The sequence below is a fragment of the Myiozetetes cayanensis genome, unplaced genomic scaffold (genome assembly GCF_022539395.1).
Source record: "Myiozetetes cayanensis isolate MyiCay16 unplaced genomic scaffold, myiCay2020 scf2-11, whole genome shotgun sequence".
Lineage (NCBI taxonomy): Eukaryota > Metazoa > Chordata > Aves > Passeriformes > Tyrannidae > Myiozetetes > Myiozetetes cayanensis.
The window spans coordinates 99,514,224-99,642,711 of NW_026087411.1; the positions used below are offsets into that span (position 1 = coordinate 99,514,224).

Sequence of the window (128,488 nt, forward strand, 5' to 3'; positions counted from 1 at the left end):
TTCCACAAATGAAGCGCGCCCCGCCAGAGTTTATGCGCCATTATTAGTCATGTTGATGTTAGTAATGATTTGAAAATTAATAACGCCGAGGGAACAGCACGAAGCTGAGTCGGGATGTTTAAGCTAAATATCAAGAAAAGGTTTTATACCCAGAGGGTGGTTGGGCACTGGAAGAGGCTCCCCAGGGAAGTGGTCACAGCACCAAGCCTGAGAGCGTTCAGAAGTGTTTGGACAACATTCTTAAGTGTTGTTTGGACAGTCCTCCCACACAGTAGGATTCTTGTGGTGTCCTGCGCTGGACTAGGAATTGGACTCGGTGATCCCATTGGGTTCCTTCCAACCCAGCATGTTCTATGATTCTACAATTCTAAAATGTATACACAGAAACTCAGTGTCAGTAACGTCCCAAGTGCAACCTTTGGTTATGGTTGGTTTGTAATTTCCATACAAGTTACATAACCCCCATAAGTTCCATGCATGTTTAGCAGAAGAGTCTTCACCTCGACAGGGGTCTTTTTGACCTGTAGGAGTGATTTTTAGTATTATAATGAAGATAGTCCAACTATAGGATACATGGACCTTAAGTCTTTTGCCAAGCAGGCAATAAATACAGACATACATCAAAATCTTGTTCGCCCCAGGATGTCCTCGAGTAAGGGATGCTGGCTGCTCTCTGTTCCACTGACTAGGTCGCCTTTCTTGCTGATTAGGCATGGAAGTATACAAAGATCAGAGTACATCCTAACTTAAGATAATTTTGACATATTCCACATTTTGCAATAACACCACATATCCTGAGATCCACCAGCTTCTCCCAGACTCCTCCACAGCCCAGGTGGCCGAGCAGCTTTGCAGGTATTTTGAAAATTCCCCTCACAGCCCAGGCTGGGGTGTGTGTGGCTGCAGTCACCTGATGCCATTCCCAGCATGTTCTGCAGACCTTCCATCAGTGCTTTCAGTGATCCTAAAATGCATCTAGTGACTGTAAAGTGTCACATCAATCTTCAGCACAGTCCAAATTCATGATAACAGATGCATCTAATTCATTTGGACAACTGGATGAGAAATGATTTCTAATGACTATAGCAATAACATCTCTCCAGGAGATCATGGAACCTAGCTAAAACCTAGGATGGCAGCGAACCAGCCAGGCAAAGGAGCAGAGTCCCCATTTCTAAGGTTACTGAGTCCCAAGGGTTGATATGAATCTTTACAACACTGAGATATTTCACCCCTGTAAAGAGCTATGACTGTTTGCTTCTAAAAGAAACATCCAACAGGGCTTCCTATATATCCCAAATACTTATAATCCAGAAGGCATGCAGAAAGTGCTTTGCTCACTTTTTTAAGCGTGAATTTTATATGACCTTAAGAAAATCTTCACAGCCTGATAAAATATACAGCTGGCTTACATGCAGAAAAGTTGTTAATACAAAGCAAAGGTGCAAGCTGTGAAATTGAAAAGCTAAATCCACTTAGATCTTGCACTGAAACACTGGTTCAGCAGAAAGACTGGGAGAAATTAAGTACTTACAGAATATTCTTCTTCTTTACACAATAGAAGTACAATATGAACAAATGGAGGATGAATCCCTGCAGTTAATGCTGGGCCGAAAAGTGCTCACTGTGCTATCTGAACATATGTGTAAGGGCCACTACTCAAGAAAGAGTGGTCCTGATGTTTCAAGCATCTGTATAATCTTATTTACATAAGAGAAAGACTGCCTCTTATAGATTTGGAAACATTTTCAAAATATTATCCTTTTTTTTTACAGAATTTATACAGAAACATATATTACTATCTTGCTTCATGATGATCTCGCTTCATCACCCAAATCCTTTTTCCAGTATCAGTGTTTCCACCCATCAGGTGTTAGCTGTGTTTTCACCCTGCAGTTACAAAGTTATTAGGCAGAAACAGGAGCTCCTTCCCTCCTGCACAAAAAGGAACTGTACAAACACTGGGAATATGGAGGCAGAGAAAGCACAGTTTTCTGCATGGTTCTTCACTTTCATCCACTTGTGCTACGGATACATACAGCTCCTTGTGCTCTTCTAATTGTACCCTACGCTCTTCTCACCAGGGATTAATTCAGACAGGCAGTCAAACATGGTCCTGCTGTGGTTTATTTAGTTTTGAAAGATAAACTTTAGCCCACACAGGGAAATAACTCTTTTTCTATTATATATGACCATCCTAGGAAGAGCTGTAAGATGTACTGCTGAACTCTTCTGAGGGTACAAGTCTCCAACTCTGATCTAGAAAGTAGTGTGAATGCATCTCCCCCTAGAACAACTTCTGTATTCTATACTGAAACATCCTGCATGTTATCAGGAAGTTACTCAGATGGAATTAAGTTAATTATAGGCACAGGAAAACATCTGCTGGCTTCAGGATGTTCTTAATCATGACTCTTTCTGTGCAGTACCTTAAAAGAACAGAGTTAAACATTTCCATCACCAACAAGTCTTGGCATTCTGAAGCAGTACCAGGAAGCTGTGTTTTATCATAATCTGTTCAAATTAATTTCTCAATAAATGCAGGAGTGTTTGGTTCATAAAGGAACTTCATACTCCTGACTCTGTTGTGAATGTTTATTTGTGAAAGCAAATTCCATTGCAGTCTAACTTTTGGTTAGAATGATACAAATCACCAGAGCTTCTAAAATTGCATACAGCTTGTCTGTGAATTCTGAGCACACAAGGGTTAAAAATACCATTGCTTCAGTAGGGCCTTTCAAGAGAACAACACAAACATTCCAGTATTCCTCTAGGGTGGGACCCCTTGCAGAAACAGACCTGTGCAAAGATGTCTTCAAAAAGTTACATTGGCTTTACAAGGTTTGTACAGAAGCAGAATTAACACTAGGTCAAGAAAAGAGAGAAAATTATTTAGTAGCATTATAGTGAAATATAGTGATATAATTTCATTGTGATATATAATATCCTTTCTTGTCTCTAAGTACACGTGGTAAAAACCTGCAGGTTAAGAAGTCTCAGTCAGCTTTAACGTCGTGTCACCAGCCAACAGAAACTGCCTTAGAAGAGTCCTGGTAGTCAAGTTTCAAAAAAAAAAAAGTGCATATATAGTGCCCATTTAGCCCTGCTTCTTTGAAACCATCAATTAAAGCAGGAGCTTCTTCAAAACACTGAATTTGATTTCTCAGTAATGAGGTTTCCATTTCTGAAGCTAAAAATACACCAGCTGGTCATATCTGGAACTAGTGCTCCTCGGGCAGCAATATGCTCCGAGACAGAGCGTTGAAAGTTGCTTAAGTACCATTCCCAAGTAACAAGGGGCTAGGCTTGAAATTCTGTTTACCAGCTCTACTGGAAAATAATTACATACATATACTTGTATATGAGCTCTAGCAAACAAATTAAATAAAACCAATTTTGAAGTAGAACATTCCAAATAACAGTGTAAATGCATGCAGTGTATGTTTAGTAATCTAAAAGGAAAAACTGCATTCAAATAATTTGTTCTTTAGCACTCATTAAAGACAGACACCAAAGAATTTAGAAAAACAAGATTTTTTTTTTAAACTACAGTTTAATCAGATTTAAAGACACAAATTAGAAAAAAACATTTATAGGCAAGTTAAAAACACCTTTAAAACATAACAGCATGCTGCTTCAGCAGCACTGCTGAGACAAATTAGAAATAAGTAATTATTAAAATATCACAATCACAGTGTAACTAACAGTGGTATTTTAATTTTACCATACACCAACACTTAGTTTATGGATCTGTTGAAAAATAACACTTTTTAAAAAATATATATTTTGGAATAATAAAAATGAAATTCACTGACAATGTATTATAGTCTGAACCAGGAAAGGCAAATTTAGGAACACTGTAGCTATCCACTTTTTAGGGGCGTTCTCTCACCTTAACATACGGGTGGTTGGAGGCATAACTACTTCTGCATTGAGGTAAAACTATTCCCTTGAATGTGTAACCAAGGCAGGAAAGAACAAAGTTCCATATTTTAAATTCTTAAATCGAATAACTTATTACAACATCTTGGAATAATGCTATATTTACCCATCTTACACTATTTTTCACCCAATACATTTTGAATGTTCTCTTCTAACTGATCTAGAACACATCTGAGGTCTGGGATTTAAGAATAACTACCTAATTACTATTGTAGCATTTTGACACCTTTGTCACAGTAAGACACATCAGCAGATTCTTCATAGTCAACACCACTGGACAAAAGAAGGTACAAAGAAAAGATGTAAAGAGAACTGATAAACACATCAAAAGGCAAAAGATGCATAGGCAAATACTCCTTAACTTATTGTGACAATTGTTGCACCATTAACACGTAGTGTTGCACTATTCTGATTACCCGTCTCTAGGCACCCTGTTTCTCTGGTTTTTGTTTCAGATTATATTGTCCCAGTCTTGAAGTCTAATTTGACTAGAGCATGGACCACAGCTACCTATTCATATGACATATTGCAGTGAAACCTAAAGAAAATCCAGCTTGGGGTATTTCTCCCTTAGAGAACGAAAGGAAGGAAGAGGATTGTACAGAGGTCTGTTTTGCCAGGAGGTTTGTTTGGAGTAAGGTGCTGGACTGAGTCACTAGTAATATAAAAAATTTCCTCTGAACGTGGCCCTATGTCAGATCTCAGTCTGAAGTCAAAATTTCTATTCATAGCCTGAAGCAGAATATCCTGTAAAGGTTGGTTTTGCAACAGAATGAAAGAAGCCTTTTACTTGCCACTTGAAGTGTAACCAACAGATTCTATTTTCACCTTAGGAAGCAGAAAGCTTAGTGGTCTGAGAGCAGAACCCCACAGCCTTCAGATGTAATGTACAACTGCAGGGCTCAACACCAGCCTCATCTGAATATTGATATAGCTTATTTTAACTGTATTTATGCACGCTATATGTAACTACAGTTTGTTAACTTAAGTTTACACAATATTTATATGGATATGTACATGGGTTTAAAAAATCTAAAATCATTTAAAACCAAAACCAGGTCTAAGGTCACTGGACACTCAACTAATGCACAGACAGTGATGAAGCAGCAAAATTTTCTTTTGCAAATTGGTATACCTAAACAAAGCAAAATTATGTTTTAAATATTTAATGCAATGAAATGAAAATTGATACAGCTGATGGCTAGATTTCATAAAAAAAACTACAAAAAGGTGATCTCAAAACTAGTTTTTAAGAAATTTTTTCATTTTGTTTTGACCATAATAACCAAGTGTTGCAATATTTGCAGTCGTAACCTTGCAGGGTGACTTTGTGGATGCCTGGATTTCATGGTGTTTGCTAAATGTCTAGGTTAAGACAGCACACACGTCAAAAATCCAGACAGATGTAGCATTGAGCAGTGGCAGGCTAGGTCACAAGCAAGTAGAATCTCTGTCAAGCTCTGCACAGAGGGTTAGCTCCTCACAGGAATTGTGTGGCAAACCCTTCCAGCCATAGACAGGACATGTTCTGACTACAGACCTCTCCCCTGCCAGCTTTTCCACCATGACTGTGAAGAAGGTGAAGACCGACAGTGCAAACTAGGTGAGATCCAGACAGCTCCAGTAATCTATTGAGAGAAGGCTCAATTCACTAGAGTATCTGCTTACACACTTATGTAGAATAGCATATAATACTTGTTTCAGTATTTATTGCCAACTGATTTTTTAAACAGGAAAATTTAAAAATACTCCCAAGTGCTGCTCAGAGTATTATTGGATCTAAATAAATACATAAAGGTTAATTATGTAGTGAAATGCTGTGATGAATCAGCACAGAAATAATGTGTATTTTTTTAATACATAGAGTCTGCATCATATTAAAATCCTTCAATTAGTTTCCATCTGTTTTTCTAACACTGATCACTTTTCAACATAGATGGCAGTATTTCAAAATTGTCACTGAAACTGAAAAATTTTCAAGCCTGATTTCAGAAGTCAATGAGAATTACAAAGTGAAAGACTTAAGGATAAAGGGAAATAAAAGCCTAAATTACTGTAACTTGTGCTTTTAAATTTCTTTATCATTCAAGGCCAACTTATAAAGTTGAACATGTGAAAGTTTACATATAAGCAACAGTGATACATCTGCAGGCAAACGTGAGAAGACACATTTGACCATGTATTTAAACAAATTGTCAACAATTTGTTTGCAAAGCTTCTGAGTGAAAAATCTAGACTTTGTTAAAATTACTTTTGATGTGAATTTGACGGGAGGTGAGGATCTCAAATGTCTCCTCTGCATCAGAGGACATTTTACCACTAACCAAATCAATGCCATCAAAAGAGGCAAAACTACCTAGTGTGCATCCTGTCATACAAGCCTAGCATTTATATTCATATTAGTTATTTCCCTGGGGGAAACAGAACAATTTCTTTAAGTGTAAAATTCTTCTAATAAATAATATACTATATTGGTAAAACTAATACCATATGACAGTGTAGAGCAGGGAATATACAAAAGTCTCTTCATAGTCTTCTCACTAAAGTATGATTTGTTATCAAGAGCATATTTTCGAATGTCACCAATTATTGAAATTTTGTCTACATGTCAACTTAAGGAATGGCCACAGAAGAATAAGTTTCCCGAATAAGAAGGGCATATCTGTAACTGCAAAGCTAACAAAGCCTTTCTCATTAAAACAGTAGTGGGCACCACCAAAAGTATTATTTAAATATGTAATATGTATGTCTTTCATTAATACAGAATCTTAAAGGTTAAAAAAGGTTAAGCAAGCAAATAGTTACTCTCAGGGTGACTACATTTAATAACTCACATTAAGTGCCTGAATGAAGTGCTCACAATAGGCAAATATCTGCAAAGCACCATAAAAATTATGAATGATATGTTGCATTTACTTTTCATAGTGTGCTGATCTGCAATACAGAAAACATTTTTATCTTTTGGATATAAATTAGTTAATAAGTGAAAGAATACTTAATGTTTCCTTCATGCCCAAAACATACATAGGAAATTTACTTTCTACAATTTTTCTCAGGAAGAGCAATAGTAAACCACTGCCATCCTTTCAAATTCAGTATTATCAAATGATGTCTGTAAAACCTAAAAATTATCTAAAGCATCGAGGCTGGCTGCTATTGACTTTCTGATTGAGTGGATAAGAAGGATTCAGCGTGATAGCAAGGCAGAAAACGAGTAAAGCAGCAGGAAAGCAAAAACAACAGAACCCCAGTTTGACTAAAATCAGAGCACTGCCATTAAAACAAAACACTTCTTTCCATAGTCCCCAAGAAAATTCATTTACATGAAGAGCAGATTTTGGTTTAAAGTACTTTTATACTCAGAAATGACATTTAAAGGGTAAATTCTAAGACAGTACACTTAAATTCTGTGCAGAATTAATTGCCATAATTTTCTTGCACTGCAATTATTTAATGGGTTCAAATCAAGAAGAAAAAAAGTCATGTCCAATTTTGAAACATGTATCTTGCCACCTGTGCCCAACAAAAGCATGAACATATTTTCTTGGTTGTTTTAACTTCCCTATATACAAAAGTTCTGAACAAAACTGTACCTGTGAATTGACTCACACTGAAGTCACACACCAGTCTGCACTACCCTAAACCTGCTTATTTTCTGGGAGTGTTTACAACTGTTTTCATATCTCATTAAGAAGAATTAGTAAGCCTGCACTGTGCACACACCAAAAGAACAAAACAAGAGTACCAGAACACTAACAGAAAACCGGCACACTGGATGTTGTACTGGCATCCAAAACTGTTTGTTTGAGTAGATATGGGACTGAACCAACAAGATGAATTTAAGTGCAACAGTAACAAATGCTGAAAGAATCAACACCAATTTTACTTACCCACCCAGAAACGTGCAATTCTAATTTGTTCTCTTATGTAAATGTCCCTTCAATTACAGAAAGCAAAAAAATGTCTTTCCTGATTCTGTATCTAGTAAGGATGACCAAAAATAAACTAGGGTTCCCTTATAATTAACAAGAAAAGCATAATGTGGTTTCAAAGAGGCATATGATAACCATGACCCCATGTAAGGGGAAGTCTATTTGGGCAATCAAAATAAGGATTTAGAAATCAGATTATTTTATCTTAAAGATAATACAGCTGTCACTGAAACAATGAACATCCCTGCTCATCTAAACAGACTCAGTCGCTCTCATTTAATATTCAGTTCCTCCTTTCTGTGTAGACTAATTAGTTCTAACCTACATATATGGAAAAGTATGTTATCCTCCTCCTGGAGTTTTAGGCAAGGAGCCAAAGGCCAGACACAGAACTGTGGCAGCACAGAAACAACTCTGACCAAACTCACAATCTGGTTCTTTAGAGAGTACACCAGAAGTACTGAGACAATTTTTGCATGGTAGTATCCCCAAAGCTGAGGACCATCATTGCACTTCTGATACTAACAATATTCATCTGACTGGTCCTAGATATTTGATGAAAAATTTAAGGTTCAAAATATTATGACAACATTTTTCTCACTCATTTGCTAGTTATTAATCAACAAGTTGCATTATTTTTCTCTGGTAGTATTTTGTGTCTGGTTTAAAATTAAAAATAAACCCCATGTGGATAAACAGTTTGTGTTTACTTAAAAAAATTATAAGAAAATACAGAATATAAGCAATTAAAATGTAGCCCTTTAACAGTAGTACTCTAGCAGTGACCATCATCACAACAAATGGTCTGGAATAGACATAACCACTACATTGTTTCCTTGACACACTTCCATAATTCAGTAAGTCAGATATTCTGAAGGATTTCTTTCTTTCATTATGTTACCCACAAACATGATATGAACTTTGCATCTAAAATTTAAAGAAAAGCTTTTCCTCAATTTCATACACTTCTTTGGATAAAGGGCCATCAATTATCAAGCATATAGAAATTGGTTATGATAGTCATTTCGTACTTGACTATCCACATGCTGGAGCTTCAAGGTAATTTTGCTATTTTATACTGAAAGCATCATCAACTAACTGATGCCTGAAAATTCAAAATAACTTTAAGTATTAAAAATCACTTTTTGTAAAACAGTTCTATTCTAGAACAAGTATTTCTGGCATTTAAGGGCAAAACTGCACTTTCATTGAAATCCCAGTGCTTGCACGTGGTCTTCTGTGCCTTATGGCTGCTTTGCCTCCTCTAGCTGCAAAGCCCACTAGGCAGTGTTTTATTGGGTTTAGGTACTTTAAAATAATAGAAACCTACAATAGAGCCATCAAGCTCTGGAAAAAGGTGAACCTTGAGTTGTTTTTAATCCATTCAGAAGGGCCATTTTAATCCATTCAGAGTAATTATACTCTTTATCAAAGAAACCTAACTATAATTTGGCATCAATGTTTACAGTTCTGTAATGTACTGTAATAGTTTGAGATACTTCAACAAAACCCTCCAAATACTGAGATGCTTATTGCAATTCCCTTTTAAAGATTCAAAAGTCTTCTAGTGACTTTGCATTTCCTATTTTATCTTTGTTACAGCATATAGTGTTATATATTTGAAATGCGCTTTCCATGTAAAATCAAACTTGAAAATACCCACTTAGAAACAATATTTCAGTAAATAGAGGGTTTAAGGCAAGTCATTCACTTGGAAAAGTTATTTTCCATTTGTTAATCCTAGATTGACACAATTTTATTCCACCCCATCAGTGCCTTGGGATACACAACGTACATTCAGCAGAGGGCACACATATGACCCTATGGACATACGTTGCAAGTCCTGAGTGCCCATTGAAATAATGGTAATATCTTCATATAAGGCGTGACCCACAGGGACATGGCATGGGAGGGGTTAATTTGTTTTGTTTCCAGTCTTGCTATATGTATGTGATTTTCCTAGGTAATGCATTCTTTTCTTACTAAACATCTTTGCAAACAAATACAAACCCCTTTAAAAGGTGCTAAAAATGGGTTTCTGAAAACATACAAAATATATTCATCATAGTATTTCCTCAATCACTGTTTTAATGTTTGATATCTGCAGGTTATTTCTTGCTTCTGACTGAAACTATTATTCGTTGTGGAGTAACTGTTCTTTTGCAAAAGATTTTCTTCTTCTAGGGTTTTGGACCACACGGGCTGGATGGTTTCATTCTTTTTACTTCCTTTTTGAGTTCTTTTCAATGGAAATACCAACAACACCAGAATGCTGGCAATATGAAGACAGAAATAGCAGGAGCTAAAAAACAAACAGAAATAATAATTCAATAAAACTCTCACCACTCTTACAGGATACTTAAGGAATAAACTGTCAAAAGTAACTTGCATACTTCACATGTAAGATAAGACGACATTAGTATTTCCTTTAAGAAAAGTGAAGTAAGGGGGAAATCAGAAATTAAGTCCTCCCTGACAGTATTTAGTGCTGTAACAAGATGTAAAGTGAACAACAGAAATTTGCTTTCAACTTTCTTCACAAGTTACTTCTGGAAGTCAATATCTAGTCTTGCTGTAAAATAATTCAAGGGCATATAGTAATCTCTAAGGTACACTCTGGTTTTGTTTTTGGTTGGGTCTTTTTTCCCTGCCCCAGGAAAAATAAGTCTAATACGACTGCAAAATGAAAGCACTCTAAGGTTTTTCATACACAACATACACCATGTTCCAGCACTAGAACAGAAACACAGTCCACTCAAATAAAAAATCAATTTTATAATTATGATTAAAACAGCTTCAAAAATCTTATGCTGTAGGAAACACTTCTATTTCAAGTTAGAGAAAAGGAAACAGGTAGAATGTGCTTACCTGTAAAAGGTGAAAGAGGGTTTTACAGAGAGCAGTACAAATGGCACGACTGTGTAACTTATTGCTATTTGAGTTGTCATCCATGTTATAATATCATAACACACTTTAACAGCAGGAGATTCAATAAAATAGTGTCTGATGTTGTTTCTTATCTGAAAAAGCAGGTAATAGTAAATTAGCTTAGGAATAAAACCTTGGGAGCTCAGAGTTTGTTGCATTGACACAAAATTCATAGGATGAATTGAAATGCTACAGTTTGGTCAAATATCTTTGAACTATTCAAAATGCCCACCAACTTCAATAGGAGTCAGTTCAAATTCCCCCCACTTCATCCACCACAGGAATTAAAGCATTTATCAATTTAAGCAGAATTTAATTAAATGAGTCCTCCCCTAAACCAGATGCAACTTTGCAATGCTTGTCTGAATTAGGACAACTCTATTCTATCAAGGCATTTTATAAATATAGAGGGTTGGAATAAATGAAAACCAGAATCCTTCTTATGAAAGCTTCTATATGGTAAGTCATTTTCACATACTTGTTATGAGATATATTTTAGGACAAGCAGGGTATAAATCAGAATATACAAAACCCACACAGATTTGGGTTCAGTTTTATTTCAGTCTACAGTTAAAAGACACCAGTAAATCTTTGCCCTTCCTTTCTTTTACTGAACTAACATGCTTGCTCACACTCTGACTTGCTGAGAAGCCAAGATGGGTTCCATTCAGCCTCTGTGAGCTCAGCATCACTGTTTCCACCTCCCAGTCACTTGCACTGAAGCAAAAATGCAGCACAAAAGTGCACAGTTCAGCTTCTTCAAACCTCCATTTCTTTAGAACTCCTGTTTCCAAAGAACATACCCAAGGCTAGCTCCTGCTGCTATAATTCTTTTCATTAAAACCTTTATTTACCCTTCTTGTTCTTCTTATCCAAATTGTTTCATAGATACCACATTCCCACTCAGCCTTTGCTTAGTTAAGCTAAGTAAAACAAGTAATTCTGGCCCCATACCCTTCATCCTGCCATCTCCACCCAGTTTTCTCCTATGGTCACATGCAATGACTTGTTCCTGAGTTCTGTAGAACTCAGATGAAGCTTCACGGAATTTCTTGTAGAGAAATCTTGTATTTTAGGACTTGAAGGACGACTTTAAACACAAATCTACAATTGCCCCTAGTAAACACCTGATTTTGAAATGTGTAAGGAGGTAAATGGAGGTAAAACAAATTGAATACATGCTTAGGCATGACAGAACGAAGTGCAGATCAAAGCTATCACACTTTGCATTTAAAGGCTAGTAGAGCTAAGTAATGAATATGCTGAACTACCTCTAATACACCTTAGCAGTTAATATTAAGTACCTCTTAATACAGAAACTTAAACTATATTTTTACTAGCCTATTGATTGATACATATGAAATGTGAATACAACACACCTTACTAGAGAAGCTCAGGATGAAGTGCAGTGAGCACTCCAATTTACTGGACTCATCTCACTGAGTAAACAACTTTTACCTGAGAACTGTCCCAGAACCTTGGCTTTTGCACCAGCCCCTGGCTGATAAATGTCAAAAGCTCCCTGCAATAGAGTCTGGAAGGAGAAGAAAGCTACACCTATTGTAAAGAAAGGAGTCAGTTCTGCCAAACAAGGACTGTACCCTCATCTTGTGAAGAAAGAAAAGCATCTGTTTTATTGCTGTAGAGAAAACCTAAATCTGAAATACTATCTTCCCCTAGCAATTAGAGCAACAAAGAGCAGTCTTCTTCATTTCTTATTCTCCTGGTTCTTTCAACAAAAAGTGTGATCTGTTATGCTGCTCTGATCTGACATATGATTTGCTCCTCTTTTCCACTGAGTAACTGATAAACCTCTGTTCTTACACAGCTTTCTCAAGCAGAACTGTGAGAAATTTCTTGGCAGATTTGCTGGTTCCATATGGTTCTGAGTAGCAGCTGCAAAAGCTTGTTAATGTGACTGCACTGCTGGCTGGCCAACTTGAAATGGTAGCTGCACTAGAGACTTTTATCTGCTGCTTGAGGGGAAGCATTCTTTAGTTACCACCTTTACACTAGTACTGGACAGAAATTAGGGAGGGGCAGACTCTATAAATACATAGCATTAACACCCAACTTTTAAGCTACTCATCATCAGTGATTTCTTCAAAATGATCTTAGATAACATCAACCTGTTCACTATGCCAGTAACACAGGATCTGTTAACACAGAGGAAGAGCTTCCACAAAAGATATGCTACAAAGTGGTTATATATAGGCTGTGTACAGTCTTCTTTGTTTCCACCAATCAACCCTTCCTTACATCTAATCATTTCCATGCTCTCTTAACTAAAAAAAGTAAACACTATCAGACAGATTGTGTATAAACTATAAAGGGTATCTCTGGACTACAGAACATGATCAATTTTCTTTTACGAAACATGTTATTTAAGAAGATACTTGGTTGGTACTTACAGCTCGTGCTGCTAGTGTCATAAGTACTCCTGTTAAAAATGTTAAATAATATCCTGGGTAAACCCCATGCCAGATGGCAGAAAGGATGAAGGTTTGGATCGTTGGGCTGAAGGTGGCTCGCTCATAGCACACTCTAGCAAGTTAAAAAACAAATCAAGATAAATAACAGAAGACAAGTCACCCATCATCTTCTCAGTTATCCTTTTTACTTTTACCAGTTGCACCTGCAACACGTAAGTTTGAATGCAATTGCAGTTTGCTGTTATTTAATAATATTGCCACAGTATTATGACTTACAGTAAACGTTTAAAGCTATTCACAGCTCCCAGTCCAAGCCCTCAGTGCTAACCTGTGCTCAGTGCCATCACACACAGTCCTTATTCATAATGAAGGGATACACAATCATCCAAAGATGGGTGTTGGCATTAATGAGGGATCTTGAGCCATCCAAGAATGTGTTTGAAAAGCTACACTGGAAGGCACAGACAACCCCAGAGACTCTTGCAATGAGTCAGATATGTTTTTCACAAAATGAAAGCAGTGTATGTAAGAATGGGAAAAGTAACAACTACCTTCAATTTTGAATAGTAAAGAGACTAGAGTTGAAAATATGTCCATGTGACACAATCAGGTGAGCATGATGATGAAATTGTAGTAAATACTCTAGTGTTGCAAGAGTATCAAATAACAACAATGCTGAACTCCGTTAATTAAAAATTGAGACCCTGAACTATTAGGCAAGGTCCTACAGTAAAGAATTCTAGAAGAAAGAAAGGAAAAAGGAATCCAAGAAAGGTATTTTCTAGAAGACAAGATTATATGACACAATGACAAACCATCATGATGTGGAAGAATGATAGGAAACATGGTAAGGTCCTGATATGGCTTCATCAAGATTTCTTTAATGTCTTTAATGATCTGAAAACCAAAAAGCAATAGGAAATATGGAAACAGATACAAACTAACATGAAGCAAAAATAAACACCACAAGCATGCATGAACACAAATCTATGGCTAACACACAAAATGAGTTGTAACTAAAAAGGCCATAGACAACACTATGTAAAAGGTTTTCTAACCACATAGCAAGTAACAGAAAAAAAGAAGAGAATTCACGTCTATTATTCAAAGAAGATGACAAGCTAATGATACAGAGGGCCAAAACACTACTAATCTAACTACTTTACTACAACTTCCATATACATGTATACAAAAGATTACTGAGACCTACTGACGCAATCAATGCTGAAGAACAGAAGGCAAAAAGACAGCATCTGAATAGGGAAAGATCAAAAGTGTATTTTGCTAATTTAGTTTATTCCAGTCAAATAGATGTGGTAAATTTTATCTTAGGAGGTCTTCAGTGCAGGATATGAGCACAACCCTCTGCTCCTGCCAAAGGGCTTCGCTCACAATGCCCAATAAGATGAGAACATGGGGCTAAGTGGAGGGCAGGTGCTTGCATGTGTAATACACAAAACTATCTGAGGACATCTGCCCCAAGTACATCACCTTAAAGACAAAAGCAGCATTGGGCCAGGCTAAATAGTAAATATAGAATTTCAAAGAAACGTTTTTGACAAAGAATCTGTCACCCTCAGAAGTAGCTTTAGGAAAATTTGTGATGAGTCAGGGAGACATCTTGGAGCAAAATACCAGTCATCAAAACCTGGTTTGACACTGTCAGAAGTCACCCCACCAGCACCATGACCTCTGTCTCAAGCCAAGACAGAGCATCCCTGGTAGACAGGGTAGCATCCCTGCACCCAGGTAGGGGACTGTCAGGGCAGTGTGCCATGCCAGGGAGCAGGATCTCATCCCTGTCAGCTGCAGGCACAGGAATTTGTGGCATGCTTTTCTAATGGGCATGTGAATCAGCAGGTTCACAGTGAGCTGGAGCACTCACATCTCACACAGGTAGTGCATTACAAGCAGGGGGCCCATATTCCCAGGAGGAGGTGTGGGTGTGCATCCCACATGTCCTTGGGAGAGGAGGTGCAGTTTACATGTAACTGTGTGCATACACATGTGCTTTTTAAACAGTTTGGCATTAGTTACAGAAGAGTGTTTAGAAATGTTTATAAAACCAGAACACTAAGCACATATAAAATGGCATATGTTCTAGTACTGCTATTAATTCTGAACATATATTTTACTGAGATGTGATTAATTATGTCTCATTAATAAACTGATACATGGCTTCAATCTTTATTTGGTTTAAACTACTGAAATAGTTCCCTGAAAAGCATTCAGGACCTAACAAAACTAACTAAATTATTTAAACAAATTAACTAACCAAATTTCAGCTGTATCAATGCAAGTCAGGTAAGATATACTACAAAAAATCATTAGCTTTCAATTTCAAAGAGTAAAAAGTAAACTCTTCCATGGATTTGGTAGTAATAAATCATGTTCAAATGCCTCATTTGACATTCCTAAAACAAACCAAGGAAATCTGGTCATCACAATAGGTGGCAAAAGTATATTCAAATACAGGTGGTTCATGTTATCTTATCCCTAATTTGCTCTAGAAGTGGGAAGATGCATCAATTGTTCAACAAGGTACTGCCTTTGGTCTGGTTCTCTATTTTCATTACTAACTTGGGTGGCAGACTGAGAAGTATATTTTTCCACCTTGTCTTCCCTTCCTTTTTTGGGGTGAAGGTGGGATGGACGAGATTGGCATTGTTTTCTTAGCAGATAGAGCACTAGAACCCAAAATGATCTTGACAGACTTGAAGGGTGTTCTGAAATCAACAAGATGAAGTCCAAAGCACAGAACATCTAACAAGAGAAGTGGAAGATACAAAACAGTACCATTCCTGTAACATTCCTGAGAAAGCATAGCCGGGTATGAATATGAATCAACAGTATGAAACACTGAATATCAGCTGAGCATGAATCAACAGTAGATTGCTGCTGCAAAAAAGAGACAGATATAACACTCTTCCTAATACATCATAGTATGACCTACAGAAAATAATGGTAATTAATCCAGTCAAATTATTCCACTCTGCCTGTAACAAGCCAGGGAAAGACCTTGAAGGTCTTAACAGAAGTACTACATCCACTCTAAGAAGACAGGAAGTTTGGAAAGATGTCAGAATCAAGCAACAAGAACCAGAAAAGTTTTGCAAACATGACCAAAGACAAATGGCATTAGATGGTTTCTTTGGAAATGAGAGTGAACAGGCTGAGGTGGGAATGTAACAGCTTTCCCAGTCAGGAAACACTATGATGATATGTATTGTTGATATATGCTGCCACGTAAATACCTATTTTAACTTGCATGCTTGTGACAATAACACCTCTGAATGGCTGTATCTTATGATCTACATTAGATGTCTACTAAACCTCTTTGTGATCTGTAGCTCCATTAGCTGTGGTTTTTACAAGGAGTTTGTTTTTACACACAAACAGGGTTGAAATCCTGTGATTCTGATGGTTCAGTTTTGCTTTAGAGAGTGTCAGAATAAAAACAGAACAAATGCTGATGTCTGCTATTTCATGTGAGATAAACGGATAACATTTTAGGTACTTCTATAAAGGGTAAAAAAAGTGAGGTATTAAAAGTGGATGTTTGAAGTAATACATGAGCTTGTCCTCCACTCTAATTGTTGTAGCATTGCAACCAATCAAATGATTAGTAATATAATATATATTCTCTAACACTATTTATGGACCTCATATACAATCAATTAAAACAATCTTACTTGCAACAAAACTTTCAGAAAACATCCACCCTTCTCCCTTTCACTGTGGCAGAATAAAATCAGATTATCCTCAAAGATTTAGACTATCCTCGAGGATTCTTCTACTATTGTTTGAAAAAATATTTATTAAAGGAGATGCTTTAACTTTTCTTCATATCTCATTTTATTGTCACTCTGAGCAACTGATTTGCATTTTTTTTCTTTCAATTCCTAGCAGTAGTGTTATGCTTCTTCACTAATCAGTGTTTCTTTAGAATCATTCCATTTCAGAGATTTGAAAGTTTGTTGAAATACAACCTTTTCCTATTAAGTTTTAATACTGATAAATTTCTGTTCTCTAACTAAATTAAAATAGCTAGATAACTTATTTTCTTTATTAAATGATACATTTCAATACCTGCAAACATGCAATTCTTCTTTGTTCACTGTCCTAGCAATAGATCCTGTTGTCCATTGAGCCAACCAGAATAATGACATAAAATTCAATTTCTGTTTTTAATTGAGTCAGCAAAATATTTAGGGATGAAATTATGGAAGGGAGAGAAAATGCTATGAAGAAATTTGATGCAAGAAACATCCTGTTGACAGCTATCTTAGAATAAGGGGTTAAGTCCTCTGAGTGATCCCAAGATAGGGGTCTCAAACTTGCACCTATCGATAGAGATCCAACTCAACAGACTGGAAGAAGGGAAACAACACCCATGCACTGCTCAAGAACAATTTTACTTTCTAGTCACCAGAAGGAAGGAGAAAGATGTAGTTCACAGGACACTATACCTGTTTCCCAGAAAAGGAAAGAGTGAGGCTGAGGGATATCTGCGATTTCTGTTGACAGCACATGGTAGGGTTTGATGCCTCTCGTGCAACTCATAATGGAAGGAGCACAGAAAATTCTCTCACAAAACATATGGAAGTTCCTATATCACTATGTGGCTAAAAATAATGCAGAGTTTTCACAGGCTGAGGCGTACATTTTGCCTGCTGTTCTCGGCAACATGCACTGGTTTGAATGCTAAGAGAGGAAAAAAGACGCCTCCACAGATTAACAGGTTTATGTTCCCTTTGGCCAGCAAAGAAAAACTGTTTCTGCCATAACCTGATAGTCTATACTAAGAAAGAAGTCCTACATGCAGAGGCTTTAATTCAAGTATTACAAGAAGAATGTCCCGTGGAGTTGCTAAACAACTGATGTTTTGTGGGGGTTTTAGCTTTAAATGTTATATCATCTTCAAAGAAATATTTATCTAAGAAACTTCAGTGGAGAAAAGCTTTCCTTTAAGAAATAAATACCTTTTGAGCCAAAGAGCTGTTTGGATATTCCAGTTATCAAGAAACATCTTGAAACTTGTGGAAAACTGTGAAGTAAAACAAATTAATTATTTCTATAATTGTGAAGTGTTATAAAGTGTTTCAAAATTCTCATGTATAAATTATAAACCCTCCCCCACCAATTCTGTGATGAGTTGAATAAGTTATTTGTTCAACTACTTATAACCACAAAATATTTTGGAAGTCAACTGACAAGTAGAACATGTTCAAAACAGAATATTTTCCATCCTTTCCTAAGGGTGTCAACACATCATTTCTGACTTAAAACATATTCACTACCTTAAGGAACAAAATGTGTAGGGAAAGTTACTGAAATTACAAACAGCTACCTACAGGGGCATGTGGGTTTTTTTGAAAGAGCCAGAAACAAACCTCTATTTGTTGGATTCTCAGATTTGATATTAGATCCCAACGTGTAACTCCATTTTTGTCATAGCCTCTAAAACCAAACCCTGCTGCATTATTAATTGCATCTGCTGCAATGAAACAAAAAGAAACAAATTAATTATAAACTGGCTGTATTACAAATTGTGCATCACACAGCATGTAGTTCGTTCAAAATATTTATCGCACCTTAAAGGCTACATTTATTTTTCCTTTTAAATACCAAGGATCACTTGAACAAACAGAAAACAATCCAAGCAACACACTGGATGTCAATTCAAAAACTTGTACAACAGCATAAGAATGAAAGGTAGCACTATCTACCTCACAGTACAGATGTTCCCTCTCTCTCACAGCACCTACTTAGACTTGCTTGAGCAATCTGACAGAAAAACAAACTCAATGTTTTTCATCAAGACTACGAAACAGTGGCTGGTTGTAATGCTTTGAGACAGCAGCTCAACACTCAGATGCATGTCTTTGGTCTTCATTATGCAGCACCAGCAATGTTTAATGCATAAAGATAAAATAGCACAATTCCTTTCAAGCAGGTGCACGTTCACAGCACCCCACACAGAGCAGTGCAAGCCTAACAAAAGAAAACAGTAATATTCTAAGTGATGCAGAATTTGTCAAACTTCCACTAATGGCACAAGGCCCCTGTTAACACCTCTGAATGTGAAGTGTCTACAGTGCATGTCAAAGGTCAGATAGTTCAAAGCAAACAATATTTTTCCCTAGGAGAAAAAGCGCTGCTGTCATCTGGACTATGCAGGAAAATCCAAGGGATCTCTGCTGCCTGCCACTTTTGGTCATTACATTTGCCTGAGCTTTGTTAGCTCAGACACTAAAATTTCCTCTGCTGTTCAAATTATGATGGCCACATACAAGGAAATGAGATGGTTTTTTTCTCCCCAAGTATTTTATCTGTTGAACCAGGCTCTTGGTGGAATGCACCCAAACATGGACACACATCCACGAGGCATGAACACCACCGCGTATACACTTATGTGATAACCCAAGGGACCATGGGCAGAATGATGCCAGCCCTTCTCCCATGTCAGAAGAGTCCTGAGGAACTGGAATTAAGGTAGGCCAAAGGCTCTGCAGAAGCCATAGAGTCTTCTAGTTACAGGGCACAAGCCCTCTGTTAGCTCAGAATTCATCTAAAGCACTGTAATTAGATTGTGACTTTTTCAATTATAGCCAGCAACATGGGAGATACTGCACAGTTTTTATTACCATATTGAGAAGAATTTACTTCATACAATAGTGGTATGTAAGAAAAAATTGTATCTTTTATAATTTCCTTTCTTCTCAAAGACTTTTTGAAGGTATTAAGGTAGTATATTTGGAAAGTACAAGAAGCAATTGACTCAAACACACAAGCAGTGCCTTTCCTGAAGTTCAGTTTTTCGAGTTATCCACCAGTTTGGAAGAGGGCTTTGTGATGTTTCATTGAATATAGGGTAATTTATAGTATTTTTATTTTCTTGTGACAATTTTTTTCTAAAAAAATCTTTGAAAGTAACCAAATCTGCTGCTTTTGTTCTGATCTGATGTCACTGGTGTCAACTTCAAATATTAGGCAATGTTTTTATGCTCAGTTAGATAGCTGAAGACACGAACTCCATATTCTTTTGCTAGCTAGAGTACAAAGACTACACCTAGAGTAACTGCTCATTTTATTAACTACCATTTTAGTGAGTATTTCTTTAAAGTAATTCATTTCATTAACAATTTTTTTTTTCTGAAGCACCGTACAACTCAACAGCATAATATCCAGTAAAACTGCTAAAGGCCCCTCACATTCTACTCCTACCATTAGAAGTTTAGATGAGGCAAAGTGGAAGGAAGAAGGTTAAAAAAAAGCTATTTAGCAAAACTAAAAGCACAGAGTTGGCATCATTTATTTTCTTTGGTATTTTACCAAAGGACTGCTAGCTCTATACTGTTAGCAAGTGCATAAGGACAAGTCCATCTGAAGTATTAAAGGAAAAATCCCACCAACTAAGATTATTCATTTTTCAGATGACTCCTACTATTTACAGTTGATGATACGGGTGCATAAGACCATAATATTTGAAATTATTTCATTCCACAACAAGCCCCAGAATTACTATATCCAGACAAGCTGAAAGCGTTTCATTCATTGACCAGGAATGAAACCAGCAGCTGTAAATGAGTCATGCTGCTCTGCTACACCAAAGCTTTCTTTAGTGCATTGTTCCCACAGATTCTCTCTCAAAAGAATTATGAAACAAATATGTAAAACTGGAGAGGAGGAGGAAGCTGATGAAATCTGTTGTGAGAGCTGCTTCCAAGATGTATGTGTTGTTGTTGTTGTGTTTGTTGTTTTTTTCAAATAACATGAAGTGAAACGCAAAAGGTTCTTTAAACTATATAATTTATTCAAGTGTTTAAATCAGTTACTAAGGATATTTTCCCACCCATCATCCAAACTTTTAGTAAACAAAGACTAAAACTGAAGTGTCATCCATCAAATTCTGAAAATAGTACAGCAGATGCCACCTACTATCAGCAACAATACAATACATCTGAATTTCAATATATTAATTTTCATTCATGCTTGAGTAACACCAAGCAAATTACTAACCACAAAAAATAACTTTGCAGATATGCCAAAAATCAAGGTATCAAAATAAATTAAAATAATTAAAAAAAGAGAGTTTGTACATCAGACTAGATTTACTCTTTATTATTATTATTATTATTACTTTTTAGAGTTGTTGCTCATTAAAATCACTCTCCAAAATTCCTTAAGTTTCACTCTGACTTCTAAAGGAGACTGTGATCTCATTGCAACACTGTCTCAACACTGTGCTTACATTTCTGGTAACTTTTGTTTCTCAAAGAGAGAGACACAATTCAATGTACTCGGTCAATACCTCAGAACACTTAAATGTGATCAGGTTTTCCTGAGGCCTCCAGAGGGCACTGCCACTTTTTAATATATGCTTAAGTGTGCAGCATCTCAAATGAAACTCAGCACGTGCTCTTTCTGTTATTACTGTATTTTTAAATATATACTTACCTAAAGTCCATGCAAAATAATACTTGGGTCTGGCAGCCATAAGAGACACGTACAGGTAGAAAAACCTTACAGGCCATGATGCTGTAGCTCTGAAGTTCTCATCAATGTTGTATTCCACTGGCAAAGTTTTTGTAATAGTCATGTGGAAGAGTAGGGACAGTCCACAGATCAAGAGTTTCTGTGCCACAGCTATCTGAAAGTTTAAGATGGGAGAATTTGTAAGCTTCATTTTTTTAATCTTCTGGACACATAGGAATATTATAACCTTCCTTCCCTACACAGATATAAATGTATATCAATTTTGCAGTAATATATACTGTTTACTTTAAAATAGTTGGTGACATTTTATAGAGACTCAAGGAATATTGTTGCATTGATCAAGTTGTGAGCACCCCTTCTCCTGGCAAACACAACAAATCCAGTCTGACTACAGTAAGACCCTAAAAACCCTTCAATAATGGGAACAACTTTTGCAGCTCCATTTTTTTTTCTTATTTCATTGGCAAATTATTAAAGCAAGTAAATTGTTAAGACATCATAACACAAAACATGTAATCTAAGATAGAGTACAACTACTGTAGAGATTCCAAAACAATGGCAAAGCTTCAGTTTATTTTCAGTAATCTTTGGCATAATGAGGTGTTCAATTGCTGCCCAACTTAATATATCAATCATCTCTGTTAGATTATTACAGTATCTAAATGCTAAACCAACTAAAATATTGAAATAATTTATGAATTTTCAGCCAAAATACTGCAGTTCTATATAGATCTGTTTTCCCAGTTAGAACGATCAAGCTATAAGGGGACAAATAATATGCTCACAGACGTGTAACAACATTATGTTATTCAGGTAGGATCTACTCAGATTTTCTCAAAACTCAGCTTTGCTACAACCACCACAGTAAAGCATCAGGATTATTTTTAGGAAAACATTTCTATGGTTCTATTATAAAACACACAGAGAAATAATGTCAGATACTGACTGCTCTAAATCACTATCTGATCCACACCCCAAGGACAGATACTTCAGAAGCTTTCACAGAACATGGTAACTCACTAAACCAAGCACCACACTTTGAGAGTGGTTCATTAAGATGTAATTTTGAAGTTTTTATTTTAAGTGATCTCAATATTTAAACATTACAGTTTTAATTTACATTAAAATTCTACAGAAACTAAACTTGACAAGAAAACAGTCACTTTTTCTTTGAAGCATCAGAGCAAAAAGATAATCAGAATCCTTTTTCTGTCCATGCTGCTTCCAGTATACCTGCTCAAGCTTTTAAAGATAAGATCCTGCTTCACTGAGAGTTCAGCTTCACATATCTAGTTCCAAAATAAAGGATAATTCTGTTCCATGATACAGAATGGAGCATTGAACATCCAACTGAAAACACAGACTTTGGCGAGACACACAGTATCAAAGATTCACCCAGTCACACAGATGTAAGAGGTGGTACAACCTGATAAAAAATTAGACTTGGAAAAGCTGTAAAATGGTGGGGGGATTTTTGAATATTGCATATATTTCATGTGGCTCATCTCAGAAGATATTTCAGAGAGGATCAGAAATCACAGCTATTTAAAAAAACACAGCTGGAAAATTCAGGAGGCAACTACCAATTAATGGCTAAAACTGGTGTGTAATTATTTGTTTCTACTTGCTTTCTAATAAACCTCATTTGAATGCTTTACTACAAGAGTTCAAAATGAAGGGCATTAACTTTCTAAAAGTGGTCATTTCTTATTCTAGAACTATCATTCCACCTCTCTCTTCCTAGAGGAGAAGGAAAGTTGGCTTAACTTTTTCAGGAATTGAAATAGAAATTAATGTTAAAAAAATCAGCGTTAATAATCCATGTTAATAATCAGTTAAAAATAACACTAATGAATCTTGAATTCTGGTATGCAGTATCTGATAAATGCAAGAGTTTGATGTTTGTAAATACCAAAAGGAATCACCCCAAAGTTCTGAAGACAGTTGCAAGGATTTAACTTCAAAGTCTAAGCCACAATTAAAAGCCATGTTCAATTTCACATGAGAAACAATATTTATAAGCTGGTAACATTAACACTTAAAATATAAGCATGAATATATAAAATAGGTGTTTTCCATCTGAAGATCACCATAAAGTCTAAAAAACTGTTTTGGCAACTTATAAGTAACGTTATGTCTGTTTAAAGACCTGCTTTGCCACTGCAACTATTAACGAATTTTTCTATTAGTAAATAGAAACCATTAATCTGCCCATTCAACAGGAAATCTGTTTAGACCTCTCTGAAGGTTATTAACTAAACTGTGGAGGTGTGAACCCTTCTTTTAAGGTTTGGTTTCAACAAAATTTACCTGAGGAAAAAACAATGAACTCATATGGGACTCTGCCACAAATTAAACTTTTTTTTTTTTTTTTAAATTATACTACTTCACTCAATAATTATAAATCCCAGCCTGCTGATATCACTTAGAGGAATCAGTATCAGGGATATTAGTGTCCTTAGAACACTGTGATGGAGATAAATATCTTGCCTCTACAAAGTCTGGGAGCTGCAGCTTCCAGCCTGGTTTAAGCCGAGTTTTTGAAGGACGAACCAAACACAGGCTGCAATGCAAAGCACCAGTCCTGCCCTGCCTCCACTCCCTGGCTGCAGGTTTGGCTCTTTTTCCTTATAGTGAGACACATCAGAGAAACAAATCAGATGAAAACCTAAATTCTTGGTATTTTGTTTGGGTTTTTTTATTTGGTTGTTGTTGGGGGCTTTAGGGGGAGTGGAGGTGTTTTGTTGTTTGGTGTTTTTTGGTGAGGGTTTTTTTGTTTGGTTGGTTTTTAATGGCAAGTGAGAGTCAGGCCAGATCAAATTATCTGAACCAGGCCACAACACTGTGCACTGACACCAATATAACCCTACAGTTCAATTACCTGCAGAAATGCATTTGGTAAAACATAATTCACTTCCTCTTACTTAATTAACCAGGTTATTAATAAAAGCTTCTTTGCCAAGGCATAAATGGGCGATCACTGGATTGCACGTTCACGGGAGTGTTGGTCAGTTTTTACAAGGATGAAATAACCTGAAGTTTAATTTTACTGGCTCTTTAAAGTTTTCAACATACTAAAATAACTGCTCTGTTAAGGAATTAAAAGACCATAAGCTGCAGGATAACTTTGATCAGACATGAATTAGGATATACAAATTATTTTACAACAAAAAGGTAGAAAGTCCTGGCTCATTTAGTTTTGGTGAACAACTGGGCATACCTGTATAAAAATACCAAATATGGTCAACACTGAGAAGGGGAAAAGGTACTTAAGCTAGAAAACAGTGCCAGGACAAAATTAAATTTGCATAAATTAGATGGGAATATAATTAGGTTGAAAACTAGATACCTAATTTGAGAAAGGAGTTCAGGAACAGCTTTTTAATTGAAGAAATAAAGCTAAAACACTCACAGAGCTCAGGAATTTTAGAAATATATTATCATATAAACATGTATCATATATAAAAACATACAAAAAAGTAGAGAGGAATCTTTGAAAATTTTATTTTAATGAACTTTTTGCCTGATAAAGAATCAACAAGAAGCTCAATGTAATATTGAACTATATTAAAGCACATGACGTGGGGGAGGTTGGTACTTCAGATAAAAATTATAGGTAATTAAGCAAGAACTTTATAAGCTATAGGAAGAGTCTGCATAACAAGCAAAAAAGTAGATATCTGCTGACAGGAATCTAAGGGTAGCCATAATAAAAAGAAACTTACAAAGACAGATATTAATTTCTGAGAGTTGACACCACTTTGAGCACCAACAACTGATAGCTTGCAAAAAGGCACAATAGGAGGGATATAAGAAGTAAGTTTTAATATGGTGACTTGATTCATTTAACATGCAATGAACACAGCAAAAATACTAAACCAAGTTAACATCATGCAGTCAACACACATTATAGAGGAGGAGGCTGGAATGAACTACTTTGGTTATGTCATTTTATTTAACAAAAAATCAAACTTACTCTAACTCAGCTCAAGGATCTTTTTTTTAAATTTTCTGCATTAACATTTGCTGATCCCCAATAAATTTTTGTTTGTTTGTTTTTGTTTTTTAAGTTACCTAACAATTTATTCTTCTTGAAATAATAACATGAGAATCAGGGAACAAATTTAAGGTATTTATACAAAGTTAATGGTATTTAAACATTCTTCTACAACAAGACAATGAATATTTTATTTGATGCAGCAAATGCAGTGAAATGGTATCATTCATATTTCTCCAAAGCACACAATACTCACTGGTGTTATAAAATGCAGCCAAATTTCTCTAACACCACTTGGGAGATAGAGTATCAAGAGCATAAACAGCTTCTCTTTGTTTTTATGTCAAAAGCTAATGCAGCATAAATTGCAAAAAGTTTCAAGCATCTTAAGAGCAATTCTTTTTAAGGAAAACTGCTTACCTGAAAGAAGAAGCCATCATAGGTTTACATTTATTTCTACTGACTTTCTCCAGATTGCTAGCAAGATTATGTGATAAAAAGCCAGGAAGTCCTATCAGGCAATCAGTAGATGCATGTCCACAAAGTACCAATAGGGGCAGATTTGGTTTAATTCCATGTATTTGCAGTAATTTCACTACATAACATTTTTCTGCAGAAATAGGATTTCAGTCCATGGACTTTGCTGAGCCAAAACAACATTTAGAAACAAAAGAAGTGTCTGTAATTTTGTCAGTGCAACACATCCATGCAGAGGATGGACCATGTGGTACCAATCTTTGCACGGAATTCTCCCCATCTTTCACCCTTCCTAACGACTCTCTCCACAGCACACTTGTGTGGACTCATGTGTTTTGTAAATTGGCAGGGCGGTTTGAAGTGTTACCATCCTCCAGCCACTCGTTTACATTCCTGTGGTGCAAGTTACTACAATCATACCAGATGGTTAGAATGGAACTGCAAAGAAGCCTCATCTACTTTCAGAGGGTGGAAGTGGTTGGAGACGCCACAACCGATGGGGAAGCACTCCCTGTGGGCCCAGCTGTGGGACATTATCTCTAGATGGTAGGATGAGACAAGCGGGTACGTGTGGGAATGCCTTCATCTGCTCCAGCAACAGTTGGTGATCCACAGGATAAGAAGAACATGGGTAACTGGCACTGGAATTAGCAAGAGCCATCTATCTGAAGTGTTCCAGCTGCCCCCACAATAATTCTGCTTCTAATGTGTGTTAATAATTATCTTAGGCACACACAAATGTATGCCTGATATACTTAAGAGAATATTAAAAGAGTGAAAAGATAATATCCAGGACTCTGATCATTAAACTAATTGAATTGAATTTTAAAAGTAACAAGTTTTGTGAGCTTTTGATTTTAATTCAGGTCATACAATCTCTCCTAGAAGGCATGATCAACTGGACTATCTTATTTATGCATTTAGTCTCTTTGTCAGTAAAGGAACAAAGAGACAAAAAGAATTAGGTGGCTTAGAATACTGTTCATAGTGTTATGGCTAGTACATCTTTTATTACACCTTCAATATCTCTCTACATGATTCAAAGTCTGAAAAATGAAAGTATTTCTATGACTGTTTTCTAATTTGTTACATATGACTGTTTTCTACTTGTTGCAAATAAACATTAAAAAACAACATGATTTGAGACCGTTCATGAAACCTTGCTGGAACTTTTAAGTCTCATCAGTTTTCCAACATCAAACTGCGTACTTTCTCCTTTCCAGGACTCTTTTTAAGCACAGTATATGCTTTGAAGGAAACATGCATGAACTGTTTTAATTTAAAGATGGCTTTTTACCATATAACCTTGTTAGGAAGCTCCAATTTAATCTGCTTTTATCCACAAGATCCAGTCTGGAAACCATGGAGAAAACCTGCCTTAAAAAAATAAGCACATAACTTTTTGAGCAGGGAAGTACTCTGTTGATGAATGAACTCCAGATAAAGCTCAGAAGATATGCCTGTAAATGAAGAGTGCAAACCAAGCTTTCCATGCAATGATTACGTAAAGCATCAGCACTGCAAGAGTCATACATCTTACATTTGGGGAAGGATCCGTTTGTTCATATTTTGTATCTTCCTTCCCATTTGCTTCAGACTGTTGCAGTTGGTATGATCTGCCTTCAATGAAAGTAATATAGTCTTTGTAAGAGCATAACGGGCCTGCCAGGATACCCATGAAATTACAGTTGTAACTTAAATACTCCAGTAGACTTGGCATGCGTCTGTAATTCAAAGACAAGCAACTCGTGAGATGGGATGTGTAATTCTACAGAATTTCCACAGTAGGAAAAGTCACACTCCATGTTATCTCTTACTCTGACTGCAATAAAAATCACACGTACAAAATCAATTTATGTGTCTTCTCTAATCACAGCTTGAAACATTCTACACATAGAATTTCTTTCCAATCCATACTGAGCATTTTCAGACAGACCTCCCGAACTCTGACCCTCTCCTTGCCCAGCAGAGGTGTTTGACTGAAGCTGAGCCTGGGGAAGGAAAGGGAAGGCTGTTTCTCTGTTTGTTCAACTGTATTAAGTTCTCTATTTTTCCCTCAACAGTTGAATCAATAAACAGAGCCTTGTGTTAACTGGCAATAATTTCAATTAAAGCAAATGTCTCAAATCAAGCCTCTCTTGCCCAAGACAACACATTATTTTCAAGTCTCCTGAATAAAGAAAGGAGAAAGTTAAATACTGAAGAACAGAATTAAACAAGCATATTCCTTCACCAGCTACTTCTTATATGTACTAACAGTTAACTAGTCCCCTGTCTGATATGGCATGAATTTGCATACACTGCATAGAACTTATAATGCTTTTCCTAAATAAGTATAAAACCTACTTCTAGGGATATTTTTCAGCAGAACATATGTACAAATTAAGCTACAAATATAAAAAGCATGAATCTGTTTTACATGAGCTTGTAAACTCTCTGTCTTGAATGTGAACTGTAGAAACTGCACAGAGCATTAACAAAGCACACAAAACAGCTCCAAAGCAGAAGTGTCTGAAAGCCTACCTTACAGCCAAACACCTCTGTGATGGAGTCAAGTCTTCATTTTTCCGAAACATTCCTAGGGAAGAGGATGGGAAGAAGAAAATATAAAGAAAAGCTAAACCCCCACACTGTTTCTTTATTCAGTAGAGCAAGCCTCATGCTGCAATGTAATTTCTTAACCCCTCAAGCAATTTCAGAGGTATTATGTCACATAACATTTTTGCTGGAGTTGGATCAAACAATTCTTACTGTTGATAGAATTACAAACTTTTGTATCTTCAGTTATATCCAACAGTGCCTAAACCTGAAATCACATGGATTTCAGGCAAGCATTAAGACAACTTGTGGTAAGTGTCGACAAAAATAATTTTCCTACACTGGTTAAGACTTCAAAGTCTGCAGGTTTTAAAACTCTTTATTCTCAGTCCTGGACACTGGAGAAGCCCCAAAACCCTTTCAACATTGCAGCAACCCAGGGATATTACATTAGTCATTACAATTTTGATGTGTAGAATGAACACACGGCCCATGACAGATTTCAGCGATTCTAAACATAAGGCAGACCTCGAGAGCACCTTTGCTCTGCAAGTAAATATTGTGACCAAGGTCCAGTGAAGCAGGCAGGGCAGCAAAGGATGCTACAGTCTTTTTCACAAGCACTAACAAGAAGCCCTAACCCCTGCTAGCAGAAGGGGGCAGGCCAAATCTGAGTTCAGAAGCAAGACTGAAATTGCCTTCTTGCCATATGAGGATCTTTCTGAAATGCTAGTGATCTACCCCTGAAAAATAGTCTTCAAAATCTCTACTCCCATAAAAAAGTAACAAATATTGTTCTTAACACTTTCAATGATTATGAAATATTCTAATTCAGAGGCACAAAAAAGTAGAGCTCCCTCCTTCAGACAGCCCTGGTCTATACCAGCCAGCACTGCCTGCAAAAATGACCCTTTCAGCTCTTCCTGCTGCCTTTCCAGTGGCTCAGACATTCCCACATGCAGCCATCCCCTGCTGTTCACATTTAGAATTTTTCTTTGCCAATAAAAACTTTATTTTTATGCACATAGCTTCCTAAAGGAAATGAAGCTTACAAAATCCCACTTCAACTATCTTCCTCCATAGCAGTGCTCAAACCCAACAGCCTACTTCCAAACAAGCTTGATGAGAGTAGACATAATATAGATATGAAATCCCAATGTGCTTTATGAAAAAAGGTGTTTCTAAAGAAGACCCTTCTCTCCCCCTCCTCTCACCGAATGGTTGCCTTTGACTCCACCCCTCGATTCCAGTAAATCCACAGAGGGGAGCCCTTATACTTGATCCAAGCATACGGAAAGTTTCAACTGGAGCCAACTTCTTTTTTAGATATCAAACTCAGTCAGACTTACAACAAAAAAAGATTGAGGGGCTGGGGAGAAGTAAAACCTAATTTAATTCTGTGACTCATGGAAACACTTGTTATCTAAAGACAAGATAACTGTTGTCTCAGCGTGACTCCAGTGTGATCATGACCTATACACACAACTTCAAAACCACACTTCTAGTCTTCAACAAAGCAAAGAATACAGAGGGCTTAGCAACTTGCCATCTCCTCTCTTTCAATATGACCTGTAAAAATGTCTTCCTTGCTCCTGATCCTTCACAGTGGAAAGTTACCCTCATCCACACTGGCTCAAGAGTGAGTTCAGTAGGTAACTGAAGAACAAAGTATCATCCCTTAACTTCATGCAGGCACCTTCTCATCTTCATTGTTACATTTCACATCTTCTCCTCTGTGCTATAGCAAAGATTTCTATGTTGATAAAGGGACTGAATAAAAAATATCAAGCATTTTGAAAGACCGTGTAACCTTTAAGGCCATAAAGATCACAATTCTCAGGTAGCGAATCTCTGAATTTAATACAAACTTAAACAGAAATTTAACACAAAGACACCTTGTAAGGTGATAGATCTTTTTTGCCCTTTTTCACGTGACATGCCTATAGGCAGATGCAGATCCCACAATATGGCTAGTGTTCAGAAGTGTCCCATGCAGAGCTTTCAGTCTCTCACAGTCTACACAATGCAAACTGACTGGAGCAGGAGCCTCCTTTGCCATTATATTCCATATGAGTATTCTACCCTTAAGTCAGGAAGAGGAACAGATCACCAAGTGTGTCCAAATGGACTCCCATAAAGCCAGACTAGCCACTAAATAAAGGTAATTAGTCAAATGAAAGATTTCACGCCATTCATGTGGTATGAAAAAGGAGGAAAAAAACCTCAAACCTGAAATAGAAGAATCTATCCACTGAAATAGGATCTGTGGTTTTGGAGGGATGAGAAGGAAAGAACTGGCCTACTTAAAATGGGTTCCAGTTACATACATATAAATACATACATACATAAATAAGAACTTGGTTAAAGCCCAAATAACCTGGTGAGCAATGCACTTGCTGTCTCAAACATACTGCATACAAGTAAGCCTCCATTAATTTTTTATTTCCCTATCTCACTAAGATTTCCCTTCAGCCAGGAGATTCTTTGAGGCCAGTTTAGTGGCTTTCCCTGTTTGGTTGGGTTTTTTTAAATACCTTCTCAGTGCCTTGAAAGCCCATTTATCATCTTTGCACAGCACACAAGAACAAGGAAACCATTGATCTGTGTCATTCCCTTGAAAGCTTTCAGGTGGCTATTGATAACATTCTTTAAACCATAGAAAATGTATATGTAAAAGGTGCTCTTACATTGATACTTATCCAATATGAGATGAATTAATATATATACACTCAATAATTCCCAGGCAGTGTAAGCCCATGGGAACAGAGACCTCATAAATCACAGTTGTTCCCTACCTACACACTGGAGATGAAGAACCCCCACTTTGGCAGCATGCTGCTGCTAGGGAACTCCTGTGGGTTTGTAACTTTTCTTTGGGGATTATAAGAATTGTTTTCTCCTATTCTAAAGCAGGATACTACCACAATAGCTGCAGCTCTTAGTTGATACCAAATCACACAGTAGAGATTTGAGAAAATGGGTTTTATCGAACATCTGTTAGAGAGGTGAAACAATTTGGTCATTCAACAACTATAACTCTATTTTCTCATCCATAAAGCAGGAAATACTCTTATGTTCCTCACTTGGTAAAAGAATTCTGTAAATCATCTTTAACAAAATTTATCCCTAGAGGTCTAGATCATGAGGAAATTCCACCTTTTCATGCCCTCTCCAGAGCCCATATTCTAATGGTAACAAACCCAACATCTTCAGGCACACACAGCTATCCTGCCATACAGGCTTTATTAAGGCATAATATGACTACTGCTGTGCTCTCACTATGATAATACAATGTTTACAGTCATACCATGGCACCATCCCAGCTTTGTGGCTAAACTTATCCACTTTTGTATTTGTATGGAAATCTGGCTAATCAGTAACTAATAATGCTTAGACATAAGGTTATATTACATCCATAATAAACATGGAGATCCTATTGCAATAAATTTTGAGGTTCTGAAATGGATCACCAGCTGAGCCCAAATGTGTGCTGTTATTAAAATATTTTAAGACCTGAAGAAATACAGACAGTAAGAGTTTTAATTGTTACTAGCACATTGGCAGCAACAAAAGCAAGTCAGTATAGATACCCACTGACCAAAACTGGAAAAAAAAAACACAAATAGCAAGAAAACTTAGATGTCTTGATATCCAGAGAGCCATGAAAGCAAAGACAGGCCCAGAGCAATACTTGAAGACTTAAAAGGGGAGAAATACAACATCATTCCTTTAACCACTAATGACACATACTGTAATAAAAATGATTTCATAACTGATGCTGAAATAATAATGACCATAATGTCATGATCACAAAAGGGAGCACTTTAAAAATAAAAAAAATAAAAGAGCAGTCAAGAGACTATTGGAAAGAGACCAGTAAAAGAAACTCCTAGGTATAAGAAAGCATCAGATTACCAAAAAAAAAACCAAACCCCAAAGCACCACCACACCATGGCAGTTTCACTTACACAATTAACAGAAATAACAGAAAACAATACAATAATAATAAAATACTATTTGAAATAAAGTGCATTATGAGAATTTATTTTCATAAATGTAACATTCTTAACTGACCCCTGTCAACAAAAAAACACAAAAAACCACAAACAAACAAACAAAAAACCAATCTGAAAAGTAAGTTGACCAAAACATGGCATTTCCCTTTTTATTGTAACGTCACATGGTGGCAATCAGCAATTCAGCCTGGTAATCTGTTCTGTTTTATAGTATCTACTTAAAATAAATTTGAATTATTACATCTCATATACAGAAACACATAAGCTCTCCAGTGCTTCAGTACATCCACATTTCTACCCTTTAAGCCAGAGCAGACCAATACTAAAGTTGTCTGTCAGCCTTTAGAAAGATATGGTGTCCTTCTGCTGAATGGGAGAATTATTTCCCTTTGAGAGAAGTAAAAGTTAACTGAAAATAAAGAAGAAATATTTCCATCAACTAAATCAAGAAACATTCTTTGACACTTTTGACACTACTCCATTGTTCAAGAACAGCTAACAAAACCATTACTACTAACATAATAGCAGGTACTCAGCTTGGATGGGATCGCTCATCAGCTGCAAACCAACAAGGAAACTTACTTTCTACTTAAGAAAGAAAAAAGCATTGGCTGAAAAATCTCCCAAGTGTATCATGCAGAACCACAACCTGATGAGGTAGGTAGCAATAAGTAATTAAGATTGTGACAACTAGTACAGTTTTTATGAAGAAGTTTCTTTACCTTTGTTTCTTTTTCCTCAGTTTCTTCATATTTTCCATATATTTAATCTATGCATTGAAATATCTCTCCTCTCAGGCACCATACTGGACAAAGATGTATTGTCATTATTTCACAAGAAGAAATGGCCTCTAATAGCCTACTTGGAACAGACTATTTGGAAATTTTACAACTTTGCAATATTACAATAGCAATATGAGGGAAAAGAGCATAAAATAATCCAGCCATTGGCCTAATAGCATACTGTCGGAGCAAAGCAACTAAGACCTAAACCACTGGACTATGACTAGCCTTTAACTACATTTTGCTAAGGCAGAGATAAAATTTTTAAAAAAGCCTTCAAGTTGCATATTCACTGCACTCCTTGTCTTCTTTTAGCTCTCACAGTAAGTAAAAGTAGCCTCACCAGATCTGCATCAGTGTCTAATCTATTGCTTTTAAAAATGGAGAGTGCTAGATAAAAAGAAGAAAATAATAATTAGGGAAAAAAGCAAGCAATATTCCCGGAAAAGCACATTTAAAAATTAGCAACTACAGAGCTGAAACCCAAGGCACAAGGGATGGCAGAAGGTTAATGTAGTGGGTTTCTGTGGCTAGATTTTGGTAGCGGGGGATGGGAGGGGACTACAGGAGTGGTTCCTGTTAGAAGCTGCTGGAAGCTTCCCCTGTCCAGTGGAGCCAATGCCAGCCAGCTCCAGGATGGACTTCCTGCCACTGGCCAAGGCCAAGCCAATCAGGAGTGACAGTAACACCTCTGTGATAACATAGCTAAGAACAGAAGGTTGTTGCACAGCTGAAAATTTCAGCCAGGGAAGAGTGGAGTGAGAACATGGGAACAACAAGGTAGACACCAAGGTCAGTGCAGAAGGAGGGGCAGGAGGTGCTCCAGGCGCTGGAGCTGAGGCCCTGCAGCCCATGGTGCAAACCAGGCTGGGGCAGCTGTGCCCCTGCAGCCCATGGGGGACCACCGGGGTGCAGAGACCCCCCTGCAGCCCATGGAGGAGCCCATGCTGGAACAGGTGGATGCATGAAAGAGGCTGTGACCTCATGGGAGGCCCAAGATAGAGCATGTCCTGCCAGAGACCTGCAGTTCGTGGAGAGGGAAGCCCAGGCTGGAGCAGGTTTTTCCCAGGTAGGACTTGTGGCCCCTGTGGGGGACCCACACTGGTACAGCTCATCTGTGAAGGACTGCACCCCATGGAGGAGTGACCCACGGGACAGCAGATTAGGAAGAACTGTTGCCTGTGGGATGGACTCATGCCAGAGAGATCCATGAAGGACCGTCTTCTGTGGTAGGGACCCCACAGAGCAGGGGAAGGACTCCTCTCTCTGAGCAGCAGCAGAAACAACAACTGACAGTAACCCTCATTCTCTGTCTCCCTGCACCTCTGAGGGGAAGTAGGTAGAGTTTTGGAAGGAAGGAGGGGTGGGAGTAAGGTGTTTTTAAGATTATTTTACTTCTCACTCTTTTGCTCTGACCCTGTTAGTTAAAAAATTCAATTAATCACTTTGAGTCTGTTTTGCCCATGATGGTGATCAGTTAGTGACCTCTCCCAGTTCTTAATTCATGGGTTTTTTCTCTCCTCTGTCCAGTTGCAGAGAGAGAGTGAGAGAGCAGCTTCAGTGGGTAGCTGGTGTCTGGCCAGGGTCAACCCACTACAGTTACACACACAGGAATAAAGAGTTTTGTGATTAGAAAGCATGTGAGAAAAGCCCCTGGGAACCCAGAAGCAGCTGACAGAACAGAATGGATTATGATTCTGGTTTCTTACCTGTATCTAGCCACACATTTCTATGGATGAGTGCAATATAATAATATGAAGAAATAATTTGGAAAAAAATATATCATGTTTATTTTAATTTTTAAAAATAACCATTTATTTTCTTTAAATTTTCCTGTATTATTTAAATTCCAGCCAGAAAATGGTTGGAAAAAGCTGTGAGATATTTGCTTTTTCCTTTTAAATATCAAAATCAAATCTAGTGTTCCCTATTTCTGCTGACTAAACCTTCTGGAGATTTAAAAGTAAGTATATTGTGAGCTCCAGAACTTCAATAAGTTATGAATGTCAACATTTGAGGACAATCTTTAAGATTCCTTTAGGGCTAGAATTATAAACAAGCTGCCAAAGCACATACAGATTAGTGAGGTTGGATTTGGATATGGGTATTTCTGGTAAAGATACTTGATCTCACACAGAATTGCAATAAAATTAGTGAGGCTCATGAGTGGGTTATAAACAAGAAAAAGGAAGAACACCATGTGTTGCAAGATACAAAGATAAGGAGTGACAGGATGTCTCCATCTCCCCTGCGTAACTTTTAGTATCTCATAGCTACAATTGCTAAAGGCTTCTCTACTTGCCACCACCTCTTAGCTAGAAACTTCTCATGCAAGTCAAATCCTTTACAGCCCTTCTAGACAACCCCCCTGCTTCTAAAATAACTGTAATGTAACTTTCCTTCTCCAATATATGCTAGTTTTAAATTTTATTAAAAAGTGCTCCAGATTATAGGATCTAAAGCACAAAAAACTTCTGTTTCTCCCCTAATTCTCCCCTAAATAGCCTAAAGTGTTGCATAAATAAATCTAAATCTTGCCATAAAGAATGAACATGGACACCAATAGCCTGGTGGTGCATGTAGAATACAAACCACGTATTCTGCCTTTAGAATATATATGTGAGATGTCAAAGATAATCAGAAAAAAATACAAAGCAAGTGACTGACTACACTGACTACTCATTTTTGACAGTGCTTATTTGAGAAACTGTAAGGCGAGAACTATCAAAGACTGAAGTTCAAAATGTAAAACACAATATATGAAAGGCATACTCCAGATTTCTTCATGAGTAAATTTATGATCTGTGCAAACTTCTGAGAAGTCTGTATTACACAGCGAACTTAAACTAATCCTATGCAATTTTCATAGAATTTTCCTGCTTAAAAATCCCCCTCACAATAAGAGCACAGGGGTGTAACAGTTATAGAGGTAGTTGTTATTTATTTATTTATGGGATTCCATACTACTTTTCAGCTTGGAATCCAGCATATTCACTTAGCTAGAAAGCCTCTTGCATATTCTACGTGAGTGAGTGGCCTTCATGATTACCTTCAGGTCACTCCAGGACCTTCAAATGCAGCACTAAAAGAGATCAACACAAGGAACTGGCTGCCATGGCAAGACCAAGTCTCGCCTTTACCACAAAACAAACCTAATTACAACTAGAATCTTGAAGTTTACCGAGAACTTTCACCAACACTTTTCTTTCAGCCATTTATTTTCATTACCTCTCCTTGGATCTACTGGTAAAAAAAGAGGGAGTAAAAAGAAGTGATTGGTGATTAATATAGCCAAGTTGATGTGACTAGAGGCTCAGAGTGCCATTAATCACTTAGAAGAATGATTTTCAACATTATCTCCTCTCCCGTCAGTATATCTCTAAGTAACTTCAGGTGGAAGCATAGACTTTTATACAGTGAACAAAAGCCCACTGACAGCAGGCTTGTTTTCATTAATTTCTTGTGAAGGATCCCTTTTAAGTTGTCTATGGTTAAAAACATTACTTTAATCTTAGTTTCCCCTGTACATCTTTTCTTAGGATCTTCTGACACCAGACTAGCAGTTGCTCCTGAATTCACACTGCAATTGTGATCATCCAACTCAAGTCAAGGATTCTGCTTAATTGCAGACAGAACCAGAGAGAAAGTTTTCAATACACTACCAGCTACTCCTCACAGGCTGATGAAGACTTTAGAGCTCAACAAGGAACAAAATCTCAAGATTGATACTCAGAATTCAATGGTATCTACAAGAAATCCAGGCAGAAAATAAGCTTATGAGGAAAACATAAATTATCTGAATTAATTTAAATAGGAAAAAAAATCTCATCTAGTTCATTATGAAAGTTAATAATAGAGATGACTAAATGAAATATTTGTTTCAAGATTGCCAGGAACAGTCACATGCTTGTTCCATACCACCACTCCACTATTTGTGCATGATGTCAGCAAATTCAGAATATCTCTTTCTATTAAGAGGAAGTGTGTATCTTTGGTACTAGAACTATAACTTCCTTATAACAACCTATTTCCTCTAACTTGTGCACTCTGTACTCCAGTTGATTATAGGTTGCAAGACTAATACTTCTGAATATATTTTCTCTGGAAGTTAGATATCAACTTCTTTGACCAACTAGATAAGCCTAGTGTTACTCATTTTCATTCATACAAAAAATAGTTACAAAAAGGTGTTTTCCTGACTTTTCATATTCCTGAATGTTGCTGCCTACAGGCTTCTCTAGACAGTGTAACTTAACAAGAATGGGAAAAAAAATGAAATACCAACAGCACTAAAGTTAGGACACATATGAGACAAAAACATATTAAACTCCATTACATAATGTTACTAAAGCAGTTTCAGGACAGCAGGTGGCTTGTTCCAGGTGTCTGGGACTACACTCTCAAATCTTCAACTGACAGCTGTAGCTCTAAGTGATTCAATCTAATTGGAAAGATTTATTAGATGGCATTTTAAACTTTAAAATGAAAGTGATTCTTTTGAATTTAAAGGTAACTAAAAATCTAGCTATCCTACCCACAAAAGCTGACATTAGGATTCATTGTCACAACTAAGGCCCACTTATGTGGTTGATAAATCTGACAGAAACATAATTAGATAATCTCCCTGTTCACAGCAATATGTTAGCAGTGAGTTTAATTATGATAGTAAACAAAATGAAACATATACAGAGGCTTTATAAAAATCTGTATATATGGCACAAACTAGGGAAGAGCTCAACATTTAGCATTTTAAAACAGAAGGTGCTCAACAACCGAAATGACATGTGCTTCCTCTACCTATCTGTCAGCAGCAGAGATCTCTGAATTGGGAAATTCTTTAGCTAACTCTCAGGATCAATACTCCATCCCAAAAGAATGTCACTGGTCTTTGGTCACTGACTCCAGAAGTGTCACTGGTCTTCTGATAAGTCATGTTTTCTGCAAAGTGTCAGCATTTTCAGAGCTTCTGTAGAGTCTGTGCAACATTTCTCAGCACTTTCATTAGTAAGCATCAAAAGAAATAATTGAGACACAAAAATATATTTTGCCCTAAAACACAAAACAGGACTAAAGTAACTCACTGACTCATGACAAACACTCCTTAAATTTATCTTGTATGGAAAATTAAGCACTGTAAAGAAATCTTACCGTCATGAATCTCAAATGCCAAACTAGTGATCTTCTGTGTAATTATCATCATTGGACTGTTACAAAAAAGGAAGAAAGAATAATTTAGATAGACGTTCAGGATTTTCTTTCACATGGAAATATCAGGGAAAGTTTATACTAGTAGTCCAGCCTAATTACTCTAAACTGGAAGATCTTCAATGCAAGAACAAAGTGATTCATTTTTTCGAGCTCAAACCATTACAGAGTTTTCAATGCAATGAAAAGAATTTAAGCCTTAAATGCAGTATTTGATAATTGCTTCCTTAGGTTCCACAAACACAGCTAGTGTTTCACATGTATTTTCTGCTAACAGGTTTGTTTTTTTTTTTACAGTAACAAGAGTAAAGGAAAAAGGGCAGTAAGACCAACTACATTCATTGTAAGGTATAGCAGCAGTAAAAAAGGACAATAAAATTATGCCCAAGTTGAACATTAAAATAAATTATTTAGATATGCTGACCACTTCCAGCATTTCCACTAACATCTGGTCCTATATTTAATTTTTCTGTCTAGAATTATTATTTACTTCAAGTAAACATATCTGGCAAAACAAAAACCCAGCATAATTATGCTGGCTACAACAGAGTTCCTTTTGTTCTGAATTTGGTACACTTGGGTGAATCTTAAACTATCCAGGAAATATTCCTCCCTGGCTATCCAAGTCAGCTTTGTACTGAGAAATTATACCATCTTTGTAGTATTAAAGAAGTTTTGACTGATGTAAATCTCAACATTGAAAACCCCCTACCTGGGGGAAGGAAAGAACGGAGGAGAGCATAAAGTAAGCTACTAGAATTTAGAAATTTAACTTTGAAATCAGATCTCAAAAAATATATCAGTTGTATTTACCTAGTAAAGAGTTGGAGAAAAAATAAACAAACAACCAAACCACAAAAACAAAATCCAACAAAAAAATCCTCAAAAACCAGAAAAAAGAACAACTAATTAATCATACTGTACATTGGACATTAGTTTTGTTCAAGTTTTGAGTGCACTTAGCATTGTTATAACACATTGAAGTTGGCACAGAAAAACAAATCCAAAAACCATCAAGACCTTCTTCATTGACAGGGTTACGCCAGTATTTTGTCAGATTAATTTTTTTTTTTAGGTGAAAATACACAATTATTTCCAGTCCTCAAAACGTAATCAGGGAAAAAAAAATTCTACTGTTATTATCAGTGCCCCAAAATCCTGATATCAAGACTAGAGTGACAGGCAAGGGTCATCAAGGAAGAAAACTAAGCAAGAACAGATAGTCTGGTGAATCCCTCATGTGTCTTTCTAGCATTTCAGCTGAAGACCTGCCTGGTGCTGGCAGAAATCCCCAAGTGACTCTGAACACAATGAGTTTTACTTCTGTAAGCAGACATGTGACAGCGTGGATCCTGCCTGGTGGAAGGATGGAGCCCAGGAGGAGCCCAGTCAGCCCTTAGACTAATTCCAGCTGATATGTCTGTCATTGTTGTCACAGCAGGCACCAGTTTTGGGGGTTTTGCCTTCTGAAGTGGCTATTTCAGTATCATAAAAGATTTGGCTGAGGAGCACCAATCTAGTGACCAGAAGAGGAAGAGTCCTTCCTGGCACAGTGAGGCTGTGAACCAGAATTTTAACAATCCCTTTTAGGTGCTGGGAGAAAGAGAAAGGAGTTGGTAGAAGGCTCACTGGTAGTACTGCAGCCAGGTCCACACAGCTCTGCACAAGCAATTGCATTTCTAGCACAAGGTCTCCTCAGCTTCCTCCACTGTCAGTCCATTGAGACTGTCCTTCAAATTTTTTGCAGATTTTCTCAGCTCGGACACCTTAGATGGGCATGGCATGTCAGGAGAAATATCTTGGTGAACAGACATTCAGAGCTCCTTTGGAGCTAACCACCATATGAATCCTTGCCAACATCTTTAGAAGAACTTGTTGATGCTGGGGTTCAGCAGCTGGCTGGGCAACTTTAGTTATTTTCTCGAGCTTACTCTCTTACCCTGGAACTAGGGAAAGTTTTCTTTCTCTGCTTGTTCTGGAAGTAACCTCTGTCTCAGGTGTCAAGGGAGCATAAGCAGTGTATGACAGAGATTTAATGATATATGCATCAAACTCCCAAACTGGTGCATGAAAGGGTGGTTTAAAACTGACAGCTGGATTTAGGCTTCAGAACAGTTGTGTCCAGAGCACAGAGTTTATAAATCATAGAATCACAGAATGGTTTGGGTTGGAAGGGGACCTTGAAGATCATCTAGTTCCAACCCTCCTGCTATGGGCAGGGACACCTTTAACTAGACCAGGTTACTCAGAGCCCCACCAAACCTGGCCTTGAAAACCTCCAGGAATGGGATGTGAGAATCTCTGGACATGTTTAGACCCAGCAGAAATCTCTGAGCTAACACCAAACCAGCAGAGCCACAAAGCCAGCTGCTATCTGAAAGCTGTTACAGTCGCATTTGAGCAATGGTGCACTCAAGCTCTACTGATAGTTTTGAGAGCACAACAACAAAGTGCAATTACACTGTTTCCAGAGTCAGCTCAGAGCTTTGATTGCTCCCAACATTGTACACTTTGGCCCTACAGTGAACTGGAAGGGACAGCATTTGGATTACAGTTCAACTTGTAATGGTGAAATAAATTCAACATCAGTAAATCTAGTTTCAGTGTTTTTACACGTATGTCTGTGTTGCAAGCTCTCATTACAGCCAGTGGAGATCTAGTCAATAGTCAGGGGCATCTGACAAGTGACCCAGTTCATGCTCAGGTAGGTACTTAGTGGTGGGTCAGCTGAAATGCCCTCCAGGCTCTACTGTCCACATTGATCACATCTCCGCTGACAACAATTGGAACTTGGATATCTGGCTTAAAGGCAGACACTTGGATGTAAGACAAATGTAGAAAGATGTTTCAGAAGGTAAGAAGATAAAGATGACAGAAAAGATGAACTTAACCATAAAGGCTTTTATCTTCAGCCTACAATTTGTGTTTCTGGACTATGTGCCTGTTACTTATGAAGACTGAGAAGCAACAAGGCTACCAAGTACAACTCTACCACAGGTAATACTAAACTACAAAGACCACTGCCATTCACAGTATTCCTGAAAAGTATTTAATGCGTTATTTTCAGTAGACTAGCAAATACTTCCCATCCCTTTTTTTCTCCCAGAATACACATTCTCCTTTAAAGCGCTATCATAACAGCAAATTTGTTTATAAGAAGTGTTGTGCTTCACTTCTCTGAGTCTGCAGTATAAAGAAGAAACACCAATATGGTTTGGTTTTACTTTGCCCATTTGATTCTGTTTTGCTCCTATACAATTTAACTTAAATATCGCTAGAAGTTCATTATATAAAATGAGGGCACATAGAAACAAAACTTTCTGTTTCCAAGGGCTGTGTGACTACCTTACCATCCAGGTGCCTGTCTCCTTAGCTTTCTCCTTCTTAAACATCTAACATAAAACCAAAACCAAAAGAAGCTGAACGCTAAGTTCCATAAACCATTCAGATTTTCTTCAAAAAGTGGTATCGGACTGTGTCAGGCAAGCAAGTACACCAGACACAATTCAAGGTTCATCATGCTGTCAAGGGTGGTAGCAGAGACTTCAGGGGAAAAAAGAGAAGAGAAAAAGTTCCCATAGCAATCAAATCATTAATGCCATTCACACAGGAACAGAAGGCAACAGATAACACATGGGTGGTTCCAAGGAGACACAAAAATTCTCAGTTTTTACGATTAAAGCATTTATGTGTGTCGATATGGACATACACGCCCAGCTTTCTCCCAGAGTTTAAAAGGCTGACACACATAACTTGGGAGGATGTGGGGGAGCAAACAACAACTCCCCCACACACACAACAACAGACACAGTATCAGTTAAGAGGACAAGATGAAAAGATTATTTTTCTCCTTACCCAGAAAAATCCGCAGAATACTGTCCATAGTCAAAGATATAGACTCTAGTAATTTGGCACACAGTGAGGTATCCCAAAGCGAAAACAAAGCAATACCTGGAAGGAAAATGGGGAAAAAAGCTTTTCAATTAAAAAACATAAATATTTCTCCATTGAATAAACTACCTTCTAAGTAGAGTTTAATCTCCAATTATTTCCAGTGAATGTTACATAATTGGAATCTGTAATTATACCTTTATTGTGCCTGAGGTTTTTTAGGTAATGTTTATTCTATGCAAGCACATACCTTTTTTTTTTTTAAAGTAAGCAGTACAACCATACAAAATCTTATTGTCATTAGCCAAAATATTTATTCACTAAATAAAGCATAGGAATTATAATTTTAAGTGCCACTGTAAAAACTGGAACTCCTATAAAGAAAAAATTAATGTTAAGTTTTTTTTTTTCAAGTTCAGAGTAATTTATCCCATATGAGTATAGAAGTTTGGCAAATTATACATAAACTATAACTTCCATTGAATGTATTTCTATACATTCAAAATTCAGTACCACAAATCCCCTTGCTGCTGTTTGCAAAGGAAGTGGAAAAGGTAATTAATTTTCAAACACACATGTTAAAAGGTAGCTGAGTGAAAAAGGAACAGGATGTCTTTATGTCTTCTGTTAAGTTGATCCTCAGCAAATGTAAGACAAAACACAGATAAGTACGCACCTTACATGCTATATGTATTATAAAAAGAAGTTTCACATATTTTCTCACTACAACAGTCCACCAGTGAGCACTGATTTGCCAATACACCTCACAAAAATCTGCCAGATATTCTTTGAAGTCAAAAAGGGTGGTGAATGCCAACGGGAACTTAATTAATCCTCTAGGACTTTATGTATGAACTGTACAGTCTTAGTTTCATGTTCAGAAGACTAATGTGCAATCTGTACAGCAGGTCATACAATACATTAAAAACCCAGTCAGAATGAAAATATTCATACAACAAATTGAAAATCATAACCAGGGCTGGATTTAGGTAAAATAGTGAGGGACACCACAGGAAGACCTTGGAACATGATTCTCCTTTCTTTTCCAAATAAATATTTGGGGGAAAAAAAAAAAAAAAAAGGCACTAACATAAGAAATTCTAAGGTCTTAGAAATTATTCTTCCATCTGCTCCACACAACACCTGCAGTTTAACCTTTAATTGGGAATTGTGCTAGATATAAACCATTTAATATTTTCAAACATCCAACTTTGAAATCACAGATTATCTTAAATACCAGTAGCTACATTAAACCACACTTGTTACTTAATTTGTGGGGAAAAAAAAAAAGGTTGAGTGCCTGTTTTAGAAATAGTTTATTTTCTGTTTTCATTAATATTAATAATCCAGAAACAGTATAATATTGGGTGTTTGTAGTAAGAATTCAATAAAATTCCACAATAATTGTCTCATAATTATATCAAATAATTTCATCAAGAAAAAAATTTAAGACAAGTAGTACGTAGTGGACTGCAGATACCAGGAGTATGATATAATGTAAAATTCTTAAAATTTGGAAATAAAATTTTCCTGAGATGTTTTAAGAAAAACTAGTGTGTGTGCACCCCAATCAGCCATGTTTCACATAAATGAGGAGTACATGAGTTCAGTTTGCCCATGCTGACATCAGTTCCAGTTCTCCCACTCACTAAAATGTCAGTGTGATTTTCAGTTTCACCAACCTCTTGATTTACATACTATACAATCCCAGATTAAAAATAACTTGTTACATGTAGAGATATCTACATATTCACCCATAGATACCATTTTATCCCAACTGGCAATATCATGTATTTATGGTCTATTCACAGCGCAATCGGTCTAGAATAAATAGAATCATAGAAGTACCTCCATCTGTAGCTTTCATAACTTCAAATGCTATCTACAGAAGTAATACTTTGTTAGGACAAGAAACACTTAATACATTAGTGGATTAAGTACACACCTTTAGACAGAAGAAAACAGACACCAGTTTCTACTTCTAACAGTTTATATAAAATATTTATGTTGGTTTTAATCAAGACACTACAAAGACTTCCTTTTGCAAGGAAAAAAAGCTATGCTGATAAATACAAATTAAGAAATACTAATAAATATCCTAAAATAAAAGTACTTGAGAAGTCAGAAAACTCAAGGTTTTCTTCTAGAGTCCACACGATACAGTCCTGCAGGATTATGTAATCCTGCAACTGCAGATTCCTGTCTCATTGAAGAAACAGGTCATTATTCTTGATATCTTTTAAAGGCTTTGCATTCAGGTGATTTTACTTGCTGCATGTGTTCCACATGCGGCACTCAAGAAGTCTGGTATTTCCCCAGGAGCATTTCCTGTTATTCTCCATGCATTTAAGTGTTTCATAAAAACTGCATTCCTCTTTAAGATGAATTTTAGTGACAGTTAATGATACCCCAGTTCTACATATACAAGAAAATTGAGAAATAACGAGACTATGTGGGTCTGAATATCAAACCAGGGAGATGCAAGGTCAATTCTTGGGCAAACTTATCTTCTTTCAATGTTGACAGAAAGAAGATAACTTGTTCAGAACAGCATCTGATGCTTGACATCCTCACAGAGAAGCTGATGACATATGGACTGGAGGAGCAGATGAAGTGGATTGAAAACAAGCCGAACAGCTGGGTTCAAAGGTGGTGATCAGTGGCACAAAGCTGAGTTGGAGACCAGTAACTGGCTGTGCACTCCAGGGATCAATACTGGATCTTATCCCCTTCAACATCTTAATTAACCATCTGGGTGATGGGTCAACATGGAGCCTTATCAATTTAGCTGATGACACCAAACTGGGAGGAGCAGCTGATACACCAGCAATTCTTGCTACCATCCAGAAAGACCTCAACAGTTGGAGAAATGGACTGACAGGAACCTCATGATGGTCAGTAAGAAAAACCCCAACAAGCAGTACATTCTGGGGGCCGTCCAGCTGGAAAGCAGCTTGGCAGAGTCCTGGTGAATACCAAGTTGAACACGAGCCAGTAACATGGCCTTGCAGGAAAGAAGGCAAGGGGGAGGGTCAGCTGATCAAGGGAGGTGATTCTGCCTCTCTGCTCTGCCCTGGTGAGATCCCACCTGGAGTGCTGCATCTAGCCCTAGGTCCCCAGCACAGGAGGAACATAGACCTGCTGCAGCGAGTCCAGAGGAGGGACACCAAGATGATTAGAGTACCTCTCCTATGAGGAAAGCTGGGGTTGCTCAGCCTGGAAAAGAGAAAGCTCTATGGAGACCTTTATTGTGGCCTTACAGTACTTGAGGGACTCTAGGAAAAATGAGGACAAACCTTTTAGCAGGGTCTGTTGTGATAGGACAAGGGGTAATGGTTTTAAACCGAAGGAGGGTGAATTTAGATTAGATATAAGAACGTGGTTTTTTATGATGAGGGTAGTAAAACACTAGCACAGGTTGCCCAGAGAAGTTGTGGATGTCCCGTCCCTAGAAACATTCAAAGTTGGGCTGGATGGGGCTCTGAGCAACCTGATCTAGTTGAAGATGTCCCTGGAGGGGTGGACTAATTCAAACTATTCCAGGATTCTATGAAATAGATGTTAGCCCTCAAAACCAATATGGTTGGGGCTTCTACGACATTCAGTTAATATCCACACTGAAGTTATAGTGCAGAAATGGAAGAAAGAAAACAACCAAACAAACAAAAAAACCAAAACAAAACCACCATGAACTTCTTGATTAGATTCCAGATTTCATTTTTCAATCTAAAACAGAAGCTGTTTTTCCACAGAGCAGTGAAATTGGCTGCTGTGTTGCATTCACCAAACACAACTATGAATTTTAACTATCTTCCAACAATGTCAGACATAGCTCCAAGTTACACACAGCTTGGAAGACTGCAAATTTTTAACTGAGTAAAGACTTGCAATCCATTCAAGACTTTTCACCTTTCAAGTGCATCTCTGCACATTAGTCATGCCATATCATATCTCTTATTGATGAGAAATGTCATTTAATGAGACAAAGTGCAGCAATACACTCTCTCTTTATGACAACTTGTACCACTCCTTTTGTTTCTCCTGCAGATTTGTTGTGCAGCTTGCTGATCATCTTAATTCCCATACAAATCCACCTTTAGTTTTAAAAATTCCAAAGAGATCTGAAAATGCTTTGAGAACTTTCTAAAGTACTCTTACTGCATGTTTATTTGAGGATTCACTCATCAAAAAGACTCCTTAGATCAGAAAACTGAGTAAGGTTTTGCAGAGCTGAACTGTATCAAGCTTTACCCAACTACATACTAATTACAGGCTGCACACAAATGTAACAGTTTTACCCAAGGTTAAGTTTTCTCTCCCAGTAGAAAAGCAATTGGTCTTAAAAGTCCATGTTACTCTATACTTGCTACTTTATGAATTATGTTCTTGTGAGCAGAAAGAAGTAATTCACATCGGACATAAACAGCTACAAGCAAATCACAATGTTGTTATTATTATAAGTAACTTTTAGACAAACTGACCTGCAAAGAACACTGTACTATGTAACAGAAAGACACAAAGACATTCATTTATAATATCTTTGAGGCCATTTCACAGGATCTTTGTCAGTACTCTAATTTATTTATTAACAGTTGTCACAAACTCAGACATATCTGGGAGACACTGTAGCAATGAATACCAGAAAGAAGAACAGAGTGGTATCTTTAACTTCTGATTTAAAGTTTAAAAAAATAAATAAATTAGGCAAGCTATATTGGATAGGCTGTTATAGAGAAAGGCTTTTCTGGTAGAAGTATTCCATATTATATTTTAATTCCTCAATTCTGAACTTCTGAGAGCACTAAAAATAATATTTAATATGTTCTACCCATAAAATCCTATCTTTCCTTTAAAAAGAAACATATCAATTAAACTACCAGAAGGTTTTTTAAAAGTATATTATAAATTAAATACCTTCTAAAAAACATACATACGGATTACAATACAAAGAAAATACTAAGTAAGCAGCCTCTCCAAGCAGTACTTTACAGATGGTGTTCATCAAGAGAACATCTGTTTAATTCTATTAAAAAACCCTGGCAAATAAATCTCTTATTAGCATAGAAAATACATAGTCCTATATCATTATTTCTTGTCCAGTCATTTTTTGCCAAGTGACATTAACCAGCATAGATATTAGGGGGTTTTACCTGCATATGTATGTAAAGCCATAAAGCTTCCTTATATGTATATATATAATATATACATATATATATGTATATCTATACGTGTGTGTGTATATATATCCATATACATATATACACACTTCAGTTCTTTCACATGACAGGAACCTTCTTTTAGTCTCCAAACATCTTGACGGAATTTGATACACCTTTTCTATTACACTCACTACTGCTAAATTGGAGTAGCTAAACTAAATAGATTCTGAAGCAGCATTTCTGCTACTGCAGAAAACCCCAATCTCATCCCTGTACTGCCCTTCCTTTTTTTTTTGTCCTCACAAATTCAACATTCACACCAGCACTGCCCATCTACTGTAGTGCAAAGTGGTCTGATTTTGTTTGAACAGTTGATTTTTTTCTCTCTCCTACGGGTAAAGCCTTTTTATCCAGTGTCAGCTCACAAATTCACTCGGTGGGATACAGCATCATGGTTTAAACCCAGCTGGCAACAAAGCACCACGGAGCCGCTCACTCACTGCCCACCACCCACCACCCACCCACACCCCACGGGGGAGAGGAGAATCAGAAAGAAAAGGTAAACTTAATGGGTTGCAATAAGAACAATTTAATAATTAAAATTAGATATAATAATAATTGAAATTATAAGGAGAGGGAGAAAGAGTAACAGAACCCAAGAGAAACAAGTGATGCACAGCACAATTGCTCCCCACCCACTGACTGAGAAGCAGCATCAGTTCCCTTCCAGGTAACTCCTCCCAGTTTAGACACTGAGTGTGATGCTTTGTGGAATGGAATATCCCTTTGGCCACATCAGGTCAGCTGTCCTGGCCATGCTTTCTCCCAGCACCTCCTCACCAGCAGAGCATGGGAAACTGCAAAGTCCTTGACTTAAGAGTAAGCACTACATAGCTATGGCAAAAATGCCAGTGTGTTACCAACACTATTCACATATTTAATCTCAAACACAGCACTGTACCAGCTACTAGGAAGAAAATGAACCCCATGCTTGTCAAAAGTAGGACATACACCGACAATCCTGCCCACCACAACAGGTATAATAGAGAAGGACATGAAAGCTCCACAGCACTGGCAGTACTCCCCACAGCAGCAGCTCAAACACAGATGCCCAGGAATGCAGATAAGCAGAAAAAGTACAGAAATTACTCCCAGTGCCCTCCCAGACTCAAACAGTCAGCAAACACCTGGATTCGAACCTGCCATCCACATGTCTAATAACCCTCAGCATATTGCTCCTCTAACAGCTTTTTGCTCCAAAGCACACCCTCATCTTTACCACTCTCTGTTGTTCCAAATACACTTGAGGAAGAGCTGTTAATGTCTACATTTTCTGCATAATTATATACAAATTTGGTAGCACTGAATGAGTCAACAGAACTTGTTTATATAAAGCTTCCACGTCTTTAAGAATATCAAGATTATATATGCGGTTTAAAAGCAGAACCCCCACCCTTTACCTGTGTCCCTCAGGAATTTTTGGTTGCTAATTAAGGAAGAGCAAGAACATCCACAAATTAATTCTAGAGCTTTGTATCTGCTGATGGGAAAGCTGGGCTGCACCCAGACCTAGGCTAACAATCAGCCAACATATGTTATGGTTTTTGCATAACAGAGGGTGGGAGCTGCATTTTTGTTTCATTTTACATTTTTGGGGGGAACTCAGCATCTCAGTTATAAAATATTTGTTCCTACCATACCTATCTCTGTTTGCATAAAATGCAGCTAAAATAGAACTGTGACCTTGACAAAGGCAGGCTTTGAGAGATGTCAGAACAGCTTCTGTTATTTTAGGCTCTTCTCATGCAGTCGAAGGACAACAGCACAATATGCTATTTTGCTGGAAGAAAGTTAAATAAGCCAATCAACACAGGCCACTTTTTTACCAACTAGTTAGCACATACTGCACATTTAGCCTTGAAACAAAGGCTTCATGTCCAGTCAGAATCCACTCCTTCCATTATGTCAGGAAAAAAAATACCTTTTTTTCTTTATATGAGTAATTACTTAGTTTCAAAAGGCAGACCTAGCCACCATGTAACATTAAACTGCATTGATTTTTAGAAAAGGTGACAGAATAGCCTCTGAGTTTTCCCAAGCACCATGCTGAAAGCTGCTGCTGGGTTTGCTTGTTTGTTTTTCTACTGATTGTGCCAAATTAAAAAAAAAAAAAAAACTAAAAAAAATAAAATTCTTGTGTCCAAGGTCAGAAGTGAATTCTTAACAAAATGCAGCTATATTAATTGTTTTAATTCTAATGACCAAAATCAGTTTTCATTGTTCACACAGAGAAATTCAACTTGGTTAGAACATAAGATAGTTGTTTACAAAAAATCAAAGGAAAAACCTACATCAAACAAAAAGGTCCAAAGTGTCAAAGCTAAATATCTGTCTAATTCAGCAATCATCAAGTACAAGCCAATAAAAATCCTGATTAGAAATAGCTTAGTTTTGACGGTCTGAGAGCCACAAGGTAAGCCCAACCTGCTGTTCCACACCAAAAAGAGATGCCCATTTACACAATCCCTGGTTTTGGATGCATTACTGACATACATAATCGATATTACTTAGGAAAGGGATTAGTTTTATGATGTAAACAATAACAGACTCTGAGTGTGTGGCCTTAACCAAGTCCCAGTCCCCTATTTCAAGAAAGTACTCTCTGAAATGCAAGCAATATTAATCCTCCTGAGCCAGTTAGAATCCTTCTGATCCACGCACTGGTCTATCCCTTTTGATTACTTCAAGAAGAGATCCAAAATGCATTGAAATAAACAACAACAACTAAAAAGACAAAACCAGACTGTCTAAGAGCCCATTTCCAGAGAAGGAAGTGTTCATACCATCACGCTTTGGTAACAAGCAGTCTGGCTATCCCATTCCACCCATTTCTACCCTCAGCTGAAAATTTTGGGGTCTGATAACCATTTTAAAAGAAATTTACCAAGTGGACAGAGTTCTCCAACATTTAGACCCAACAACAGTCTGACACCACATATGCACATGCCTCCAACTCCCCTTGTTGGGCTGCCTGTCACTGCGGCACCGTGCTGTGCTGAGCTGGTCAGTACATGCGGGCCCCAGGTCAGGCCCACCCCTCTGCATTGGCAGGGTCCACGCTGGGGTCTGCTCAGCCAGCAGGGAAAAAGCCCATTGGTGTCCTGCATGCAAACACACAACGCAGGGGACACGAGGCTTCATTAGCTCAATTGCCCCATAACCATTTGCCAAGGCCTGGCTTGTTTGTTTACTGCAGATCCGCTGCTGACATTATCACTTGCCTAATGTATTTTGATGTTTTGCTACATAATGGTAACATAATGACTCGGTAAAGTAAATCTTTACCAAGCTAAATTAAATGATCATTCCATTTATAGCTACAGGCCATATTCCAAATGCAACATTAATACATAACAAATGAAACACAGATATTCTTTTCAAAAATGCATAGAAAAAAATTTTATCTTCTCCACATACTGCCTGAATTTACATTATCTCCCTTTGCAATCTCTCACCCCTCTCCCTCCAAATCTGACACATATAAAGGACAAGGACATCAGCTTCAGGCTCTCAAAGAAGGAAGAAACATCATCTACAACTGAAGATGGGGCAGGAGGGAGGGTGCTTTTGTTTCTTCCCTGGAACGGAAGAAATGTGTCATGTGATATATTCTTCCTGTAATACTCCAAAAGGAACAAGGAACCCGGAAGGGTAGGAATACAAAAATTGATTTTATACTCTATAAAACTCAAAGCAGAGAGCTGAAGTTGACCCTGTTCAAAATTGTAATGCTAAACTGAGATGAGACATGAGGGGTCACCTAAGTTCTCTCTCACTTGAAAAACCCTATTGTGTCATATCAACCCCTATTTCTGCAATAGCTTGAAAGTATAACAGTAAACAACACAGATAAGAGCACCAAGTCTGACCTCTGCATTTTAAAAAGTTGACAATAGTATATAACACTTAAAAACATGCACAAAGAAGAAAGCCTAATAGCTTCCCAACACAAAATCTGAAAAGACAGTACTCCATGGTGCTGGAATCTGCCCTACAAAACCCAAATGAAGGAAGGAGAATCTTGAGATCTTCTGACAAAAATGAGTACTTATAATTCAGAAACAAAATAGCTGCTAAGTTCCACAAACTCTTCTACACTGCTGCTGTGAATTTTCATCTAGTTCACCAATTTTTCTACATAATATTTGCCTAGCTATATGATATTTCACCATCACAGTATGAAAGTGATTTTATCCTTTCTCTTTCTCCCTTGTGATACATAATCCCTTCCTTCAAACACCAGAACTGTGCCCAGTATCTTTACTTTTGCAAATCAACAGAAACATAGATCATATGCTTGGAAAAGAGTCTCCTAGTAGGAGCTTGGCAGCAACACAACTTTTGTAGAATATTTACAAATAAATAAATATGTCATTACTGACAATAATGGGAATATTGAAAGTGCTATTTTGAAGTACAGGCCTACTTGTCCTAATGGTTTAACAACTGTAAACTAGAACTGCTAAATAAAAAATATTTTCCAAGACTAAATTATTTTTGTTTCAGTGTACCAGAAAGCTTCATGCAAGAACTCACAGACAGTTTAACAGAACAAGTCTTCTGATGGCAAAACAATAGCAAGGTCAATCATTAAACCCATCACTGCTGTTAAATTGGCACTTGGCAAGTATCATCTTGGATGAAGATAAGAGGGAGTTGTTATTTACAGTCACCCGCTCATCACTCTTCTCTAGCTGCACAGCCCCTTGCACCCCATGCACATCCCCACGTGCCGCAGCTGTTGCTCCTTCCTGGCTGCAAAGTGGAGCAGATTCCCAGCTGCCCCAGGCCCCGAGCTCTGCTGCAACCCCACATCCTCACCTCGAGCCACAACACCTGAGACAGTGAAAGATGGTGGCTGCAACACTGCTGGGAGAGAGGGGGAAGTTTGCTCAGTCATGAGGTGATGCCAGCTGGAATTTGTGTTCAGCCAGCCAGGAGACATGTTCTGCATGTGTTAAGGATGGCAGCAGCTGGGAAACATAAGGGATCTGATTTGCTGAGAAGGTGATTGTGCAGCCAGAATCAGTACACAGGGCAGCTAGCAGATTAATAAACAACCCAACTCCCTGCAAGGTGGAGTATGAAAAACAAAAAGCCACAGGAATCAAATTTAGTTAGAGAAACAAAGTATTTTAATGATTCCATATCAAAGGAAAGCCAGGAGTTTATGTTAACAATCTAGAACAGCTGCATTTTCTTTTAAACCATTTTTCAAAACAAAATGCCCTATTTACCAGAGGTATTTTATCAGAGGGGATAACAGTATTTATATTTCCCACCCTATTTCTTGCTTTGCCTTCAGGAAGAAAATCAAACAATTCCTTGTTTCCAGCTGATCACAGAGTCAGCCACAGGCCCCACAGCTGGTTGGACCCACACCAAAGCTGCAGCCCTACACCTTGCTGAGCTATTTACACCATCTTGCAATCAGACAGACATCTCAAACAGCGTAATGTCTGGAATAAAACCTTTTCCAAAGCAAATAAAACCTTCTCTGAAAAATCTGATTTGCTTAAAATATGGCTTAAATGAAATGCCTGCTTTGCTCCAGTCCTTAACACTGCTTTAACTTGGAAAGACCTATTCCTTCAGATGACTTGTTTCATTCCTCTCCAGTCCCCATCCCCCAGACTAAGTTAAAGCACCACGATTTCCTGCCTTCTACATCCTTTAATCAATGCATGGCAATGTATATAACATTCACATGATGCATCAGCTTCCCCACTGTCACAGTATTTGTCATATGCTCCTGCAGAAACACACGTAGAGATCTAAGTCAGTTGTTTCCTGCTCTCAACCAGGAGAAAACCTGTGGGTAGCTCTATTTTCTTTGCTCCATGGTGAAGCCTGACACAGGAATACAGGATGGTAACTTCTATTTTCATGGAGATTTTTCTCCTGCATGTGAGAAACACTACTGACTGTTTCCAGGGATGAATTTGAGATACTCCATAGAAAGAGTGATATGCAATAGAAAACAGCATGGCCAGAAACCAACCCCCAGCAAACATGAACTCTGCATAATGGTTATTTGTGGCACACAACAGTCCTACTGTCCTACACTCATAAGGAAATCCTTCAGAATGACGGCTGGAGGAATCACTACCTGTAGGTTGTTGTATGTAAGTACACAAGGAACCCATTATGAAAAAGCAGTGCATTTATTTTTGGAACATCTTTCATTCTTCCAGTTAACAATGGCAAATGGAAAAAAGAAAATTTAACTACTCAGTCCAAGTTGTGGCAAAATCACTTATGGAAGTGTCATACTTTAACCACAGGCAAACAATAACTACTCAAAGCTACATTTATGATCTTTAAGTTAGGAAGTAACTGTGTTCTCAGAGTATATATACACATATTTGTAGTTATATAACCCACACCTATTTTTTAGCTTTGATTTACTGGGATACTGTCTTGATCCTATTTCATACATATTTGGACTTAGCTGCACTTTCAGCCTATGGTAGCCACTGAACTGCTTGCACTCTTCTTTGTCACCTCCCTGCTCTTCAGGAAAGATGTACAAAACAACCCATATTTGTGATCTTCTAACACCCTTTAAAGTTTTCCCTCTAAATGCCTAGAGCAATCAAATTATCTCACAATTTACTAAAAATAAAATAAATTTTAAAAAACCCAGAATGGCTCAGTTTATTCCAGGCAAAAGAATCATATGACCTGTCCCTAACAACATATTGTATGAAGTCAACTAGCAGATACTTTTGGGTAGATTTAATCACAATATATGCTAGTAGAAGAGGTTACATTTCTTTACAAATGCTGTCTTCATGTCAATGCTAAAAAAGAATAAGGAATTTCAGGTTGTTCTCAATTATCCTTTGAAATCTAAAATCAAAATCATGAATTATTCACCTATATGGATACCCATATTACTACCATTTGTCTATCACTCCTCATCAAGCTGTTCCATTACCTTCTTGAGTTATTCTCCTCTTACATTTCCCAGAACTTATTACAGACCTCAACTTTCAATTCACTGAATTTACATAATCGAGAAAAGTCACTTAAAATTCTCTCAAGAGAATAAATAATAATCAAGCTTACTTCAGCAATTGCTTTCTCCCAGCATTCAAACACTTTTCACACTCACTATCTGGAAATTTCCTCATACTGCTGGTTTATTCTGTTTTGTACAAGTAGGGATATGACCAAACACAATGAGCCATTCTTTATGAGAGCCAAGACCATTTTTTTTTTCTCATCACAAACAGGGTGTCCAAACAAATGAACTTCTCACTTCCAAATCTTTTTCAACACTGATTTATCAAAGTACAAAATCTTTTGCCACTAGCAGTCTAGAGACTACACACAAAGAAGGTATCTGCAATCATTTTGCCTGCTCAAGGCTTCCTTTGTGAACATTTTTATTACTTAAAGTCTTTTATCTATAGGTAACACAAAAGTCACAAGAGAATTTCAGAGAGACATTTACAAATTTTAAACCTGAACTAAAAAAAAAAAAAATAAAAAAGAGACTAAGAAGAGAGTTTGTCTTGATTTGTACTTTTCATGACTGGTACTATTCTGAATTTCTTTTTCATCATCATTCTAGCCATTACACAGGGGAAAACTCTGTATTTATTAAAAGCCAAATACTATTACCTAGAAGTTTGTTAAACTTAGAGCAACAGTCAAAAAAGTAATTTGCAAGAAATAGTTAATACCTATTTGTTCATAGCAAGAAATGCATGTTACATACATAGAGAAGCAGATTACTGTGATTATGGTGGCAAATGTCCCACTGCCCATTAGACAGTTCCCTGTAACATCACTGAACAGCCAGCACAGACAGGCCAAACGATCAAGGAAGAGAAGTGAACTCCAGCAGCTTGGGAAACCTATCACAGACTCATCACATGTGATTTCAGAGAGGTAACTTAAAGCAAGATCCACAAATGCAAGTGTTCCTCTTTATACAGCTGTTCTTTAGACATTCAAATTCCTACTGTATAAATCCACAGAACCTTGATATTTAATTGCTAATTTTACAGAGCTATTTCAGGCCCTCTGACTGCCCCATCTGTATAACACACAGAGAAACATTTACTTAGTTCACTTTCCATGAGTGTGTTATAGACTGCAATTCACTGAACTGAATCACAGGATGACAGAGTACCAGGTTGGAAGGGACCATGAGGATCATCTGATCCAAACTTTTTGGCAAAAGCACAGTCTAGACAGGATGGCACAGCACCCTGTCCAGCTGAATCTTAAAAGTGTCCAATAGTAGGGCACCCACCACTTCCCCAGGGAGATTATTCCAATGGTTTATTGTTCCCATTGTGAAAAATTTTCTTCTTACATCTAATTGGAATCTCCCCAGGAGTAACTTGTAGCCATTACACCTCATATTTTCCATATGATTCCTTGGAAAAAAGGAATCTCCAGCTTCTTTGGAGCCACCCTTTAATACCAGAACATGGTGATAAGGTTTCCCCTAAACTTTCTTTTCTCAAGGCTGAACAAACCCAGATCTCAGCCTTTCCTCATATTTCAGACTGCCCAGTCCCTTTATTATCTTTGTGCTCATTCTCTGGACCCTCTCTAGCCTTTCCACATCCTTTTTTTTGTAAATCAGGGACCAAAACTGAACACAGTGTTCCAGGTGTGGCCTGACAACTGCCAAGTAGAGTGGGATAATAACTTTCTCTTTGCTCAAGTAAGACTAATGGGCCTGTAATTTCTGGATCTTTTAAGCCCTTCTTGCAGATGGAGATGACATCAGCCTTCCTCCAGTCTTTCAGGACTTCCCCAATCATCCCAGCTTCTCCAAGGTAATACAGAGACTGGTCTCACAATGACATCAGCCACTTTTCCATCTCTGTTAAGTTCCTCTTTCGGTTTTGAGCATACTCAGAAGTTCACAGTTCAGCCAAGGGGGTCTTTTGCTCTGCTTACTTCCCTTATCTTTAAAGGTGATTAACTGTTTTTTGCGCTTCCAGGAGAAAGCTCTTGAAAAACCCCCAGCACTCGCAAGCTCCTTTATCCTCCATGGAATCTCTCCCAAACTGAGCTCTGAGTGAGCTATGTTTGCTCTTCTGAACTTTAAAGTCTTTGTCCTAGTAGTACTAGCCTTCAGCGTGCTCAGCTGAATGCCGAATGCCACAATATTGTGATCACTGTTGACAAGGCTATCACTAACTGAGATATTACAACACGTGTGTTCTCTGTTTGTGAGTAGCAAGTCCAGCAGTGCCTCCCTCCTTGGTGACACACCTCACATTTGTATGAGGAAGCGATTCCCTGTGCATTCCAGAAACTTGATGGATGACACGTCAGCTGCTGTATGGTTCTTCCAACAAATGTCTGGGTAGTTGAAGTCACCCATAAAAACCAGTTTCTGTTGACCTGAAGCTTGCTTAAGTGACCCAAATATTGCTTTACTGGTCTTATCCTCTTGGTTTGGAGGTCAATAGCAGATGTCTACTCTATGACCCCATCTTGGAGACAACCCCTCTGATCTTGACCCAGAGCATTCAAAAGGGTTTCCATGATCACCATAGCTGACTATTATACATTCAAGATTCTCCTTAACATAGAGCATGACTCCTCCTCTTCTTCTTCCCTGACTGTCCTTACAAAAGAGCTTATAGCCATGGCAATTCTCGAGTTACGTGAGCTGTCCCACCATGTTCCAGTTATTCCTACGATATAACAACTTTCTGCCTGCCCAAGGAGCTCCATTTCCTCATGTTCCTCAGTTGGATGTGATGGGTCACTTTGGACCCAACCCCTCCAGTCCTTCACTTTAAAACCAGTCTCACCAAGCTGGCCAGCCTGCTGTCAAAGATTCCCTTGCCTCTTCTAGACAGGTGGATCCCACCACTCCCCAGCAGGCTATAATCATCAAAGAATGTCCCACTGTCATAAAAGCCCAAACCCTCGTGATGGCACCAGCCACAAAGTCAGAAGCTGATTCACATTATACATCTATTTCTGCCTGCACCCTTTCCTCCAACTGGTAAAACAGAAGAAAAATACTTTTCATCTGGACTCCCAAGGCTCTGCCTGGGAGTCTTCCCTGACTTTGCTTTATGCTGATCTGCTTCATGGCCCCGATTATAAGAACATCTAAACACTAAACTTGTCTACTCTTCAAAACAAGTTTTTGTTAGAAAGGGTCCAACATATTTATAAATTATGTTCAAGTTAATCAAAATCACTAATTTCCAGACAGAACTTTTAATTTTATTCTCAGCATGTGAAACTCTACACTGTAACCCTTCAAGTCTAAAAATAGTGTGATTGCCAGTCAGCCAGAAATTCAGCATGCATCCAGAAGCTCCTACGCTGCACTTGCCAGGAATGTCAAGACTTTGAAAAATCACATATATTATAACAGTCAAGACAAACTGATCTGTAACACAAGGACACAGAACACACTATGATTACTCTTTCTTCTGTATTTTCATTAGAAACCAAATCTGAAGAAATATTTTAGCTAAATGTGCATGTCCTGTTCTACATGCCTTAAAATAAAAATAGTTTCACATGTTTAGGGATTATGACACTTATGAGCAACATGAGAATGTGAGGGGAAATGCACAGTATCTTTTAAGCAAACAATTTCATATGGTTTTGGTGACCAAAATCCAGAGGTATCCATATAGTCTTAGATCAGAATAATGAGAGCTCCTTCATGAGGGGTTTGAATCAGCTGTATTCTATTTATGTGAAATAAAACATGTTGAGTTTATATGCTTATTTTTTGCTTCTAGTTATTTAATTACCTGTTATGTTTTCACAATGGTAATAAATTTCATTAATTGATCTTAAGACCACTAGGCACCCCCTCCAGCCAGGGTTAAATTTAAACTGCTATTCAATACTAAGAATCCTAGCTCTTCAACCATTTATAATGCTCTTGCTTTACTAGTAATCACTCTCCTCCCACTTCTAGTTGCTGGAAGAGTTGAGAAAACTTTCAGTAAGAGCATCACTAGTCTGAAAACATATTCTGTTTAGGCCTTTCTGTTACTTGGGAGAAGAAAATTTAAATCACAGACACAGTCAGAGTGGAATGGACCACAGTGGGTTACCTGGTCCAACCTCCCTGCTCAAGCAGGGTCATCCTAGCGCACATTGCACAGAACTGAATCCAGACAGTTCTGGAATATTCCCAGTGAGGGAAACTCCACAACCTCTCTGGAAAATCTGTTCCAGTGCATGGTCACTGCACAGTGAAGAAGTTCTTCATCATGTTTAGGTGAGACTTCCTCTGCATCAGTTTCTGCCCATTGCCTCTTGTTCCATTGGTCGGCACCACCACCAAGAGCCCAGTTCCATCCTCTTGACAACCACCCTTTAGATACTTATACACATTAATGAGGTCTCCTCAGTTGCCTCTTCCAGAGGCTGAACAGTCCCAGCTCCCTCAGCCTTTCGTCATACAAGAGATTCTCCAGACCTTCGGCCAACTTAGTAGCTCTTCACTGGACAATGGGATTAGTTTGAAAAAAATGTCAAGATGGAATGCTTTTCAAACTTCTGCTGGTGTTAGGGACAAATACTGCCTGCTGTAACACCATTTCACATACAGTCTTATGCCAGTACACACATTCAAATTAGAAAGAAGCAAGAGGAAGAAAAAAGTTGGTGGCAGTCTTGTGAGAAGAAGGCAGAATTAAAAACAAGCAAACAGATTGTAAGACTCATATTTTGCATCAGTGAGTTCAGCTGAATGCCAGAACCTTGTCATACTTCATGTCTGGAGTTGCAAAGATAACAAGTGTAGACTTAAAAAGGATGGGAAAAAAAGAAACAACAGAAGCTGTCACGAGAAGAAGCATTCTACTTCAAGCAGCATCAACTGTAAAGGACACCTACAAGAAGGAGCTGCAATCTTGTCACAATGCATAGTGAATTATACACTTAGTAGCTAAAGACAGTAGGCCTAAGTCTTTCAGTTGTTGATTTATTGAAGTATTTTCTGTCTATTTGAAGTCTATCTGAAGGCTATACCATAGGGATGAGATATTTTTATTACAACTGGAAGCAGTACATAGGTTAGCCTTCAGCCACTAGTAAATTAAGATCAGTGACATAGCCCAAAAATCAGCAGTGTACCTTTAAGTTATTTGTACCTCAAATAATCAAAATCCTTCCTAGCACTTGTGAGATGGGAGAGTTGCACAAGAAGAATATCACAGGATGCAGACTGAAGCAGACTCTACTGAAAGAAGTTAGACTGCAGTGATCAATACTGGGGTACAACTGAGATGTTTCCACATACAATAAATGCAATAATTATACTTTTGCACATAGTTTCATCTGTGCAGTATCTATGTATCTCCATATAGCAAGTTATAAAATATTGCTGCATTCATGGAATTGCCCTAAAAACATCACACTTTAAAATCCCAATATTTTCATTTAATAGTAGAAACATGTACCCTCCTACACAAACTTGTAAATTCTATAGAAATTCACTTTTTATGAAGATTCAGTTGCACTGTAAGCATCATAGTTAAATCAGATTTCTCTTCATGATCTAGCTACAAAACTACTTACTCACAGACACATTTTCAGTTGCAGCTATCTGTAACCATGAGAGCAAATGTGTCACCTCACCTTTCAGTACAGGTGGCAGAGATTGTAAGAAAATGCACATCTTTATTAAAGATGCCAAACATTTGTAAAGACATTTTGAAATAAATAACTAGAAAATTACAAGGAAGTATCTGAGAAGAAAGGCATCAGAAAGATCATTTGCTTGAACAACCATGTGCTCCAACACTCACTACAATTTGCTGTGGGAAACCACCATTAAAAAAGCTTCCACATGTGAACACCCCAAACCACTTAGTCAAAGAAGGGCAGGAGTTATGCAAAGCACCCAGAGTTAGCCACAGTTTTAAAATTATGTGTCTGGACTCTCACACCCCTTTCCTCTTTATGCAAAGCTTTCAAGAATTGTTTTAAAGTCGTTTAAATTGGGGGAAGGAAGGGGGAGAACAACACACAAAAAAAAAGGGGGGATGGGGACACAACACTCAAGAAAACAAAATGAAAACAATACACAAGCATTACTAGAAGAAGCAGCTTAAATTCTAAACAGAAAAATCTGAGAGCAAGTAGGGCAGGCAGAACAAAAAGCACATCCCTCCCTTTGTTCATTGTGTCCTTGGCAGACAGGCCCCTGTTTCCAGCCAAGTCTAGTATTTTCTGAACAGTGGCAGATTCTGCTCAGTTACCCCAGTCCCTCAGAAGCACTCCCTGTCCCCTCTGAGGCCTGGCTGCCTGCTCCCAGCTCCTCACCACAGCCTTGCAGCCCCTCACTGAGCTACGGGCATCAGCAGCTCCCTCTGCAACTCTCCTTTTGCCATCCTTCAGCAATTTCTCAGTCCCTTAACCCCTGAGCAAGCTCTCATGGGAAGAAGTAATTTCTCCCTCCATACAAGAGATCCACCTATCTTTGTTTTAAAATGAAGAAATGAGTCATAATGCTTTTTTTTTTCACTGCAATAAAGGATCAAAGCAATGGCTTGCTTAACATAGTACCCCTGTTAGGAACAGATACATGAGGAGCAGTTGTGAGAATCACATGGCACAATAGCTCAGACTAGAAAATACCTGGTTAGAAGATAAATGTTACTTTCATAGTGAAAGAATAAGAGGTCCATTAGGAGACCTTATAAAAAGGCAAAAACAAGGCAGGCATAACAAGAAATAATGCCAGGAATACAGCTCAAAAACATTCAGATTAGAATCAATAAAAATGATTATCAGAATGAAGTTTAATGAAAAATATATTCTGACTCTCAGAATCTTCCATAAAAGCATCCACTCTTGATTTTGAAATGCATTTAATTAAACAACTTACTGGTTTAACCATGGGAAATACTATATCTGTGCTACATTAGAACTTTAAAAATCTCCCTTTAAAAGTTTACCTCAAGACTTTATCTTCATTCCTTATAGCTGGAAACTATCTTAGACTCTGGTGCCTAGCATTAACAAACCTTCCAGAATCATTTCTCTTTAGTAAGGATACTGAAACCCTTCTTGGCACTTTTCTACTGTCTTGGCCCCAGGAACATCCTAGAAAATTAAAACTTGTATTCCTTCTATGAACTGGGACAGAAGCAAGCCCCTGCTTCTCTTGAAAGTGGATTTTTAAAAGCAATTTGGACTTACATTCTTCATGAGAGAAAAATAAATAAGCTGATTTTCCTGTCCTGTTCATATTCATCTCCATTCACTGCCAGAACTAGGCAGGTCATTAAAAGTAGGTACTTGCTTAGTGTAATAGATTGCCACAAACAAAAATACTTATATTTAGAAATGGGAATCCCTGTTGGACAGGATAGTTATAACTCCTGCTTCTCAGCAATAGGAATATTAAATCCAGGTTTCCACCTCAGATCCCTTCTCAGTCTCCTGCCCACTGTCCTACAACTGAAATGTGATTTCTCCTATGCAGACAAACAGCTTCAGGCAGGTTATGATGATACATCTCTTCTGATTAACTTCCTCGTCAAGGTATCCAACTCAAATGTCTTCAATTTCTCATCTGAGTTTTTCACACCTTTTTTTGTTTTGTTAATTAACCTTTGCCAAATCCTCAGTAAATGTGCAGTACTCCATGTGAAGTAAAGTCTTCAATATGGGACTCTGTATGACACCACATTTCCTATCCATGTAAGAACACGTCTTTCCTATTACTCTCCACTTCTCACAGCTTGCTTTATGAAGCTTTTCCTGGAGGTCATCCATGACATACAGATCCCATTCCTAATTTCAAGCCAACTATGTTGCATGCACAACTGAATGGCCTCCATTCAAGTAGGTATTGTTTGCTTTCTCAGTGTTGAACTAAGCCTGTATTTTTGGCCATTTATTGTCTCCTATTAGTTCTGATGTTCCTTAAAACACTATTACCTGCCTTGTTCAGCCCTACTTTGCAAAACGTTGCCACTTTGGGGAACTTCCAGGGAGGTGACACATCCCCCACACACAGCACTGTTTGGTAAGGGCACACCTGAAGTACCATGTGCAGCTCTGGCCTCCTCAGCAAAAGGGAGACATGGACATACTGGAGAGAGTCCAAAAGACCACCAGGATAATGAAGGGACTGAACTTCTCTCCTGTAGGAAAAGGCTGAGAGAGCTGGGACGGTTCAGTCTGGAGAAGAGAAGGCTCAGGGGACCTTTGTAAATTCCTGGAGGGAGGGTGCAAGGAAGATGGAGCCAGGCTCTTTCCAATGGTTCCCAGTGACAGGAACAGAGGCAGTGGGAACAAACTGAAACACATAAGGTGCTGTCTGAACAGCAGGAAACATTCTGTTACCTTGAGAGTGACTGGCACAGGTTGCCCAGAGAGGCTGGAGAGTTTTCCGAGTCTTCCCTCTTTCAAGATACTCAAAAGCCATTTGAGCTTGGACCAGGGTAATATGCTCTGTGTGGCCTGAGCAGTGGGGTTGGACCAGCTGACCTCCACAGATCCCTTCCAACCTCAACCATTCTGTGATTCTGTGGTTATTAATGTCTTTTTCAGATTATTAATAACCATAATTAAGTTGTGGGATTGCTACACTTTTACCCAGAAAGAATCTATTTCTACTAATTTCCTAATAGTAGATGATACTTAATCGACAGCAGCCCTTCACCTCTAACAAATGCTTAAGGCATAAGAGCAATTCACAAGAAGCTGCTTTTGAGCCATCTTTCTTTTTCAACAGTCACAATGCATTCAAAAACATGCAAATCAAATAGCCTGTAAATCATAAAGGCAGTATTGGCAATTTCAGAACACAAATTCAAAGATAAGGTTCAGAGACAATCTGGAGAAATGAGAGTTCACAAATCAAAATACAAGTAAAATCTAAAAGATATTAAGTTAATAGAAGCTTAGTCATATTTAATAATTATCCACTGAGAAAAATTTAACATGTGTAAGATTTCCTTGAAACTAGGAAAAAGTTTCTTTAGAACATTGTCTTTAAAAGTAGAATTCAGAAAATCATAGACCCTTGAAATCAAATAATATAAAGGGTTTTGTTGTTTTGGGCTTTGTTTTTTTACACAGGATATATTTATTATAACGTAGAAGGTAAACAGTGCAACACAACTGAATCAAAAGCTTGACCAGAACAAGTATGACTTGATTAGATTCCCACAGCTAACAGATGTGACCTGCTGTATGAGCAGCACCACTCACAGCCAAAGCCTAATGACTGCCATGATCAAACCAACCCTACTAGCACAGCCAGTGTGAGGAGCAGTGTCCTGGTTTCAGCTGGGACAAAGTTAATCCTCTTCCTAGTAGGTGGTACAGCACTGCGTTTGGGATTTAGCAAGAGAATAAGGTTGATAACACACCAATGTTTTGGCTTACCCTAAGTGTTTACCCTAAATCATGGACTTTTCAGTGCCTCATATTCTGCCTATGAGCAGAGTACAAGAAGCTGTGAGGGAGCACAGCCAGGACAGGTGACTTGAACTAGTCAAAGGGCTGTGCCATCCCACAGAGCATCATGTTCAGGATATAAACTGGGGGCAGCTGGCTCAGGGACAGCTGGCTCAGGGACAGGTCAGTGGATGATGTGCAACTGTACATGCATCACTTGTTTCTCCGTTATTCTATTTCCCTCTTTTTGTTGTCTCCCCTTTTCATTAATACTGCATGGTACTTAGTTGCTGGCTGTGGTTAAACCACAGCACACAGGTATGCACACAGACAATCTGTCTTAATCCTAACATTTGAGTTGCTGGACAGTACCTGCTGATATCCAAATTGTACAATAAAAAAGGTATTGATGAAACACCATCAAGTCATATGGATATATCAGATATTGTACTACTAACTCAAGCATATCAAAACAACAGGAAACATTTAAATATTTTGGTAACAGTAAGTACACTAATTAAATATGCAGGTGGACATTGAATTACAAAAACTGCAAACAGGTGGATCAAAAAGCCATGTTACCTTGGAAAAAAATAAAGAATTAAGTAAGGTTGAAAAGCCTCAGATGGAACTGAATTAAGTTGTGTGCAAAGCACAGTTTCGGCTGTAAATAATCAACCAAAGAAATCTGTAATGGAAACCAACTATTAGGCAGCATTAGAGTAGAAAAGAATCTGTGGAAAGTCACAGCATTGCTAAACAGACAGAATAAGCCTTTTACTCTGCTTAGAATTACAAATACCTTAACCTGTTTTGAAAAGCACATCTCCAAATCACATAGAACAACTGGAAGAATTCCAAAAGCACTACACAAAAAAAAAAAGAAAGAGGCCTTGAAAACACAACCTGAGAAGAGATTTAAATAGACTTGTTCAGGCTTTACTGGACTGAAAGAATATAATATAAATGGAAGACTCCTGCAAGTGGCAAGGGAATACACTTCTCTACATGGATGAAAGGGGTTCAGACTACAGAAGATTTAGGCTAAACTTAGGCTAATTTCTAGGACAGCCTAACCACAAGCATAGTTAAGCACCTGAACAGATTGCTTAATAAGACCAGAAACTTTGTAGATTTTTTTAAATTATTGTTAAAAGATTTTAAACTGCCTTTGATTAGAGACCCAGATAAACTCTCAAATCTCTTTCAGCCTCCTTTTCCAGAATTCTATATTGGGCTTCGTTTACCAGAGACACTTTTCAAAATAAGAAAAAAGGAGTCTGCCTAAAAAATTGTCCAGTATGTAGATGAACATTATTTAAAGTATTTATAACTTAGAGTTTGTTAAGAGTTCAGATGCAATAAGGAAGAAAAACAGCTGTGGGAGCCAGTCAAGATACTGATGATCTGGCAAGGCAAACTCAAGTAAAGGAATGAGAGACACACCCTTGGGAGCTGTTTTCATGTTGTACCACTCTTGTACTACTCAAATTTCTTTTAAATGCTTCCAATCTTGTCAAACCAAGGTTACATTTGTTAAAATGATTTCACATTTTGCATTATACACTCAAGTAGTTGGTTTTGAACACATTCCGTATGTTAAACATCGTTTAATTAGGAGTTCAGCTATGCTGTGAGGGCAGGCAGTCTACACCTCCCTTATCTCCTGATCAATGCAAACAAATATTTTCAAGTGAGAATGAGCCTTTAGAACCAGTAAACTCAGAAATATTTGTTTGGTAAGAGGGAGATAACCCAAAACATTTTTTCTATCTTCTAATTTATAGACTGTAAAAATATTTTGTGTATCAAACTTCTTTGCAATAAGTCACAGAACACATAGTTAAATGCAAAAAAAATAAAAAAAAGGGCAAGTAGTGCAAAAAAAATTAAACTGAGCTTAAGCTCTCACCCACACTTTTTTCCTTCTACATATAGTGCTTTTACTCTACATGCTTTTCTCCTTGAAAAGCCAAATGTAACGTTTCTTATTAATTCCCTTGGGAGAGCACAGAGTGCAAGAAAGCAGACAATCCCTGAAGAAATGGAGGAATACAAATTGTATGCTTAGAACACCAGATTTCTTAACTTCCACAAAAAGGGGAAAAATATAGAGGAAAATGCAAATCTAGTAATAGAACTATCATATGATTCAGCACCATCTCAAAAGAGGATATACAGTTTGTGGCCAAAGCAACACTGACATCAGCCCTCTGTAAAGCAAGTTATTTTTAAAATGTTTATCAAAAAAACCACAAAAATCAATAGACATATTTACCTTGTGAAAAGGTGTAAAGAAGCTGTGGATTAAAAACCTGAGAGCTGAATTATATGAAAAGCTTTGCCCCTCCTCCTCAAGCAGAGATCCTGGACTCTGCAGCAGAACTGCACCCACACATTGATTCTCACAAGTCATGCCCTGATGAGCACAAGAAAGAAAGATGCAGGCAGACAAGCATGAAAATAGAAGAAGGCTTCTTCCTTCAGAAAGGCACTTCCAGAGTGTTAATCTGTTGACATAAGTCTTATTGTTTTCTGCTTTTCAGCAATTTGGAGAAGACAGCTACGAAAAAATGGAATATTGTTTTTATTCTACTCCTCCTTACTTCTGCTTGTCTCTTCATAGTCCACCTAGTCTACCAAAAGGTATAAAACTCAAAACCAAAGAAACACACACACAGGCACACGGAAGCTTTCTCTGCTTTTAAGAAAAAATAAACAACAACAAACAACCACCTCAAACAAACAAACAAAACCAAAAACCACGCAAACAAAAACCACTCATTACCTTGAAAGTACTTGTAATATTCTTCAGTTCAGAAATAAGCCTTCAATTTTCAATGACTATTTTCATACAGACAATTTCCAAAGAATCAATCCCTTTCTAAAAATCTAAACTCGTCTAAAAGGAAGGTACTTGCTTCATTTAAATGGTGACCACACTAGTGGGAGACTTTCTGCACCATGTATTTTACACAGCTTTGTGTTCCAGTGGAATACAAATGCTCTCTTACTACCTAGAAATGTTTCCTGTGGATTTGGAGCTCTATTTATGCAATCTCTGGAAATCACATTTCCTTGTATTTATCTAGTTCAAACAGCAGGGAGATCTGAAATTTCATGAATAATACAGCATCTTTCATTACTGCAGCCAAATAATCTCCAAAATAGCCTATGACGTTTAAAGGGTAAAGCTATTAGTCCCTTTTAGAAATTAAATCACCTCTTCCAAGATTTAGTCAGAAAGCATGATGCAAAGACTTTTAAAAACTCACAAGCTACATTGGCAAAAGAAAGCAACAGCTACCAAAGTCCCTACATACACTAATTAGGTCAGAGGTCCTGCTCCCAACTTGCCTTTCACACTGTATTTACCTTCAGCATTTTGCAATGCTGAGCTATGTCAGGCTATAAAATGACAGCAAACACCCAATGATTTGTGCTTTGTTATTGCTTGTTTTGTGAGTTCCAAGTTTAGATTTGGGGTGCAGTTTTTTGGTTGGAGTTTTTTTTGATTTTGGTTTGACTACTTTTTGTTTGACTGGGTTTTTTACAATTAAGACACCCTAGCAAGGAAGATTATCTCAAAATGATCTTTTAAAAGATCCCTAAAGGAAATGAGATTTTGATACATGCTGTGAGAGCATCATGTTTTTGGGAGAGTAGTTAATTCCTTCAAAAGAAGAGCTGGAATATTAAAATAATTTGGAAGTAGCAGCCTCTCTAACTATACCATCCAACAGAAAAGCCTGGAAAAGACCTACAACAATTTCTTTTCTGTCTGAAGCTGAAAGGGCCTTCCCCTGCCCAGACTTGAGCATGTACAGATAAACACAAGAGCACGAAGTACATAACATTCAGATAAGTATCACCTGTTCAAATTCAAGAAAAATGAACACACCCTTTGAACTGAAAAGCATGGAAAAGTATGGTAGCTCACACACAAAAGGTCAAGGCACCACACTGTTCTACAAAGACAGGAGAGGCAGGCAGTAGGCAGAAGGAAAACAGCAAGGAGTTGCATCAATTCACAGGAATGCAACCATTAGGAGGTTCTTGGAATGGAAACAGGAGGTCCAGCTGCTGAAAGGGAACATGAGTGTACAAAAAGGATGACAAAGTATGGCCTGCAGTACAAATCAAGTCTACAAGAGATGGGTGAAGGTTTTAAAAGCATCACAAATTTAGGACAGTCAGTGCTCTCTTCTCCACTCAGCCTCAATTTTCATGATAAGCAAAGCAAATTATCCTTAAAAAAGTCAAATTCATGCCCAAGCTGATTGAACCAATTGGCCAATTTCAAATGCACAAGCATAGAGTTAGCTTCCTTTCACTAAGGAGCTAACAAAAACAAAACAAACAAAAAAGATTAAACCAACCACATAGAGCCCATCATACACTTTCATTTTTAAGACTCAAAGGGGACCAGAAATGGGCTGAACTGTGGAGGAACAATTCATAGGATCACAGAATGGCTTGGATTGAAAGGAACCATAAGGAACATCTGGTTCCAACCCCCTCGCCATGGGCAGGGACACCTTCCACTAGACTGGTTCCTCAGGGCCCCATCCAGCCTGGCCTTGAACACTTCCAGAGATGGAGCATCCACATCTTCTCTGGGCAAAGTATTCCAGCATTTCACCATTCTCACAGGGAAGTATTTCTTTCTTATACCTAACTCAAACTTACCTTCTTCCAACTTAAAGCCATTCCTCCTTGTCCTATCACTACATGCCCTTGTAAACAGTCCTTCTCCAGCTCTCTTGCAACCCCTTTTAGGCACTGGAAGCTGCTCTAAATATCTCCCCAAAGCCTTCTGTGCTCCAGGCTGAACAGCTCCATCTCTCTAAGGCTGTGTTCAGGGGACAGGTGCTCCAGCCTTCTGATCACATTCCTGGTCCTCCTCTGGACTCAGTCCAACAGTTCAACTCCTGGTGTTGGGGACCTGGGATCTGGACACAGCACTCCAGGTGGGGTCTCACAGCAGAGCAGAGGGGCAGAATCAACTCCTTGATCTGCTGGCCAAGCTTCTTGTGATGGAGCCCAGGATATGACTGGCTCTCTGGGCTGCAAGTGTATGTTGCCAACTCATGCTGAGCATCTCATCAACCAACACTCAAGTCCTCCTCAATCCACTCTCAGCCCAGCCTGTAGGTGTGCCTGGGATTGTCCAGACCCAGGTGAGGGGTCCTTGTTGAGACTCACAGGGTTTGCACAGGCCCACCTCTTGGTTGTTTAGTCTCCCTCCTTAAGAGGTATTCAAAAGCCATCTGGACATAGTCTTGGACAACTTGGTCCTAGGTGGCCCTGCTTGAGCAATAGGGTGATCTCTGGAGGTTCTTTCCAATCTCAACCAATCTCAAATTCTGTGGAGATTTTTCAGGCTGTTACCATTAATAAAACAGAATATTTCAGTTACACATCAGAAACAAGGACTTGCTCCTGTATGAGTCCATCGTGGAACCTCAAGCCCAAAACTTTGCCACTAGAAAATAAGATGCTGACAAAGCAGACAAAGTAACCAGTTGCTGCAGTGGAAGGCTCACTGCTGAGCCTTTAACAAGAACTGCCTGGCTGAAGTGAGGCTACCATCCATTTTCTCCCTCTGCCTCATCAGAGCTCTTGGCATCTAAAGCATCCAGCAACCACCATCCATCTGGCAGGAGTCCTATTCTGGATTCTTCAGGTCCACAGAGATAGGGTACTCTGAACTTCCCTGGTAAAATGAATCAATATTTCCATTTGCAAAAGATTCCCTTTGAGGGAAAATCCTTAACTGAGCACGCTGATAGTTCAAGGATTGTCTGCTGAAGTTACCCAATGACAAAGCCTGATTACTCAAATCGAAGAGAACGACAGGTCAGATCAATAAATACACAAAGTCCATAATTCAAGTACCACTTATTCTGTTTGGGTTGTCTGGTCTCCTTTTTCCCATCCCATCTTTTCTCAACTGCATAACTCATGGAAACTCCAGCTTGTTATCTGTTAACCACTACCTACTACAATTCTTAAGCACACCTTCACAGATACAGGAACAGAGCAAGAATTCTCACTACCAGTGAGGGTAAAGGAAAGTGAGCCAATATAGGTTGGCCAGGTATCTGCTCAGTGACTTGATCAAATGCCATTTCAAACATATGTCATCATTGTTTATGTGACATGAAAACTGAAGCGTGACATGAAATCCAGAACACAGTGGACAGTGTCACAGCGTTCCTGTGTGTTTGTAGATAACAGAGAAAAAGAAAAATTAAGAAACAGAAACTATTTTCTCATTGCTCACATATTTTCACTCTTACTATGAGAAAATAAGGAAAGACAACCCAATACGTGATTATGAAACCAGATAAATACACTATGAATAGATAATGGCTTCATTTCACAACCAGCACAAGCACACAGCAGGTCATTATCATTCTGATAACCTATACTTCAAACAAATGTCTCTCAGTGCTGATCTGAAGAATAAGTTTAACAAATATATTGAATAGTGGATGTACTTACATCCATTAACACCTATAGCAGAATATTAAAAAATATTAAGTATTTCTTTATTGATTTTGCTCATAAACACAAGACAGTGATGCTTGTGAGGAATGGATGTATTAAACAACACTGGCATTGCTTTTACCATTGCCCATTTTACCAATTTCAGAGAGCATCACTTATCTTATAACCCCCTGCACTACTAGTAACTAATAAAACATATGGGGTTTACTACTTCTAGTAAAAGGGTCTCTTCTACCATAAGAACTGGACAGGGATTGCATCTAAAATTTATGTGTGTTTATTTATGTTGTAATTTGTATCTCAATCCTCATTCATAAGAGGATGGTGTTTAGAGTAGAAATCATTTTGCATTCCTGAGGCACTTCTACACTGCAGAGGGAATACTTTTGCAGGATTTTTTAAAAACACACTGAGAAGTTATATGAGTAGCAAAACATAGTTGGTAAAACAAACTAAGCTTATTCCGCTTCTAGATTCCCTAGGTTCCTTTATTTAGACCCTTCTACTATTTATACAGGTTGTGTCACATATACTAATTGCTCAAGCATGAAGTACAGAAAAAATGCCAGGGAAACTACCCAGCCTCCAAAGGCACATACTTTACATCAAACCAACATCAGAATAAACCTTTATTTTAACCCACTTTTCAGAAGCCACTCAAGAACCAAGTTTTGTTTTCCCATTAGAAAGCCTTAGCTTTTTCAATTTAAAGTTATCCTACCTGGATGTGGATGTTGATACTTCAGATATTTACACAAAACACAGCAAGAGCTGTTATTCTGTTCTCCAGCAGCTGGGAACGATGAAGAAGCCATTGGCTCCTGCCTGCAGCTCTGAAAGCAGCTTGGTAGTAAGGCCTTTGTGTTCTTCTGGAAAGGTCCCTCAGGCACAGTAATGGAACATACCACATCATGGTCACATAGACCAAATTTTAATTTTCTTATCATGTCAAATGGTAAGAACTTACTGTGGGGACAGTTCTTAAGCAATAGCAATCATACTGCTTACACGAATTTCTGAGGCAAACTTTTCAGTGAACCTACTGCAGTCAAGCCAACTGAAAAACAAAACCCCCAAGACTACAGTTTTTCTATCTGCAGAAGAATGAGCCTACAGCATGGAGTGGTCAGCTTTCCAGAGCACCATGGTCATGCAAAGAAAGAGATCCAGGTGCCTGGACTTCTGTTTCATTAGAACAGGAGCCAAGTGGATACTGCTGATCAGGGAGACCTCCTTCCATCTTGTAGGGGGAAGAAAAAACAAACAAACAAAAAGGATACCTCTTTAGGTTTTTCTCTTGATTTATTATAACACATTTACCAAGTTTTAGCTGACATCTGTACACCTTCTGGAGGGAATAGCAAAATCTTACTATTTCTCACTATACACTATACCTCATTTACACCTCACAAGATGTCCTTAAAGCATTCAATAGATTATGAGCTGCTTTGAAGACAAAAAGCTCTCTACAGAAGCAATAATATCTATCACTAAAAATAGTACTCAGTATCAAAGGCAGAAGGCACTGATTAGACACATGGATGATGACACAGCATATATTAAACATGGTATCACAAATGGATACCATGGTGGAGGGAAGCAGAAGAGGAACACCTGATGAGCTGAAAAGCCTGAGACTTACTGAAGAGTTTCCAAGACATGGGATTTAAAACATCAAACACTCTTAAACAGAGCAGTCACACAACCATGTGACTGCTGTTTAAAATTTTGCACTACTTGTATGCATTGTACATTCTCATGTGGTACAATCTATTAATAAAACAGATTATTCACTCTTTAGGTAATTGTACACCAAATTACCGAGCTTCCTTTTGCAAGCCTACTGACTTTATAGTTCCTGTTGTGCCTGTGATTAGTAATGACAGCAAGAACTGCTCAGCACTTGGCTATACTATTTTTTATTTCATCCACTTTTGAAGATTAACATCCTGCAGCATTGTCCAAGCTACATGCATCTTCTTACCAGATGTAAACACACAGCAAACCTGTTTAAGCACCACACAGCAAAAATTTCACAGAAAATAGAACACCAAAAGTTCCACTTAAGTCTGTTTTAATATAAAATCACATAGCAATTTACAGCACCTTTTTCCTATTTACCCCTTTCAACATAACCAATGCAATCTTTAAACAGAAAGTTTGAAATTTACTGTTATAAAACAGTTTGCTTCCCAGCTAAAAGCTATGCCAATGGGTATATATGGAAATGGGATTTCTTGCACATAGCCAATTCGCAGGCAATTCATGCACACTGAAGAGACTAAGTAAATCAGTTCTATATCTTCTCATTGTATAGAAGAATGAATTTATGTTCGAATACTAGAAAAGCATTTGTCTTCAAAAAAATTGAAAGTGAACTGAAAGTAAAACAAAACTTGTAGTGTCAAATACTCCCTCTGATATTTCTTTATTACTCAGACTGGTTTCCACCTGTTTCTACTGACTTAAGAGACACAAGACTTCTGCACTTTCTCTGGTATAGTCTTTGTTTTGTGTGTTTTGCCCTCACTCCCGTTTTTATTACTACCTATTAAAAATAAAGGATAGAAAGCCTACTTGCCTAACATGGTCTCTGCCTACCAAATTAACTGTCTCGATTACAGTTGGCTTATTTCACTTTAAACTGAAATGAGCCTAATAAATGTAAGTTAGTAATGCCAAATCTGTACAGTTATTGGGGGGGGGGGGAAGTTAAAGAATAAAAATGCTTTGTGCAAGTCCAGATCATATGAGAAGGCTTAGCTGCATGAAGTCACCTCAAATAAATTTTAATCTATAATAGACATTGAAGCAAGACACCAAAAGGAAGTGGCTAGCACGCTCATGACAACTGGAACTATCCAGGATCATGTTACTGTTAAGGAAGACTTGGTTTCATAGGGCAACCTGCTCTAGTTGATTCTGCTTTGAACAGGCGGGGTTGGAGCCAGAAACACTTCCCTCCTCAACTATTCTATGATACTGTGGTCTCATCTTTAACTTCCAGCTAAGACATTTGATCTACAAAACCAATCAGCTTGAAAAGCAATATGAAACTTACTAATATTTTTAATTGAGACACTGGATTTTAAAATTAAGGCATTTGTATTTTTAAACTATCAATGCTTTTTATTTACATCCACCTTCCCTTAAAAGAAACAAAACACCAACAGAATTTTTTTATTTTGTTGTGCATTGCTATCAAAGGTCATCATCTTTTAGCTCCAACCCAGACACTTTGTACACCACCATTTGCAGTTCTGCAGGCAAAACTGACTTGCATAATTTACAGCCAACAGTTCCATTAAGGACAACGAAATCATTGTTTGGTGAGCTTGTCATAATTATTCAAGAGAAATTTGCCTCAAATACAAGACATTTCACCAAAGAATAAAAAAACATGCAGAAGCATGCAGAAGAAAATTGGCTATAATACACAGAATCCTTGCATGTAATCTCTCTGTCCCAAATGCTACTGGTTCAATTCAGTCAAGGCCATGCAACCAGAATTTTTAATCAACTCTTATTAGCGGCAGTCTTTGCCAAGAGCTGAAGAAGAACACAGCTTTCACTGAACTCTTCTAGGTACAATTTATTCTGCCACTTCATTTTGTAGGGAGCCTGATTTATTTGACATCAATAGTTTGTTGAGGTAATAAACCATGCAGCAATGATACCATGACTCAGAGCTCATTTGCTACCAGTCAAGTTGCTTGGCAGCATGACAGGCAGAGTAATGTGCCTTGAAGATGCATCTGCATAGATGGTACAGCTTTCAGAGATTGCCAAACAAATACAAAGCCCAGAAAACATGGCTTTACTCTATCAATTTTCTTTTGCTTGACTGATTGTGCTCAGTTTCACTTTGAGTAAAAAGATTAAAAAAAAAAAGATTTATGCAAGCAATAGCTACTCTGTCCCAACAGATTTCTAACACATCCAGGCATTATACACTACTGCTTCCTTCCAAGAAGGAGTTGTCCTGTCTATGCTTATAGAAACCAAGTACAGAGTGTGAAAAAACTACCTATCAATTTAAAGTTTAGGGAAGTAAGAGAACCTTCTTTCAGGTAAAGATCAGTACTCAACAAGGTATAGCTAATTCATACAACAGAAGTCCAGAAATTTTTTCACCTGAGTTTTTTCAGGTGTGATAAAAGAGATTTTATATGCCAATGGCATTATTTAAAATCCCTGTTCTCCTGAGAACTCTGTTCTTTTGAGTAACATCAGCAATCAAGTAAAAATAAAATAAAACTTAAAAAAAACCCAAAAATAAATTAAAAAAAAGGAGCAGGGGACAGAGATTTAAAAAACAAACTGATTTAGAATCTTCTCTCTGGAAATACAGAGTATATAATCAGATTTCTTTTCTAGTTGTATTAAGGCAGAATATTCCCTCTTTTGTACCAAACCAACTTAAAAGAAGTACAACACTTAAAAAATGCCTTTGCATTGTTGTTTATTATCTTTATAAGCCTTTCTATTTAAGCATCAACCTTTACAATATTGCAGATACTACATCACTCCTGTCCTTCCTTCTTTCTCCCTATACATACATGGGAACACATATCCCAAAGATAAAATAAAATGCCATAATGAAACTGCTCACATACATGGGCATGGGTACAGTAACAAAGAATTGTATATCTATCGAAACAAAATAGAACCACAGAACAGCTGAGGTTGGCAGGGACCTCTGGAGGTCATCAGGTCTAACTTCTCTGCTCAAGCAGGGCCACCCAATCCCAGATGCCCAGGCAGCTTTTGAATATCTCTAAGCAGGGAAACTACAACATCTCTCACAGTAAATAAGTGTTTCCTGATGTTCAGACAGCACTGTGTTTCAGTTTGTGCCTGTTGCCTCTGGTCCTGTCACTGGGCACCACTGAGAGCCTGGCTTCCTCCCTCCAGGTATTCAAATATGTTGCTGAGATCCCCCATTTTCTCCAGGCTGAACAGTCCCAGCTCTCTCAGTCTTGCCTCACAGGAGAGATGCTCCAGTCTCATCATCTTTGTGCCCATTTGTTGCACACACGCCAGCTCACTATGTATTTACTGCTACTCATTATCTTGGATTTCTTTCACAACTTAAATATGCCATTAAACTTTTCACAACTTAAATATGCCATTAAACAGTTAAGGAGGTTATTTCTGGCATTAGAAAAAAAAATCACTTAAGTCTTAGCAGTTCAACTCTAGATTTGTAGAACAAGAAAAGTATCACCCTGTAACTTTAAGCATAACACAGAAGGTATCAGACATGAATAGCAAGTATATCACTTGTTTTTACATTAGCATATTTAAGAAATTTAAATCAACGTTATAACAGTAGTCATTTCTAAAACCCAAATATATTTTCTACACTAACAGTGTAGAAATCTAGTGGATTCTAAAAGTTTACCAAAAATCTCCTTGGTTTGGAAGGTAAGGAAAGCCAGGGCACAGCAACTGAACTGATAGCAGTCTAAGAAGTTTAGTTGTCTCTTATTTGTTTAAGCAATTTTTAGAGAGGCTGGAGAGACTGAAGAGCCATATTAGAGGGTAGAGAAAGCAGGAAGAAGAAGAATAGTGATTTACCCATTCATACCCTCATCTGCAGGACAGGAAGCAGGGTAGGGAAAAGAAGAGGGAAACTTAGCTCAGTGAATGAATTTAGATAATAGACAACAATATGTTGTACAATACACAAGTGCTTTTCCAATACAAAAGTCACTTGAATTCATATTTACACCACATATAGGTATTTGATGTTCTATAGACTCCAAGGTTAAGTTGCTCATGAACAAGGCATGAACCTCTCATGAACCTCTAACTAGGACTGCCAGCCAATGGGCTCCCCTACAATATAGAAATTAAGTCCCAAACCTTGGGTTATGCAGGTGTACTGCTGTGTACATACACACACCTCCCCTAAAACATTGACAGGGTCCTTTCTCCTGAGGCCAGATGGCAGCAGCTGCACTCTACTCTATAGCACTTAACCTTCCACTCCCCCTGGGCTCCATGAGGCACATTCATAGCCTGAAGACAAACACTTAGGTGGGGACAGGAGTTATCTTAGTTTCTGTTCAAACTGACAAACAGAAAGCTGTAAGGGGCATTTTCATATGGAAATGAAAGTGTACATGGTGCATTCCGTTAGTAAAAGGTACAGGCATCATCCCTTCTGGGATACTCTGGGAACAGAAGGAGCAATCCTTGTAGTTTTGCCTGTATCACCTGTTAGAAATGGCTCCTGGAGCCTCCCACACAGCATGCAAACACTGCCCACAACTTGAAGTAACAAATGACTTTGTTACATTTTCTTCCTCCATTGAGAGTTTTTCAGTTTTATACAATGGCACATCAATTCATAGGGTGATAGAGCAACATAATCTGGGTAGTCAAATCTAGGTTTTCCCCTCCCAGATGCACAGGAACCATTGTATATAACACAGAAAACATTTCAGCAGATCAGGTCATGCAGTTAAACCAAGTGATGTGAATTAGGAGCATCGGGAATTAAGAGTTCCCTTCCTCCAATGCAGCAGAGTTAAATACACACATGCCTACCTGCCTCTCACTATCAGGAACATAAACCACTGGATTTCCTTTTAGGAGAAACCTATGTAACTTGTTATGATAAAGACCAAAGTGTTCCTGACTGGTACCTCCCTCTTCTGCATTTAACCATATTAATAATGTCTTTTAAAATATTAAGTTACCTAAGTTACAGCTCACATAGCTGAATGTCTACAGAGAAATTGACCTGAACAAGTTTCTTTATAAACATGCCTAATCAAATAAACCATTTGTATAGAAACCAGCCATCCAACCAAGTGAGGTTCTCTCACATCTGCAGTAGTTCAAATATGTCAGTCTTTGAAGAAAATCCTGAAGATAAAAGCCTAATATGGGATATTTCAGAAGACAATAAAATTATATTCAGAATCACACTATAAAGCAGAGTGCTCTAATAGGTAGGATCATGAACTAAGGCCACCCCGGCTTTGTACTTTCTGTGTAAGCAATTTTCCTCTTTATTTCTTTTACCAGAATCTTTCCTAACAGCCTCACATACTTCAGGAATCTATTCAAGCAAGGATTTGCTATTTTACTAAACATTTATGCAGGAATTAACACAGTGGGAACCTAATTTAGTTCTGATCTCTAGGCTAGTGGAATAGTAAAACACATGCATACGGTAATGTCTTCCCTGTTTTTAAGAATGTTTTAAAAAGAGAAACAAGTGTTATTCTATATGCATTCAGATTCTGCTAATCTAATCATGTGTTCAAGCAAAAATAATGCCCTATGTATCTTACAAACATTCTTTCCTTAAGACAACATTCCCACTGTTATAAAAAAAAAAAAAACCACCCAAATAATTAGTACCAAAATTTCTCACACACAATTTTTCTCTTCAGACATCTTCCTTCTACTAGCATTGGCTGTTATCAGATTACATATGTATAATAACTCATTTGTGAGACACCTGAAAACATTTAGGTTTAAGTGATGACAAAAAAAATTGGAATGCATAGAACACAGAAGAAGTCTCAGTGGGATATTAACATCTGTAACAAGCTTCAGATATTCCAAAAAGCTGGCAAAAATTCCCAAATAGGCTTTCTTCTTCCCTGGAAACAAACCCATGATTAGTAGAACTCAAATACTGTAATGTTACGATACAACTGGAAGCGTGGCACATGTGCACTGTTACCAAAAAACTCTTAAGGAGCGGTATTCTTGTAAAAGTAAAAAAAAAAAAAAATTTAGAATGGAAACTTACTTGTGCATATTTTCCACTCCTATTATGATCATGATATAGTAGGAAATTCCACTTTGTATAACAAAATGTAAGGCATACCTAGGGGGAAAGAAACGAACACCTTTACAGCAATTTTTAATGGCAATAAATTGCATGCATTTATTTAAAGTGAAATTAGAGAGGTTCAAAGTTAAATAATAAATTCAACTGCACATTTAGTGTAGCAATTGTCAATTCAAAAAGTATTCACTTTCTTTTCTTATCAGCCACATATTATCAATATTGCATAGCAAAGACAGGCATTAGTAAGATGACAAAATGTAAGTTTAAAAAGTTTCCTTCTTAGACAGAGAAAGGAGAATAAGATATCAAAACCTGAAAGTGTGGATTGACATGGGAGTCATCAGGATTACAGTTGCTGAAAACATTTCTCTTTCAGAGTTGTTAACAACAGTAATATGATTGATCTTTGGTTCAAACATTAAAGGGGATATATATTGAAATACCACATGTAGTAGTAAATTTTAACCACATACAAAGGGTATTCTGGGTATTTCATGCTATTTGCTAATATGCCAAGGGAATTATTCCTTCTCTTCCTCTCCTACATCCCCATCACAAGTACTACAAATGTGATTGAAAACTAACACACTTGAAATTGAAGACAACACTACAGCTACTAATAAATATCCTTAAAAGGGTGCTGCTTCCAAACTATTTCCCAAATTTAGGTTTACATGACCTTATCTGCAAATCTACAGTTACTGTTTTCTTATACAGTGTTTACTAGAAACAGTTTCCTTCTTGTTATATGTGTGTTATAACACACATTATGGCACAATCAAAATGTCACTGAAGGTGTACCACAGACTTGTAACCTGTATGTAATCTTGATTCCTTGTAGGGGGGAACCAAACAAAACAAAACCCTCAAAAAACCTGCTCATACAATATGTACTTAAATAACAGGAAAAGGCATTGGCACAGCACAACAGAGATACCAGTTTTTCAGAGAATGTGTGCTTTTAACATCTCAAATTATGTTCTTTCTTTTCATGGTTTTTAAAAAGCTTTTAGCTTCATGATTGCAAAATAGAAATTCATTGCTAAAATAATAGCTCTAAGTATGATCCAAACCAAACTAGAATAATCTGGATTTCTGCTATGGCATAAAATATCACTCATTTCTTTTTCAGGGCATGTTGCCAACAAGAGGCTTCCACAAATATTTATTTATGTCTATTGGGGGTGGAGGCTGTTTCTTTCCAAAATCTTCCATATCCAAATTTGACATACGAACATATTGATAACACTTTCTAATTAAAAGTTACAATTAATGATTTCTAAAGCAATGGTTACCTAATGTGCTTCAAAAGCTTATGCACCTCTCAAAAAAACCACACACGATAGCACCTATCTCCCATATGATGCTCCTCATTTGGTGCTAAGGCTGGAAGTCTTTGACACCAGATAGCTCTCTCAAAACACAATACAGTGGCCAAATGTTTAAGAAATAGATGAGAGTTGTAAAATTTTATATAAAAGTAAATTGCACATGTAAATCTAAAGAATAAAGGTTATTGATTTCTTTTCCTGAAATTGAAAAGTAATACATGTCAACTAATGTTGAGAGGCCTCTGCAACACGGCAATGTAGAGGCCAACACTGTGTGTGCAGACAGATGCATTCACACACTGTGCATCTTCCCACCTGCAACAGCTTGATTAATTCCCCACAGTTCAGAAACTCTCTGTAACAGCCAACATAAATAAGTCTTCTACACACTTAAAGCCAAGTAAGCACTTTGCTTACAATGCAATAAAGGGAAACTGGCACTTAATTAATCTTAAACTATCTTGGGAAAATGCAAGCCACTTCGTAAGCCATTTTTGAAGGCAAAAAAATTTACAAAACTAAATTCATACCCTCTTCTAGCTCTACAAGCATTTTGTTTTGTAACACAGAAAAGATCAAGATATGCAAACAGCAGACACACAAAATCTGTGTTTGAAGAAGAACCACATCTTCCCTCCAAAACATTAAAAGCAAAAAAAAAAGGCACAAAGCACTCAGAAATTGAGGCCAGCTCCTTTCCAGGTGTTTTATACTACTAGTACTACTAGGAGTATCATCAGTACTGCAGTTCTGGCCACTGTTTCTACAAAAAGTGACATTATATTCAATATTCAGAAAAAGACACAGCAAGTTCTCATGTGGTGAGTATTTATGGGAAATTATCTTAATCATCACACCTGTACTACGCCTCAAGAGAATCCATCTCCAGCACGTTTGCAGGAAAAAGCAGTACAAATTAAACAAACTGCACCTGCTTCATCCTCCCAAAATCACAGGCAGACAATATGGTAGTTAGCAATTTGCAAATGGAAGATCTTTCAAAATTTGTGCACCTCATCAGAAAATTTAAGCTAACTTCTGGACATTTGCAGCAGCTAAAAAACCATAGAATTAGGCAATACAGTTCTTTGAAACACAGAAACAAAATTCTACAAGCCCCTGAAAAATGAATTTAAGTGCAACTTACCATCCAAAACAAAAAAGTGCAAGATAAAGGCCCAAGAGGGTTGCAACAACATGTCTTATAAATGGGCTAGTTTTGCTTGAATGAAGGTATGTTCGAAACCAAACAGCCGCAAGCAAGGCAAACAGTTGGCACACTACAAAGTTGACCTGCATAAAAAAGAAAAGAAACAAGTTCTCACACAAATGTGTATTAAAAATTAACAGAAATATCCACACATTTTTAGCAATCTGCAGAACATTTTCCTCTGCCATGGTTCTTACCCCAGCATGTCAGCCTAAAGGAGCTTCTCCCATGAGCCCCTCACCTGCTAAGGCACAAAAAAAGTGTTCCCTAAGCAACTCAGAGGAAAAGATGTATCAAATTTTAAGGCAATCTGTGCATAAATCAAGAAAAAAAAAAAAAGCAGACATGTTTTCCTGTAAATTTGCTAAATACCAAACCACTCTATCAACCATGAAATCATTTCTACTCTTCCAGTAATATGAAGATCTGAGCTGGGTTTTTTATTTGTTTTTTTCAAAGTGAGCATGACTTGGAATTACATATCAGCTCCAGAAATCACTGACAGATCTCTACAGTGGCCTGTGCAGAAGCAGGGCCCAATGAAGTGCACTTCAGTGGTATGTAATCAGATAAACAGTGTGCTTGGTTGCACACTGGATTTTCTTCTTGTAGATTCAAGTAGGATAGTTTCAGAAATTCCTCCTCCTTCAGGCCATTTATTCTAGAAGATAGAAAATTTCTTGTATATTAAATATTTAAAAGCATTAGGGCACTGAAAGCAAAATTGGAATTGAAAAAAACTAAACCACTGAGTAAGAAGAATCATTCTGAGTGTGGCCTGAAAAAAAATCAACAGTAAGGGCATGATCAAGAAATAAGTTTCTCAAATACAGCAACCATTCCCAAAAGTGGTTTAAGCTACAAAAACTGGATAAATCCCTCCATTTAGAAAATAACATTCCTCACTCCCAGATTTTTTTTTCTTCCATAGAAAACTGCCTAACAATTTTCCCAAGCATCCCAAGTCATCCCAAGCAACAGCTGAGGGACCACTGCTTCAGGTCAAAAGCACTTCAGTACATGCAACTTGCACATACTGCATGCTTGACTGGTCCTCCACACAAGAGTGTTTTAGACTCTTTGATGTGACTTAACTGAAACATATATTTAATCTTAACACCACAGGATACAATGACAATTCTATTTTTATGGTCATAACAGCAGGCCTAATACTGGTGTTTGCAGCAACACAGTGCACGCTCCTAGTACTATAATTCAGCCAGTCCATTCCTTTATCATTTTTCAACCAAGATTCAGGCTGTAACAGGTAAAGGTGAGAGTATCCAAACACGGTTATCTTTAAAGTAGAAATTAAGTAACACCAACAGAACTCTCATCTTTGTAACAATTGCAGATTCTCCATTTGTAAATCCAAGGATAATTTTACTTTTTCTGAGGTAATCCAAAACCTTCTGTAATAACAAAGCTACAAAAGCATTAAGTGCTAGCAGAGAGAGAGACTCAAAAGCAGGGCTGTTCTTCTTAATAGGAGCACTTCCCTAAACTAAACCATCAAGTACGGTTTGCCAGCCATTCTTGTACTCCCACATCTCTATTATGCTTTTAATGGTATTTGAAAAATTCTAAATAAATGAGGAGATATTCTTTCAGGGCATAACTTGACCTGTTTTCTCTCCTTTATAAGCAATGATGCAAATGAAACAGAGTGATGTTTATAACTCAAGATGATTCTATGGACTTAGTGGAAAAGTTTCATACAAAACAGTCAAGCTAAATGAACCACTGAAAGGGAAACAAACTGATAATGTTTTAGAAAAGAAGGCAAGAAAGAAAAATTTTTAAAAATTAATTATTAATTCAGTATCAACTTTTCTATGAATATTTATTACAGATATTATTCTGTGTATACCACAAAGCACATTTCTGAGCCAGAGAACTCTCACCCTAGATATACTAAAAGGGAAAAGGAGACAGAGAAGAAAATTGCATATTCACAGATATGCAGTGAAGCTGAGGTGAAGAGACAGAGGGAAGAAATGGGCCTGAGTACCTGCCCTTAAGTGGACAACTTTGCATTGATGTTTTTTCTGAATTTCCAGACATGAGTGCTTTGGTTGCATTACAGGCAATTTACCAACTGGTATCACATGATGCCCTTTTTCAGATTACCACTAAAAGCAAGCTAGCAAGACCAAGGGAGAAGAGAAGTCATCACCTGACTCCTACTGTTACCATGACAAAGGGTAGAAGCGCTTGGACCTATAGACCAACCCCCACAAGTAAACTTCCAGGGATGTCAATTCCTTTAAGGTAAGATTGCCTTGGGAAAATAAAAGAAGTTTGATGTAAATCCATGGAATGACAAGTTTCACCCTGAGCAGTTATAATTTAGCATATGTATAAGAGAACAAATACAATTTTTTACCTCTTCAGGTTGAGAACATCAACAGCTCAGCCTATGAAAGTAACACCTCAAAGTCTCACAGAGACAGCAATGTGTAATGGAAAGTTATGTGCATGTAAGAAGAAAAAACATGCAATTATAATGTAAGCTATCAGCACTAGTTACTCAGCAATGAATAATGTAAGTGCATGTTAGACATACAAAGCTATTGCAAAACCTGCTGTGTGTAGCCAAGCAATTTCAAAATTAAATCCACTATTTTTGTTCAAAGCCAGCTGTACAGCCAGGGCAGTTTACAGGCACTGTTCATGCCAAATGTAACCGTAGAACATGAACACAAATTCCCAGTTTCAGCACTTGGAGTAGCTACATAAAATGCAAATCCATTATATCATTAACTGCATTAAGCTATCTACATAAGAAATTTTTCATTTGCATTACCTCTGCAAAAGTCAATAGAGAGTTTATAATAAAACTTCTAAAAGACATTTACTTTAGAATTTTAAAAAAATTAAATTTAATTTATGCCATGCTTTTGTAAAAACAAATGTATTGCTTAGGAAAGAAGAGTTTAAGGGATCAATACTTAACATAAACAACAAAAAAATAAAAAGGTCACTGACTGCCTCAAGGATTTTCACCATCAAAAGGAAGTTTTAGTATAACATTTCATTTGAACAGTTAGAAATCTCCAACTATAAAACACAAACAGCAATTTTAATAAACCAATAAAGAAATTTAAGTCCACATTAAAAATATAGTTTATTTCTTCTGCAGAACTAATTTTATTATATGCAAATTTTACCCACTAATTCAAATTTTAGATGAAGTTTCCACTTTGTATCAGTTATATTTTAATATCAAAAGCTAATTGCTGCAGTCAAGCCCTCCAAAATCCTGTTACTTCACAGCACAGAAGGCATTTGCCTCATTTCAAAAAGTAGCCAGAGAGGGAATTTTACTGATACAGCTAATTCCTGACTGGATGGCACAAGTTAATCATACAGGCCCACACAGCCTACAATCCACTGAAAAGCAGCAACATCATGTCAAAATGTTGCTTATTGGCTGTGGCAAGGTGCCAAGAGGCACCCAAAGAACAATATGTACTATCAAGTACCTCAGAGAAACAGTGGTTTAGAGGGTGAAGTACCAAAGATGACTCAGGAACGTTGCATTTTACTCTTTCTTCTGTCAATGACCATACAAACTCTTTGGAAGTTGTCTTGTCTTTGTGCTTCTCTATTTTCTCATTTTTAACAAGTTTTCTTCTATCAGAAGAAAAATAAGTATTCAAACTTTAACTGCAGTGAATGCCTGTGGCCTCAATAACCCACCCTGGACGAATTAAAACTGATATGGAGGTTTTGTTTGGTTGTTTTGTTTATGTTTTTCTGTGGATTTTTGTCTTTTGTTTTGTGGGGATTTTGTTTAAAGTTGTTCTTGAAAAAAATAAAAAGGCAGTTTAGTTCTTATTGCTGATGAATGAGGCTTTGAGAAAAGTTTACTTAAATATAAGCAGAAGCACTGAAGCCTGATCATGTGCAGAGCCTAAAATAACAGGTTTAAAATGCAAGATGCTTCATATGCAACAGTCAAGAACCTGTGGAGATGACAATTCTGCAGACAGAGATCTAGAAGTTCCCCCCCAGCTGACCTCCCCTCACTTTGCCACACCACAGTCCATTTCCTCCATGGAATTCAGCTTTTCTGGGCTACAAGATGTCAGCATTACTTGTCTCCCTGTCTAGAGTAACTTTTGGCCCTCCATTCTACCACAAAAACAAAGTAATCACAAATGTTTTCTGCTTTATCTGACAGGGTTGGTGAGCAAGGTGCACTGAGCAGCATTCCTCTTCCACCTTTAGTTCTACTTTTCAAGAATATAGCTATTGAAAAAAAAAAAGGCATTTTAGGGAAAAAATAGAATATGAGAATATGCACTACAAAATCACTGTGAAAAGAGCTCTTGCAAGAGTTTAGAGATCAAGACAGAATACTGTACATACTCTTTAAGAAGCACTGATTATAAAGCTGAGGCTTTGATTTTTTTTCTAAAATCTATAGGGTTACTTTAGCAGTAACATTTTAAACACAACCTCCTCCAAGCATCCTACTTATTGACACATACTTGTAAAAATCGTCACACCTTATCACAATTAATGAAGCATCAGTTTGGCCTTGTTCCTCAATCATCATTATTTTCTCGTTCTTGCTCCAAGTTAAGTCAAAACCCTTTACCTTTTCCACCAAAACAATCAGTTGAGGAATGAAAAACATCTACAAGTGTTCACAGAAAGCTGGTGATAATACGGGAGAGCTCATGTTTCTCCACAGCAACAAGATAGCACTATTGATGGATATTCTTCTGTCCAATTTCTAACTATCATCTAGTATAAAAGGAACAACTTGTACAATTACCCCATAATTGCCTAATGCCAAACCACTACGACTGAGAATAACTATTATTTGAAGTCAGTGTCAATTTTCAAACTACCTCCTGTAAATTGCTGCACTTATATTAAAGGGGGAGGGGCAGGGGGGAAGATAGCATTTTCCACAGTAAAGCTGAAAAACGCAATTCCATGACAGGGATAAAAATCAAACTGTTTGCTAATTTTCTTCAACTTACTGGGAAATGTCAGGAACAGCAGTTCAGAGACACTGGTACGGATACTTAGGAGTAATTCACAGAACGTTTCTGCTTTGACTGATACAAAGAAACTGAGAGATCATAAATCTTGTGGAAATGCTTTCCAATGCATTTTTATTCAATTAATAATGAGTGCCTTAGATGATGAAAATGTAACTAACACTCCTGGCCTTAAGTCTCAACTTTATTTCATGAGTGAAACATGAAGAAATGGAGAATAATCAGCAGTGGTTACTTTGGAGTTGGATCAGTATGGGAGATGTTTGTGTTAAGGCTGTATATTCTTTGTAGCAAAGACCATATTACTAAGTGCTTATATCCCTCCAATGCAAAGGGACACTGTTTTCAGATTAAACTTCCAAGCACAGCCTTCTAATAGCAGCCACTTCCTTGAAGTGCATACTCTAACATTTGTGTTAGTCAACATTAACAGCACTGGTAAAGGTTTTTAAATATTGCACAAATATACTTCATCTTCACATCAATTTATTGGCAGTGGAAAGGACTTACTCATCAGATTCTAAAGGTTTTCCTTACAAACTGGTTTCAGTCCAAAATATCAAATCCAGTCATGACATAGGTTAATAATAGGATTTCTTTTTCCAGTATTAACTCCCAATTTGTAGTTTGCAATTCTTAAGTATGCTGCAGAGAGTGAAGCACACCATGAAGAACGTGATGTAGGCAACAGTAATCTGGTTTGTGCAATAAATGAGCATCAAATCCAATAAGCTTTTTCAAAGAGGGCTTACTAAATCATTACTCAGAATTACTCTAGGAAAAACTGTACGACTAGAGATGTAAAATGAAATATCAATGTACACATTTTATATGGAAAACAACCAAAACTAATTCATTAAGGATAGGAAGATGTCAGCTGAAGGGTGTTCTCTCTGACAGGCTCTTGGTTTTTGGTGGTACAGATATTGAGTTGCCACATGTAAAAGCTATTTATTCACAGGAATAGCTAAAATCAAGGAAGCAAGTTTGGTTCAAATGTGAAATTGAACTAAGAATGCTTGGGTTTTTTTGCTTGTGTGTTTTGTTTTCTCTTCTCTTCAAAACACTTGCTTCTTTTGAATAAAAACTGGTCTGGCCAGTTAAGGATTGCATATCTCTACCAGGGAAAAAGGGTTTACAACCTCAAAACACCACAGCCTGGCATTATGTTGGCAAAACACAGTTCCAAACAAAGACCAACCCAGCTACTGTATTATTACAACCAGGGCTTTTTAATCACATACTCATGGTGCACATGCACATAGTGAGATGAACTCAAAGTTTCTACTCTGTCACTTATATCAGTAGCATACAGGATATTCAAATGTGTATTTGAATGACATGTTCTTATTTTAATGCTCAGAGAACCACTACAATATCTGAAATTTTGTAAAAACTTCACAAGCTACTCACTTTCCCAGCCATTTAAAAATAAAGCAAAATAACTTACATCTATGGAGGTACCTTTATTGAATGCAACCAGAAGCTGACACTTTCTCCATGAAAAACTACCTCAGTACAACCATATTCTGCTGATATGTGAGAAACTAAAATTCATCTTAAAACAAGCAACAGACACGGAAAGTAACACTCTCTTGTCCATATATCCTGCAGCAATCCAGTCATAGCAGTATTAGCAAGTAAAACAAATATTCCCCATTTTTAAATTGGTCAGCTTCTCAGTGCTCTCCATGTGGGAGCTTGTGGGGTGAAGAAGAGGGCTCCACTATGCTCTCACTTGAATGCACCACTGTTCAACTCAGACTCTACTCCTCCATGTCTATTATCCTCTGGCTCTTCCCAATTCCGGAATCATCTGCATGAAATCAGCCAAGCATCATCTCCAAGCACCACAACAGCAGCCCTGTAAACACTTGCAGTATTCAGCAATCCGTACAAGTAATGAGCACTACTTTGAGCTGTTACAACTTTTCAAATTAATTCCATTTTTAATAATATTTTAGTAACATTTAGAATTACACTTCTATATAAAAATATTTTATCTAACTTCTTACATTCAATTCCATTACAGATAATAATTTGGTAACATATTCTGAGGGTAGACCACCTACAAGTCTCCTAGCTATCCCTGGGTTTCTAAAATTCCTGCAAATTCATAGTGGCCTCAAATTTTTTCTGGCCTTTCCAGCATGAAAAATAAAACCCCATTCATTACAGTCTGGACCTTCAGTCCACTTTTTCAATGACATGCTTAGTCTACCAAATTATTTGGTTTATATATGTCTATGTGTGTAAGATTTACAAGAAGCGGTAGAATCAAGAGCACTACTCAGCCAAAAGGCAGGTCAGAAAGATTAAGAATGATCTATACAGGTGTCATTACAGTATAGAATATACCACTGTAGTTATACAGCCAGTGTGCTCACAAGCCATGTTTCAGAATAAGAGCACCACCTTCTTCAGCTTAGGTCACTTTAACTGGAAATAAAAGGAAATACCAAAATCCCAACTATAGGAAATCACATCATTACAGCCAAACCAAAGTAGCTTCTTCACCTTCGGATATATTATCCTAGAATGAAAAGCAGAGCTGTGGAAGTTTTCCTTTGCAAAAGATGACTTAGCTGCCAAAAACATCACTTAAAACAAGCAGGCATAACTAGCATTTATCTAAATTTGCAGACATATTGAAATTCTCAAACGGATCTGCTCACTTGAATGAGTGCTAAGAGGCTAGTAATGTTGACTCAACTAATGTTGAATTTCAAGTACTTCCCAAAGGAAAGGAGGAAAATTAAATACCCATACAGAAGAGCTATATCAATATTCTCTGTAAACTAAATACTGTAAAGATGCATGCATCAAGCAAACAGATTTTCATCCAGATACATGTAGTTTTTCTCACCTTTCAGGAGAAAAATAAAACTCCACAGTCTAGTCTCCATTGTTCAAAAGCTTGGAAAACAAGAAAAAAACCAAACCTGGGCAACTGTTACTCAGGAAAAGTGCAGGTTAGTCAAAATAATGAATGTGAAGAAAATATGCTGTAATCAAGGCTGCAAAGGATGTATCACAGTGCTTCATTAGGTCAACACAGGAACAGGTAAACAGGAGTTAAAAGTCAACAAATGTCAGGGCTACTAAATGATAAAGATGACTCATCTTTTTCAGCTTTATCAGTTTTCAGAACTCTTGCTTTAAGTCAGCACAGTACCCAAGAAAAAGCCCACAGTGAGAAAAGACTTACATAGCTGTGGTACAATAGATTAACAGCAGTAGCCCTCCAGAAGAAACAGAAAGCAACACAGCGGTAACCGTGTACTCAGTAAGTTACTCGTCATCTTCCTTTATGCCTTACTGTTTTTTCTTTATTTGCCTGTTCTTTGAGCTCTTCAGTATTTCTTTTCATCATCCCAGAACCACAGTATCTTCATAGCAACTTCTGAACTCCATTTTGAATTCAGAAATGGCTTGTACTGTCACTATCACAGGTGAGTAAACATTCACACTTACACCACCTCAATGAATTGCCTAAGGATGGGAAAAACAATTTGATACAAAAAAAAAAAAAAAAAAAAAAAAAGGCAGATGACTAAAAGTTGTTCAGGTAAAGAGTGTTCAGTTTAGATGTTAACTGTAGAAACCTTAGGCTGTAATTACATGGGAGGTTTTCTGCTGCTTTGCAAAAACCTGGAGAAAACACACCTGGTATGGAAGTGTGAGAATACATCAGAACGAAAATTCATTGCTGCCTCCCTAAAAATCAAAGTACCTCATTAGTTTACATCTTCACAACTATATTCATGAGCCCGAGCTAAATACAGACATTTCTTTCTTGCACTTAATCTTTCTATCGCTTAATAAATAGCTTATCTTTTCTAACACTATAACCAGTGCCTGTTTTCTTTTCCAACACCATTCATTAGAGCTTCCACTTCTTCCTTCAACGTTGTCACTTTATCTTGCCAGTTTTGACTCTTATCCCAACAATTTCATCCTTCTCTACAATTTTTCATTGCAGAGTTATCTCGACAAACAATAGGTAGAGAGTTAAGTCAATACCTAACCACAAATACTAAGACCTGGGAAAGGTGTCACTGCAGGGAGATTACGACCCTTCTGGTGACATATTCTCTCCCTTCCAATACTTCAAAGAGAACTTAAGAAACCAGTGAAAACTTGGTTAACAAATTCAAACAATTCAAAACATCCAGTCACTGAGAACAGTACATCCAGAATGAAGAACAGGACTTTATTTCCAGCTTCTTTTCACCCGCTATAGTCTCCATCTATCCTCATGGGAGACCATGCTTTGCTATCCACCCTTTGCTATCCTGACTGCTGCTAGGAGCAGATAAAGAAAGTATGGGGCAAAGAAGGGGCACAAGTTGCTTACCCTACCACTCTCTTGCCTTCAGTGTTTGGATTTTACACACCCATGAATGCTACTTTTACTCACATCTATTATTTTCAAGTTTCCTGGGTCACATCCAAAAAAATCAGTTACAAGCTGCTCTGTATTCCACAACTGTACACAAGGGTCTAAGAATCAATGATGGAAGAGAATAAAACTTGGGACACTATTCACTTTATTCTTTTTTGTAATTTGATATTGCTTCAGACAAATGTTAGGCCATCTAAATTCTGGACAGCTACACAGGATAAACATTTTGATATCCACTCTATGTTTACACAAAAGGGTTTTTATCAGGCTAAAACATTTCAGCCCTGAGGAGGCTACATTATGTTGCCTTGGCAGAAAACAAGGGAGGCTAAGGCATCACTAATGCCCAAAATTTTGTGAAGTAACAGAGATTTAATTAGGAGACATACCCAGATGTACCCTGCAGGCAAATCAGGCACATACTGCTTCTCAGCAACCTACACCAGCCTTATCCCCAAACTACAGCTGTGCTCACCTCCAAAGCATCAAAATAAAGGAGAAAAGAATTGCAGATACATCTTGCCCATCATATGCATGCAAGAAATAAATATTTCATAGATATATAAAGGGAAAAAAATTCCTTCCCACTCTCCTTGAGGGCATAAGGTGAAACACAAGGGCTCCACATAAGTCAGTGTTTTTATGTGGAGTGTGCAAAGGGCATGTTGAAAGCAACTTGGGCAACCCTCTGCACAAGGAAGTGTATGCAGAAAATTATGCAAAGGTGTAGCAAAATGGCCTGTGTTCACTAAATTAAGGAAGTTCATATGGTTTACACAGTTCACATTTAGGAGGACCTGGATTTTTATGCCTATTCTTATTAAAAAAAGGTCAGTTTAGATTCTTTGAAGATTGATGGCACTCACGTAGAAAATCGTATTTATTCTACACAAATGAGCAAATTTAACCAAATAAAAGCTAAAATTAGACGTGGGGGAAAAAACCCAAACCAAAAACCAAGAAAAGCACAGAACTAACACAAATTTTTTTTCTTTCACTTTTGTTGAAAAAATACTGCTTGTCTTTACATGCTGGATTTTAAGTGAAGTGCATAATCATAAGCATGACATTTTATTGGGTCCATGTATCTTCACATAACTATACTGTTAGCAGTTGGAGCCACATTCTTTCTTTTCTTATCTAGAAGAGAATCACTGAAATTATCTTAGTTCAGATCACATTTCAGGATCTCAAGTTCAATCTCTTAGACAACCCATGTGAAAAGCTGATGCTTACATATTGTCATAGTCAGTCTCTTATCTCCCCTGCTCAGCTCTTCCTCTACTACAAGTTATCTGTTTCTATAGCAAATGAAGGGCAGCAACAATATCTGCAATTTCTGCCCATTTTCGGTAAAAAATTTTGCTCCCTCTGGTGGAAGCAGTGAAAGCAAAGATTATTCTCTGAACTCACCTTACCCTACAAAGACTCAAAAGCCAAGATGAAAGCTTTTATCTCCTAGAATCATTGTCATGGTAAATTTAAATCTTTCCAATTTAATGAAAAGTAAGCTGACACATCATCAGAAAAAGTAATTTGTCAACAGAAATTCTGCAAGATAGTGACAGAATTAGAAATGGACCAAGGTCCAACACCCTATTTGTCAAGCTTCACCTTAGAGAAAGAAGAAAGCAGAAGAGGCACAAATATGACATGAGAACAGACAGGAAAAACATAAGGCTTGGTGAGAGACATAACCACAGTGAAATAATTTAAGTTGCAACCTTGATCCATTACACAACATGTGATACTCTACCAGTCAAGTTTTTATGATGAACCTTCCAATACTTCTTGGGAAGCTGCCAGGGATGGAAAGGACCTAACTACTTTTATACCCTCTCCCCTAAGAAGACAGAAGGAATATTGCTGTACATTAATATTTATTCACTCATTCATTAACTTTAAGGACCCAAGGTGACAGTTGTCAACAGAATGCTTTCTTTGCTGAGTAGGCAACTTAGCTTCTCAGGACATGAAAAGATACAGTTTTCATGCTGCTTTTCACTCCCAAGTAGTAATTTTTTTTTTCCTACTGCAAAATAAAAGGTATGTAAGGTTGCTGTAGGTTCTTGCTCACACCAAGCATCTTCCCTTGCACCAAATGACTGAAAATAACAGAAAAAGTGGCACAGAAAGCCTATAAAAAACACATTAGCTCTTCCAGAGCCATTTCACTTAACGTGGTGCAAGACAAAACAAGAGCCAATGGAAGGGTTAATATAGCAACAAATTACTGCATAATACCTTGTTGGGGGATACACACGGAAGGGGAAAACAAGTTCTTCTCCATTCCCTTAGCTACCTACTACTCCAATACCAGGAAGAAAGGTGTAGGAACAGTAAACTGTTAAAGCAACAAAGCTTCTCTTTTGCAACACAGGTGAGCACATAGCAGAGACTGCTGTGTCAAATAGCTCCGGTGGAGCTCATCCTCCATCTTTTGCACTGACCTCCAACATGCACATAACCAACACCATTCTCAAACAAATCTCTACCTCTAGTTCTACCAAGCATTAAGTCCAAAAGTAATCAATTTCTCACACTTGATACATACAGAGATGTGGATCTGACTAATGAATCTTAGAGGCAGTAGCTTCACCTTTAACTTAAATTTCTCCTTCCATTCACTGCCAAACAGGCAAGGTTCTTCTTCATTTGTTTGAACACCCAGAGAGTAGAATAAGGTTGACACATGCTACCTGGATTTGTTTTCCAAAAGTTACATGCATTAGAAGGATAATTAGATAGTAATGACTTAAATCACAATTTAAGCAACATTTGCATACAAAGATTAGTATCTACTTGCGGTCTAAACTGAAATACAGAAGTGGAGAAACACAACCCATTCGTTTCCAGCAGTTCTGAGTGCTGGTATTATACTGGAGTGCCCATTTCAAGCAGCAGCTGTATTGGTATGACTGTAGTCATAGTACAGATTTGGATCAATAGTAGAAACAACCTACTAACCAGAAAACTTTTATTCTTCTGCTATTTTTTCAAAGCATTGCTACATTTTCATACTGAATATGCGTATAGTATCGCCAAATGTCATGCATAATCTTCAGGCAAACACACCAAGGAGTATCAGCACTCTCTTTTGCTTCTCTGCCCTCATTCTCTCCTTCACTATCTTTGATTTGATTACACTGAACACATTTCACATTCTTTCTGTATCACAAACTTACTATCAAAGATAGACTCTTGAACTGAGAGGTTACAATAAACTAACTTTGTTTTTTTTTAAATCTATTATAGATATGTTCTCCTCAGTGCAGCACAATTTTATAACTCTTCAATTCATACTCCAGTCACAATCAGTGCTCTTCATATACAACTGGACCTGTATTATGCAAAGTCTACTGATGTCCAAAAACAAAGCATGTCTGAACCTATAACAATCTTCTAAACTACACGTTTAGTCATCCTCCATTGTGATTACTCCCAAAAGCTTCAACAAATCTCAAAGTCTACTTCATAAAACCTTGGCTTTACAGGAACATCTGCTGCAAAACATTCAATACAGGGAAGTTTTCCAGGCTTTGACAAAAAGTAACTTAATTGTCATCAAAATGCCATATCCACAATATTTAAAACAATTATGGTAGAAGCCACGCTATGTCATAAAACAATTAAATTTATGACTGCTATTACAAGTAGATAATTATACACCACCAGCATCATACCATAAAAAGATGGTTAACTCTTATTTGGCTTGCAGCACTCTGTAGAAGCTACATGCTTCATGGAAATAAACACAAGGCACCTGGCAAGAGCAGCTTACAGCCTGCAGGTATGAGGCACCCAGCCACAAGGTGCCATCGATCCCAGACACAGGTATCATTGCCAGGGGTGCACAGTATCCGTTCCATCACTGAAAGCTCAATTTCAACTTGCCTGCTTTCATCAGTTTTCTAGAAGGTACTTTTTCATGCGCATCCTTAACTAAGGTTCCATTCAAATAAATGGTTAGGGCAGTGGGACAGGGGAAAAAAAAAAAAAAAAGCATGTAGCTCTGTCACTTCCCAAATGCTTTCACTAAACATGCTCCTTCTTCTGTATTTTATTTCCAGTTACTTTTCTCACTTATTAGGTACATTTCATAAAACCAAACCATCAAAGCCTCTCTCTCTACAGAAGCAGTTTTCCTTGATGTGTTTCACTCACACACACATTAATGGGGGTTTTAAAAAAAAAAAAAACCTAACATGGAATTTCTTGGTGCTGCAAAATTTATAGGAGTTAATTCAGGTTACTTTTCTTACGTATTCCTCATCATCAATTCCTAAACACATAAATATTATGTATATTTAGGAGGTCTAGACCACTTCCCCCATAAACAAACATTCTGGTCCAACTTCAGTGATTAAACTCCGCGAACCTCAGTTTCCCAATCTTATCTTGTAATCTTCTGATGCTTTGTGAAGACAACAGGAAAAACAGCCTTCAGGAATTTTTATATCGCTGGGACAATAGATACCACAGAAACGCTCTGCCTCCGAAGTAGATACGGACGCCCAGCAGCAGCATTGTGTGCGGCGCACATTTTTAACGCCGCGTGTGAAACCCCCTGGCAGGCGCATCCAGGCGCAGCGCGCTGCTTTGCATTGGCAATTATTACCCAACCTTCGCATCGCTGGAGCCGATACAAGCCCCGCTCCCAGCTGCGGAGACACATCTGGCCGACGCGCGATGCCAACAAGTTGGGGTGCGGCAGGGCCGGTGAGGGCAGGGCGGGAGGCGGGCGGGAGGCGGTGGGATGCGGGCGGGATGCTGGACCGGGCGGGGCGGGCTCACCTGCCCGCCGAGAGCGGCCGCGCCCCGGCGCCCCCCGCCCGCGGGCGCGGAGGGGAACCGCGACCGCCTCCCGCTGCGGGCGCTGCCTGCCCTGTCCCGACCCCACGGACGGACGGACGGACGGAGGGGCCGCGGGGGGACGGCCCGGAGCGGGGGCGCGGTGCGGTCCCTCCCCGGCGAGCCCCCGGGAACGGCGGCGGCGGGGCGGGCGCCTCCCCATCCTCACCTGGTCGACGGGCAGGCGCACGGCGTTGCTGAGGGGCTGCAGCAGCGTGGAGCCCGTGGTGCTGGTGGCCATGGCGAGGCCGGGAGCCGCTCCCCGCCCGGGGCTCCCGCGGCGGCCGCGGCGGCAACAACGGCGGCGCGAGCGGCCCCAGCCCCGCACGGCGCCGTGACAACAAGGGGCGGGCGCGGCCCCGCCGCTGACGGACAGCGCCGCCGGCCAATCCGCGCTCGGCCCCGCCGCCGACTGACAGGAGGGCTCACCCAATCCCCGCCCCCCCGCCGGGAGGGGCGGGACCAGGCGGCCCCGCCCGGCGGCCGCTCCGCGCTGAGGGCGGGCGGGCTGCGCGCCCCGCGCAGGTACCGCGCTGGGCTCCAAACTCCACCTGGGCAGGGGTAGCTTGGGCATCGGGAGGGATTTCTACACCGAAAGGGCGATTACACGTTGGAAGGGGCTGCACAGGGAGGTGGTGGAGTCACCATCCCTGGAGGTGTTTAAGAGAAGACTGGACGAGGCACTCGGTGCCATGGTTTAGCTGACACGCTGGTGTTCGGTCATAGATTGGACTTGATGATCTCCGGGGTCTTTTCCAACCTCATTGATCCTGTGATTCTGAGCACTGACTTGTGCCCAGGTGTGCGGGACGAGCGCTGAGGGCGTGGGTGGTGATGGATGCAGGACCTGATGGGAAGCGACACCTTCCTGAGCGGGGTGAGAGGCAGGGACAGCCGGGCTGGGACAGCGGGACAGGGAGTGCGGTGCCGGCGGGTCAGTGCCCAGCGGCCCAGGTGGCAGCTGGGGATGTGTCTGTCACAGAAGGTAACACAAAACCTTGTGGATGCAGACAAATGTTGAGGTAACAAAGAGCCCAGCCCCTCATCCAGCTCTGAACCACGGCCACTTCGCCAGGACAAGCACACGGGCACTCAGCAGCTGCCTACACAGAGGTGGGTGAGCGGTGGATACGCACAGGATGTGAGGGTGGCCTGGAACGCTGAAGTAGTTCCAAAAAAAGTGGGGGGAACCCCTGTTCCTTCAGCCATCCGTTGACTTAAGGAAGTCCGTCTATGGCTGGAAGCCATGGTTTTTAGTTTATTGGTGGCCTGTTTCTTAAGTACAGAAACCTGACATGACATAAGCATGAGGACTTTTTCTGTGCATTCAGTCTAGCAGAGCCGTTTCCTTAAAGAATGCAAGAAGTGATGTGGTGTTGCCAAAAGTACTGAATTGGTACACAGACCAACTCTTCCACCTGTCCACTCAACACTATACAATGTGGAACAGAGTGAGGTCTTGAGTGAAGGCACCATGTTAGGGAACTGCAGCAAACTCTACCAGATAAACTGGTGCAGTAGAGTACTTATTAAATCATTCTGGTTTAGTGCCCTGCCCGGCTCTTTTACATTAGAGCCTTCTCTAGATTTTTTTTCTTTCATATGAAATAACTGAAATATTAGTTGTTCTAAAAGATGTGATGAAAGAGGTTCTGAAGAAATATTCTGCTCTTATCCATAAAACTGCTCAAGAACCCTGTGTCTCTTGAGATAAAACTGCAGGTTATTCCATGCATTTTATCAAACATTTTTTATACTTATTGTCTGTTATACCTCTAAAGTGCACTGCAATCAGCAATTTTCTCTCAACACAAAAAATGTCACAGACTTTGAAGTGGGTGAAAGATGAAATGCCTTGTCCAATATCGTGTTAACAATCTAAATGTGTCTCGAATAGTGGCTAGGTGTAGTGTTTTACATAACCATTTAAGTTCATGTTTAATGCTAATTGGTAGTAGCAGGAAAATGGAAGTAAGTGTAATTATCTGAGAACACACGTTGTGTCTCTTACTGAATTGCAGACCTCACTCTGTACTTATGTTTTAGCTTGTGGTAAGGTCTTTTGTCTGCATTTAAAGAGACTGGTTAATAGGTGCAAATAAGTGGTTTTAATTAGATTTCTTCACTGCGTGACAGGCAATTACAACTGTGGTAGCATATGCAGCTTCAGAAGCAATAGCATAATGTTCTTGTAGTAAAGCAATTAGAGCTGCTTTCAGAAGGGAGAAAAAAACCAAACTTTTCCCAATTAATTCTGAATCAGAAAAAAAAATAAAAGCATATATAAACCTGAAAATTAAATATACATGTGAATACCTTCATAGGAGTGCAGTGCCACTAGGCTCAGTACAGTCTTCATTATGCTACACATATGTATATAAGTATATGAAGACTAAGCTCTTTTTATCTAATTTTCTTTTATTGAGACACATACCTTCCCAAAGAAATCTTTGGGAATCTTAACCTAAACATTCTTGAGCAAAGCCACAAAAAAACCTGCTTTAGGAAAGGCTGATAGCTAATTCTGAATCAGTCTAGTCACAAGAAATTAGTCTGGTGCATCTGTATAAATCCATGGAGGTGCTACTACTGACACTTTGATGAAATACTCGCACCAAATAATTGACCTACTGAATGAACTCCTTACTTTTGATTAACAAAATGCCTGTGAGCAAGCTCATGATATCACAGCATAAATGTCAGTTGGGTTTAAACAGAGCCCTTTATTTTTCTGGTAATTTCTATTCTTTTGTCAGCGTATATATTCTTGCAATGCTCAGAAAATAATAAAAATATGCTTACCTGCATGAGTCCCAGGATCTTAGGAGTTTATATGTGAAACATGCATCTGTACTGTATATCACAGTATCTACATAAACAGTTTGCAACTGTGGCATTAAGTTACGTAATTATGTCTTTCACAAGTTTCCGCTGGAGAAATGGCGTGTTTTGAGAAGATTTACTTGTGCTCTTGTTTAGGAAGGTGTGTGTTGGGGAAGACAACACCACAGAAATATATCTTGAAAACAGTCACAAAATAATAGCCCCTTTGGAATGACAGGGGAGTTGGTTACATGGAAGAACAAAAGGGGTCCTGCCCTAGAGAGCTGAAAATCTATGTTTGCAATTAAAAGTGAAGAATACAAATGTTAGTCAAGAAAAAAGTAACAGGAAAATGAGTAATTTCTGCCAGAGAAAATGAGCTTGTCTTTGATGTGTGGTGTATAATGTATGGTAAGGGCTGTCCCAGGCACTGAAGTAAAACTAGGTCTTCTGCTCTCCCTTTTTTCTTTTTTTTTTCTTTTTTTTTTTTTTATTTGAAAGAGGATTTTATTACAGGTATTTTTAGGGAACTTCCTGCCTGTGTGAGAATATTGTATTGAGTGTGGGAAGGTGAAGCACTGTCTGGCAACAGGCAGCATTCTACATCACATTGGCACAGTACCAGCGTAGGTAGTCCTGAAAGTTAAATGATGCTGTGAAAAAAAAAGGCTGGTGAGCGATACACAGAAGCTGATGTACCAAGAGTAGTGAACCTGTAAAATTTCACATGAATCAGGCAGTTTTCAATAATCATCACTTACTTTCCTCCTGTTTTGAATATTTTTGGGTAAGTGAACAACAAGTGGTTCTTCCACGAGGAAATTCTTTCCACCAAAGGCTATCAGTTAAACTGGGGAGAGCATGTAATCCTTGGAGAGTGGCTTAGCATGCCATGAAAAACTTCTGATGTTCTACAATTTTTTATGGTGCTGTAAATGCTTATATTCCTGCAAAATAATACAAAAATAATCTCAAAGGCATCTCTCTGTCCCTACAGAGATTTCTTAATCTGACAGAAAAATGTAACAAACACTAGAGGCTTCCTGTAAATTTTGTTTATTTGAATAACAATTTAAGATACTCAGGTACTTACAATACCAGTCTTCCCATATAACATTCTACAATAAAATAACAAAAAGAGGAGCACTGTAGCAGAAGACAGGAAGGGATAAAGTTACTAGATGCACCATTGTGTACAGTTCTTGTTCCTTTGTTTGTTTTATAGGGCCATTCTGGGAACACAGTCACAGTCAGAAAATAGGAACAATTACTGAAACTTCTTTTAGCAAAATAAATGAAAAGGAAAATGGGTTTCAGTGTTAATTATAGAGAGTCAACCACTTTTCCACAGTAAACTCTTATTTTACCCTTACCTATCTGGCTTTGCTTAGACTGAAATATCTGAGACTTCATTCCGAAGAGAAGAATATTCTGCAAAAGCTGATGCCAGTCAAGTGAAAATACTTTTCATTTAACAATGTACTCTTGAAATTTTGGTATTTGTATTTTGGCCTCACCCATCCTCCAAAGCAGTCTTTTGCCCTCTCTTCAAATATTCTTTATAGCACAGTAAGCCTCACATGCATCAGCTGTTTTCGGAACTAATATAATCTTTAAATAACCATCTCTGTTATTTTGATAATTTTGTGCTCAGTGTGATTCCTGTTAATACAAGTAGGATGATACTGTTGATTGCCAGTTCAAGCAACGTTTGTCTCTCTACTTACTGGAAAAAAATATAAATTCCTTTCTACAGTTTAGATACAAGATGGACAAAATCTCCCTTTGGCTCTTTTAGCAGAACACTTTGGCTTCAGATTTTTTACTTGTTTTGGTCTTAGAGGTGCTGGGTTTAAGGTAGCAATCAATTTCTATAATAAAACTGATTTGAATCATCTTTCCTCTAAGTGTTTACATCTTGGAAGTTCTCTTACGGAACATGCATCCATGTACCTCAAAAACATAGAGTCACATTCAGATCAGACCATATTGGGTTTTAATTATAACACAAAGTCTGTGAACTAAATCAGGCAGAGCTTCTAAAGAGGGTTGAGTGAAAGCTGACTAAAGCTTACTCTTCAGCTGTAAATATAAACTCTCAGGTGCAGATCTTAGAAATTTTAATTTCCTTGCTAAAGGAACTGCCTGCTTTCATGTCAAGGACAAACCAATTGGCTTCAACAAGAAGTTACTCTGATAAATGAGTGAGTTGCCTTTTCAAAGCAAATTCTACTCAAAAATTCTTTATGGAGAAACAGTACAAACTGACAGTGTACAGCATTTCAAAGTGTAGTAAGTAGTGCCACATGCAGTTGGAGTATTGTTGTCACTGATAACTGAAGAGTTTAGGGAACAGAAGCCCTCTCTTCAGAAGTGAAATAAAAACAATGAACTTCAAAGCTAAGTTATGAGTTTAAGAACAGTTGTTTTGAGTTTAATTAAATATTAATTATAGACTGTGGGAGTAGCAGTGGATGGGAGAGGCTGGTGATAACCTTGCAAGGAACTTACTACTATGTAACAGTAGTAAAGAACTGAGAAGTCTACCTTTTCTATTGATTTAACTATAAAATACCCAGTCACACTCAGATTAAATGTATATGAATAAAGGTACAGGGAATACATAATTTAGTTTTATTTTCTGTCATACTGTAGCAGGAGGGTTGGAAATAGCAGCTTTTACAAGTTTCTTGGGTTTCTGGGTTGTCTTTGTATCATGTCTCCTTGGCTGAAAGGGGAGACCTGACTTTCCTTGATATCAGATATAACAGGTTCTCAAACTGATCCTTACCACTTAGAGAGCTCAGTTCCTATTCACCCTAGGTGAGTGCAACAAGATAGGACTAAGACACTTCTTTATTTGGAATAATTGTGTTTTTAAATAATAATATGCCTTATCCATCCCAGACTTGCTTTAGAGTTGCTTTTAATGCCAAGGTAAGTTTCCAGAGTAAAGTGAGTTTATTCTAAGAACAAAGGTTGAAATATAGGAGGGGATGCAAATCAACAAGGTAACAAACTTGCAGTTTAAGATTAAGCTTACCAGATAAGTTAAAGCTTTCCAGTTTCAGTTGCTTCAAGTTCACAGTAGTTTAAAGGAGAGAAAGGGAGAACTATAGAATTTCCTTATTCTCTCCCCCTGGACTGGCTCAGTCTAAACAGCTTTCTCAGTCCATAGGGTCGTTGCTACTTAGTTTGGGATGGTTCTCCCTGTTCTTATGCATTATCATGTTCAATCCTGATAGTATTTCTGTTCAGCAAGAAGTAGGAAATTTTCCTTGAGGAGCTTCTGGTGTTAGTCTAGTGTGTTCATTTGAGTTTAAATTATCCTATTTTTGGAACATTATTTAAGTTTCTGTCATAAGACATCTTCAGTGTTCATGCATTTTATTCGTTTTATTGTCTGTTATTGATTTAAAATTCTTTATAAAAATTGCACTTAACAACACTAGAAATGATAGGGTTGGACATGCAACACTTCATTCCTACCTCTCTCATCATTCCTGTTATCTTCTCTACATACTATTGGGACTGCTGCTCTTGAAATTCCTCCCTTGCTACTTTAGACTCAAACAACATCAGTCAGCACAGCTTAAGGGACCTTCTCTTTGCCAGCCAGTAGGTCATGGTGGACTGTTTAGTGGCCAGAACTGGTGGTGTGTGACAGAACCGGGTTGAGTGTGAACAGAAAATTGGTACTTAGGATGTTCAAGCTGTCAGCTGCAGCCAGGAACAGCCCAGTGCAATCAAACTTGTCACTTGATCAGAGCCTGAATGTTTCTGCAATTGTTTTAGGACTCTCCTGTATCATCAATGCCTTTCTCTTGCTTTGTGCAACAAGTAAGAAGCTGTTACTGTCTGTTCTGGTGGGTGAGCCTTCACTCCTCAGAGCAGCAGGACAGGCTGCTCAGCTCCAAGAGACAGACCCGAGAGGACATGGACGAAGAGTCTCACACCATCAGACACTGAGCATAAAAATGCTTCATCGAGGTATAATTTTGTTCATTGTATCTTAGCTTGATGTCCTGTCGGCTAAGTGTCCCTCTGCAAGCATGTGAGCGTTCTTCGAATGCAAATTTGTGAGATAACAGGCATAACAATGTAGTCCTCCCAACAACACGCCCCAAACTTTAATAAGTAATGTTCTGAGAACAGTAGTCAGAGATGCTTACTGGTGTTCAGGTTTCTGAGAGTTACACTAAGTCACATGCAAGCTCAGATATGTGTCCCATTTATGTAAGTGATGTTACTTGCATAAGTGAAGCCGTTTGCATAAAGTTCAACCATTCAGTCAAACAGTACTCTCTCTAAAACTGCACTGTGTGAACCTGAAACACTCTAGGATATAAATTTATCTTTCAGAAAACCTATCTGGGAAACTGAAGAGGCATTTTAGTAAATTGAATATAGAATTGATATATAAATTGACATGTGTATAAGTTCTTTTTTTTCCTTGACGGTTCAGATAAATCATTATCACATTAGATACATTTATTCCTGCTGTGCTTCATTCTTTTGACCCTCTATTCTATGTGTAAGACCAGAGTTTGGCTAGTATCCTCTCCTTGATTTTTGAAATTGATATTTATAATGATAGTAAATGCAATGTTTCTAAACTGTACTGTAATCGGGGGAGTGGATATTTAGGGTGATGAAAGATTGAATGAAAAGGTTCTCTTGCTTCAAGTCAGTAGCACCTTCATCACTTGTATGAAGATTAGGATATATGTCTGCACATAACAAAATCTGTTCATAACATCAACTGTTACGGAAGTCAGAATAGTCCATTTCACAATGTCTTGTCGACGGATCCTTGTTGTAGAGTGCAAATCTGTCTGGCATCACTACTTGTTTTTATCATTCTGCTCCCAGTTTTGACATTTTAATAGACAAATTATGATCACATTTACTTTTAATAAAGAATCGAGTAATAAAGATTTCATAGGACCACTATGTCTCCTTGTCTAGAAATTTTCTGAAAGAATGTAGAACAGACAACAAATTTAAAAGTACAGAGCTATTCTGTGGAAATCACTACCAGAAAATAAAAGCCTTCTTAAAGGCATTTTGAAAATAACAGCAACAGTAGAGATAATTTAAAATCACAAAGGATATAGATTATTTATTAAGCTAAGCAATTATTATCTGTTCTATGGAAGAAATTTTTGTGTAAGTTATTATGTAATTGACCTCTCAAAGTTTTGCACCTTTCTAAAAGGTGCTATGGAGAGAGAGAATGCTAAACCACTGATCCAGTTCTTCGGTGCTGTAAAGTTGTTCCATCTCTTCCTAACTGCACTCATTTCTATTAGAGAGTTATTGTGTCACAGTGAAGAAATACTAACTTCAGGATCTTGCCATTTATAACCCTGCAGGGCTCCAGTCAAGTTAATACCATGAGCCGTGTGATTGATGTTCTTAGGACTGCACTCCCTGCTGTTTTAAACAGGAAGCTCTTCCAGTGTTACTTTAGCTCAGCAAACGAGGCCACTTCCTTAACAGTACAATAACAGGAATTCGATCAGAAACTTCAAAATTCAGTTCTCGAAGGCATGAAGATTATTGCTTTCATTCTTGCATTATCTGCAGTATTTAGGTATAAAAGTTATGGATTTTATTTGGAAAAAAGATGCTTTCCCCTTATGTTTTTCACAGAGAGGAATACACCTTTTTTATGATTGTTAAAATATTGTTCCAGTTTTGTGAGAGGTTTATCGTTCTTCTTTCTCTCCCTAGTCTAGATATATGCTGCAAATATCCCAATATGATTCTGCAGGAAAATGCCCTCAGCTACTTCTAGCAGTTTTTCATCTTTTAATGCCCATGTATGGTTCACCAATAAGAACAGCAGTTTTAGGCAGATACTGTTTGAGTGCAGATTGCTCAAGAGGCATCACTCAGTCATTTGCCTGCATTGATTTGCTACTTCTAATACAGATACAAGAAATATTGCAACTAAATGAAACAATTATTTATACCACAAAACTAAATAATTTGCCTCAGTTTTTAATGGTGAGATTTGCTTTCAAGGATTCTAGCCCATGGAGATTAGTGGAAAAGTCTGGAGCTCTGGAGTCTTAACCTCAGTGCAGGAGGATTGAGTTAGGAAACATTTAAACAAATAGAGGGTACACAAGTCCGTAGGATTTGGTGGAATTCAACCATGCATGCAGGGCTGCTCTCAATTGTATTTGTAAGGCTGTGAAAATCAGAGGAGGTTCCTGGGGACTGTAAGAAAGCAAATGTCCCACCTGTATTCCAGGAAAGCAAGAAGGAGAATCCAGGAAACTGCAGCCTGTCAGCCTCACCTAAATCCCTGGGAGGGTAATGGAGCAAATCCTCACGGAAATTATTTTCAATTCTATCGTGGACAGGATGAATAGGAGTCAACATGGATATAAACAGAGGAAACTCGCCTGACCATCCTTCTGCGATGGAACAACTGGCTTTGTGGACGAGAAGAGAGCGGTGCATGTTGTTTGTTTTGGCTTTAACAAGGCTTTTGATGTTGTGTCCCGAAACATTCATATGGACAAACTAATGAAGTGCAGACTAGATAAATGAACACTGAGGTAGACTGAAAACTGAATGAACATCTGGGCTCAAAGGGCTGGGCCGGGCACAAAGTGCAGCTGGAGGCCAGTCAATCGTGCAGTACCATGGGGGTTGATACCAGGCCTGTACTCTTTATTCTCTTCATTAAGGACCTCGATGATGAGGATAGAGTGTACTCGCAACAACTTTCCAGATGATCCAAGGTTGACAGGTATAGCTGAGATCAGATGGATGTGTTGACATTCAGAGGGACACCACTAGGCTGAAGAAATGGGCTGACTCTTGTTCATGAACCTCATAAAATTCAACGAAGGGAAATGCTAAGTCCTGCAGCAGGTGAGGATTAACCCCATGCACTAGTACACACTGAAGCCTGGGAAGCAGCTTTGCAGAAAAAGACCCAGAGCTTTTGGTGGACAAAATGTTGACCATGAACTAGCAATGTGCAGTTGCAGAAAAGGCAGCCAACAACACCCAGGCATTGCCAGCAAGCCAAGGGAAGTGACTCTTCCTCTAGTGAGACATTGGTAAAACCACACCTTTAGAACTGTGACTAGTTCAGAGCGCCTCAGCACAAGAGATACGTGCACATAAGGGAGAAAGTTCAGTGAAGGGTCATAAAGATAATTAAGAGAATAGAGGATGTGTCATACAAGGAGAGGCTGAGAGAGCCGGAGCTGTTTAATCTGGAGGAAAGAAGGCTCAGTAGAGCTTATCAATGTGTGTAAATACCAGAAGGAATTAAGGTAGTAAAAGACCATGGAAACAGCACCTCTTCAGTGCTGCCCAGGAAAATCAAGTGGCTATGGGCACAAAGACAAGAAATTCCACCTAAATATAAGAAATAACTTCTTTACAGTGAGTTTGGTCAGACACTGAAACAGTCCTACCTACTGTCGTTGACTAATCTTTGAGCAGGGTAGGACCTGATCTAGACATTCTGATAAGATCCCTTCATGATTCTACTATTATTCTTCTGTGATTCTATCAAATTAGGATAGTCAGAAAAGTTTGAGATAAATTCCATCATTTACAAATGGAACATAAGAGCATAAGGAGCCAGGTAAAACCTCAAGATACATCGTTGGCTGGAAGTTTCTATTCAAGAATACAGAATTTGTGCATACCAGGAGAGCAATTCATATAAACAAACAAAAGCCTGCAGAACAGACTTAGACAGTTCCTTTTGGCACTTTATACTCTACACTAATTTGTTGACAGACTTCCTCCAGATTGGGATTTCCAATTGCGGAGAGACCTTTGAATGGAAAAGTAATTTAAAATCCTTCCCAATTTCTGTTGAAATCTGTTAATTCAAGGATCCTGCTGGGAAACCCTAGTATTCAACCATGCACAGACTTGTATTTTTAATGTGTGTTTGAAGAACTCCATTCAGCTGCCAAACCTAAGATATTGCAAGCTGTGGCTTTTACGTATATGTGCAACAATGTCATTAGGTAAAAGGGAAATAGCATAAAGATGGCCCTCTCCATCATTTTACTGAATCTATGTTTAGTAGCCCACTTATAGTTTCTGGATTTTGCCTGGGAATTGTGTGGGCTGGTGGCATGTTTTGGACAGTGCTAGGCACGGTGCTCAGGTAAACCCTTCTCTTCCAGCAGTTTATTCTTAGCTGTGGTTACACCTACTCTGAATCAAGCTCTCTTCCCTTTTTTCCTTTTTCTTTTTTTCTAGATGTCCTTTATTTCCCTCCCATCTCCTTGAGGGGCATGGCATGTCACACACCTGGAGACACACCACACTTAAGCTTCAGGCTCTCTCTTGGATGAGAGATTCTACAGTCATTCTTCAGCAATTCAGACATTTCTTTTGGATCTTCATTGTCTGCTGCTTAGGCCTTAGCAAAGATTCCAGAACTTCCATTTCTTTCACGATAGTCTCCAGTAGTCTCATTTTGGCCAACATTCAATTAATTCTGTCCAGAACAACTGCAAAGGCTTTTCCTCTTCTTTTCAGTAACAGATGGGTGCTTGTGTGTTTGGGAAAGAAGATAAAGACTGGACATACATTTCTCAGCCATCTGCTTCCTTGACTATCTCTTTCTTAAAACTCTGTTATGGAAGAGGAGTAGCAGGGTCCCCAGCATGATGCTTCTACATAAATAAATAAAAAGGAATGGTTCCTGCTCAAAAATTTTACAGTAAAAAAAGAGAAATGCCATGAAAATCAGTTAAACCATTGAGGCTTCACAGAGGTATATATGTTGAACAGGGATAAAGCTGCATAACATAATACAGAAATATTAATCAATTCAATCTTTGCAATATACATCTCATTATACAATTCCACCTGTAGAGCCTAAACAAAAGAACGGTAAAATTTCATGTATAAAATTTTGCAGCACTATGGAAGAATATGACTGTGTTATGGTTTATACCTGACATGAAAAAACCCATTAGCAGATGTGCTTTTGTTGAAAGCACTGAAAAGTCTATGCTGCTTAATTGCATCATTCTCCCCCTTGCTCATGGAGATACTTGAGTTTGTTCTTCAAGTTGGAAAGTGCAAACCTTTCTTTTTTTTTTTTTCTTTTTTTTTTTTTTTTTTTTTGTCATCCCACTCTACTTTTTGAAACTTATGTCATAATAGTCATGTGCATGCTGTGCTGCTTGGAACTTCTGGCTATATTTTCCTGGGAGGAGCATTACTGGTTTCCTACAGGACCCAATAAAACAACCTTTCCCTTTGGGAAAGTGATTTGTGCTTTTTATTAGCCTGAAGCGACAGGCTATTTTAATCCTCCAAAGTCTGCACTTTACTGAGTTAAACTCTGACTTTCCTGCTTACTGCTGTAAATTTAAAGAAAAAAAAAAACCATAATAAAACCATAGATCTTCTTTATGTCTGCAAGAAGGAAGGAAGCAGTGCAAATATTGAAGATCTGACACCATGTGGGCTTTTCAGAGCAGGATAACCTGCCTCAAATCTGTAGTGTGTCAGCCAAGAAACAGTAGGGATTGGCTATCCTGGGCTGGTGTTGGCAAGTCAACTATTAGACTCAATAGCTAAATCATCTGAAATGCTACCTGGTTTTCAGAATGTTCTAGTAATAAGATACAAACATCCCCTTGATCGTGTTACTTGAAAGAGCCAAGTTAGCCTCAGACAGTAGTATTCCCTTGTCCTGCAGGATTAGGACACTGTTGGGGAACATGCACAAGCACCTGTTTGGATGAAGGCTCTGCTTCAACATGTTCTGAAACAAGTGAGTGCTTATCTCTCTGGACAGCCAAAACCTACTGCCACACATGCAGTTCTCTGTCACGGTTTAGGGGGAACTGAGCGTGTCATCTGACATGGCAAACTGACACAATATGGGATGCGCAGAACATTTTGTTCCTAATTGTTCAAAGGTAACAGAGTTCCACAGTCGTAAGACAGTCACACAAGCAATGTTGACCTAAGCCAAGAGGCACTAGTGAAATTAATGTTGAGCCTTTTTAATTCCCTGCTCTTCATGGATATTTTATAAGTAGTTGCCTGCAACCATGTACAGTGTTAAGTTGCAAAATACTTTGCAACACGTTGTCCTCATTTCTTGCAGGCTGTGTGATCTATATTTGCTTAAACTTATAGTGTCTGTGGCTGTTCTTCTGCCCAGGGTAGTTTGTCGCAGATTAATTTTTGGATTTCTTTAGGTAAGCATTTAAGTATTGTGGGGAAGAGTATGAGACGTTTAAACAAAGAACAGTCTGAAATTCACAAAATGTACAAGGAAATACTTAAGGACCTCCATCAGATTGCTATGAAAAAGTAAACTTACTTTAAAACTGTAGTAATGTATGAAAGCAAGACAAAATTCAACTTCTGAAATGTTAGGACGGGGGCATGAGTTGTAAATTTCCTCTTCAGTTGGGGGTTTTCTTTTCCTATGGATCTCTTCTTCATTGGGAATGGACTAATGAGGCCACCCTGTAAGGTCACACAAGCATCTCATAAAATGCTCATCTTTGGTTTTTTTGTTCTCTGAGAAGCAACAAACCAAAGATTCAGAGGAGTTTGTGACGCCTGCTTCTGAACCTGGAGGGAAACTTGCGAGATGAGGATCATGGTCTGTAGGAAAATGTGCCAGTGTTGGGGCTTGTACACGCTGTCGTTTCTGCGTGAGCGTTTATGGACCATCAGCACTGAGCCAATGCTCGAAATGTTTCTGGTCTGTGTCCACCAAAGGATTTCTCTTTCAAGAACCCTGTCAGGGTTTGGAATTCCCACATGCCTGCAATAATTTTTATGATTTTTTTGCCTCTTAATGTGGGTACAGAGGCACATTTTCTCCTGGCCTTACACTGTAGTGACCATGTGCTCCTGCTCCTCTGTTTTTACAGTGTTTGCAATGGGAAAAAACAGTCCCTTCAGTATTGCTTTTCAGATGGCAAGACCTGGATTTTCAATGTGAGAATTAATTACTTATACATTACAGGATCTCAGTTTGCAGATTTAATTTTATTTTGTGTCATTTCCACTTTGAGCTCAGCAGACCTCAGAGACTTCTGGTAAAATGTATCAAGGTGACAACAGATCATATTGTGAGAAAGTGGGTTTGGTTATTCGTTACTTTGTTTAAATCACCTTTAGGAGCTTACTGACTTCTGATGGGAGTGATTTGCCTCTTGGCATTAATGTGACAGAACAGGTAATTGGCACCTTAGCCTTGGCCCTGTTTGATTTTCTTACAGCCTGGGCAACCCACTGGTGATATGAATATCTCAGAGATCCCTGAATGGAGAAGAGAGGGAATCTCCAAGGCCAGCACAGCCTGGACATTTTCTTCAGGCTGGGCAAAATTTTAAAATAGCCTTATGAACACATAATATGTAAGTATAAAGAGGAATTTTTTGAACTACAGTAGCTCAAACAAAAATTGTACTATTAAATGACCATATCCATTACCTAAAGTGCTTTCTCCCTTAAATATTGTCAATTTTCACTTTATAGGTGAATTTGGAAGAGTGCTAATCTGAAGTATCTACTTTTTGAATTATACTTGCAAACCAGCATTCCCATAAGGACAGCTTGTCTGCCACAGCAGAGGGGGCAGAAGTGAGTGGTATGCAGTTTATTACCAGGATATCCCAAGATACAGTTCTACAACTGTTAATGCTCCAAGGGACCCTTGCCAAAAAGCATTGGCTGCTGCACTGCCTGGGACAGCTTCCACCCAAAACACACCAGCAGTACAGACCTCTGGTGACTTTTAGTGTTAACAAATGTCACCCACTAAAGCAGCCTCACAATTGAAAAGCTAAATCACAACTTAACTATGCTAAAACTTCTCCTTGGACTAATTCACAAGCACTATCCTTATGCAGATGATGATGACGATGCCTGTTATTAGTGAAGTATAGGTTGTAGCATTTACCACACGTCACAAACCATCCTCACACAGGGGATAACCCTCTGAAAACAGATATTATCATCTTGGAGGAAGAGATTTAAGGAGATGGTTGTCTTAACAGTTCAGCAGCAGTCACTGAGACAGCGTTGGAGAAGCTGCTGTGCCATTGTCATGGTTTGGAAACAGCAGATCTGTCAACAGTGTCTCACTGTGAAGAAGTTGGCCAACAAGTATCCAAGGCAGTTTCTTTTAGGAGAAAAATACTGGATGAGATTGTTTCCTTTGTAAATCACTATTCCACACCTGACTGGAGACAGCATTCAAACCAAGTAATGATGCACAAGCTGTCAGCTGCTGCTGAAAATTACTTCCCATGTGAGTTGGCCACACTTGTCTGCAAGTGCTGCAACCATGCCTTTATTTGAATTTTTATTCACATAATTGCATATTTTGAAATATTTTAACCTTTTGTGGCAATTGCTGGGATGTGTTTTATTACATCATTTGAAAAACCCAACCCTATGGGAATTCAAAGTGATACAATTGTTCTGTTTATGTATACAAAAAGCCCTCCTGTTGGCAGTCATCTGTGAAATCAGAAGCACTAAGTCTCTTATTTGGTTTCTTCCATTTCTACTGTAGATTGTAACCATCTATCCAGAAATCTTCTCCCTGTTGTACAGAAACATTCCTAAAACAGTAACAATGTCAGTGCTTGATGTTTTGAGGGTCTCATTCAGAGCATGGAAGGATTTCATCCAGTGCACCTGGTCCCCTAATAATTCTAGCATCTGGGGGAACTGTTTGTTGAGGAAGTTGCTTCAGACTCTGTGTTAGGACAACTGGCCACATTGGTGTTGTAGTAACATTCCATGGCGTGCCCTTCTACTCTCCTCTGATTTTTTTCTCCTGTGAAAAAGTGAGTTGTGAAAACAAAGAGGATTGCAGAAAGTTCTATACTGAAGGCAATATAAGCATGTTACTGGGCTCTACTCAGCAAGGGCTGGAAGTCAGGACATGTCCAGGCATGTTTCAGACCCATTGCCATTCAGGAAGTTCGTATCATGTGCCTGATGCCCCCATTGAATTGCTATGTGCACCCTCCCTCAAAATGGCATTGCTGCAATGTGCTTAATATACCAGCTGAAGTCATGAGGGCCATTGTGTTCCTGCCGGGATCTGACCAGGATTTGACTGCACTTTTCCTACTGATCGACTGTATGTCAGGAAGGTGTCTGAGTTGGGCTGGGGCAGGCCCCGGTAATGAGAGGCTGTAGGACAAACACAGATTTGTACAACACTGCCTCAGTAAAGCAGAGTAATGGGAAAGTTTGTCCAAAAGGCAAAAGAGCAGGAGATTTGGGAATGGTGAGTGAAGGATGTACTGGCTGAAATCCCAGCAGCCTGTGGCGGTGCAAATGAGCAGGATGAACAGCAGCTGAAGCAGGTGTAGGAGTGAAATCTGAGCACCCCAAGTCAGGCTGCCCTTATGCCAGAGAGCAAATATAGGAGAACAGAGGGCTGTGCTTCCCAGGAGGTCTGGACAGAGGAGTGAGCAGGAGCTCACACCCAACCAGCTGGGCATCGGTTACTGATGCTTGCTGGAGGAGGCCTCGCCTCGGCAGTGCTTGTGGAGCAGCTGGAGCACTGTCAGGCAGATTTGTGACTGGGCAGCTCTGCAGCACAGCACTGCCATGGCCAGTAACAGGTCACCAGCTTTGTCCCGAGTCTGCAGGGCCCCAGGCTCTGCCTGAGCTTTTCCTGACCTGCCACTTGGATTAGCCGTGGCAGCGATTTCTGTCTCCGCCCAGGTGTCTGTATCTGATGTGTTTCACTGCTGTGGTAGCCCAATAGTTTTGTATAGAGAGCAATAACATAGCTGTTCTGGGTAGAAAGCGATGTTTACAATCCTGACACCATGACGTCCTGTAGAGCAATACAGGGCTGATTTGATGGTGGAGCCATGGAGCAGTGGAGACACGGAATGCAGCGTGGAGCTGTGCAGGTGTGGTGGGTGTTAAAGGTGGGGCACAGGCTGGCACTGGAGACCCCACAGCCATAAACCAGCCCCATAATGGTCAACTAAAAGGCCCTGCAGACCTGGAGCTGGGCAAAGCTGTTTAGGAGTGACAAAGAAAGCAAAGGAATAATATGTAATACACATACATAGGACCATATATAGTAAATCTGGAAGTTATTTGGACCTACAGACCAACAAATATGTAAATGTGTGTAGTTAGACTCTAACTATAAGGAAGATTGCTATTACTGTAACTTTGTCCACATATAAATATCCTACCCACATCTTATTCTTTCTGTAATAATTAGATCTAGACTAATGTAGATTCCTGAATTAAGTTGTGGAGATTTGGATTATACTAATAATAAATTCTTACCTTTACTTATAAGGAACATTTCTTTTTGCCCATAAGCAAGATTTTAAAGACAACAAAATTGAACATACATTTTCTGTATTCATATAGCTGTTGCAGTGTCCCAGGAAGGGAAGCGCTGTCATGAGTGGGCTCTTTGTGGAGCAACCCGGTCCTTCCAAAGATATGGCAGAGGGGAACCAAGTTCATAATCATCTTCAGTCATCCAGCAGATGTTTTCAGTGTGTGACTATCTCCTTGTTTCTCAGCAGTTATAAGCTCGAGATTTCTTAATTTAACATAATGACGTAATTTTGACACTACCATAAAACCATTGTCCTTAGTATTAATTTTTTCTCTTCTTTTCAGTATCTGAAAAACCTCTAGACTGAACACAAGATTACTCAGGAATTCAGATTTAAATGCTAATTTTTGTTTACAGATAAACAATAGTAATTCCTTCTAATTGCATGTGTACAGTTCTTATACAGGAAGTGCATAGCACTTTACAGATATTGATGGAATTAGTCTGATAGTGCAAAGAGAATGTAAGTCAGCATGAGCTTGATCACTCAGCATGAAACAAAACTGATAATGCACATATGTAATAAAAGTGTGTAATGGTTTATGCTGATTTACTAAGCCTGTTGACTCACTATGTAACCAAAACCCAGTTCAACAAACTGGGGAGTGGCTGTGTAGGATGAGAGGTAAGGACTGTACAGTCTGGAAGGGTTTACTAGGGTAGGACACCATAAACATAAGGCAGAAAGCTTTTTATTTCCTCATTTTATTTCTTTATTTATGGTTGTTAAGTTCCAGAAAGAGATAAGTTACATTGATAGTGTCATTGAGAGGTCTGGGCTCAACATCTCTTCATATTAGAGCTGCATCTGCTTTGAGATGGAAAATTTGGAGAGTATAAGAGGAATGCTAGAGCAGCAAGTATCACCTCTGCTAAGCCAGTCTCTGGCTTGATTTGACAGCCACCTCACATATTTCCTTTTATAAATTAATAAAATCAGTTTAAAAGCTCTGTTACATTGTTTGACCTTATAACTCCCATCAGAAAGTTTTTTTGGAAACTCACTAGGTTGTTCTAGTGTCAGGTAAAAATCAGGTGGGGTAACTTGATACCTACTGTGTGCTTTAATTTGAAGTGCACACTTCTTTCACCTGCTTCTTTAACACAAAATTTACTTTAAAGTCCAATTCCCACTGCTGGCTCTTACAAGGCACCTGGCATTGTGGCTGTTTCCAGTATTTTTCCAGTTGTTTTTTTCACTTGTTTCCAGTACTCTAAAGTAATCAGTACAAGTCACTTGCTCTAAGTGCAGCAATGTAACTACAGTGAACTGCATTTTCTGTCACTTTTCTATGTGTGTTTTAGATGTTTGCTTTAATTACTCCATTCATACATTTCTGCATTATTTTGAATGAGCCACTCAGTATGCTGGATTGGATTGACAGCCCAGAATTCAGTATTCACTTGTCCTGCCTGGCATTATAGGATTTTTTTTCTTTTCCACTGGCAATGTTCATGGATCCTTGGCAGAAGGAATGGAGATCAAGTTAACAAAGCTGTACACTTCCTTTGCTGGCATTAAATAAATGCTGTACATTTGGAGTAATTTCAGCCCTTCAATCCACTTTAAGTCATTTTCAAACCACTGTCAGACAGCCAGGGGAATCTACTGAGCTCTCCTACTCTTAAAAAAAAAAAAGTTGCTTTTGCCCTAGTATAGCTGATTAAATTTTGCTTTCTAAGTACACCTAAAAATCAGATATAAAATGTGATTGAAAAACAAGCCATGGGTTTTCAGTACTACCTCACATAAATCACAATTGGTTACCAGCCAGTGACTGACTCCATCCCATGAGGCGGGTAAATCCTAATTGTAACAGACTCCAGTGCATAATTCCTGCAATTAAGATAGTTTTAAACACCTTTCACCATTAACATCTTCCAATATAACTGCAATGCTTGCTTTTATTCTACTATTAAACAACAGTGCATGTTGTGTGGTAGACAGTTGTTGCCATGCATCTGCAATGCATCTAAGAAGGGTGGCCCCTTCTTAGGCTGTTGATACAGTTGTGACAAAGTTCTGAACAAAACACACCACAAGTCAGTAATTAATCTAAATTAATCTAAAAAGTAACAAATTGCTTTTTAGATGCAGTCCCTAAACTTTGTGGTGGAAAAAAAAGAAAAGTTGAAAGAAAGATTCGGCCAAAATATTCGAGAATTTTTGCTTGGAAAACACTGAAAATAAAGGATTGTGAGTCAATTGGGCTTTTATCAAAATTGCTTCATGAGTGCAATAAAGACAAACCATATTAAGCAAAAGAGGTTTGTTATATCAAATAATTTATTTTGTTTATAGATTTGTTACAGCAGTGGAAAACAGTCTGTCTTGGGCCACATTTCTCCCCAGAATGGCAAGGCCCTAGCTACCAGTTTGGCAACTTTATTTTTCAGCCCAGAACTGCAGGACAGGTTAATAATCTCCTGTGTGACATATTGGCCAAAATCTCTAAAGCTCTTTTCTATAAAATAAAAATTCACACCATCATGTCCTTCTGTTTGTATTCTTTCCTTGACTAGCTGCTGAATCTCATCTTTGAATATACAGAGGATGAAGATGTAAAACTTTCTTTCTTGGTTATGTTTGTGGAGTAGATCCAACAGAATGCCTTTAATGAGTTGTTCACTTTAATAAAGTTTTTGGCTTGTAGCATTCAGACTAAGTCAAAAGTGGTTCTGTAGATAAATTTGGTTTTGTTCTTACATACTGCTGGGATATCATCTTTCATGATCAGATGTCTCCTGAGAAGCCCTATTGAGATAGACATTGGATGATGTTGTTGCAACTTCAGTTGACAAATGTTTGCTGATAGTTTGGACCAGTTTAAGCACAGACATCAAGATTTCCTGAGCTGCCAGTGTGCTCCTATCATGTCTGGTTTGGGGCCTTCTGTGTTCCCAATGCACTGTGAACTATCCCACTTCCAATGTCCATTCAGTGTCTTACAAAACATTGCTCATCCTTACTTTGCAGTGCTGCCTTGGGCCATGATGTGTCAGCAGTCTTGTCACCATCCCCTTCTGCCAGGAAAAGCTGAACTCCAGTTTGGGGAGCTCCACAAAGCAGGAGAAAGCCTCAGCTGCAAAACCTCATATTGGCAACATGTTTTCTCCCATGACTGGTAGAGCCTTGCAGCATCTGGACCATTGAAGCTCTGAAGCTTCATTTTGAGGTTCTGAAGGAATTCTGACTTTCTGAAGGCACATGTATTTTTGGCCAGTTTACTGTTTACTGGAAATGCTCTGACATGAACAGCTGTGCTGATGTTTGACCCAGAAAGCTGAGCTCTTCGTGCTGGTAAATTAGTGCTACACTGCTTTTTCCCCTTAGTTAAATACCCAAGGGCATCTAGCTGGAATTTTTCTTGATCAGTGTAACAAGTTCCTCCTGGTGTCAGACAGATAAACCATGGACTGAACAAGGAAGCCTCCAGCTGCAAGTTAAGACTATGGCTATTGAGTTATCCCATGTGTAAGGGTAACTTCTTTGTATTGCTTTTGAGCTTGGTTAGACTCTTCAGCAGAACTAGCGTGAATCTCCATTATGATTTCAAAACGTATTAATGTTTTCTATATTCAGAAAAGAACAAATTTCAGTGAAAAATAGTAGTTGTATAACTTCAAGTCCTAGCATGGTGCACAGGTGCTAGGAAATCACTTTTGTTTTCATAAGCAGAAAAGTACCTATTCTTTTTAAACCTTGCTTGACTTAGTAGCTTTTAAAGTAATTAGCCTTTGTTTACATGACTGGTTATGGAAGAAGGGCCTTCGTTTTGTCCCCCAGATGCAAACATATTTGCCCTGGCAGCTTCTACAAGTAACAGAAGAAGGTCACAAAGAGGTCACTTCAGGGAAGAGTATACTTAGAGCATTTTTATCTTGTTGATTATCCACCCTTAATGCTCGCCAGCCTGCAGTGATCAGTGGGCAAAGGCAATGAATGAGGCAGTAAAGAGACAACCAGAAATTTGGGATGATAAAAACCATTTCCCCAGAAATTATTAGAGAAATGCAGTGACGGAGCAGCCCCATGGAAAGGCATAGTGACAACACAACCCGAGCACTCACATCACTTCAGTTTGGTTGTGGTAAATCAACTGCCAGGGTGGTACAGCAGAGGTTTGCTGCACAGTGTGCCTGTCACTGAACTGGGCAGCAGCTCAGAATCAGCAGTGTTGGAAGACAGACCCAATATTCAGGTGGAAATGGTATATAAAGATCCCTGGTAACAACTTATATGGAAATATGGGGCCATTTGTCTAAATGAGCAAGGGAGGAAATATCTGCTCCTTAGGCTATTGGGTGTGGAATATGTGAAAGTGGAATATTCTCTTATTTTGGGAGATTTTGCTTTTGCAGTTGATGGTGGTTGTTAGCTCATAAGAAAAGAGTTTAGCCATAACCTAAGGGGCTACTGAATATCTGTGAGATGTTGTTCTAAAAAGTTGAAAGAGAAATTATTTCTCTTAGGGAGAGGCTAGAGACTGGCCTTTGCCTTTGGTCATTATGTGCTCCAGAGAGAAACACCTGCTATGGCACAACACCTGAGAGACCAAAGGATTACTTCTGGGAGGGGAATACAAGCCAGATACAGCCTCAAAAGGATGCAGGTGAAGTGTATGAAGCAGTCAAGGAAACAAATCCTCCCATTTGCTGCCAAAAGAAAGGCATGGTTAAGGACTATGCTGTAAGCAAGGAAGCACATTTGCATCTGGTTTTGTTAGAGAGGATTGTACAGAGTCCATATTCAGATATGCATAGGTTAAACTGTATTTGAATCACATTTTACAGAAAAATAGCAGCAACAAGTTTAAATATGATAATGAATCTTTCATAGAAATAAAGTTGTCAAAGATTGTGATAAAAGACCAACAGTCACGAGGAACAGTCAAAAACAATTTCTCCTGATCCATCAATCCTATAATTAGACAGAGATAAATTGTGGTTCCATGAACAATGGAGTTTTTTATGATCTGTGAGGGTAGAAGATGGAAGTACCACAGTTCAGTTACCTGAACCACCAGGTCTGTTTGTTGTTTTGGCAGTTCACTTCCTCCCCAGCTAAGGCTGCTCAGAGACCTGAACACCATCTCTTCCCTTCAGGTGCTGTGGTTAAGATGAATTCTGCCTTCACAAACCTCTCTAGCCTTCAAAAATGTGTCAGGTTCTCTGAGAGCAGTAGTTCTTTCCCTCATGATTTTTAGTGCTATGGAAAAGCAAAACCTGAAGTTTCAGAAGATAAATAGTCAGGAATATATGAATTAATCAAGATCTCAGTGGCCCAATTAAACCATTTTCTTTATGAAGACTCAGTTCATGAAAAGCTGAGTATACTAATAAAACTGTGAGTCATCATTCCTATTTTATTGATTTTTCTTATCTTTCTGTATCTGAGGCAACAATAAACATGATTTATATGCACTGTGTTTAATTTCCCATGGTGTTCTAATCTTGTATTGGTGTGGGGGAAAAGTCAATGAATATAGACAGTGAGCAGACTGCAAACTGGGAGGCAGGCAGTAAATGTAGCCAGAAACTGGTGGGGGGGAGGGTCATGTTGCGGAGATAAGTAACTTTTACATCTCTAAAGCTGATGCCATTTAAAATACACTAAAAGAAAAACAATTATGTGACTGGTAAGGCAGTAAGATGGTCCTGTCTGTATGCACAAAAAAAGGCCCATTTAAATCCCCTTGTGTGGATGAATCGTAACATGATACTCTATACTTATGAGCCTTGCTTCCCTCTGCACACTGCTGAGGGAAGTTTCTGTGAAGATGTCTTCTGTAAGGTCCAGATAATCTAATCTGTATTGGTGGCACCTGCTACAGCAGTAGCTGTAGCTACTATTTTCCCCACTGAGCCACATGGATAATGTAACACACACGGCATCACAGGGGTGATGTGCCTTCATATTGCATTTTCCATATTAAATGGGTGTTTGATGGATAGCTGCCTGGAAGTAGGCTGTAGGCTCCCTGGCAATGTCAGTCACAAAAAATTAATTCAATCATCTAAAATACAGGCAGACTAGAGGAAAATTACTACAGGCTGTTTTCTGGTTCTTTCTCTCTGTATATGTTGTTGGGGCTTTTTTTTTCTTTTTTTTTTTTTAAGCAACATTAAATTAGTCTGTGAAATTCCCCCCCTTTCATTTATTGTCCCTGATAATATCCTCTGTATGACTGTATTCCACTTACTGTTGAAACGGTGCCATTTCCCTAAATGCTATTTATCTTTGCAAAAGGGATGGTTAAGCCTGCAGCTTCTGGCAGAGTCGTGACCTTCGTGCCTCCATGGGGACCTCTGCACATGATACAAAGGAGGCACCACTCACTGCCTGAGAGAATTTAAATGAAGAAGAGATGCCAGAGCTCTTGGATGAAATGGGAATTGGTGCTGAGGACAGCTACCAGGAAAGTGCTTAAGAGTGCAAGTGCAAATACCTACTGACTCCATTCCTTCTACGATTACTTACTGTGGCTCGAGGAATCAAGAGCATGGATGTGCAACCAGGTCAGTCATGGGCACAGAAAATGTAGAATTCTAGAAATGCCGTATACCTCAGTAGAGAACATCACAGAGAGAAAGAAAAATGCCTTTCCAAGGAGCAGCTTTTTGTAGGGCCATTGCAGTCATTGGAGAGGGATATCCCAGGAAGCCCAGCTTTGTCTCTGGTTTTGTTATAGGAATAAGAAAAAGGTCACATTCTGAGGCAACAATAGTTTAAGCCTTTGTGAGCAGCTCCTTCTTTATGGTTCATTTTGTGGTCTAACCAATAAATTATATTACAGTTTCTTCCACAGAAAGGCAGCTCTACAGTCAGAGAAAAGCCCTTTGGGTTCTGTTCCTCAGCTCCGCTATCCCTCCCTTCTCCAGTGAACACAGAGATCCTTAACCTACTTTTACGTTATTATGAGGCTTGGAGCCTGTGCCTGCTCCCTTTGAGGACAACTGGAAAGCTGCCATTGACTTCAAAAGAGCACGGGCAGGCTCCTCATTAGTTAACATTCGTAAAGTGCTCGGAGGTTCTTGGGCAAGAGATGTTACATAAACGTGATTAATATTGTACCCACTATCAGTCCTGCAGTGCTGTGCTGCACCTTGGCAAACAGGATCTGCACTCGCTCTGCAGCACTCTGTGGCTGCAGGATTAGGGGTTAGTTAAATGCAGATAAATAATCTTCCCAAAATCAATGCAATGACTTACCTACATAAATAAAGCTTCTCCCTTTGTCTAAATAAGAAAATCTCTGTTCATGTGAAAACCCTTTTAGAAGTACATATTAACACAAGCTCTTGCTTCTGGTACAACTATAAAACATGGCTGCTTGCTTAGGTGTGATATAATTGAATCACAACAGATGCCCAGGGGATAGCAATATAATAATAGATACAGAAGGTAAATGCTATTTAATACTGACCATTCAACTGTTCACGTTTGATTTTCCCAGTTAATTGTCAAAATATATCTTTAGCTTCCAGTGATACAGAGAAGCCCACTAAAACTGATGAGTTATATAGGTTATATTAGTATTTTGATAGAGTTTTTTCCTTGCACATTCCATGAGAAAGAAGTTATTTCTTTATCATTTTACAGAATTCACAACAATGTTTCAAATTCTGTGGGCATTTCCTTAGTGATTTCATACTGGAATCAAGTGAACGTTGGACAGTATTGCTTGACTATCATCTTGAGGCCACTACAGCCAGAGATTTGAAAAAGAAGTTAGAGGCTTGGAAAAACAGTGTGATACACAGTGACAGCTAGTGCTGACAGCAAAAGGTGGATGTGATACGATCCTGAGAAGGATCAAAGACAGGGAGCTGGTAGAAGGAGAGGGATTTCATATGAGTCATGGCTCCTTGCAGCAGGTAATGACGATGGGCTTGACAGTGAACTCCAAGGCAGCAACAGGCAGAAATCCTTGTCCTGTGTAGACAGCTCACATACATGACACAGGCTTTATGTTGTATGAGAAGAGTTATCATCCATTATGAGAACTATAATATGCATTAACTGATTGATTTAATTATGTTCCATGAAAATTCAGTCTACAAGATTAAAAATCTGGCATCAAGTCTTTTGATAGGTTTTCCAATATGATGTAAACTTCCCCTTTTGTATCACACCACTGCAATTCTTCATCAGCACTGTTTATGCATTTTTTTTCCTGAAAGCCTAAAATGAATATTTTATAGTAGTTCCTTTTGTGTATTGTAAGCACTTTGTTGTTGTGTGCTGCAAAGATTAATCAGTTTGGTTTTCTTAATAAAAACAATATGTCATGTAAATGATTAACATGGTTATGTAGGTATTATTTCAGATACTAGCTTTCTTTGTTGAAGAAGGAATCTGCAGATCATCCATGGATAATACACTTGAAGAATAGAGCATCCTTGTAAAAATTAACATGAGCTCAATGACAAAATAAAAGCATAATGAGTATGAAATTGAATAGTCAGCATTTGTATTCCCACATTTCTTTCATGTTCAGCACATAAAGAAAGCAATTCTTGATGTAGATATCTGGTTTATCAGTCTTTAACTAATGGACAACCTGAGGTACATGGATAGTTCAGGCAAATATTTGCAAGCAGTGCAACTGATCTGAGCTTTTCGTTTCTTAGACACATAATGTGAGATACTTGGACTGTGATGAGAAGAAGCATTTATCCCATTATTCCAGTCATGGCCTGGCAATCATTATGCCAGCTCATGCATCATTGATATATTTGGTATGTGAACACTTTGAGTCACAGCATTTCTACTGAAGAGGATGTTATTCACTATCATTGTTATTCACTCTAACTGCTGCTTTGCAGGTACTTTCAAGGTTAGTGTTTTCAAGGCTGCTGTTCCCTTCTGTACAAATATGGACTTTCATTCTCTTATGCTATTTGTCAATATTAAAATATGGGATATTTCTTAGCACTCTGTCCAGTAAGTGATGCAGATATTTTGCTATAGAAGTTAGGTTTGCATTCTCCATTTCCATGGCATCAGTTTGTGTGCTGCACAGGGATATTAAAGCCAGCTCAAGGAGAGCTCTCCATGTTGCTGAACAAATCCATGTTCCTGGCTGTCTCCAGGCTTCACCAGTTCTCTTCAGCCAGGTACCAGCTCCAAAGTGAAAACCATTTCTCAGCCAGTTCAGTGACTAGTGAGAAGCAGATCTAGATAGAGGTGTGGAATTTGTGGGCAATTATAACTAATTTTATATAGTTATTTGTCATAGTTCTGATTTTAGCAAAGAATTTTTTCTTCCCCTTCCCCCTGCCGTGTGTGTGTGTGTGTGTGTGTGTGTGTGTGTGTGTGTGTGTGTGTGTGTGTGTGTGTGTGCTCTGTATATTGCCCATTAGGTGAACAAAAGAATCGGCCTGGCCCAGTAATAGCCGAGAGATTAGTCTCCTTGACAACGAAGGGGGAAGAGTTGAGGGGGAGCTGGTGTGTGGGGCTGGAAGGAGGTGGGGAAGGGAGGTGTGGCTGGTGTGTGTGTGTCAGTGAGGCGAGGACCTGCTGTAAGCTGCAGAGCTGCCGAGTTTGCTTCTTTTCTTCCTGTCGGAGTGGAGTTTGTTGCTGTTCTCTTCTCAGCTGTTGCCGGCTGCAGGTCCTGCTTAACGCTAATCCTAATCAGCTGAAGTTCGTGAGTTTTCTTCCATTGGGAGAACTTTCTGTTTTATTGCTGGTTTTTTTTCTTTTCCTTCCCCCTTCCCCCCCCCCAGTCTCTCTCTCTCTCTCCTTCCCCAGTGTGGGAAGGGAAGGGGAACCGAGTTGTTTTTTTTTTTTTTTTTTTTGGTTTTTGGTTTGTACCTGGAGAGTACTGTTTTGTTTTTTTCCCCATCCCACGGGGCGGTGACCAGGGATTCCATAGCGCCACCTGGTGATGGGCACTGGACATTACAAGTTCTGCTTCCTCCAGTGATCCAACAGCGCCACCTGGTGACTACAATAGGACACTACAAGTTTTGCACCTTCAGTGACCCAACAGCGCCACCTGGTGAATGGTACAGGACATTACAAATTTTGCATCTCCAGTGACCCGACGGCACCCCCTGCTGACTGTGGTTGGAACTGCATCAAAGGGTGCAAAAAATTGAACTGTTTGATTTTCTTCTTGCCGGTTTATTGGTTTTGTTCTTGAAGGGGATTATTGGTGGGTACAGGAGTATTGCTTAGTTATTTTACTTGGTTTTTTTTCCATGTTCCTGTTAATACACACATATCTTTAATAAAGGGCTGTTATTTTCCCTTTTCCATAATTTGTTTTCCTTCAATTGAAGCCTCTTAATTTTGGATTTATAATTGCTTGGAAAGAGAAGTTTGGGTTTTTTCCTCCTAATCCATCCTCAGCAAAAGACCCTTGTCTCATTTAAACTGGGACATCTTTATATAAATTTTGTATAATTTTATATAACTAATAACTAATTATAAATAACCCAGAAGTGACATGTTAATGCTGCTCTCTGGGTTTGTCAGAGAGAGGCTGGGCAGCTTCTTACAAAACTTCCTTGCACTGTGTGGACAAAATTTTTCTCCTCTCTCTAAAGCTTATGAGCAGCTATTTTATGCAGTCTTCAGGGTGACTGACTAAAAAATTAATGTATAGCTGCTTAAGTAATTTAAATTCTGAAGTGGTGTAAAATCATCAAACCAAGTAATAAGGATGGGTGTATTCTCTACTTCTATTCAGATTCAGCCAACTCAGTATTTTATGCCTGTAAAAGCTTTACACAGAAGTTTGGAGAGAAATGATGAATATATGTTCCTTGTTAAAAAATGTATTCATAGAATCATAGAATCATTAGAATATGCAGAGATGGAAGGGGCTCACCAGGATTATGAGCACAACTGCCAGCCTGTACAGGACAAGACCAAGAGTCACACCATGTGCCTGAGAGCATTGTCGAAATGTTTCTTGAACTCTGTCAGGCTCAGTGCTGTGACCACTGCCCTGGGGAGCCTGTTCCAGTGCCCAACCACTCTCACCCCAAAAGGGTGAAGAACCTTTTGCTAATATCCAGCCTAAACCTCACTTAAGTGACTACTGATTGGGTGATAAGGTCAGGGATTGGCAGTGCCTGATATAGAATGCATTGAACCTGAAGATCCTTGAGACTGGGCTTTAGTTTTGCAGGGACAAGATAAAAAAGCGTCTCCCTCACATCTGGATGTGTAGGGAGAGCTGGCTTCAGTGTTACTATTCACGGCAGTATCTGTCATTTATACAGGTATATATTCTTTGTTCCCAAGAAGGCTGGAGAGAGTCATGCTGTCAATGCAGTACCATCTCCTGCATAAAGTGCCACAGGGTCGCCCAGCACTACAGTAGCTGTTGTCTAAACTAGGGCACAAATATCCTGTCTTTATGTTAAAATTGACGGAAATGAACAAGGATTTGGAATCTTTAAATGTTCTCAGTGTTAAAAAAAAAGTTAAACTGTTTCTTGTTTATAGTCAGAATATATCTAGTACCAGTATGATTGCATGTAATGCACAGGGGTGTTTCTCCTGGCCATTTATTAAGGCAGACCTAGTCCTGCCTAGAAGCTACAGTCACAGTCATCCCTTGTGCAGCTTCACTGAAACAGATGGAGTTTGCCTCAGAGACTCTGCTAAATGTAATCTACCCTTTAAAATACTTGTGTTTTCATAGAGTCATAGAATCATAGAGTCAGCCAGGCCCCTGAGATCATCAAGTCCAACCCTTGATCCACTACAACTGTGGTCACTAAACCATGGCACTCCACATCCAGTCTCATCTTAAAAACCTCCAGGGACAGAGAAACCACCACCTCTCTGGGCAGGCCATTCCAATGCCTGATTACCCTCTCTGAAAGAATTTCCTCCTAATATCTAACCTAAACCTCCCCTGGCAGAGCTTAAGACTATGCCCTCTTGTCTTACTGATAGCTGCCTGGGAGAAGAGGCCAACCCCCACCTGAGAGAGTGATGAGGTCACCCCTGAGCCTTCTCTTCTCCAGGCTAAACAACCCCAGCTCCCTCAGCCTCTCCTCATAGGACTTGTGCTCAAGTCCCTTCACCAGCCTTGTTGCTCTTCTCTGGACCTGCTCCAGCACCTCAATATCCTTCCTGAACTGAGGGGACCAGAACTGGACACAGCACTCCAGGTGTGGCCTCACCAGCACTGAGTACAGGGCAAGGATCACTTCCCTGCTCCTGCTGGCTACACTGTTCCTGATGCAGGCCAGGATGCCATTGGCCTTCTTGGCCACCTGGGCACACTGCTGGCTCATGTTCAGCCTCCTCTCAACCCAGACTCCTAGGTCCTTTTCTGCCTGGCTGTTCTCCATCCACTCTGTGCCCAGCCTGAAGCACTGCAGGGGGTTGCTCTGACCAAAACATGTCTGGATTGTCCACCTAATTTATTTTTTCTTTAGTTTTTTTAAAAAGACACATTCCCAACTACATAGCCCCTTTTCCTCTATAGCATTTCACAAGAGTGGACAGCTGTAGACTCTGAAGAGGTTGCACCATAGAACAAGGCCATTGACTTCATGCTTGCAAAAAATACATGGACTTTTAATTTCCAACAACTTGGTTTTTATTTTGAATAATTATACTGATGAACCGAAACAAGAAAAGTAGAATACAGACCAGCACAGAGACCAAAGCAGCAGCTTATTGCAAGATATGGACAGCTGTGGATCTGTTTTATTCTTTCAGAGACCATTCAGGAAATATTTTGTTATACTTGGTACTCACACCCTCTTAATTCAAAGAGACTCTAATTGACATCAACTAAACACTGTAGCAGTGAAAATCCTTATACCAAGCACAAGAAGTTTATGGTAAAACAAGAAACACAAAAAGCTGTCTGAAACATTGTATGTCACCTAACTAACTTGTTAGAGCTGATTTATTAATGACAATGGCTGCCTACACAGACTGTTACTTGTCTTAATTTTAATAAGGATCTTAAATTAATGTGAAGTCCACCCAAAGGCTGAATATTCTCTTTTGATTCCAAAGCCCCTCTTGCTACCAAACAACAGCTTCAGCTTGTTAAGATAATCCCCTGTGCTATGACTGCAGTGGGCAGAGAATCAGATGTGACCACTATGGAAAACTATAAATCCTAAATCCTGGGTTTTTTCTGGATTTGTACACATCTCCTACAGGTGAATGGAACTATTAATTTCAATGCTCAGGTTTTGTTTTGTTGTACTCTTAAGGGAATATGACCTGCATTATTCTTATTTTAGTATCTGATTAATGATGTGCCTACTGAGATTTTTTATGTGAACCTTTTTTATTCTTTCTTTTACTCATTTCACACTTATGAATCCTGAAAAAAAAGCCATGTAGCAACAAACAAGCTTGGAACAATATTTAGCAAATGTGATTTGCATGGATATCCATATCCCTTTCAAATTATGCCTAGTTCAGCAATCATATGGGTACACTATTTGTAATTCACCAACATTCTGTTATTCACTACATTATGAAGTTTATTGCTAAACAGTTTCCTATTTCTTAGTTTATTTTTGATCTGTTAAAGTTATGCAAGGACATACATACGTGGGCACTGAGAGGAGACTGACTCTGGGCCATAAAAGGGAGCCAACGTTTTCGATTACATGGTCAGTTTATCATTTCTGCCCTACAGGAGAAAGGTAGAATCCAGACTCCAAAATAAGAAACTAACATTTTATTGCTAATGGTGGGCTGGCTATGGATAATTGATATAAACTCTTACAGTTCTAACAAGTTCACCACAGTAACTCTAAGCAAATGAACCTGACAGGCAGTGCATTGTAGAGGTATTATTGCATGCCTTTAATAAAACATAAAATAAGAAGCAAGGAATTTCAGCTACCAAGAAACCTCTGAAAACAAATCTCCATCTTGTTGAAAAAAAAGAAACTAATGGAATTTTAAGAAAGCAGAAAAGAAAATAGGTCAGTCTTGCTTTTAGCAGTCTGAGGATATTTATCACCACTCAGAAGAATCTACCCAGAATACTGTATTTATTTCTTATAGCCCATTGCACGATGCCTTTTACCCTGGAACCAAAAGAGGATTCAAACAATGGTTTAATGTTAGGACCCTCGTCTGTGTATTATGACAAAAGCATGAATCATTAGGGAACTAACTTCAAGGTGTCCTTTTGAGGAGTGAGCAGAGATGGAGACAATCTCCTCTCATTAGTTTTGCCTCCTGTTCTGGAGACAACTGCAAAGGCCGTGCAAAGAAATAGCATTAGCAGTTAGGAGCTGGTGGGGTGGAGCTCAGTTTACTTGAGCCAAGCCCTATATTACTGCCAGAACTTTGCCAGGTAACAGTATGAATTGCAGCAGATGAATTTTTATTGACTAAAGACTTGGTTCTACATCCAGTTATATAATACAGAAATGCCTAAATCACTTATTTCATTAAAATTGTGTGGAGAGCTGAAATTCTGCCATGCTAATAAAAAGCCAGGTACTTACCACAACCACTCTACTGACAGGGTCTATCAGCCTATAATTGTACTGTAATGCTTTCCAAAACTTTACCTTCAGTATTTCAGATCTAAATGTATTATGTCAAAAAAAACCCAATTAGAAGATAAGGCCTGTCAGAGCCAAACCAGGAGCCACTTTCACTTTTTGAGTTTCTGAGGTTAGCATGATGCATACTATATGAAGAAATAATAAAGACATTGTTTAAACCTCTTGGAATCTGCAGCAGTGAAACAAAGAGTAACATGGAGGGTATTGCAAAAAGATTTGGCTTTTTTCTGATCCCTACTTTTCCATTTGAGCTCTACTATGAGGCGTCCCTGGGCTATATTCAGCCTTCAGAACCTGTAGGGCACTAACTGTGCCTGCTGAATGTCTGGTCAATGCCAAGTATAGGCAGCAGGTAGGTACCAATACATTCATTTAGCACAGACCTCTCACTGTATCAGTACTGGATGTTGAAGGCTATTAAAAACCCAAACAATGGACTTCATCCTCAGCTTTCTTCCCGCATCATCCTTGGACTTACCAGTGGTAGGAAATTTATCAAACATGCCCCTCACATCTTACATCTGATGTCAGTGACAGACTGTCTTCACAGGAGTGCATGATTTCCATTGAAGATCAGAAGATGAAACAATGAAGTTGTTTGACCTAACCTGGAGTTAGCAAGTGGTCAAACGAAGAAGATGCCATTTCTATTTGTTTTACTGACACCTGATTGACCACTGGTACACAAATCTATGCTGAGGAAGGAGGAAGGAGGAAGAGAGCTGTGAAGGTGCCTGATGCATGGAATTCCTTATCTAAATGCCACAGAGGCATTTCTGCCACTTTGGCACCAGACCCAGGGCTGACATCCCTTTTGTTTCCCTTTCCAGTTATCTCTCTGATATGCTTCCTTCCCTGAGCTGAGGATAATCACATTAGGAACATACTGTGCTTCTATGTTTAGATCTCTAATTAGTTTACTCAATAGGGTAAGTATAATTATCCTCATTTTGAACCATCATAAGAAGATGAAACAATTTACTCAACATCTCACCCCAAATAATTTATATTAATATGCTTTTATATCTATGAAAATCCCTCCATTGTATTGCTTTTAGTAATAGATTGTTGCAGATAATTCCACACCCTGTGTCCCATATCTCACTTCCAAGCATTCATTAGCAAGTAAACTTCTTACTAGACTTCTGCCCACACTGCACTGTGATGTGAGGGAAGGCACAGACACACAGCAGCAGCAGTGAGGCTGTGTCCAAATCCAGAAAATCTGCCCCACAGGGCACCTCATCCTCTCCAGGAAAACTTTGAAGGTTCCCCTGTTTACTCTCAAAAAACCAGAACAGATATATGTTGACATCTAATTTCTCCTAGTCAGCTATTTGTAAGTACACCACTTCTTAGGGCAAATATGAAGTTATGCACATAGAGGTTAATTTTAAAAAA

The 128,488-nt window shown here is 38.5% G+C and overlaps 1 protein-coding gene across 2 annotated transcripts; it reads right to left on the minus strand.

The window, feature by feature from the left end:
- Positions 1 to 3,544: 3,544 nt before the first annotated feature.
- MBOAT2 (membrane bound O-acyltransferase domain containing 2) lies at positions 3,545 to 95,696 on the minus strand. Of its 2 annotated transcripts, XM_050315837.1 has the most exons (14): positions 95,546 to 95,696; positions 81,040 to 81,185; positions 78,520 to 78,597; positions 42,604 to 42,699; positions 38,692 to 38,747; positions 28,731 to 28,785; positions 27,748 to 27,931; positions 25,459 to 25,515; positions 21,695 to 21,887; positions 18,628 to 18,731; positions 18,217 to 18,281; positions 13,214 to 13,346; positions 10,743 to 10,894; positions 3,545 to 10,176 (listed from the first exon to the last, which is right to left on the minus strand). In XM_050315837.1, the coding sequence occupies exons 1-14, from the start codon at positions 95,615 to 95,617 to the stop codon at positions 9,954 to 9,956; spliced, it is 1,614 nt and encodes a 537-aa protein (XP_050171794.1). In that variant the 5' UTR covers positions 95,618 to 95,696; the 3' UTR covers positions 3,545 to 9,953. The 2 variants fall into 2 exon arrangements, with proteins under 2 accessions (XP_050171794.1, XP_050171795.1); XM_050315838.1 differs by lacking the exon at positions 25,459 to 25,515.
- Between the last annotated feature and the right edge of the window lie 32,792 nt (positions 95,697 to 128,488).

Coding starts and splice junctions, on each gene's coding strand:
- MBOAT2 (XM_050315837.1), bottom strand. CDS start 95,617: ATGGCCACCAGCACCACGGGCTCCACGCTGCTGCAGCCCCTCAGCAAC. Junction 28,786..38,691: donor GGCATTTGAGATTCATGACG/GTAAGATTTCTT, acceptor CCTCTTCCCTAG/GAATGTTTCGGAAAAATGAA. Junction 10,895..13,213: donor TGACACTAGCAGCACGAGCT/GTAAGTACCAAC, acceptor CTGCTTTTTCAG/ATAAGAAACAACATCAGACA.